The 127,738-nt window shown below is 41.9% G+C and overlaps 2 protein-coding genes across 4 annotated transcripts; one reads left to right on the forward strand and one right to left on the reverse strand.

The window, feature by feature from the left end:
• Window positions 1–10,629: 10,629 nt before the first annotated feature.
• On the forward strand, window positions 10,630–32,495 carry LOC100554603 (meprin A subunit alpha). The gene is made up of 9 exons (XM_062957102.1): window positions 10,630–10,858; window positions 13,132–13,307; window positions 14,493–14,714; window positions 14,949–15,095; window positions 18,339–18,554; window positions 19,098–19,571; window positions 21,264–21,437; window positions 24,964–25,156; window positions 29,022–32,495. The coding sequence occupies exons 1-8, from the start codon at window positions 10,728–10,730 to the stop codon at window positions 25,116–25,118; spliced, it is 1,695 nt and encodes a 564-aa protein (XP_062813172.1). The 5' UTR covers window positions 10,630–10,727; the 3' UTR covers window positions 25,119–25,156; window positions 29,022–32,495.
• Window positions 32,496–34,101: 1,606 nt separating this feature from the next.
• adgrf5 (adhesion G protein-coupled receptor F5) lies at window positions 34,102–113,035 on the reverse strand. Of its 3 annotated transcripts, XM_062957123.1 has the most exons (22): window positions 112,440–113,035; window positions 98,667–98,750; window positions 92,914–93,040; window positions 82,228–82,288; window positions 79,387–79,557; window positions 76,897–77,079; window positions 75,395–75,513; window positions 70,574–70,632; window positions 69,014–69,150; window positions 66,987–67,196; window positions 65,128–65,343; window positions 63,491–63,655; window positions 62,023–62,244; window positions 61,178–61,396; window positions 60,511–60,672; window positions 58,105–58,307; window positions 55,941–56,120; window positions 42,765–44,138; window positions 39,679–39,720; window positions 39,523–39,582; window positions 38,398–38,482; window positions 34,102–36,295 (listed from the first exon to the last, which is right to left on the reverse strand). In XM_062957123.1, the coding sequence occupies exons 3-22, from the start codon at window positions 93,013–93,015 to the stop codon at window positions 36,216–36,218; spliced, it is 4,050 nt and encodes a 1,349-aa protein (XP_062813193.1). In that variant the 5' UTR covers window positions 93,016–93,040; window positions 98,667–98,750; window positions 112,440–113,035; the 3' UTR covers window positions 34,102–36,215. The 3 variants fall into 3 exon arrangements, with proteins under 3 accessions (XP_062813193.1, XP_062813198.1, XP_062813184.1); XM_062957128.1 differs by lacking the exon at window positions 98,667–98,750; XM_062957114.1 differs by lacking the exon at window positions 112,440–113,035 and having other exon boundaries at window positions 98,667–98,869.
• Between the last annotated feature and the right edge of the window lie 14,703 nt (window positions 113,036–127,738).

A 127,738-nucleotide genomic window follows, 5' to 3' on the forward strand; every position in this document is an offset into this window, starting at 1 on the left:
GCCTAGATGTTTGATGTTTTACCATCCTTGTGAGAGGTTTCTCTCATGTCCCCACATGGGGAGCTGGAGCTGACAGAGGGAGCTCACCCGCTCTCCCTGGATTCGAACCACTGTTGATCAGTGCTGCTGGCGCAAGAGTTTAACCCACAGAAACATATTGAAATACTCTTCAATATACATTTAGGAATACATTTAGGATTTTAAAGCAGGGAAAACTAGCACAGTAGCAGGACTGTCATTGTCAGTAATGGTTCCTATTACACAAGATCATGCAAATCCCATTGCTATTCTGCCACCTACATGTGATGGTGTGCATTTTAATGGTGTGCATTTTTGGTCTTAATGTTAACACTAAAAAAAAACCCTGTTTTAATGTTGTAAAGTTTTAAAGTTTAACACTCTTGGACTATGAACGTAACAATAACATTCATTCATTCATTCAAGCTGTCCATCTATTGACAGGCTGAGGAGCTGAGAGAAAAAAAGCAGGAGTACAGCACAGTGGGAGTTTTGCTTCCCACCTGGAATTCTGGCTTTGTATTGTCAAGAGGCTGCAGTTGTGAAACTGCAATTATGCGGTGTCGCCTGTCATCATGATGTTAAGTCACCACTGTCCAGCGTCATGGGAATGCTGCGGGATAGCGGCTGCAATGCAGTGGTGTCCCTCTGTATTGTGTTTCATTTACTTAGAAGTGTAAATGTTACAGTCATGAAACAGTTTCACATTCACTTCTCTGGAATCATAAAACAGAATATGCCTTTCAGAACAGACACTTTTATTTTACATATAGATTTATAAATGGAGCCAGATATCTACAATGACCATGATAGTACCCCTCTGTGTATGTAATATGGGAAGTTGCAGGTGGAAGGGAGAGTTTTCAATGTTCCATTATTAACTGACATTGTACATTCTCTAACATCTTTTTAAAATTAAGTTTGGATCATACAAGTACAATATAACATATCCATATTTCCTCACAAGTATGTTAAGAAAACAACAAAGGTGATGTGTTTTATATAGAGAGACGTGTGTGCGTGTGTATGAAAAAAATTCACATATACTCACCCCTTCCAGTGTTGCCTATTGCTTACACCTTATTAATTCCATACTCCTACTTATATCTAGATCCATCACAGTCATGAAACCAAGACAGCCTTGGTTTCCTTAGTGGATGATCTATGCAGGTAACTGGACAGGTGGAGTGTGGTTGTGCTGGACGTCTCAGCGGCCTTCGATACCGTAGACCGGTGGTTTTCACCCTGGTGGTTTCCAGGTGTTTTGGCCTACAACTCCCAGAAATCCTAGCCAGTTTACCAGCTGTTAGGATTTCTGGCATTGAAGGCCAAACATCTGGGGACCCAGCTGTTCAGAACCACTGTCATAGACCGTGATAACCTTGTGGGTCGCCTCACAGGAATGGGACTATTATAGACTATTATAGATAAATGTGAGCAATCAGAAAGCAGGTTTTTCAGGGTTTGACAAGGACCCTGCAGTTCAATGAGCCGCAGTAAAACCTTGAAAGCAGTTTTTTAAACCTCCTGCCAGAGATTTCTTTTCTTGCTATTTTATATCTCTAAAACTAAAAAGGATCCCAATAGCATTATTCAGGAACACCATCTGCCTACATCACCAGTCTTCCATGTCAAAAGAACAGACTGCGATTTAATCTCAGAGACCTATAAATAAACAACCATTTCTCAAAATAGGCTAATTCTTAGTGTGGCTCTCTAGGTCAAGTGGTTAATATAGATACAGCTTCTTCATTTCATACCAATGGGAATCAGCATTCCTCACCCATTCTGCTCGACTGTACGCTTTTGAGCCCTGTATTTACTGTTTCTGCAGTCACGTCCATAATGGAAAACCTGGCTTTGAGTTCACATTTATGAGCTCAAACTTTGTTGAGAATCCAGTGGTTCTCAACCTGTGGGTCCCCAGGTGTTTTGGCCTACAACTCCCAGAAATCCCAGCCAGTTTACCAGCTGTCAAGATTTCTAGGAGTTGAAGGCCAAAACATCTGGGGACCCACAGGTTGAGAACCACTGGTTTAATCCCTTGAATGTAATCCCACCAATTTTGGATACAAGACAAGATCTGAATGAATTCTCATTTCTCCCCCCATTATTAAAAGAGGGGTGGGGCAAAAGACAAATGAAGTTTCAAAATAGATTGCCCATGTCACAGATTGCTCTGGGTGAAATGAGCTCTTCTAATTATTGGTGAAAGATATTTCCTTTAGAAATTGACATAAAATTAATGCTAACAACACCCACAGAGTAACTGAAAGTTGATTTTCAAAAATTTTGAAATCAAAATTAGAAGACACTCCAATAGGTAAAGGGCCTGTGGTGGCACAGTGGATGAAACCGCTGAGCTGTGGAACTTGCTTACCGAAAGGTTGGTGGTTCAGATCCGTGGAGTGGGGTAAGCTCCCATTGTTAGCCCTAGCTTATGTTAACCTAGTAGTTTGAAAACATGTAAATATGAGTAGGTACTGCTCCAGCTGGAAGGTAATGACGCCCCATGCAGTCATGCTGACCAGATGACCTAGGAGGTGTCTACAGACAACGCCGGCTCTTCCGCTTAGAAATGTAGATGAGCACCAACCCCCAGAGTCAGACAAGACTAGACCTAATGTCAAAGGGAAGCCTCTACCAAAAGGTAATGTTTATCTCTATTCTATCTGCCTCATCAGCACTAATAATGAATTGTACAGAGATAAATATTAATACATGTGGCATGTGGATGTAGCGCCTTCCATTCCAGTTAGAAATGCTTAGAAATAGCACTGCTTAGGAATCAGAAGTATTTACTTAATATTCAATTATTTGTCTATTTGGTTTGCTTTTATATTTGATGTCAAAATGGTACAGAGAAAAAACATTAACTTAGCTAAAGTAACGTAAAGTGAGAATATGTCTAGTTTCCTCATGTACTTTCTATGGTGCATCTAAACAATAGAATAAATGCAGTTTGACACCACTTTCATTGGCGGTGCTCAATGCTACAGAATCCTGAGAATTGTAGTTTGGTGAGGAACCAGCATTCTTTGGCAGAGAAGGCTAAAGACCTTGTAAAACTATATTGCCTAAGATTCCAAACCATTGAGCCATGGCAGTTAAAGTGGTGTCAAACTGCATTAATTTTATAGTGTAGATGTGCCCTGGGTGGTACTGCAGGGAAAAAAAAGGGGGGGGGGATAGCCACACCTTCTTTATTAGATGAACTGACATACCATGAGGTGGCAGTTGATTATTCTGAAAATATCCTAATACAGAAAAAATGAAATTACAAGTCTCACTGAGTGTTCCCAGAAGAAGTAGCTTGATGTAATAAGAGATTAAAAGATCTGTTTCTTCTTTCAGTCACTTCAACCATGGTTTCGACGAGTACAGCCTTGCAGTTCTTCAGCTCCACAATTCTTTTCTTACATTGCATCTCATTCTCAGTAAGTCTTACTTCACGGTTACATTATTTTATTTTTCTGTGGTTGTCAAACACACTGTGATCATATTTCCTCCATCTTCTTTTAGATCCAGCATTTACTACAGAACGATGGTAAGAATTTCTTCAAATGTCCTTAGATTGTAAATCTTTTATTTTCCATTTCTTTGGGGCTTGAAAAGAAAGTCAAAAGACTGAATATTATTCTTTACATTTATTAGATGCTGATGCTGGTGAACTAAGGCAAGATATCCCAGAAATAAATTCAGGTATGGTGTATTAAGTATAGGGCACTCTCCCACCCACCAGTAACACACCTTTTTGTTTTAAAATTGTTCTAAAGAAATTACAAGTCAATATGGTACTTTGTTTCTAGATAACATGCCTATACTTATCAATTCTAGAGCAGGGTGCACTTTTTAGATCTATATCATTTCACAACACAGTTTTTTTTCCGTGTCAGGAGCGACTTGTGAAACTATAAGTCACTTCTGGTGTGAGAAAATTGGCCGTCTGCAGGGATGTTGATCAGGGGGTGCCCGGATGTTTAACATTTTACCATCCTTATGGGAGGCTTCTCTCATGTCCCCACATGGGGAGCTGGAGCTGACCAATGGGAGCTCACTCACTCCCTCCAGATTCGAACTACCAATCTGACTGTTAGCAGTCCTGCTGGCACAAGGGTTTAACTCATTGCACCACCTCCCGCAACACAATAATTCAGTTTTACTAGTAAACCAGAAATTAAGCAAAGCTCTTACAAGTTTTATGGGCACATACACAAATTGTGATAAAACGTATGGGGCAGTACACATCTCACAATAAATTTTCATTTTATATATTTTAAAATATATGTTTATTTCACATAGAAACAGAGGTTTCATGTTACATTTATGTGACACACCTACATACTGCAACTGACACACCAACGTGTGACAGCACACAGTTTGGAAAGCTCTGTTCTAGAGCTCTATTGATAATTTTTTTTCTTAACATGTTAAACCTTTTTCAATTTTCAGTAGAATATTTGCTTCAATTCAAATTGCATTGCCTACAAGGCAGAGCCGGTCCAACAATGGGGTGAATTAAGCGGTCGCTTCGGGTGCAAAACATAGGGGGGGGGGCATTCGAGACTGCTTTTTCTGTTGATTTGTTGTAAAACATGATGTTTTGGTGCTTAATTTGTAAAATCTTAACGTAATTTGATGTTTAATAGGCTTTTCCTTAATCCCTCCTTATTATCCAACATTTTTGCTTATCCAACGCTTTTATTTTTCAGTGATTGGTTTGTGGGGGGGGGGCAAAATTCTGTTCGCCTACACTTGAAAAATACCTAGGGCTGGCTCTTCTAAACAGTTCGGATCCCTTCTATCTTCGTGACTGCAACCTCCCCCCCCCCCCACCGTGAACCAATGCGGGCTCTGAGATCTGCTGGGGAGGCCTTCACCTCGGTTCCACCACTGTTACAAGAACAGTTGGTGGGGATGAGGGAGAGGCCTTCTCGGTGGTGGCCCTCTGGTTTGGAACGCTCTCTGCAGGGAGATTAGGCAAGCTCCTACATTACCCCCCTTCCGTACAGACCTGAAGAATTGGCTGTTCAAACAAGCTTTTGAGAATGCCTAGTTCCTAGTTGATCTATGCAATTGTTATGCAGCCTTGCACTTCATTGCATGCCCTTGTCCCATGGTTACAGCTTTGCACTTGTCCCATTCCCTGTCCAATCGTTACAGCCTGGCCACGTTTACAGTAGCTTACCGCCATTGGTTGATGAGCACTGTTTTAATTGAGTTTTAAGTTGTTGTTTTAATATGCCTATATGTTTTATTCAAGTGTATTTTAAAATTGTGTTTTATTTTATGTTCTGTGTTGGCACTTTGTGCCGTGCGTAAGCTACCCAAGTCCCTTCAGGGAAGTGGTGGCAGGATACAAGAAGAAAATTGTTATTGTTGTTGCTGCTGTTGTTGTTGTTGTTCAGTTATTACATTTCTGAATAAAACAGAGGATCACATGCCTGCCATATGCCACCCAATATCATTTAGAACATTTGTGTCTTATTTCTACCCCGGCCATCCTACTATGTTCCTAATGCATGCCTGTGCTTTTTAACCCATACCCCAAGAATATATCTAAATGTGTTTGTATAAATGATTGCCACAACCCCCGTCCCCCCAAAAAACAAAAAGCACCACCACAAAAATGTAGGAAAATAATAATTGTGACACATGCTCTTGTATTTTACACACACACACACACACACACACACACACATGATTCTCAAAATGACTTCCATGTGGTGCAGCTGATGAGCTGGACCTTTGCTTGATGCAAAGAAACTACCAAGCAATTCTAATTTTTGATGAAGCACAGAACCAATGAATATGAGGAAGAATTATAAGATGACTCTGGAGAATGCTATCCTGACTTCCTTCTGTCCCATTGAATAGTTTGCCAAATAAGAGTCCAACAGAGTGCAATGAGAAGAACAATATTCGTTATATGTGGTGTTTTGTGGCTCACCATGTGATGGGTTGGGACAGCTCATGGTTATTATGAAGTCAGACATCTCTAATAGCAGTTGGAGTCATTCAGGAATAGAACTAGAACAATTTTACTGATCCATATTGAATCATATAATTCTAAGAGTTAGTACAAGGGCCGTCCAGTCCTACTCCCGCCAATCAAAGCACCCCTGACAGATGACCATCCAGACTCTGTTTAAAAGCCTCCAAGGAAGGAGCTTCCACCACACTCCGAGGCAGAGAGTTCCACTGCTAAACAGCTCTTACACTCAGGAGGTTCTTCCTAATGTTCAGGTGAGATCTCCTTTGCTGTAATTTGAATTCATTGCTCCGAGTCCTAGTCTCCAGGGCAGCAGCTCCCTCTTACTTATAACATCCTCTGAAATATTTAAACAGGTATAATGTCTCCTCTAAATTATATGGAACATAATTTTAGTGTTGCTTGAGACCTCTCTGTCTTTTGCACTATGACAGCTCTATGCCAGCAGGGAAGATGTTTTCATATTGCAAAGAGAGTGAGGATTCCCCTCTCATGCCAAGGCAAGCTCCTCTCGATCCTCTGAAAACTGTTCAGAGGTTGGAACACAGTTAATGAAGTTGGACATCGAAATAAAACTATTGTTTTGGTTGCAGGAGGAGCTGGAAGACACCAGACCCTAAGTCTAACGTTTAGGGTGGTGGCTGAGTAAATGACCTTGGAGGGCTGCCTCAGTTTTTGCACCCCTGACCTGGACTCAGAAGAGCGGACAACTGCTGAGAGGAAGTGAGCTAGAGACTTGGTTGGGGAGAGAGCTCATTTCAGAAGGTGTTGCAATCTAGCTGTACATCTATGTGATTTGCATGATAGAGGTCCAGGATTCGGGAATATTGGGATTAGGATGGCAGTTGCAAGAGGTGTTCAAAATCTTTAATGAATTTATGAATCTTCTTTCACATTCTTCCTTTCAGCTGCTGGACTCAGACTCTTCCAGGGGGATATTCTACTGCCCGTGAGTCTTCTTCAAGCCTCATATGTTGATATTCATTTCAGAAAAAAACAAATCCTGCTGTTTTCTAAAAAGGAAAGCTAATATGAATCCTTGATCATTTTCTACAGAAGAAGCGTAGTGCACTGAGAGATGAACATTACCGCTGGAAAATTCCCATTCCATTCATTCTGGCTGACAGCCTTGGTAAAGCAAGTTTTAAAATATTGTAATACTCTTTTGGTTAAAATCTGTTCTAATTGTGATTTGAGCCAATACAAAAACATGTGTGATGTAATATGACACTAGTTAAAGAGGTCATCCAGAGATCTGTTCTTATGACCATATCAAATGGGATACTTTCAGGTGGCATGCGCTGGTTCGCCTTTCCTTTTGCAACAGAGCCCGCTGGCTCCCATCCTACTATGTAGAGCTACTTCTAGTGGGACTCCGTTGCAAAAGGGAAGGTGAATTGGCATATGGCACCCATGGCAGTTGTTGGGGTAATCTCTGAGCGGTTAGACTCAATTTAACCCTCTGTGGGGAAGATTCCACCAAAAATGCAGCAGAGTAGCAAAAGTAAACTTTCAAAAACAGCAGATACTTACACGCGGTGAGCAAAGAGTAGCCTTTCAGCTTAGAATGGCAATCGATTGCAGAGGCTCAATAAAAGTTCAAAAAAGCATTTATTCAGATAAAAAGAATTCCATTATAGATAGAAAGATTTGGAGCTGTCTAGTCTACTCTAGACTAGTTTCTAAGGAAAAATAAGAAAGGAAAAATAACAAACATCTAAATAGTTACATCATGCCTGGAGGGACAGCAAGACACTGTTGTTAGTTTGAAGAACAAAGGGAGAAGACTGAACCAAAATGGTTCCAACCTCATGGTCCAGTTTATTGGGGCTATAAAAGACATTCTGACCAATGAGAAGTTAGTGTCCCTGAAGATTCACATTTCTACTAACTTCAAAGTAAGGGATGTGACGTAAACAGGATAGAGGGAAACACAGTAAGCCTATCTAGGCATGCTTTGAAACAGGGAAAGGATTCCCTCAATCTAATTCTATCATTTATCTGATTACATCTAGACGTGAGTAGTCCAGGGTGATTCCCAACAGCGGTAACACGGGGAGGCTTCCCCTGTTACATAGAGATAGATGGGGGGATGTCAGGCAGCAGATGCTTCCTCATGAGATGAGGTGGGGGGAAGGCAGGTGATGTGGGGTGTGGGGCGGTGGGTTCTCTATGCCCCTCATTGGGCACCTCCAGATTCACCACAATGTGTGAGGATTCTGTCAGTCAGTATGATGAGGTCCTCAGTTTCTCCTTTCTATTAGAGTTTAAAGTATTTGTCAGTGTGCTGAAGGAATCCCCGGAGGTCGTTGCAAAGGGATGAGCATGGGCAAACAAATGGAAACGTAACCCACCTGTACAGGAACAGAGAAGCATCCTGATTTAACACACAAATGAGATTGCACTTCTGAATCCACCTCCTTTAATACTTAATTAGTAGTGGTCTAATGAAAAGACAGCCCTTACATTAAATCTTAGGAATTTTAAAAAATTAAGTTTACTGGATGTAAAGATGGATTTGAATCGGGGTCAAATGGCTTCTGCAAGCTGCATGTTTTGAGACACAATCCTGTAAAATCATGATATGAGGGAATTACCTTCCAAAAGAGTTACAGAAGTTGACTCTAATACAGCCCCAAATTATAAAAGCTAAAATATAATTATTTTTGGACAATAACTATGGTAAAACACAAAATGTAAACCAAGGGTTGTTAATCTACTGCAGCTGCAGGCCATTTTTGTTATGGGCACAAGAGCAGCCTCTATTGCAGCATCCCATCAGTCAGCACAGTCATTATGACTCCAGTTTTCTCCTTACTGAACAACAGAGCTAGTCATGTCAGCACTTAACAGCACACCTGTATTTGCACCAGAAACTGTATAATAATAAATAATTTGATCTGTTAAGTGTTTTGCCTATAAATAACTTTGATGTAGTCATTTTTTTTAAAAAAATAAGGCTAGCAATTTGTTGATGTCACATGCAGGCTTTAGTCCAGTTTACAATGTGGTGTAGCAACCAAAAAAAGCCACAGCAATTATGAGGTGCATCAGTAGTGTATGGTGTCTAGGTTGAAGAAAGTAGTCATTAGTTACACTCAATTCTGCATTGGCCCAACATCACTTGGAATATTTTGTCTAGTTCTGGGCTCCATGATTTAAGAAGGACATTGACCAACTGGAATGTGTCCAAAGAAAACCCACCAAGAAGATCAAAGGTCTGGGAGCCAAGTCTTATGAGGAATGTCTTAGGGTGCTGGGTATGCTTAGTTTGGAGAAAAGTCTGAGAGGTCGCATAATAGCTATCTTTAAATAGCTGAATTTTTTTAAATGTAGACTCCGCACTTGTTTGTTAGGGGACAGGCACAGCCATGTAGAGGTCCTAGAACAGTGGTCCTCAGCCTGTGGGTCCCCAGATGTTTTGGCCTACAACTCCCAGAAATCCCATCCTGTTTACCAGATGTTCAGATTTCTGGGAGTTGAAGACCAAAATATCTGGGGACCCAGAGGTTGAGAACTACTGTCCTAGAGGTTGTCATTACTGTGTATTGTGGAGAAGTCATAGTTATTGTGTTTAATTTTGAATGTTGGAATGTGTATTTGTGTTTAGTTGGCACAGTAGCTGAAACAGAAGCCATCTTGTTTCAATCCACTGTAGTGCTGTTACCATGGAGACGAAGCTGGCTAGCTCATCAGAGGGAGAAGTGGACGGAGCCAAGAAAAGGAAAAAATGGGAGTTTTAAAAAAGAGAAGCCAGTGTGTGAAAGTGTGTGTGTGCGTGGCTAGAGGCTTTTCAGTCAAGAAGGGCTGAGGAGACAGGCCTGGCAAAGAATCTTTAGTCAAGGCAGACTAAAGGGAGCCTAGTCAAGATCTCTAGTTAAGAAAGACTAGTGATCAAGAATTTGATCGGTAGTAGATCAAATTAAAAGCTTTTATTGTAGTTGGGACGTTGTTCACTAAGGAGCTCAGCTGAGGTTAGAGTTGGCTACAATTTATATCATCAGTAGGACAGTGAGAATGGATTTACACCAGAGACTACTGTTGTGGAGGTTATAAGAGTTAATAAACCACTTGTTTATCTAAAGTTCCATAAGTAAATCAATCAACCTGCAACCATAAGCTTTGTATGAAATAAACTTGTTGTTCTTTGTTAACAACTGACTCATTTCATCTTATCTGCGTCAGTGGAGCCAAATTTCCTCAGTGATAATTCAAAAGCCTCACGTTGGTGGCAGATACCTTAATAAATCGCCTAATTGGGGAAGAGTAATAGTCACAGTTACCTCAGAAAGGGAATTACAATACAGAAATCCCTAACTACAGAGACAGAGGCTGGGATCTTGAAATAAAAATCACCCCCTGTAATCCTTTCCCTCATATAAAGGTGATATATTTTTAATCTAGATTAAAAGATTCAAAAATCCCCTCAGCAGTAGAAACAGCAATTACAATTGGCTTTAACACCATCATCATATTACAATTTGGTGGCAGCGGTGGGAAGAAAAGGATTCCTCCCTCAGGCATCACAACCATCATCGTCATTACAGTATCTACCTATAAGAACATACCTAGATGCTGTAAACTCACCCAGCCATAAATGGCCACTAATGAGAAAGGAGACAGGTGAATTCTCAGTGCAGACCGCAGTTGATGAAGCACAGTTCCAAAGATACAAAGTCTTGCTCAAGCTTGGTGGTAAAATGGCTTTTATAATTGTATGTTGTTTTTAGATCTAAACGCCAAAGGGGTGATTCTTAAAGCATTTGAAGGATTCCATTTAAGATCTTGTGTAAAATTCAAACCATATGCTGGAGAGAAATCATATATAAGATTTCTGAAGCTTAATGGGTAAGTAAACAAATTATGTTATGGAGGAAAAGACAGAAAAGCTGTGCAATGCCTTTTGAATGATAGTGCCTTGCTTAAAGCACTCACACAGGCTCATAAAATGTTAGGATCGCTGTACTCCATTTCTTCCCAGTCTAGACATAATCTTATGTTTTGGTTGACTGGTTACTTCACTGTTTAGGTGGCTCAAAGGGCAACTAACAAGCATAATTGCCTTTAAATAAAAACACAGTCTTGTAGTTAATGTAGTAGTAGTTTTACTCGGTACTGTTATGTGACTATATGGTCTTACAGCATGCAGCATATAATTCAGTTGTTGTTCTTGGTTTTGCTACAATTTGGATTAAATTTCAGTTCAGAGGATTGTTTTCCATTTTATCACAAATAAGCTACTCCTTTGCATAGAAAAAAAGTCTTTTAATGGAAAAAAAAACCAAGTTTGAACAAGGCTCGAACATACTTTTTTCCTGATAAAATACACAAGGATTCTCATAATTTTACCAAAAAGGAGAAAACTTGAGAAGTTCATCTTTGTATATAAGAATGAAGTAAACAAAGATTTTCATCTCTGGTTTCATGCTTACAAAATGAATAATCCTGTGGTAAATTGATGAATCCTATCTTCAGTAAAAATTTCAGTTCACTCTGCAATACTGTTCTATACAGCTATAAAACTACTAGGAGAAGTCATCAGATTATTTTGTATGAATTGCTGTCACTGTTGATAACATACATTTCGTTTCTCCTATTTTCTTTCTCATTGGAACCATATGACACTGTGACTCCTATATCTCACTTTTCAGTAACGCCCATCCATCATGAACTCCTTTCTCTTTTCATATTCATGACATAGGATCACACTCAGTTTTTCCTTTACGTTTACTGAAATTTGCTTTTTAAAAAGTCTAGAATGTGTGACTATGCTTAAATGGGAGCGATCATATTCTTTTAGAGCAGGCATGGCTCTTTCCTTAGACCCTCGTCTGCCTTGGCCTTTGTCTCAGCATGCAGACACTGCAACAAGAGTTGAGGGGCCATGTAGTGGGTGGAAAGGGTGCCACATGGCTGAAAGCCCCACCAGAAGAAGACAAGGCAGCCCAGGGAGGAGTGGGAGGAGCCTGACCAGCAGCCCATCCACCGCCATTCTCAATCTCCATCACAGCAACAGGTGTCCGATCAAGGAGGGCCAAGGCAGAGACACGTGGTTGCTGAAAGCTCTCCTTGTCCTCTCAGCCTGGGGACATGGCAGGCCACTGCATCGCCAGGCTGAGAGGAGGGACGGGGCACAGACATGCGACTGCCAGGGCTCTCCTGAGAGTCGTGGACAGCCACATGTGAACTCCCTCCCCCCGTGTGCCAACCACCTATGCCTTTCATCCGTGTCAACTGCCCCCCGGCATCACCCCTGAACCAACCTCCCCGCCTCCTATCCCCTGCACCAACTGCCCTTGGCCACCTCCCGCCCCTCCCTCCCAGTCCTGCCCAACCCATCTACTCATCCCCACCCCGCAATGCAGCCCCCCACTACAAACAGTTTTCCCATGCCTGTTTTAGAATTTCTGCTGTATCACAAACTCTAGAAGAACATGATCGCTCCCATTTAAGGAACTTGTCACTTCTACTTCATCAATCAGGTCATCACTGTTGCTTTAGGATCAGATCTAAAATAACTGGTCCTCTTCTTGCCTCTTCCACCTTCTGGACCATTAAATTGTTTGCAAAGCAAGTGAGGACTTTGTTGGACCTGATATTCTTGGCAGAGTTTATCATCCAACAAATATCAGGATAGTTAAAATCTCCCATTACTACTGCACCATTTCTTTCTCAATGTATGATCACCTGTTCTAGAAAGACATCATCCAGGACCTCAGTCTGTCTTGGAGGTCTGTAGTAGACCCCACAATGATGTTCCTGTTGTTTCTTTCCCCTCTAAGCCTTAAAGCCAATATTTTGCAATCATGGTTCTTAATATTATTTTTGTAACCATGTTTACTTGTTTGAATTGACTAATTTAAATAATTGTAGGTGTTTTTTATTATAAGCTTGTATGAGTTTTAAATTATATAATTTTTTCACAGTTCTGTATGTTTTCTTACCTTCAAGAATCCCATCCAGTTTACCAGCTGTTAGGATATCTGGGAGTTGAAGGCTAACACATCTGGAGAACCACAGGTTGAGAACCACTGAGTCAAACCATTCCTACAGTACAGAGCAGTAAATTTGCAGTGCATTACTATATATCAAGTATTATTAACTTTATTTATGTTTTTCAGTTGCTGGTCTACAATTGGAGATACAAAAGCTGGCCAAAACCTTTCTATTGGTGCAGGATGTGATCACAAAGCTATTGTAATACATGAAATCCTACATGCTCTAGGATTTCTCCATGAACAAACAAGGACCGACCGTGATGATTACGTCAAAATATGGTGGAATCATGTGCTTCCAAGTCAGTTTTAGTCCAATAGCATATTTCTCTGGTTGACTTTGCTGACATCAAAGGGAAAAAACTGCACTTTGAAAACAGACATATGAATGTTTTCTTTTGGGGGATATATAGTTCCCTGTTTATAACACAGAGGTAATACCATATCCGCGTTCCCTAGGCTCAGGCAGCCTGTATACATGGGATGGCAATTCCATGTCATTCCCACCACCATGTCATAGCTGTCCCCAGCTGTAATACATCACTTGCTTTGTTCTCATGCTTTGACTATCATGAGTGTGGAGAGATGTAGGGGTAAGGGGATAGAAAAGGGCTTCCTCCAACTCTCTTAGCAGGCACTGCTCTGGATGATGTCAGAGCATAAAGGAGCGAATAGGTGGTGTGCCATGGCTGGGGACAGCTGTGATATGGGAGGTGGAGGCTGCCCAGTGGTGCCAAACCATGTTCAGCACAGCTTGGCAGTAGGGACTCCCTCCTGCCTCCAAGGCAGCTGAGGGAGTGTCTGTAAAGATGCCATGCAGGCTCGATCCAGAGTCCAGATCAGTTGTCAGTGTAGAAGGGCCCTGAGACAGTTCATTCTACAGTCAAACAACTAATACAGTGAGGTTCTTTAGGTGACATCTGAACATTAGCAATTTAAATCAGTTTATCCTTCTTGGTTTCTGAAGCAGCAAAGAATAAGCTTGTTTCATGTTCTATACGGTCTCACTTTGGATATTTAAAGATGCCTGATATTGTCTCCCAATCTTTTCTTCTCTAAGCTAAACATATTCATCTCTTTAAGCAGTTCCTCTTGAGGTGTGGTCTTCACACCTTTGAGCACATTCCAGCTTGCTAACATTCTTGAACTGTGGTTGATGAAAACTGGACACAGAAGTCTGGGTGAGGGCTGAGCGAAGCAGAATAGCTGTGCAAAGTAGATCCTACAATAGGATTATTTGCTCATAGCTTGTGGTATCTTTTAAATTTTTATCTCCATAGCATAGTTGTTTGTATAGAAGAACAATTTTTTCCAGATCAGAACTTCTATGAAATCATCTTATGAATCAAAGTTTGCCTTAGAAATGGTCATGATGTTCATTAAATGTTAGCACCTGTCTGCAATCAATTTGTGCTGTAAGAGAGAACTGGAATCCCTTTTCAACCAAGTCTAAGAAGTAGCTATATATTTCTTCTATCATCTTGCAGATCAAGCACACAACTTTAATAAGTATGGAAGAAACTATCTCACTGATTTGAATACTACCTATGATTATGAGTCCATCATGCACTATGGCCCATCTTCATTTACCAAAAATTCAAGTTTAGCAACAATTACTACCAATATACCTGAATTTAATGGCATTATTGGACAACGGTTGGATTTCAGTACTTCTGATATTGAAAGACTCAATCGCATGTACAACTGCAGTAAGTTGATATTTAACTTGAAAACGCAGAACAATATTAATCAATCATTCACTTTTGTACCGATTGGGTGAAATGTGTAATTCACATAGAAGTCCTTCTGAGAAACATATGTCTTAATAAACATGCAAGAGTTGCATTATCTACTGCATGTTGTACTGAAAAAAGATGGGAAAGATATCTCAACTGAATATGCTAACATTCATTTTATATTCTATACTCCCACCTTGTACCTAGCTAGATCTCTCACACTTTTGGACCAATGTGATTTTGAGTCAGCTGATCTGTGTGGTCTGGTGCAAGAACCAAGAGATGATGCTGTCTGGCTTCATAAGAAAAATGAGCCAATGGAACAAAACCACACTCAAAGACAAGAGTGCAAAGGTATACAAAACACACATACTTACCCCAGTTCCCAAGATATTTACTTCTTTTGTGCCTGATAAACAGATCCTAGGTTGCATCTATATAAGTAAGAGGAGATTTGATTTGAATGCCCTGGCTGTGGGTGACTAGGCCGCAGCATGGTTCCCAGGCCCTGGAACAGATTGAACTAAGCTTCATATGAATACTGTTTGTCATGAACACCTTTTGAACCTTAAAATGTTTTTTTAATCTGTTTTCAATGAGGCAGAGTCCATCGGGCACTTTCAGAGAAAGAAGTAGACACACAGACCCCAGTACAGGTTTTATAATAGCTATTATTGATCTCAGAAACAAAAAGGGGAAGCATCTCATATATTCTAACATTCACTCATAATCCATTCATTCTATCATCCATACCCTTATTTTTTCAGATGATCAGATTTCTTGGGAGGAGGTGGCGGGTATTCAGAATGCTGCATTCCTGGAGGTCTGGCACACTTTTCTGAAAGAAAAGGATCTCTTTATATAGAACTTTTTCTGTTGTTGTTCTCTTGATTGTTCTGACAATTTGATATTCAGCTAAGTCTTGCTGAATCTCCATCATTTCTGGAACAGATGACGTTTTTCTTCTTTAACGTAAGATGCCATTGTTTCTGACTTCCTTAACTTAAAGAGTCATCGTCTCTGACCATGTAAACATGTGTTGTTTACATCAAATGTTCTCAAGTCAGTCATGACAGATCAGCAGTTTTCTCCATCAGCACTTTTCATGCTGCAATTAATCCAATCTTCACGGCCTTTGTTTCTACATCATGGCATTGGTGTTCATTTTGGGATGGTATCTTCAGTCTTGCCAGATCTTAATAGGCCCTTAGCCAGACCCCAATCATACAATTTCATTCAATCCACTTATCACAGGTTCCCTATTGCCATTCACTTAGAGCAGTGGTTCTCAAGCTGTGGGCTGCAGCCCAGCAGTGGGCCGCAAGAACTAAAATCTGGTCCGCAAACCTCCTTCTTCTTTATTTATTTTATGTTATTTTATTAATTGTATATCTGTTCCTTTCCACAGAGCTGACCATTGCATTGGATATACCATATCAGTTCTAGAATATTAAATATGGTTTTCTGTGGGCCAGCAGATGGCAATTACTAGGTGGCCTATATTCTATATCAGAAACTAGAGCTGATGTGATCTGTCCAATGCAATTTTCTGAATCAGCACCCCAAATAACCAAACCAAATCTAAAGTTGACCAAAAACTGATTTGTAACCCTTTTGGTACTAATGTTGGAGAGTGGTCCCTGGTCAAAGTCAGCCCTGGTCAAGTGGGCCCTGGTCAAAAAAAAAAAAAAGGTTGGGAACCACTTAGAGTCTGCACCATCATATCAAGAGCTTGGGGTGTCCTGATATGAAATCTACAGGAATCAAAAGAAGTAATGGCTTCCATTTCCATTAAACACACCCATTTCGCTGGTAATTAAATAAAAGTAAAAATATTTATTACTCATACTGGAAAGGGAAGTAACTGGTCCAAGAAAATCCCATTAGAAAAAGTGTCAGAAAAGGAAAGGTGGGAGGGACGAAGGGGGAAAGGATGTATGACAACCATAGACATCAATATAATTATTTTCTCAAAAGGAAAGTTAAACAAGTGTTATACCTGCAGTAGTTTTCAGAAGTCTATGAAATTAACTAGTTCGTTACATTTTTGCTGATAGTTGCCCATAATCCTGTTTCATCTTCTGCCTCCACTCGCCTTACAGCTTCTCCTTTAGTAGCATATCTCTGCTCTCATGGAAGTCAGAGATTGTAGGAATATCTGTCCACTGATTCTGAGGCCTTCCTTTTAAAATGTCTCACTGCAACAGGATATCCCCTACCTCATCAAATGGTGAATTGCCAATGTTAAAACAGAACTAAATAGATACATGAATAGGGCAATTTCATTTTCAAATGTCTTGCAAACTTGCCAGACTCTGTCTATGTCACTGGGCAAGTCTGCAAAAGGCTTTCCAGGAGTTTCATGGAGATAATGACTTGTTACATTTAATAGCATGTTGATGAAGTGCCATGGTTGTCATTGAAGCTTTAGACACCTAAGCCTTGATATAGACAATGTAACCCCCCCCCCCCAAACAATCATCCTTGAGTCCTTAGCACCATTTTGAGATCACGTGATCCACCTGTGTATAGAGACCAATGGCCAACCAGAGTAAAGTTCTCCAGAACAGTTCTCCAAGTACCAAACATGAGATACAAACACTGACAAGTGGAACTTAGTCAGGCATCCAAATATCTCCTTTTTACCTCCTGCTAAATATATGTAAATATATGTAAGAGGGCAGCTTAGCATGCCCCCTTCCCTTCCAGTCCCTTCATTCCCATTTTTGTGGTATCAGACAGACCAACTCTGTTGTTTTCAGAGAATTCTTATTGCTGAAGAAAGATAAACTTGGTCCGTGAACTTTATAACAGGGGGCAAAGTCACATGCTAGACAGCACAAAAATGAGTAGACAGTGAGCCTTGTAGGTAGATAGCATGGTTCTTATCATCTACTGGGAAATACGAGTTGTTAGTCATAAACATGTTCATCATATATTAACTTTGCCTTATATCTTTTTGGTTGGGAAAATATTGTCTCAGCAAATCAAGGTGCAATATAAATCATTATAAAATCTTCACAGTCTTCAACTGCAGTTGCATACTAGTTCCTGAGAATGGTTTGTGGTGCAGCTTTTATCATACCAGCACTCTGTCCACTGTGGTAACAGATGACTCACTGGTACCTCAAGTGACACAGTGCTGTCCTCCTAACCAGCCATCCAGTTCTGCCGGCCCGTTTATGTTGGATAAGTGAGACTCTACTGTGTGTGTGTGTGTGTGTGTGTGTGTGTGTGTGTGTATCTTACTGCAGAAAATTCACTGTAGAGAGAAAATCGGAACCTTCTAATTGCTAGACTGAAGGGAACTTTATCTGTAAAAGTATGGAATCTGATCCAGAATCCTGGGAGTTATGGTTTAACAATTATCTGGAGACTGGTATTTTAGAAGCCTTCATCAAGCTATAACTCTTTCCCTGGGTTTATTTAGAATGGTAATGTAGCCGGTTTTGGTCCAGAGAGTAGCAGATTTTGGAGGTAATATTGTATTGAAATTTGCAGCTCTTTGAAGAAAAAAATTGACAGTGAGGTCCAAGAGACTAAGTACAAAGAATATTGACAGTCTTGTTTCTGTAGCATCTAGCTTCTTCTCCACAGATGCTGGTCATTTCATGTACTTTAATACCAGTTGTGGTAAGCAAGGAGATACGGCAGTCTTAGAATCACGGATTTTGCATCCGACGAGGAATTATCATTGCCTACAGTTCTTCTTCAAAATGACAGGAAGCCCCCAGGACAGGCTTGCTGTCTGGATTAAAAAAGATGATGGCACTGGAAAAATTCGCAGGCTGATTAAAGTTCGAACTTTTCAAGGTAAATTTGAAAAAATTTAAAAGATTTTAGATCATTTAGATCAAGTGAATCACATGTGTGATTTGTTTGCAAAACACATAAACTCACAATGGTTTTGATGGGCACCTATTATTGTAGGGCTGCTTCATATGTTATTTTCTTCCAATAAAACAAACTCCTGTTCGCCAAACAAGGAAAGGATGTTTTTGTTTTTGTTTTTTAAAAAAGGTTCCTCTAGTCCCTTGATAACTTTGGTTACCCTCTTCTGCATTTATTCCAGAAGTGGTTTCACCAAGGTTTTTAAAATTGGGGTGTGCATTCAATTCAATGGTACATTAGATTTAAGTAAATATGGTATTTGAAGGCTGGTTTTAAAAGTGGGTAACAGCCCCCAAATTTGATAAGGTTAGTTTCACACATTACATTTTAGGGCCTGGTGAACCTTTTAAACTTTGACATACTAAAAAGCATTGGAAACTGTCGATTGAGGTTGCTTACACTAAGAAGAATTGTAGATATGCTGACAACTTTCCTAAGTTATAATGCTTATATCTTCTTCCATAGGAGACAATGACCATAACTGGAAAATTGCCCATGTGAATTTCAGGTGTCAAAAAAAATTCAGATTTCTCTTTTATGGGCTAAAAGGCAATCCAGATGACTCAAACGGAGGAATTTTTATCGATGATCTGACCCTGAGTGAAGCTCAATGCCCCAGAGCTGTGTGGCTTATTCGTGGCTTCTCCCGCCTTCTTACAACAGCCTCTTCGGACCTCTCCATAACTAGTCCCCGGTTCTATAGCCAAGAAGGTTATGGTTTTGGCATAACCGTGGCTCCCAGAGGGTCAAGAGATTCTGCCTTTGCTAATTACACACGCATTTCTTTTCACTTGGTCAGTGGCGAAAATGATGGTATTCTTGAGTGGCCAGCTTTGCACAGGCAGGTTACCATCACAGTGCTTGACCAAAATCCCAATGCCAAGAAAAGGATGTCCGCAGAAAGGAGCTTCACAACAGATACAACACAGGTCTTCCCAGGTATGTAGCAGTCCCGGGACAGGAATGATTAGGGAGGTAAGAGAGTAGAGCTTGCTCTGTGCTCCAAAGCAGCTCCAAAGCAGAGTGTTACAGAAGTCTACCTTCACAGTCTTGTTAGATAGCTAAATCCTCATTTCCCAAATTGGTATTAAAGATTCTCCAGAATCTTTGTTGCAGGATTTGCAAGAGAACCTCTTTGGCCATGTTGGACCTGCGATTAAGAAGCTTATGTTAGGGCTCTTTCCAATGTAGTACGATTGATTTTTATCCTTCAGAAGTTTAGGTCCATCTGATGAATATAGAGGGTGTATGCCATGATTTGTTGGGCCATAGATGACCTTTGTGGCATCATAGACATCTTCAAGGTTTTGCATTTCTTGAACCTTTTTTGTCCACCAGATGTTCTTGAGTTCTCTGGTCCTTCTTTGGACCTCAGCTTTTACACTGGTATATATCTTTTTCTTAGCAGTACAGTTGGTGTCTCCCTGCCATATTTGGTAGGCTTTACTTTTCTTGTCGATTAACTGTTTCTTGTCGTTATCATTTTCATCAAACCAGTCTTGTTGTTTCTTAGTTTGGTACCAATGGATTCTTCACAGGCTGTGATGATAGAAGTCTTCAGTTTATTCCAATGTTCCTCAACATTTTTAGGACGTTCTGTGGACAGATGATCCTTGCGTGTTGCTCTTGAAGGGCTTGCTTAGAGGGCTCTTGAAGGGCTTGGGTGTTCATTTTAAACCTTATCTTTCTTTCTTGGAGTCTGCATTTGAGGGAGATCTTAACGGCTTGAATTAACCTGTGGACTGTCCAGAAGTCATCAGCACTTGTCATGGCTCTTGTGAGGAGCACATTGCTTTGACTAGGGATGCTTCCATGATGTCTTAAGCTTTTTTCTGGTAGAAAAGTGTGTTTGTGATGACAAGGTTGTGTTCCACACATTTGGTGAGAAGTAGGATGCCATTCAGGTTGCTGTTTCCAGCCCCATCTTTTCCTGTGGTCCCTGGCCATAGGTTGAAGTCTCGTCCAACTGTTGCATTAAAATCCTCCAAAAGGATGACTTTGTCCTCCTTAGGTATCTTCTATAGGATTGTGTCCAGCTGACAATTTTAAAAATTCCTTGATGTCTCCATCAGTATCTGGTGTTAGTGCATAGGCACTTACGATAGTTACCTGCTGGTTTTTGATAAGATTAATTTGGAGGAATGAGAGTCGTTTGTTAATGCCGATGGGTGCTTCAGTCAGATGCTTCACCAGGTTGTTTCTGAAAGCAAAGCCAACTCCACTCTTGTTCAGGCAGTCCGTTCCAGAAGAAGGTGTAGTCTCCTTTTTTTCCTTCAGCTGTCCCTCTCTTGCTCTCCGGGTCTCTTGAAGCACTGCTTTATCAATTTTAATGCATCTGAACTCCGTTGCAATAATAGCAGTCCTGTGTTTTAGGTATTTGGCCAAAGCAGGCCAGTTTCTTATGGCTGGCCCCATTCTTCTATAATTAGGGTGGCTTGGAACCAAGCTTGGAACCGGCTGGTCTATCACATATAGGGAACCTGAAAGGGTCTTTGGACTAACTCTGGAGGCCCAGGTCTCCCCTCCTCACCATCAGATTATGCAATAGTGATGTAAATAAAATCATGACCAGTTTTAATCCAATTGTGGGCATCTAGCTGACACAATTACATGTTTCTGATCATTTTGCAGACAAAAACAATTCTTCCAGATGGGGGAAACCCTCCCTTCTTGGTAAGTTTGACACTTCATGCAACTGCAGCCGGAATGGAGGCTGGGGATGGAGTAAATTTATCTCACATGCACTGCTAAGGAGAAAGAATTTCCTGAAAAATGGTGATCTTATTATCTTTGCGGAGTTTGAAGGTATGCAAATATCTTTTTAAAATGGACTGGATTATTTTTCAAACTATTTGCTTCATCTCTCCGAAATATGCAAAAATCTGCCAGAAAGTAACTGCACCTCCCCCATTGTTGCTTAGCCAGAAGGATGGGTCTGTACCAGAGAGTTACTCAAACGGCTCTGGTCCAACTTACCTCTCAGAATGTATCTCCCTCTATGGGCTGTCCCGCAGATTAAGATCTTCGAGTGAGGCTCTGCTCTTGGTCCCACCGCTGTCACAGGTGCGGTTGGTGGGGACGAGAGACAGGGCTTTTTTGGTGGTGACGTCGCGGTTGTGGAAGTCCTTGCCAAGGGAGATTAGGGAAGCCCCCTCACTCATGTCCTTTAAGAAGCAGCTGAAGACCTGGATGTGGGACCAAGCTTTTGGCCCATCCTAGGATGTGAGGTGATATGACCTGATGGATTCTATGGATTAATATGAAGTTGAACAAGGACTGGCTCTGACTTTGGCTCAATTTTACTGCCCTTGTTGTAATGGTCACAGGGTTTTTATTGTTTAAATTTGATTTGGATACCGGTTTTTAATTGTGTTTCATGTTTGATTTGACTACATTTGTATCATATGTGGCATCTAATTCTGCCATTGTGTAAGACCGCTCTGGGTCCCCCCCTGGAGGAGAAGAGAGGTATATAAAATAAATAAATAAAATAAATAATACTGTGCAGCTGGCAAGAATGTGGAGCTGGAAAAGGAAGAGAGGAAGTAATCTGGGATGGAGTTTAGTGATCCATCGGGGTACTTTCAGGATCTTGGCTGTTCATTCTCTCTTTTTGTTATGTACATGTGTATGTATGTATGATGTGTCTGCACGGAGGGAATCATAAAGGCATTTCAGAATTTCCTCGTTTTTAATGCAGCTTTTCAAAAATATCATTATCTTAAGCCACATTGATCAGCATATTGTTAGTGTTCATTTCATTTCTTCCAGCCTACCTAAGGTTATGATAACGTGACAAAATTACATGTTCTAAATCATTTTGCAGAAAAAACACAATTTTTCCAGATGGGGAAAGCCCTCTCTTCTTGGCAAATTTGATACTTCATGCAACTGCAGTTGGAGTAGACGTTGGGGATGAAATAAATTTATCTCACATACACAACTAAGGAGACAGAATTACTTAAAAAATGATGATCATGGTTAAGGTTATATACATAGCAAAAGGAAGCACAAGGAAATTGTAGGGTTACTGTGGGTAGGTGATGGCAAAATGCTAACAGGCAACAGAGAAAAAGCAGAAATTCTCAACAGCTTCCCCCCCTCCCCAGTCTTCTCCCAAAAGGATAATAATGCTCAACTTTTGGATAATGAAGTAGATGATGCAGAAGGAGAAATACAGCACAAAATAGGTAAAGAGGCAGCACAGTAAGATTTGACTAATCTAAATGAATTCAGATTTATACAGCCAGACAAAGAGTGTTAAAAGAACTGGCAGAAATCATTTCAGAACCCCTGGCAATTCCTAGAGAACAGGAGGATTTCCTGCAGAGTAGAGGAGGGCAAATGTTTCCACAGTTACCATCTTGTCAGCCTGACATCAATACCAGGAAAGATTCTACAACTGGTCAAGAGGCAATATGTAAGCACTTAGAATGAGTTCATGCTCACAAAAAGTCAACATGGGTTTCTCAAAAACAAGTCACGCCAGACAAACCTTATATCCTTTTTTGATGATGCTACAAGATTGGCAGATGAAGGGAATACTGTGGATGGAACATCTCTTGATTTCAGTAAGACCTTTGTCAAGATGATCCACCATGATATTTCCACAAAGAAGCTAATAAAATGTGGTCTAGACAGTGCTACTCACAGGTGGATTGGGAATTGGTTGACTGGCAAAACCCAAAGGGTGCTTCCCACTGGCTCCTCTTCATCCTGGGGAGAAGTGATCAGTGGGGTGCCACAGAGTTCTGTCCTGGGCTCAGTGCTATTCAACATCTATATCAATAACTTGGACAATGGAATGGAAAGAATGCTTATGAAATTTGCACCACAATTTAAGAAGGATATTCACATGCAGAAACATGTCCAGAGAAGGGTGACCAAAATCATCAAAGTTTGGAAAGATGTTACATTGAAGAAGGGGCAAGCTTGTCTTCTGCTACTCTGCCACCTCATCACTCTGGGCATTTTGGGGTCTTTGTTCCTCTTCACGAACAGGACTTGCCAAGTGCCATCACATTACCCTGCCCCATTGATTTGCTGAAGTGGTGAGGAAGCATTGCAAGACACTTCCTCACCAACAAAGGGGGGTAAGGCATCTTTTATGTTGCTCCAAAGGGACTACCCACATCTGATGGTGGAAAGGGCAATGCGGCAACAAATATTGCCAACCTTTCCCCCATCTGATAGGGGCAGGTGCAGGGCACTAAGGCACCTTGTCCCTATGCCCCCATGTGATGGGGTGCTATGTGCGCCTTCCGTTTCATCAGCGATTGCTGGCGAAACTGAACTAAATAGGAGGGGGGGGGGATCTGTCAGATGGGGTCTCTGGAGACTAGGATACAGAGCAAAGGATTTAAATTGCAAGAAAAGGAATTCCATCTAAATCTCAGGAAGATCTTCCTGACCATATTCAGCAGTGGAGTACATGCAATATACTGCTTCAGATTGTGGTGGAGTCTCCTCTCTAGAGGTTTCTGAACAGCAGCTGGGTGGCCATCTTTTGGAAGTGCTTTGATTGTGTTTTCCTGTATGGGAAGGGGCTAGACTGAATGGTCCTTGTGGTCTCTTTCAACTCTGTGATTCTGTGATCATCATCAACCCACCTTCTGCATAAGAACTGAGGATAGTTAATACACTACTTTAAAACACAAACCAGAAAGTCATGGGAGGCAAAATGGAAAGACTTCATTTACAGAATAAAGGGGAAAGATAAATATAAGGAATTAAACAAGATTATCCTCATGATCGAACAATTGTAAAAAATACAGTAAAATTTGTAAACCTTTCCTGGGGAGGGGAGGGGAGGGGAGGGGAGGGAGGGAGGGAGAAAGAGGGGGAACAATGTAAATATGTGTTACCAATGGAAAATGTTCTGAATGTTGGTATAATTTTATGTAGCACTATTTACAATAATTCTGAAAATAATAATAATAAAAACATTTTAAAACTTTAAAACACAATTTTTTAAAAACACACATTGCAAAGACATTAGATTTACAAATATCTGATCAAATGGAATAGGAAATAATAAAGATAAACAAAACCAGACAGATATAAAATTACAACTATAAAATAAAATGCTTGTTTTGCAAAACAGATACTTACATATATGCTTTTAACTGTCACCTTAAATGCAAAAGCATGGGGAAACCTAACTTTTCAGATAAACCATATTGATTTCTAAGCATTACTGTTTTTATAGTAGCTCTTTGTTAATGCATTCAATAAAATTAAAATGTGAAGTGCAAGCTTTCAGTTAATTTTTTAAATTGAAAATGTTTGTCCCACTTGTTTGGATGATTCCCCTTCTTTCTTTCTGAATAAGATTTAACACATCTCAGGAAGACTGAACATTTTTCTCCCCAAACTTGGCCCATCGGTGAAAACCCTCCTTTGGGAAGGAAGAAGAGGTCAGCCCACCTGAAGGCCTCGCAGATCCACCCAAGAGAACACTGTGATCCAAACCCATGTCAGAATTGAGGCATCTGTTTAAACAACCAAGGAGATGTGAGCTGCAGGTATCCAGCATAGTTTTTGCTTGCCATTCCCTACTCTCATTTGTATGTGATTATAGTGCAATCAACTCACATGCCTATACATTGAGGAATTACTGCAACTACTACTACTAGTAGTAGTATGGCAGTTCCTACCATCTTTGTGTAATAAATATAACTAACGATGATGATGATACAACGGTAATAAGAGCATCATTATTCAGGTAATCCCTTCTCCTTAGTTGTACAGGAGAGGCAAGTAATGACTTGTTGCTGTTGTTGTTGTTGTTTTGGGCATGACACATGCAGAAGATTTTTCAGCAACGTTTAATTATTTCTGTAGGGTCCCCAACATGAACATGGCACTGTGACTGAGGCTCTGCCTTATGTAAAAAAAAAACCTGGAAAATGTTTTGATGGGAATATAGGGAATAATTCTGCTCTTTCCCCTCTTTTGATTTAACATAGACTTTGCTGGTTGACTGAGTGGCTTGGTGGTCTGGCTCCAGTATGGTGCAGCAACATACTTAAGCAGGCCACGGGAACACCGTCAGTCACGTCCATGTATTCCTAGCTCTCACATGAGTAATGCATAGGCTAGTCCTAGCAATCTCAGCAGTCTTTGATGTCTCTATAGTATTGTACTGTATTGTATTATTTTACTAGAAGAGCTATTCTTACAACTGTTGTGCAATAGATGGTTCACCAAGACAGTGGTACATCTTGGTTGAATGAGAGCTTAAGATAGAGTCTCTCTCCAATGCACTCTACATGGGGCTACCTTTGAAGACGGCCTGGAAACTGCAACTAGTGCAAAGGTCGGCAGCCAGGCTTCTAACTGGAGCTAATTATAGGAAGCGGATGATGCCCCTAATAAAGCAGCTCCACTGACTGCCAATAAGTTTTGGGTCCCAATTTAAACTGCAGGTTATCACCTACAAAGCCCTAAACGGTTCCAGTCCTGCCTATCTTCGCAACCGCATCTTCCCCTATGAACTGGTGCGGGCTCTAAGATCTGCCGGGGAGGCCCTCCTCTCGCTCCTTCCATCATCACAGGCATGGTTGGTGGGGACGAGAGAGAGGACCTTCTCGGTGGTGGCCCCCAACTCTGAACCCTCTCCCCAGGGAGATTAGGCTAGCGCCCACTTTGTCTGCCTTCCGCAGGAATCTGAAAACTTGGATGTTCCAGTGTGCATTTGATGATGGTTAGTCCCTGCTTATGAGTGCCCACCCCTATTTACTGATAAGGTTGTGCTCAGCACTTCACCCCTGGCCCTGGCCCTATAGTCTGCTTTTTGCACAAATCCATGCCCAGCCTCTCTAGTCTGATCATGCTCTTGTCCTGGTTACTGGTTGTTGAGTTTGTTATACTTTTAATGATGTTTTTATACCCTGCTATGTTTTTTAAAATTGTTTTAATTTGATTGTTATATGCTATTATGTTTTTAACTGTATTTTTGTTGTCTGTTCTGGGCTTGGTTCTTCTTGTAAGCGTCCCCAAGTACCTTCGGGGAGATGGTGGTAGGATATAAAAATAAAGTAGTAGTAGTAGTAGTAGTAGTAGTTATTGTTATTATTATTACTAGTTGTGCCCGGCCACGCTTTGCTGTGGCTTAATCTATTGGCTGTGTTGATTAGCATGTAATGTGGCCTTGTAGTCTAAAAGTCTGGCCAATTCCTCCCTGGTGCATAGTAGAAAGGGTTGGCTGGATGGTCGTTAGGGACCTTGCCAGATTCTATGATTGTATGTTGATGATGATGATTATGTTGAGAGTTGCTGGACATCTCGCTAGACTGTTTGGACTGTGTCTTGTATGGTAGAAGGGTTTGACTGGTTGGCGCTTTGGGGTGTTTCTAAAGTCATGGATTCTATGGTTCTATATTATTATTATTATTATTATTATTATTATTATTATTATTATTATTATTATTATCACCACCATCATTATCATTATTATGGAGAGGGTGGATGGGCATCTGTCAGGAGTGTATGGATTGTGTTCTCCTGTTTGGTAGAAGGAAGTTGAAGTGGATGTTTCTGAGAGGTCTGTCAAAATGTTAGGATTTTATGATGTTATATTATGAGTGTTATTATTATTTAGAGGGTGGATGTGCTTTGGTTTGGAGTGGTTGGATTGTGTCCTCCATGGCAGAAAGGGGTTGGACTAGATGGTCTTTAGGGGTTTGTGATTCTTTGTTGTGATTGTTATTATTATTATGGTGGAGATGTTGGATGGCCATCTGTGAGGAGTGGTTCGATTCATACGGGCAGGTTTTGGGAGGGCATCCCCTTCTCGGCCCCGCCACATACTTTCCTTCCCTTGGTTAGTGTGGTGAGGTGTGCTTTGTGTCCTGTATTTCAGGGGGAAAGGCAGTGGGCGGCAGTTATGGTGGTGGCGGCGCGACGGTTTTAAAATTCCCTCATGGCGGCCCCGCCCGTTCCCCCTTGCGCGGGAGCTCCATCGCCGCTGTTTCGCACCCTAAGCTGTTTCCTTGGTTGTTACGGGCCCAGCCAGCGACTTTCCTCCCGTTTGTGCGATCTGCCATTTGTGCGATCTGCCGTTTGTGCGATCTGAAAGCTGAAAAGGTAGTGCGCGGTCTCCTCCAGAGTAAGCCTAGAAAAAACCGCCACTTTTGCCATCCTCCTTCCCTCCCGTTGGCACTTGGTGAGGTTCACACGCTTGCAAGGGTGGGCGCTGGTGAGTGGTCCACGCAAGCTCAATTTTTTTTGTGTTTGTGGGGTTGTGTAGGCCATGGTTGTGTATCCAAATGTTGGTTTAGTCATTTAAACCCAGCCACAAGGGCATTGTGTTGTGTTGTTAATTTTCATGGTTCTGGGTGTTATAGTTTCTTTGTTTACTTTAAGGTAAAAATGGTCAAAACCTTTTTATATATATAGATTATTATTATTATTATTATTATTATTATTATTATTATTATTATTATTATTATTATTATTATTATTATGCTTAAAGAGTTCTTGGCAGGGTTGTTGTGTCTTTTCTGGGCTGTATGGCCATGTTCCAGAAGCATTATCTCCTGACATTTCACCTACATCTATGGTAGGCATCCTCAGAGGTTGTGAGTTCTTGGCAGGTTTGTTGAAAAAGTGCAGAGCTGCCAAGGGACTCTCTGGAAAGAAGGAACATGCTAGGGACAGATTTTGATTGATTAAAATTAACCTATTTTTAAAACAAATTATACATATTTAGGGATTGATCTTGAACATAAGCTATATGTGCCTTCAGAAGCATAATCACAACTTATCTACTCCCACGGAATGTTTCCTACTATTCAACTGATTAATGGCAACCCAACATTGAAGCTCTGTTCCTGGGATCTTTTAAAAAAATACTTTTATTAGAATTATATAAAAGTATATAATTCTAATAAAATTATATACTTTTCATTAGAAAAATAATTAAAAGTATAATCATCCTCAGACCTCAAGTGAAAAAAGAAAGCTCTTTTAACGTGAGAATCATTTAAATCAATTTTCATTTACGTTTTCTCAATCTTAATGTTCCCCCCCCCCTCCACTTAATATTGACAGAATGTAGGTGGAAGTTTAGTGCGGGGAGGTATTTTTCATTGTTTTCTTTTTGTACAGTGGCAGATGCATAGATGGTACTATGAATAAATAAAAAATTATAATATCACAAGGAGTTATTGCTGCTGCTGTTGTTGTTGTCACTATTTAAGACCAATCGTGATTAAAAATTGCCCTACCTGCCCTTGAGGAGCAGCAGTAGTTCCAAACTGGCTGGTGGTCCTGTGCTCACTTTTTAATGTTATCTTCAGAAAAGCCTCTTTCGGAGTTATTTTCCATTGCAGATGTAAATTTTCAAAGTTATGGGCGACGCCGCTGACTTTCCTGTTTTCCTTGCAGGTGTGCTACAACCAAAATCTTCCTTTACACAGGGGCGAGATGCCAGGTCACCCTTATAAACTGGAACATCCTTGGCTTGTTGCTTGGTGCAACTGCTGGAACCCTTGTACTCGCTATAATATCCGTCACCATCATCACTACGAGATGAAGACCTTTTCGGAGTGTGGCTTCAGGGTGATTTCAGAAATGTTGTCATTTTTCTTTCATAAGTTGATGCCTCACCTCTTGCTTCCAAGCTGGCTTTATATATATATATATATATAGACTGTACCTAGAATGGGAACAGAGATTGTTGATTTGCATCACTTTGCCATTGACTCTGCTGGCTAGGACTGATGGAAAGTGCAGCCTAGCAATATTTGGAGGACTGTATTATTTCTACTCCTGCTCTATTCACATATCTGGGAAGAGGTTACACTTAAGGCAGTGGGACTTACTTCAAAGGAGACCTCTCTGAAGGCCAGTGTATTTATAGCGTGCAGCTCTTTCCCATGAGGAGGGGTGTTCAGCCAGCCCCTTTTGTACCCTCCTTTCTCCTAGATTCTTTGGCATCTGTTCTTTACAGGTGTTGTCCTTGCAAAGAAATTTAACAGGAAAAAGAAATAACTGATGAGAATGCCTCCCAGCTTGCTGTATAAATTACAGGGTGAGTTGTGTAACTCTGCCTTCAGGATGGGAAAGCACCTGAAATGCTACCCTGCAGCTTCCTCCTGCCCAGCAGCCAGGTGCAAATATGTATTAAATTTGCAACACAATATGCGGTGTTCTGTTTAAAAGTAACTGAGGAATCAGGGAGAAAGAACATTTGCAAGAAGATTGGATTCCTTTCTTAATGGCTTTCTGGTCTTTTAGATATCATCTAAATCAGTGGTTCCCAACCTATGGTCCATGGATCATCAGTGGTCCCCAAGAACTAAAATATGGTCCTCGTCCTCACCGTTACTATACCGTTGCAACAGGAGCGACTCGTCTTGCAAAACCCTCTTATAGTGCTGAGGCATTAGGGACATTGGGAGGGGAGAAGCTGACTACCCACGAAAGGCGCAACAAGCCTCCTGACTTCTGCTTCTCCTCCTCCCCCCCCCCCGCCCCCAAGCGGAGTCATTCCATGTGGCACCTGGAAGCAGGGTGCCTTGGTGTCATTTTTAGGCCTGTTCCTGGGGTTATAAGGCGTGCTGTTTCAGAAAATTGCATTGAATAGACCACATCAGCTCTAGAATATTAAATATGGTGTTCTGTGGGTGAGCAGGTGGCGACTAATGAATGACATATGTTCTTTATCAGAAACTAGAGCGGATGTGGTCTATCTAATGCAATTTTCTGAATCAGCACCCCAAATAACCAAACCGAATCTAAAGTTGACCAAAAACTGATTTGCAACCCTTTTGGCATTAAAGTTGGAGAGTAGTCCCCAGTCAGTGGGGTCCCTGGTCAAAAAAAGGTTGGGAACCACTGATCTAAATAGATTCTCATTTTTGTAAATATAGTCCATCTGCACCTATGCTTCTTCTTGTACACTGCTGGATGTGGTTACTGATGGACATTGCAATGTGGGTAGGCCCTGCAAGACCTTTCAGGCCACTTAGAGATAAGAACTTTGAACTCACCACGCAGGCAGCCCAGTGGGCGCTCTCTAGTGTCCCATCTGAAGCCGTACCTCATGTTCCAGGTACACCTTCAGCCTGGAACAGGATTAAAGGCTCCTGAGCAGTGAGTGAACACCTACTCTTTCCCATTGCCAATTACAGTAACATCTGGGTCTCTTCAGTTTGCTGGTTCTCGCTTGAGGAATAGAACTAGATAAAGCAGCCTTTTTATTACTTTTCTTCCCTTTTCTATCGTTTTGATGGAATCTACAGAGTTCGCTTTACTGACTTCATACTTTCGTCCATTTTTAAGAATTTTTAAGAGCTTTGCTCTTGTTACCATGGAAGAAGGGCTCCATACAATTAATCTATATATAATAGTGGACCTCCTCACCCTGGCAGTTCAATGATTTTTATCATCTTGCATGGTGGCAGTGCAGAAATGTGGAACAATGTGTGATAATAAAATAACCAAGTTCTAAGAATGAAAGAAGGAATGGTCTCCCTCAGTTTTCTGGCTAAAAAGTGCTCTTGTTACTCTATTTACTCATTGATTATAAATAACTATTCTACCACTTCTACTTTTGTAATCTGTTAAATTCAAAAACTGATTAACAGCTTAATGGAGCAAGAAGATGGCTCTATTATCTACTGTCAAAAGGAGTTTCAAGAGTAGTGATTAAATTATTGGATATGATGGTTGAATGTCCACAGGTAAATTTCTATATCTTCCAGCATGACGTCATACACTTGTTCATCTGGAGGGCCTTAAGCATTATTTCCTATCTTAAACCCATTCAAGACTTCAGATTCCAAAATAAATTTCTTCTGGGGAAGGGATTAGCATTCATTTTCAATTGAGGCTACTGAAATCACCTTAGTTTGCAGACCCCTGGATTTGACAAAAACAAGTCTATCTAACACTAAAACCTCTCAGCCACACAAATTTATGTCAGTATTCCCTATACTAAATCAATTGTGTGCTATTAGCTACTTGGGTATTGCCAAATATGACATGCTACCATAATACTGGATTACCCAACAAATTTTTTGTATATACAGTAGAGTCTCACTTATCCAAGCCTCGCTTATCCAAGCCTCTGGATAATCCAAGCCATTTTTGTAGTCAATGTTTTCAATATATCGTGATATTTTCTGCCCCAGGTTTCTAACTGGGGCAGATTACAGGACGCGCTCAACGCCGCTGTTTAAAGAGCTCCACTGGCTGCCATTTATTTTCCGAGCCCAATTCAAGGTGCAGGTTATCACCTACAAAGCCCTTAACGGTTTGGGACCCACCTACCTTCGAGACCGCATTTCCCCCTATGAACCCGCACGACCTCTTCGCTCGTCGGGGGAGGCCCTCCTCTCGCTTCCACCAACTTCGCAGTTGCGGTTGGTGGGGACGAGGGAGAGGGCCTTCTCCGCCGTGGCCCCCCGGCTGTGGAACTCGCTCCCCAGGGAGATTAGGCAGGCCCCTACCCTACTCTCATTCAGGAAGAGCCTGAAAACTTGGCTATTCCAGAAGGCCTTCGTTGACTGATCCTTGTGGGATCATGTTATTTACCTATTAAGCAGTAGACCCTCTGGATTGTTTTTAGGATTCATTCAGCACTTTAAGTATTACACCTGCTGCATAATTATCCCTCCCTGATAACTTGATATTACTTTGCACCTTGGCCTGGATCTTTTGACCCAAATCGGGATCTTAATATTATTGTGTATATTGACTTTTATGACTGTTTTTAATCATGTTGAAGTTTTACTGCTCGGTTTAATGTTTTATCTGATTTGTGCTGTCGTGTCTGGGCATGGCCCCATGTAAGCCGCCCCGAGTCCCTCCGGGGAGATGGGGCGGGATATAAGAATAAAATTATTATTATTATTATTATTATTTTGGTGCTAAATTTGTAAATACAGAAATTACAACATAACATTACTGTGTATTGAACTACCTTTTCTGTCAAATTTGTTGTATAACATGATGTTTTGGTGCTTAATTTGTAAAATCATAACCTAATTTGATGTTTAATAGGCTTTTCCTTAATCTCTCCTTATTATCCAAGATATTCGCTTATCCAAGCTTCTGCCGGCCCGTTTAGCTTGGATAAGTGAGACTCTACTGTATATATTTTAATTTTTACATGTTCAATAGAATATTCTCCTTCAGATAATTCTGTATGGGTGTGTGTTACGGACATCAATATGACTTAGACATACTACTGCCAGGGCCACAAGATCTCTTGTGTGTTTTCAGGACATGTATGAATTTGTGCATGTGCTTTGAGGGCCATACCTGGTGACACCATATCCTACCACATTTATAGAAATCTTTGGTATAAAACAGTGGCACCCAACCTGAAGTCCGTAGACCACCAGCGGACCCCTAGAACAAAATAAGGTCCATGGTCTCACCGTTACTACACTGTTGCAACGAGAGTAACTGGTCTTGCGAAACTGTCTTATAGTGCCGAGGCAACTGGGATGTCAGGAGGGGAGAGGCTAACTACCCATGAAAGGCACAATAAAGAGCCTCCGGACTGCTGATTCTCCTCCTCCTCCCTCCCCCTGAGTGGAGCCTTGGTGTCTTTGTTGCATTGGCCATTGCATTGGATAGACCACATCAGCTCTAGATTATTAAATATGGTTATCTGTGGGCGAGCAGATCGCAACTACTGAATGGCATATGTTCTGTATCAGAAACTAGAGCTCATGTGGTCTATCCAATGCAATTTTCTGAATCAGCACCTCAAATAACCAAATTGTATCTAAAGTTGACCAAAAACTGATTCGTAACCCTTTTAGTACTAATGTTGGAGAGTTGTTCCTGATCAAAGTGGTCCCTAGTCAAAAAAGGTTGGAAACCACTGGTATAAAAACATTTGAAATCCTTTCTACAGTTTTGGTCACCAAACCCGGGAAAAAAATCATATTTCATTGAACCAAAGATGCAAATTTCCCTGTTTAATGGGCTTCATAATCACGGTGTGTCTTAGATTCAATTGTACCCCCCCCCCCCCAAAAAAAAACAACAACACTATTTTGCCTTCAAGAGATGAGGAAGGTCCCGAATCCCAAACCATGCTGCCAAGCCCCCACCATTCTGTCCTCAGCCAGATGGCTGTCTACTGCCTGGCTGAGCTAAGCACTGCTTCCTGGTTCCACTGCCTCCCCAACAAGCTCATAGCATTAAATAAGATAGACTCATGTAGAGAAGACGATTTCCAGGTTTCTTCACAATCCCTCCTCACCTTACAGGAAAGAGTGCACTAAAAAGCCACATTGAAACAAAAAAGTATTATGTATGCAGAGGAAATCCTTAAAACTATTTTACAGAAATGGTTCCCCCCCCCCCCCTAAAATTGAAGGTTCAAAAACGGGGGTGCTCCTTACATTTGATGGCATCATAGATTTGGGGATTTATTTATTGTGTCAGAAGCAAATTGAGACTACAGTTATCATGTATTAAAAAACCCAGAAACAAAGTTTAAAACTTGCATTATACTAGATTTTATTTGACCAGAAGCTGGCCACTGAGTGCCTCTGGTGTTGCTGTGAGAAGGTCCTCCAATGTGCATGTGGCAGGGCTCAGGCTGCATTGTAGTAAGTGGCCTGTGGTTTTCTCTTCTTCACACTTGCATGTTGTGGACTCCACTTTGTAGCCCCATTTCTTAAGTTTGGCTGTGCATCTCATGGTACCAGAGCACAGTCTGTTCAGCGCCTTCCCAGTTGTCCAGTCTTCTGTGTGCCCAGGAGGGAGTCTCTCATCCAGAATCAGCCACTGATTGAGGCTCTGGGTTTTAGCCTGCCACTATTGGACTTGCACTTGCTGAGGTGTTCCTGCAGGTATCTCTGTAGATCTTAGGAACCTGTGTCTTGATTTAAGACATTGGCATGCTGCCTGATATCTGAACAGAGGATGGGCCAGAGATGTCAATACCTTGGTCCTTCATTACTGGCTGCTACTTTCCAATGGATATCAGGTTGTGCAATAACAACTAAACAGTATAATCTCTCCGGTGGTGTAGGACGTAGGCATCCAGTGATAATGTGACATGTCTCATTAGGAGCCACATCCATGATAGATTTTGGGAAATATGATAGCATAGAGCTAGAAATGTATAGAAAATGGCAATAAAAAATAACCAGGAAACTGGAAAAAAATACTTTGTGAGGAGCTATTATGAAGTGAACTCAGACAAAAGGTACAGTAGAGTCTCACTTATCCAACACTCGCTTATCCAACGTTCTGGATTATCCAACGCATTTTTGCAGTCAATGTTTTCAATATATCATGATATTTTGGTGCGAAATTGGTAAATACAGTAATTGCTACATAGCATTACTGCGTATTGAACTACTTTTTCTGCCAGATTTGTTGTATAACATGATGTTTTGGTGCTTAATTTGTAAAATCATAACCTAATTTGATGTTTAATAGGCTTCTCCTTAATCTCTCCTTATTATCCAACATATTCGCTTATCCAACGTTCTGCTGGCCCGTTTATGTTGGATAAGTGAGACTCTACTGTATATAGAACACTATCTGATGAAGAAGGGCATGGAGATTTCCCCCACTTTTCTTAGTAATAATACTAGAACCTAGTGACCAGTCAATGGAGATAAATGAAGAAAGATTCAGTGAAACAGTGGGACTTGCTTCCAAGAAATGTAGTTGTGATTGCCAATTTTGACAACTTGAAAGAAGGATTTAAAAACTGTATAAGGCTATCAATGAGTAGTCTATCAGTTAAGATAACAAGTGTGAACTGTAAATAGTTACAAAAATTCATATTTCTTTTAAACAAAAAAATGTTGAAATGACTGGAGGGCATTGCTTAGGGCAGAGCACTTTGCAAGCATCTTTTATTAAAGATCATTATAAATATATCTTTATATTAAATAACATTAATTTTAGTAAAAGAAGTGTAACTGGAAAAAATCTGATAGTACAAAAATAAAGTGCTTTTGATTGTATAGTAGACCATTCACATGATTGACACAGATCTTTCACATACTGACATATTGCTCAATATCACAAAGAAATTTCACTATTTTCCAGTATGCTTAGGACCACATCCTGAAATAAGGATCATGATGTGGACTGCAGTCTCATATCCTGCCATGGGAATAATTCCCATGAAACAGAGGCTTACCTCTGAACTGACATACACAGGATTCAATGGAGGTGTCTTAACCATTAGAAAAACTAATATGCAAATGCCTCAGCCAACCATGAAAATAATAGTTATAGAAATCCTTATGTCTGTCTGGGCACATATTTTGATATAAGTGAAGTAGATATCCCTCATTTATGAATCCTAAGTTAGGATCACCAGATGTAATGCACAACTATCAAGTCAACCATTTTCTCTATGTGGAATGAATGGTTACCAACACCTTGGCGCACAGAGAACATCCAACGTCTTGAAGCACTACAGTTCTAACATGAAAATGGTACTGAAAGGAGTCGTCCGTGCATCATTAGCAATGAAATAATATATTCAGTTAACAAATCATAGTTCTATGGAAAGTCGAATGTATCATTCTCAACTTCTTGTTTGTTGCTTGATCTGCATTCTGAATCTTTGAACCCTTATGCATGTGTTCATGTCAACAAAGAATATGCCTTTGAAGTATTTTCAGAAGATGAAGATGTTGATTCTGTAGAAGAAACTTGATATTTTCCTGCAGAACAAAATAATATGGTTGTGCTCAGTTATTGTAAATATAGTAATTCCATACTTCATATAGAACAACTGTGCCTTTCTTCTTTTGGCTATTCTAATACCTGCATATTAAAATGCCATAACTAGAGCAAATCAAATTGCAAAAAAAATGCTATACTGAATAATATGCTTTTAAAATCTTACCATATATCAATTATTTTTTCACAAATGTGTTAGCCTGAATTGCTCAAGACTGTCCATAGTTAAACAGGCATTTCAGTTTTCGTATCTTGGTTCAAGTTGTAATCCCACCTTTCTGCCCAGGACCCAGGTGGCTTCTGTAATGAGGATCTTCCCCAATTATATATTAATTATATATTAGGGGAATGGTGCCTTGGAAGCACCCCTAAATAATGAAACAGTTCAGATGATATATTTGCCACAATCAAACTATGCTAGCATCCTTTTAAACAAATAAACCACTGCACCTTCAATGCCAATTTTAATTTGTTATCAGATGTCCTGCACCCACCAGTATTTTTGCAAAGGTTATACTTGAAAGTTCTAGTGCCTGCCCAAGACAGTTAGATCAGGAGTACTATGATGACGACGACGACTACTACTACTACTACTACTATTACTACTTATTTATTTATTTATTTATTTATTTTATGACACAGCAAACAAGATAGAAAGACGCTGGCAGAAACCAGTGCAGGTGGTCCCGGTGGTGATGGGCACACTGGGTCCCTTGCCAAAAGATCTCAGCCGGCATTTGGAAACAATAGACATTGACAAAATTACGATCTGCCAACTGCAAAAGGCCACCCTACTGGGATCTGCACGCATCATCCGAAAATACATCACACAGTCCTAGACACTTGGGAAGTGTTCGACTTGTGATTTTGTGATACGAAATCAATAATAATAATAATAATAATAATAAGTGGCTAACTGTACAGATATCATATGACTATGAAGCAAAGTTTGACCAAATATTATCAATAAGACTTAAGGGGAAACACATCAATACTATTGCTTAATGGGGCTGGATCCTTAGGTAGGAGTGACTATGTTCTCCTGGAGTTTGTTAAGCAGCAAGCACAGTAAGACATGCAATTTAGGACCCCTCCAGATGGGCTGCAGGATCATGGCAATTCTGACGGTAAACGTCCAGCGTGTGGGAACCTGTTGGCCCAAGCCCCACACGGTCCTGGTTTCCCCCCTACCTTATCACATGGGGGGAAGCTTCCGCCAGCCAGCTTGTCCTGTGGAGGGCAATGCAACCACAGGAAGCTTCCCGTGTTGCCACCACCACTTTTTCGGCAGTGGCTCCACTTCCACAGCAGTTTTGCCACAGAAGTACTTCTCTGGTGTGTGATGGGAGCTGGCAAGCTCAGTGGCAAACCTGCTACAGAACCAGAGTAACTGCCAAAATTTGCCCCATGTCAAAAGGTCCCTAGACTTTCAGAAAGCTAATTTCAATAAATTTGAGAAAATGCTATGTATGATCATGTGTTCAGGCATACTAAAACAAAGTTCATGATAGATGAGAGTTTCTTTTAAAAATGAGATATTGAAGGCACTATTTCAAATAGTTCCAACGAGGAGGTTGCCTGAAGAAACAAGGATGGGTGTTTAAAGAACTTTCAGAGGAGCTAATATTTAAAAGAGACAAGAAATGGGAAAAGGATAATTTCATGAAAGAGGAATTCAAAGGGAAACAGTCAGAAAAGCGTAACCAGCGCATGCTTGTTAGAGAGGATAAAACAATAAAAATGACTTTTTATGTCCATAACATAATGGACAAAAGACTATAATTCTTGGCAAGGCAGAATGCAGTGGGAAAAGGGGATGGCTGCATTCCAGGTGAATAGACTTAATCAAGGAAGCCACCGCAGCCCCCACTTTGCAAGATCTGAGCAGAGCTGTTGATAACAGGGTGACTTGGAGGTCTCTCATTCCTAGGGTCCCCATGAGTCAAAGCTGACTTGCTCAAAGTCAGTGACAAGAACAGTAATGTTCCTATGCTCTGTGCATTTGAAAATCCAGTTAATGAGAGAATCTAAAAATTACACAAGGATATTGCATGTAAGTCACTAAAGGCTTCTTGTCACTTACCTGCTTTACCAAACAAGTTGTTTAAAGTTTTTGAAAAGGGAGAACTGATGGAAAGCATAGGTGCTGACATGCCCTGGGATGTTGACTGCAAGATGAAAATACACATCAACAAAAAGTTAGCATTTTCAACAAAACTTGCGTTTTGTTATTTTTACTTATAATACTACACTTTGTTTATATTCCGCTTTATCTCCCCGCAGGGATTCAGAGCGGATTACAGAATATAAATAGAAATCAAGCATTCAATGTCTTTTACACAGTGAACAACAACACACAATAGACAGACAAAGCACAATAGACAGAAAGGTAAAGGCCTTCCCCTTTTCATCTCCGGCATCTGGAGGTGATGCTCAACTCCGGCCATGGGGAGATGATCATGTTCCATTTTTCCATGCCAAGGAGCCTGTTAGGTGTAGACATCTCCAATCGCGTTACTGGCATGTCTGCATATCTGCATGGGGCACCCTTTTACCTTCCTGCCAAGGCGGTACCTATTGATCTACTCGCATTATATGCTTTCGAACTGCTAGGTTGGCAGAAATTAGGGCTGATAGTTGGGAGCTCACACCAACTCACGGCTTCGAACTGCCAACTCTCCGGTTGGCAGATTTCCTGGAGCTAGTGGTTTAACCCGCTGCGCTATTTCATATTTTTGAAATTTTAAACAAACATGGCCTAACTGGAAGTAAGCCACACCCAGACCAATGAGACTTACTTTTAAATATATATCAACAATAACATGATAATTACAGAAAGCAAAACAGAAACTTTTCTCATGTTTTTTATTTGCAAAATATACTGTGAAATGCTGTCAAATAAAAGAAAGGGGAAATCTAGAGGAAGAGTTTCATTTCACACATTGATGAAGTGTGTACAGCGATGGGAATCACATGGCCCTCCAGACAGTAGGCCACCTCAATTCCCAGAATTCCACACTATGGTCTATAATGGATAAGCTACTGGGACTTGAAGTCCAACAACACCTGGAGGGCTACATGTTTTCCTTCTCTGCTCATGAAAGGTAGCCTTTGCGTGAGTAGTTGACATTTTCTGCAACCAAAATGTAACATTTGGACCCAACTCCTCCTTCATCTCTATACAATTTTCATCTCTATAGAATTTTACCTTTGTTTGCTGTGAGCTCCATCTGGAAAGAGAAGCTTTATTCAGCAGAACTTCTCGTACCTACATGATGGAAACAAGAAGAATTAAAACCATTATCTAGTCATATTTACAACTTAATTTAATCAAATAAAAATTAAGAATTAATTATCTTCCTACCTTTCTATCCCAGAGAGTTCCACAGAGGAAAATGAATAATCCCTGAAAAATACTTGCAGGTTAGAATTGCATACAATATTCTAGACACTCATGTACAAATGCACCCAAAAGGCTTTCTAGTATCATTCTAGACAAATGAAGAACAGCATTTATTAACTCTGACATACACAAAAGAAATAAAAAATTATATCTAGAGAGAAAAATTAACAAAATCTGAATTACCTTGCATACCAATACATCAGCAGAACTAGTCTCAAGAACATGAGCAAAGGACACAAACTTATTGAAATAAAAAGTCATTCACATACACAAAGCTGTTCTTCAGGTCAAATGAGAGGAGCCCTTGGTGGTGCAATGGGTTAAACCCTTGTGCCAGCAGGACTGCTGGCCAATAGGTTGGTGGTTCAAATCCGGGAAGATCAGGTGAGCTCCCCATGCAGGGATATGAGAGAAGTCTCCCACATCAAACATCTGGGCGTCCCCTGGGTAATGTCCTTGCAGACAGCCAATTCTCTCACACTAGAAGCGACTTGTAGTTTGCTGGTGCTGCAAATGGGATTACAATCTTATTGCCTGTCTTTTACTATCTTTTGTTCCCACAGGGCTAGGAAGGGGATTGGTGTGTGCATACATTGAGATTTCTTTGGGCCACCTGAACTAGCAATAGAAGAAACACCAGAGAAAAACTAGGCTGAGAAAAATCAATGTCACTTTTTCATCTGTTTTCTGACATTTTTTGCCTGATGAAGCAGCCAGTGAAAACTTCCAGGAGTATGTCAGATTGTTGGTTGGTCCCTGTGACTGCCCCGTTGCAGGAAAGTGACACCAGAATCTGGGCAAATTGTTTTCAAGATACAGGAGGTTTGAGGGTTAATGCACTGTAGTTCTCGGATCCTCTCTGAACAAGCATGTTGCCATGCTTTTGGCAGAGCTCCCAGGAGGAGGGGAGAGGGTACAATGGGGAACAATGGCATAAAACCATTGCACCCCATTGCGAGAGAACCTTGCACTTAAAATTAAATGCAATGAGACTCTTCACGCAGCCTCTTTCTCTAACAAACGGAAGCTTTAGCTTGATTTTATAAAAACATTCAGTATGATGATGAGACCTACACTTCTAACAACATATTTTTTGGCATGTTGTAGCTGAACTATTTTGCAACAGCCAGTCATTGGCAACTGGGAATGCCACTGGGTAGAAATGTGTCTGGCCTGGTGACATGCCTCTCTGTGGGGAGGGGACAGGGCTTTCTTCTCTAATCTTTTGTGCCCCATCTAAAACCACCCCGCTAGTATCAAGCTCACTCTCAAAAAAGAAAAAAGAGCAAGTGGGCAAATGGGTTTTGGGCGATGCCTTTCACACTAGCTCCATCCTGGTTTTACTCATCACACTTTCGTCAACACAGGTGCAGGCGAAATCTAAACCTACACTTGTTCATGTCTCTGTTTTGGCTCATGTGGGAAGAGACAAAGGAGGACAAATTTCACTCTGTATGGAGACCTTGAGACCACCCACACTGTGGAATTAATACAGTTTGACATCACTTTAACTGTCATAGCTCCATCCTATGGAATCCTGGAATTTGTACTTTGTTGTGGCGCCAGAGCTCTCTGACAGAGAAGTGTAAATACCATATGTACTTTCATCTAATGCTCACCTTTTGGGGATTTACAGTGATACTTGGTTTAAGAGTTTGATTCGTTCCATGATCGAGCTCTTAACTTTAAACACTCTTATCTCAAAGTGCATTTTCCCATTGAAATGCTATTAATCCATTATGGCCCACTGAAACACCCCTTCCCCTTTTTGGTTACATACAGTAGAGTCTCACTTATCCAACACTCGCTTATCCAACGTTCTGGATTATCCAACACATTTTTGTAGTCAATGTTTTCAATATATCGTGATATTCTGGTGCTAAATTCATAAATACAATAATTACTACATAGCATTACTGCGTATTGAACTACTTTTTCTGCCAAATTTGTTGTCTAACATGATGTTTTGGTGCTTCATTTGTAAAATCATAACCTAATTTGATGTTTAATAGGCTTTTCCTTAATGCCTCCTTATTATCCAACATACTCGCTTATCCAACATTCTGCCAGCCCGTTTATGTTGGATAAGTGAGACTCTACTGTACTTTTAAATAAGAAAATGTACTTTATAAATAACAAGATATACATGCACATTCACATTGAACAATAAAAAAGGAAGATCAACTTTAAAATGGTAGAAGCACAAAGTTGTGGCAAAGAAGCACAAAGTACAAAGTGAAGAGGCAGAAGCATCGTTTCCTTCATACTGTACTCATTCCAGCTCCCCCCCCCCTCTCTTCATGAAGCCAAACAGATCAGGAATAAAAACCACACACAATCAACTAACCCAAAGTTTCTCACAGCGGACAAGAGCAAAGCGGACAGCAATCTCCCAAAGCGGACCAGAGCATGAGGCATGGAGGCTGCTCTCTTGAAGCCCTTAAGCCCTGTATTCCCACGCTAGCACTCCCTCTCGCAGTAACTCTTAACTCAAAATGCTGTTTGTATGTCAAAGTGAAACCCAGGCCGAGCACCAGCTCTGAACTCAAAATGCTCTTCAGTTGGGATGCTCTTAAGTCAGAGTTCCACTGTATTATGCCAAAATCGAGGTGTGCATTAGACTGGAAGGCGCCTTAGAATTGCTTATATCAGATTAGTTTAGAAAGATAGTTCCAGAATTTTGAGGGTAGGATAACAATTCCAGGACTCTAATGGTACATCTATACTGTAGAATTAATGCAGTTTGACATCACTTTAACTGCTATGGCTCAATGCTGTGGAATCCATGGGAATAGTAGTTTAACCAATGATGGCACATTACCAAACTACAACTCACTGGATTTCAAAGCAGTGAGCCATAAGAGACAAAAGCAGTGTCAAACTGCTTTAATTTTACAGCTTCATTGAATGTCATCGTATCAAAAAGAAACCCTGTGCAAATTATTTTTCACACCCCCAATAAAGCAATGGCATGTGCATTCTGATAGAGCTCAAGAAAACTGTGACATTTTATCTGCTACATATAAAAATAGCTGGTATCTACTTACCTGAAAAGCATTGAAAATGGTAAATAATATGTGGAATATGCATGGGCTTCCTGGTACGACTGTGGCAAGACCAAATCCCCACGTAAGGCCTAACAGAGGTGTTAGAACACCAATACTCTTGGCGATACGATACAAAGATTTCTTTTCTTCACTTATTGATTTTTCCCCAATGGAACGTCTTGGTATTTTTGCTATAACCACGATAGTAACTATAGCATTAATAGCAACAATGACCATAGCCGGAATGACTAAGGCCAAAAGAGCTTTGCTTTCTTCCCAGTTGAGCAAGCAGATATCTTTCTTTGTGTAAGTCTCAGATGAAATAGTACTGGCTATTGTAATGACTGATATAGCCAGAGGGCAAAGGTATCCCAAGCAGAAACCTACAGTTTTCATGAGAGTCTTGCTTGCATTATGTAAAATAAAGACCAGGTGGTAGAAGAGCATAAGGCCCAACGTGAGCATCCAGAAGAAGACACAGAGGTAGAAATAGTGAGTGAAGAATGTTGCTGCTATGCAGATTGGCCGCCCTAATTTTTCATTTCTACTATCCATTATTGCAACCACCAGGAACCAGATATCTGCAATTAGGAGAGAAATGGCAATGTTCAGAATGCAAACATGGCGCATGTAAGATATTCTTGTTTTGGTCACTGATTTCCAGACAACAAGTTCAATTCCAATGCAGGCCATCAGGCTTAGTATTGAAATACCCAAGCCAATGTATGTCAAGTAAGTCAGTGCGTCGCTGCATGGGTCCTCATGGCTAGGAGACATCAACACAGAGAATGACGTCAGATGGTTACAAGTGCAAATTATATTGTCCCCATCCTCTCTGCTTTCACAGCCTGTGCTATCCCAGCCGCCTCCATCTGCTGTGAAATTAAAATTCCAAAAGACACACTGTGGATTTCTTAGGGTTTTTTCACGTTTTGTAAATACCATATCGATCTGGAAATCTTCCTTCAATTTGTTGTTGTCACTCACTACAGTTGAGAGAACCAGACCATTGACTACTGGTCCGTCTGTCTTATTGGACTGGGCAATAATATGGTCCAAAGTTGAGTAAGCCACGCTGATGATGGTGAAAGCTGATGTCTCGTTTTTAAGTTTTGTTTCATTGATTAGCACACCACCACTAAGCCTTGAGGGTTCTGAAAATGTAAAACTCTTGTTATATTCTTCTCCTGGATCAACAACTGCTCCTTCAAGCTGAATGTTGCCATATCTGACTGGAGGAATTGTGTTATTGACAGGTTGGAGGGACCTGGAAAATTGCTCCACTGAATCTAGTAGTTGAGAGCTTCCATTCTTAAAATCATTCCACGTTCCTGTTGGAGCACTCATAATGGTATCTACCGTAGACAAAAAATTCTGTAATAGTGAGAAAACAAACAATCATTATACAAGATAAATAACAGAAATGGGATTGTACATAAAGCAATGGTTCCGTCTCAATTTACCCTAATCCACCAAATCCTTACATTTCAAATGGATTATTAAGTACAGATATGAGTTTTAAAGGCCATTTTAGTGTTTTAATTGTATTTTAATTCTGTTTTTACCACACTGTTACTATTTAATTGTTTTTAATTTTTGTATTGCACTTTTCAAATTTGTCTAGTGTGGATTGTTAGCTGCCATGAGTCCCCATGGGAAGAAAGGCAGGGTATAAATAAAGTTAATGATGATGATGATGATGATGATTATTATTATTATTATTTTAACTACATTTTGATACAGTTAAACTCAAAAAAGGATCAGTGTAGTGAATAACTACATTATTATCTAGGAAGGCACAGCAACCATCTGCACATCCCTAAAACTCAGGCCAGGAAACAGATTAGCCTGTGGCAACCAAATGATGCCACAGACTAATGCAGTTTTACCCAGATTATACCTGGAAATCCAGGTTGACTCCAGGCTAAAAAATACCTGAGAAGATGCGTACCTTCCAACCATCCCTTCTGTATGGGCTCCAGTAGCCCCGGGGAGCTCCCTGCCTCCTGTTTCAGCTTAAAATATATCTGTTAGGCCTCCAAACAGAGACATGAGGCTTATAAAGAGGTTTGTCGTGATAAATTAAAAAAAACCCCCACAGAATAGTATCAGAACCCTTTATGACCTCAGACGGAGGAAGAATCAGCAGCATGCTCCACTTCGCTGCCCTTTTAAGCACAGAGTCTGCCGGCTCCCATTACACGACACATAGATTCTTCCAGAGGGGCTCCATGCTTAAAAAGGCAGGGAAGTGGAGTATGCCACCGCTACATCAACACCCCCTGGGATGATCAGCTGGGTGAGTCGGGCGATGCAAGGTGTAGGGCAATGGGTTCCCTACATCCCCCAACGTGCCTTGCCAGAATCGCCACAACATGTGGCAATTCTAGCAGCCTTTATGATAAAGTTGTTAGTCTCTCAGTACCCTCTGCCATAGATCTCAAGGGAGCTGTTACGGAACAAATGAATTTCAAAGAAAGACTGGAAAGGGAAAGGTCTGAACTGGTCTACATTCACAATTTTTTGTGTCTGTTTGAATCATTTTTATTACATACTCAGTAAACAAATCTACAAATAAATACTCAATATATTATCAATATAAACACTTCAAACACTAAAACAATACAGTAGAGTCTCACTTATCCAACGTTCTGGATTATCCAACACATTTTTGTAGTCAATGTTTTCAATATAACATGATATTTTGGTGCTAGTTTTGTAAATACAGTAATTACAACATAACATTACTGCATATTGAACTACTTTTTCTGTCAAATTTGTTGTAGAATATGATGTTTTGGTGCTTAATTTGTAAAATCATAACCTATTTTGATGTTTAATAGGCTTTTTCTTAATCTCTCCTTATTATCCAACATATTCGCTTATCCAATGTTCTGCTGGCCCGTTTATGTTGGATAAGTGAGACTCTACTGTACTAATATTCTTCAAACGCCTTCAAGCTTAGTCTTCTCACTTCTCTTCATTTTCATTAAGAATACTCATAGTATTCTTAACCACAAATAAATAGATTGGTTTTGGCATAAATATAACCCACCCCCCAAAAAACATATATTCTACAGTATTGTTAACTTATATATGACAAAATTTATCTGACTGCTTCCAGGTTCTACACCAGCTCAACCAATAAAAAGATGTGGTACCATCAGAGTTGTTCAGAGGTTTCAAAAATCTTATTTCAAAGTTAACCTTAAGAAATGGGGCTACAAAGTGGAGTCCATGACATGCAAGTGTGGAGAAGAGTAGACCACAGACCACCTACTACAATGCAGCCTGAGCTCTGCCACATGCACAATGGCGGACCTTCTTACAGCAACACCAGAGGCACTCCAAGTGGCCAGCTTCTGGTCAAGGGACATTTAGTACAATACCAAGTTTTTAACGTTGTGTGTGGGTTTTTTTATACATCATAACTGTTTTCTCAATTAACTCCTGACACAATAACTAAATCTCAGAGCTTGGTTCCTAATTCTTATGATCTGGTGCTGATGTTATGTCTAATGTTCTCTCTCAAAGGGAGGATCAAATTAAAAATTGCTCAACCTCCCAGTTCAATATAAGTTCTGGTTTCTAAATGTCAACTTTCCAATTATGTAATCCAGTCAAGAAATACTGTAATTCAGAAATGTAGTTTATTATTCAGAAATGTAGTCCTATTTGCTAGTCCATTATCGTGTCAAATAGGAAATCTAGCAGCAATTTTTATCCAAAAGAGAAAGACTGAATTCAGGGCGGGCCCTAGGTAATATTCAAGTGTAAGCGAACAGAATCCCCCCCCCCCCCCACCACAACCAATCACTGAAAAATAAAAGCGTTGGATAAGCGAAAATGTTGGATAATAAGGAGGGATTAAGGAAAAGCCCATTAAACATTAAATTACATTATGATTTTACAAATTAAGCACCAAAACATCATGTTTTACAACAAATCAACAGAAAAAGCAGTTCAATACACAGTAACGTTATGAAGTAATTACTATATTTACGAATTTAGCACCAAACATTGAACAGGGATATAGGGCAGTGTGGACTCAGATAACCCAGTTCAAAGCAGATATTGTGGGTTATTCTACTTTGATATTCTGGGTTATACGACTGTGTGGAATAATACATTTTCTAAATTGTTGCTATTTTAATGCTTATGGTCTGCTTTGGAGCATTTTTAGAGAGGAAAAGGTGGCATACAGAATAAATAAATATAAGTAAAAGGTAAAGGTTTTCTCCTGATTTAAGTCTAGTTGTGTCCAACTCTGTGGGTTGGTGCTTATCTCCATTTCTAAGCTGAAGAGCCAGTGTTGTCCATAGAAACCTCCAAGGTCATGTGGCCGACATGATGCATGGATCACCATTACCTTCCTGCCAGAGCAGTACCTATTGATCTACTCACATTTGCATGTATTCGAACTGCTAGGAAACCCGAGAGGTTTCCTAAGGAGTCATAGGATCCTAGTATGGGAGAAAGCTCCACACGGTCAACAGGTGGCCATCCAGCTTTTGCTTTAAAGCAGGCATGGGCAAACTTGGGCCTTCCCTCTAGGTGTTTTGGACTTCAACTCCCACAATTCCTAACAGCCTACAGTACAGCATTTTAGTATTATATATTATTATATTGTACTAGACTATACTGCAATATTATTAGTAACGTTACATGTAATATATAATATACAGTAGAGTCTCACTTATCCAACGTTCTGGATTATCCAACGCATTTTTGTAGTCAATGTTTTCAAAACATTGTGCTATTTTGGTGCTAAATTCGTAAATACAGTATTTACTACATAGCATTACTGCGTATTGAACTACTTTTTCTGTCAAATTTGTTGTATAACATGATGTTTTGGTGCTTAATTTGTAAAATCATAACCTAATTTGATGTTTAATAGGCTTTTCCTTAATCCCTCCTTATTATCCAACATATTCACTTATCCAATGTTCTGCCGGCCAGTTTATGTTGGATAAGTGAGACTCTACTGTACCATTATAATAGTGTATTATTATTATATTGTATTATTATTATATTGTATTACATTATTATAATATTATTATCACTATTATATGCATATACAATATATTATTTTATCAGTATAGCATATTAGTATTATATATTATTACTAGCTGTGCCCGGCCATGCGTTGCTGTGGCGTTGTCTGGTGGTGTTGGTGAGAAATTTGAGTTAGTGGTGGTATTGAATGTCTGTTGTATGGTTGTCTTTATGTTTAGTATGTACAGTAGAGTCAGGCCTCTCTTAGTATACAGCCATCTTCTTTCTATGTGAAAAAGATAAGCAAACACTCTAAAGGTTCCAAACATAAAAAGAGATGTGACATGTAAAGGCCACAGAAATAGTCAGGCCTCTCTTAGTATACAGCCATCTTCTTTCTATGTGAAAAAGATAAGCAAACACTCTAAAGCAGGGGTCCCCAAACTAAGGCCCGGGGGCCGGGTGCGGCCCTCCAAGGTCATTTACCTGGCCCCCGCCCTCAGTTTTATAATATAATATTTTATATAATTTTAATAATATAATATATTGTATACATATAATATTGATAATAATACCATATAATAATATTAATTATATGTTATATATTACATATAATATTACAGTATAGTGGTATAGTTCAATATAGTAATATATAATGCTAATATTGTGCTATGCTAATAATATCATATATTGTATGTACATACAGCTGCTCTGAGTCCCCTTCAGGGTGAGAAGGGCGGGATATAAATGTAGTAAATGAAAAAATAAATAATTAGACTTAGGCTCGCCCAAAGTCTGAAATGACTCGAAGGCACACAACAACAACAACAATCCTAATTAACTTGACTATCTCATTGGCCAGAAGCAGGCCCACACTTCCCATTGAAATCCTGATAGGTTTATGCTGGTTACAATTGTTTTCATTTTTAAATATTGTATTGTTCTTTCATTGTTGTTGTTGTTGTTGTTTTGCACTACAAATAAGACATGTGCAGTGTGCATAGGAATTTGTTCGTTTTTTTTTCCAAATGATAATTCGGAAGGATTGTGGATCGGCCCTCTGCTTTAAAAGTTTGAGGACCCCTGCTGTAAAGGTTCCAAACATAAAAAGAGATGTGACATGTCAGGGCCACAGAAATAGTCAGGCCTCTCTGAGTATAGAGCTATCTTCTTTCTATGTGAAAAAGATAAGCAAACACTCTAAAGGTTCCAAACATAAAGAGAGATGGGACATGTCAGGGCCACAGAAATAGTCAGGCCTCTCTGAGTATAGAGCTATCTTCTTTCTATGTGAAAAAGATAAGCAAACACTCTAAAGGTTCCAAACATAAAAAGAGATGTGACATGTCAGGGCCACAGAAATAGTCAGGCCTCTCTGAGTATAGAGCTATCTTCTTTCTATGTGAAAAAGATAAGCAAAACACTCTAAAGGTTCCAAACATAAAGAGAGATGGGACATGTCAGGGCCACAGAAATAGTCAGGCCTTTCTGAGTATAGAGCTATCTTCCTTCTATGTGAAAAAGATAAGCAAACACTCTAAAGGTTCCAAACATAAAAAGAGATGTGACATGTCAGGGCCACAGAAATAGTCAGGCCTTTCTGAGTATAAAGCTATCTTCTTTCTATGTGAAAAAGATAAGCAAACACTCTAAAGGTTCCAAACGTAAAAAGAGATGGGACATGTAAGGGCCACAGAAATAGTCAGCCTCTGCAAACATTAGGATTGTATGATGTTGTTGTTATTATTATTGAGAGGCTGGGTGGCCATCTGTTGGGAGTGCTTGGATTGTGTCCTGCATGGCAGATCGTGGGAGGTGTTTGCTGGCCCTGATTGTTTAGTGTCTGGCATTCCCGTGTTTTAAGAGTGTTGTTTTTTATTTGGTGTTGTGATTTTAAGCTTGTTAAAATATTAGGAGTCAGATTGTGTTGATTGTCATGGTTCATAGCATATATTTAAAATATAGAATATTAAAATGGGTTGGATATTGTAGAAGGTTAGAGTGGAGATAAATGGTTTGGATGATGGGCGGGCGCTAGGACCCAGGGGACAGCTTTTTCCCATTGCCTGCCTTCCCTGTTGCCGGCGGCCATGAGGGCTTCTCTTTTCCCTCCCTGGCATGGCTCCCGATGGGGCGTTGTGGGTTCTCTCCATGTGGAGGTGCGTGAAGTGATTTTGTGTTGTTTCAACCTTAAGGCGTGGATGATGGGTTGTGTTGTCCAATGTCGAGGTTGGGGGGCCCGTAGTTTAGTTGCTTTGCTCGGTGCCGCGATTCCATCACTCTTTTATATATATAGATATTGTATTAAATAATAATAATAATAATAATAATAATAATAATACATCACAAATATCACAAAAATATTAGAAAATTGGGAGGGCCCAAGTTTGCCCATGCCTGCTTTAAAGCCTCCAGAGAAGGAGGCCCTACCGTCAAGTCGGCCCTATGTAGTTTGCCCCTTCTCTCCCTGGAGTCAGAAAGAAGTACCTTCACAGCCCCCAAGACTCGCCTTGAATGCTCGGCCTCCCTGTGGGCGAAGAACACGGAGCCTCAGAGGCGAAGGGCAGCCGGCCGCATGGTGAGGGCTGCGCAGGAGGCAAGAGGGAAGGGGCAGGGCGCAAAGGCAGCGCCAAAGAGGCCCGGAGGGAGAGAGTAAGAGAGAGAGGAGAGCTGGGAGCCTTGCAGAAGGGATTTCCGGCCCCTTTGCCCGCTTTCCTTTATGCATATTCCCTCTTGCCAAATATCCACTTAAAGGAGGTCTGTTGGAAACTAGGAAAGTGGGGTTTATATATCTGTGGAATGGTGTCCCGAGTGGGAGAAAGAACTCTTTTCTGCTTGAGGCAAGTGTGAGTGTTGCAATTGGCCAGCTTGATTAGCATTAAATAGTCTTGCAGCTTCAAGGCCTGGCTGCTTCCTGCCTGAGGGAATCCTTTGTTGAGAGGTGTTAGCTGTCCCTGACTGTTTCATGTCTGGAATTCCTCTGTTTTCTGAGTGTTGTTCTTTGTTTACTGTCCTGATTTTAGAGTTTTTGTAAACACTGGTTGCCAGATTTTGTTCATATTCATGGTTATTATTTCTACTAACTCCCACAATTCCTAATGTTGCAATTGGCCACCTTGATTAGCATTGAATAGCTTTGGAGAGGGCTCAACCGGGAAGGGAAGGGGGCGGAGCAGGATGCTCGGAGCAGGGAAAGTGGTGCCAAACTGCCTCGGATCCTGCATGTAGATGCCCCTGAGGAGCACCAGGCAGTGGGAGGGGGCCTGGATGGCGGGGGAAGGTGGGAAAGGGAGGCAGGAGCAGAGCAGGAGCCCGAGACGTCACTGTAGCCTGACGCTTTCAGTTTTCCTGGAGGCTCTGGCCCCAGGACACACTTTCCCACCGTCTTCCCCTCTGGCACCTGCAGGCAGAGGATTGCTTTATTTGCGAGCGACCCTAGGAGGAGGAGGCACGGGGAGTGTGCGCACGGGGGAGCGCCTCAACTGCGCCTCCTAGACGATGGTGCCACAGGCAACTATCTGATTGGCCTCGCAGTTGAACCGCCCCTGACTGAATTGTAATTCACAGCAAAGAAAAGGCAGTAAATTAAAGCTGTATTCCAACTGAGATATGTATCCAAAAGAGAATAGAAGTATAATCCACAGCAGAAGAGTTCATAGTTCAACAAAATGTCCTTTATATTACATCCAAGAGAAATTAATAATCTCAAATAGTCAGGCTGAAACAAACACCTCTTTACAAAGCTCACTTGTTTTCTCTTTGTACCAGCTGCCACCTCTGCTACTAGTGCCAAAATTAGCCTTATAAAGAAGAGTCTTTAGTTAATCTTGTCCATGTAATGACTCTAATAAGAGTCCTTACACTAATTCTTCTTTTATGTAAATTCTAAGCAGAGGGTTCTTACACAAAGAAAGTAGGGAAAAAGCAAATGAAGGTGATAAAATTCCTACGCACACATACAACTCCTTTCTTTGAAGCTAGACAATGCTCAAATGATCCCAATCTTGTTACCCCCCCCCCCCCCAGTATCTGAAGTAATCACAGTCTTTCAAAAGGAAATTTTAAATAATGCAAATATAGTAAAATTGTTATTTGTCTTTATAAGCTTAAGGTATCAGAAGAGGGCTCATAGAATCATAGAATCATAGAATAGTAGAGTTGGAAGAGACCACATGGGCCATCTAGTCCAACCCCCTGCTAAGAAGCAGGAAATCGCATTCAAAGCACCCCTGACAGATGGCCATCCAGCCTCTGCTTAAAAGCCTCCAAGGAAGGAGCCTCCACCACGGCCCCGGGGAGAGAGTTCCACTGTCGAACAGCTCTCACAGTGAGGAAGTTCTTCCTGATGTTCAGGTGGAATCTCCTTTCCTGTAGTTTGAAGCCATTGTTCCGTGTCCTAGTCTGCAGGGCAGCAGAAAACAAGCTTGCTCCCTCTTCCCTCTGACTTCCCTTCACATATTTGTACATGGCTATCATGTCTCCTCTCAGCCTTCTCTTCTGCAGGCTAAACATGCCCAGCTCTTTAAGCCGCTCCTCATAGGGCTTGTTCTCCAGACCCTTAATCATTTTAGTCGCCCTCCTCTGGACGCTTTCCAGCTTGTCAACATCTCCCTTCAACTGTGGTGCCCAGAATTGGACACAGTATTCCAGGTGTGGTCTGACCAAGGCAGAATAGAGGGGGAGCATAACTTCCCTGGATCTAGACGCTATTCCCCTATTGATGCAGGCCAGAATCCCATTGGCTTTTTTAGCAGCCGCATCACATTGTTGGCTCATGTTTAACTTGTTGTCCACGAGGACTCCAAGGTCTTTTTCGCACACACTGCTGTCAAGCCAGGCGTCCCCCATTCTGTATCTTTGATTTCCATTTTTTCTGCCGAAGTGAAGTATCCTGCATTTGTCCCTGTTGAACTTCATTTTGTTAGTTTTGGCCCATCTCTCTAGTCTGTCAAGATCATTTTGAATTCTGCTCCTGTCCTCTGGAGTGTTAGCGATCCCTCCCAGTTTTGTGTCGTCTGCAAACTTGATGATCGTGCCTTCTAACCCTTCGTCTAAGTCGTTAATAAAGATGTTGAACAGAACCGGGCTCAGGACGGAGCCCTGCGGCACTCCACTTGTCACTTCTTTCCATGATGAAGACGACGCATTGGTGAGCACCCTTTGGGTTTGTTCGCTTAGCCAATTACAGATCCACCTAACCGTAGTTTTGTCTAGCCCACATTTTACTAGTTTGTTTGCCAGAAGGTCGTGGGGGACTTTGTCGAAGGCCTTACTGAAATCCAGGTACGCTACATCCACAGCATTCCCTGTATCGACCCAACTCGTAACTCTATCGAAAAAAGAGATCAGATTAGTCTGGCATGACTTGTTTTTGGTAAATCCGTGTTGACTATTAGCAATGACCGCATTTGTTTCTAAGTGTTCGCAGACCACTTCCTTAATGATCTTTTCGAGAATTTTGCCTGGTATTGATGTGAGGCTGACCGGACGGTAATTGTTTGGGTCGTTCTTTTTTCCCTTCTTGAAGATAGGGACCACATTCGCCCTCCTCCAATCTGCTGGGACTTCTCCCGTTCTCCAAGAACTCTCGAAGATAATTGCCAGTGGTTCTGAAATAACTTCCGCTAGTTCCTTCAGTACTCTTGGGTGTAGCTGATCTGGCCCTGGGGACTTGAATTCGTTTAGAGAGGCCAAGTGTTCCTGGACAACTTGTTTCCCTATTTGGGGTTGGATTTCCCCCAATCCTTCGTCCATTCCGTGTTGCTGAGGTTGAAGATGGCTTTCTTTTTCTGAGAAGACCGAGGCAAAGAAGGCATTAAGTAGTTCTGCCTTTTCCCTGTCCCCTGTCGCCATCACCCCATCTTCTCCTTGCAATGGCCTTATCGCCTCCTTTTTCTTCCTTTTTCTACCAACGTAAGCAAAAAAGCCTTTTTTGTTGTTTTTTATGTCCCTGGCAAGCCTGAGCTCATTTTGCGCTTTAGCCTTGCGAACCTTTTCCCTACAGGTGTTGGCTATACGTTTGAATTCTTCTTTGGTGATTTCTCCCCTTTTCCACTTCTTGTGCATGTCACTTTTGAGCTTTAGCTCAGTTAGAAGTTCTTTGGACATCCATTCTGGCTTCTTTGCACTTGTCTTATTTTTCTTCTTTGTTGGCACTGTTTGCATTTGCGCCTTGAGTATTTCACTTTTGAAAAACTCCCATCCATCCTTAACTCCCTTGTTTTTTAATATCGGCGTCCATGGAATGCCGCTCAGTAATTCCTTCATTTTTTGGAAGTCAGCTCTCTTAAAGTCCAGAATGCGTGTTTGACTTGTCTTAGTTTCAGCATTCCTTTGTATTGCAAACTGCAGGAGCACATGGTCACTTGCCCCTAAGGATCCAACCACTTCAACTGTATTGAATGTCTTCCACATTTGTTAAGATTAGATCAAGAGTTGCTGATCCCCTTGTTGCCTCTTCTACCTTCTGGACCATAAAATTATCTGCAAGGCAAGTGAGGAATTTGTTGGACTTTGTACTCTTGGCTGAGTTTGTTTTCCAGCAGATATCGGGATAATTGAAATCGCCCATGACTACTATATCTCTTCTTTGTGCCTGTTTGGTCAGCTGTTGACAGAAGGCTTCATCAAGTCCTTCATCCTGACTCGGAGGTCTGTAGTAGACACCCACGACAAGATCTTTTTGAGTCCCGGTTCCCTTGATTCTTATCCAGATGCTTTCAAGCTGGTTTCCCGGATTACAGTCTTGCATTTCTTCTGCAACGTAACTGTTTTTGACATATAAAGCTACTCCCCCTCCTCTCCCCTTTGTTCTATTTCTGTGAAAGAGGTTATAGCCCTCAATGGTTAAATTCCAGTGATGGGAGTCATCCCACCAGGTTTCAGTGATGCCTATGACATCGTATGTGTGGTGCTGTGCTAGGAGTTGGAGTTCGTCTTGCTTATTTCCCATGCTCTGAGCATTAGTGTAAAGACATGTAAGCCCCTGTGACCTCCCCTCAAACTGTTTATTTGGGATTATTGTGCTCTCTGTACTTGGTCCTTGCTGTGTTTGTGCAGCCCTCCGTTTAGCCTTTCGGCGGTTCCCTGTGGTCGTGGGTAATATAGTGTTCGCCAGGCTGTTGTTCCCCTCCCCCAGTGGCTCCATATGATCATTTGCCTGATGCAGTTCCAAAAAATGATTATTGTGAAGGAGGGAGAATGGAGGTTTCAGCCAGCTGCCCTGGAGGTCTTGAGGTCTCTTTCTGAAGTCTCTTCTGATTCTTATGGCTTGTAAAGATTCCTCTCCCTTTACCAGGAGAACGTCTGGTAAAAGTTTAAAAACCTTTACTGCAAGGTGATCCAGCGTTTCCTAGAGGCCCAGCAGGAGCTCTAAGGACCTCATCACATTGATGAGGTCCCTTGGGGTGATTCACCAGCATTCCAGGTGCCCTGTGCCCCGCCTCACTAGCAGCAGTGTTTCCTTATCACAAGTGGAGAAGCGTTGCCGCACAGTTCTCCTCGTGCTGGCCCTGTGGTTCCTTATGGAACACAGAACGCTTCCCGTGTTTTGGGCCAAGCCTCCTAGGATGCTTGTGCCCCAGTTCATCTACAGAGCCCTGCCGCAAGTTAGCGTACATGATGGGCAGCATGGAGCTCCATCAATCAGCTGTGCTGCAAGCATGCTAGGACACATGCAGCCCATCAACAGTTTTGATCGTTTAAGAAAAGCATTGGATGTCTTTAATTGAATATAGCTTTCTATATCACTGAAAATAATTCTGCCAACCAGAATGAAGCATCCACAATGAGGAGCATATGCTGAACTGCTGGACATATTTGGCTTTTGGCTCCCACAGCACAAGTGGGCAGAGTGCAGCTTTCCAGGATGGATACAGCCTTCCTTTAATGTGCCTGCCAGACCTCCTCTAGTGCTGCTCTGAAACCCCCACCCCATAGTGCACATCCAGTCATTGGCAGGATTTGCCATTTAAACCCCAAGGCCAGTTTTAGACTGGCATTTCCTATGCCTCCTATAAATGGCCCAGGAGATTAAATTATTTTTAAATACATTATAATCATTTTCCCCCCAGTATGGGCCGTAAAAGTTGAAAACTTGTGTTCTACAGCATGCTAAGTTTCATTAAGTACAGGTGGGAAAAAAGAAAGGCTCTCAGACTATTTTTTTTTTTTACTCACCTTCATTGTTGTCTGCTCTGCATTTACAGGAATAGCTGAAACCAAGCTCAGGATTTCAACAACTGCTTTCAGATTTGTAACCGAAGTGTTTAGATTTTTCTGTTCCTTTTTTACAGTTGTATTCAGATGTGCAAGGTATGTGGGCAAATTCTTCACTGACTCAGGACTAGACACCAAAGACTAGAGTGAAAATTAAATGTATCAGAAACAGAACAAATTGCAGATAAAATTGATGGTCAGTTAAATATTTAAAACATTTAAAGGTTTTCCGATGAAAAGAAAACTTTATCTACACTGACCACTGACCACTTAAGTCAATGTGTGATTCATCTGTCCCAGGGTGGCTAAACACTATGCAGAACTAATCTGCGTTAACCCTGGGAAAAACCCAAATCCTGAATTCAAGTTGTTTCCTGAACTAGGAACAGTCAAGATGACTGGACCAGTTTCTAAGAACCTCATCACATGGATGAGGTTCAGTGTTGTGATTCGCCAGCCTCTGTGGTGAATCAGAGCAGCATGGAGGCAGCAGCAGAGCAATCTTGGTGTTGTGACCGCCAGCTGACGCTTCCCAAGATGTGGGAAAGTGCCGCCACATGGCTTGAATTTGCCGACGCCCTGTTGTTCCTCACGCAACACAGGGAGACTTTTATGTTGGCAATGGTAGCGTTTCACCACACTGCCACCCCAGTTCACACATGGAGCTCCACCAGAAGTCACCCTGCATCATCTGATGGATGACATGGGGTTCCATGGGTGTACTGGGGCAGGATGCTTTTTTTTTTGCCCCATGAGATAAGGCTGTATGTGTAACGGGCTGCAGCTATCTCAATAGTCATCCTTATTCTGGGAACACAGGATAGCTGTCCCCTTTCATCCACTTCCTCTGTGTTGCTGCTGGTTACAACAACAACACGGTCACCTACCATACTCTTGGGGGTGGAGCAACCTTTAGGCAGGGCCCATGAATCATGAAGACAGCTGGGAGGAAGAAGGAGGGAGATTTGAGTGCAACTGGGCAGTAGGGTCCCTTTCAGGCCCCCAAGCAGACTCAGTCCAGCACCTGGTATGACAGATCAAGCCTGCTTAAAGAATCATGTAGAAAGATTCCTTGAATGTGGTTTCTAGAAGTAGCTTCTAGAAGATAAAGATAAATGGTATAGTGGTATTGTTTTACTATAGTCATAGGAGCCCCCGGTGGAGTAGTGGGTTAAAGCCTTGTGACTTGAAGGTTGGGATGCTGACCTGAAGGCTGCCAGGTTCGAATCCCACCCAGGGGGAGCGCGGATGAGGTCCCTCTATCAGCTCCAGCTCCATGCGGGGACACGAGAGAAGCCTCCCGCAAGGATGGTAAAAAACATCCGGGCGTCCCCTGGGCAACGTCCTTGCAGACAGCCAATTCTCTCACTCCAGAAGCGACTTGCAGTTTCTCAAGTTGCTCCTGACACACACACACACACACACAACTATAGTCATTTCCTGGTCATGAAGGAAGCAATTACTTCTGGGAGGGCACTTTTACTGTCATGGTCCATGTACCTTTTGCAGCCATACAACAGAAAAATATTGAAATGGTGCATATTTCTTTTAATTGGCCATTTACAGTGAAGATCCTACTCCCTTGCTACAACAGCTTCACTGTCTATAGTCTATTTCCAGGCTCATCACAAAGTGCTCAGGTTCAAGCTATCTTCCCACATCAGCCTTTTAGTAGGTATGTAATATAAATAAAGTTGTTGTTGTTATCGATGATGATAGGCAGGAACAGTGGGGAGGAGACAAAATTGCCGGATCTTTGTCTCAACTTCAAACCATGGGACTGTAAAAGAAGTGCCAGACCAAATTGCTGGTGTACTATTAAGTTTTGAATCTATTTCTGGTTCAACAGTTAAAGCTCATAATTGGCACGTAGTTTTGTGCTAATGAATCTGACTCCCAAGTAATTGTAATTCATCTTCAGTAAGACAAGTCTGCATCCTATAAACAAATAAATCTAAAAAGCACAACTGGATCAAAAGGAATCAGAGTTCCTTAAATATTCATTTGCGTTGTTCCAGTGCATGCTCACTTCCAGGCCATGGATACAAGAGTGTTGCCAATACCACTGGAAAGCAAACAAGCAAGCAAACAAAAGCAGACATCCCAGACCAAGAGATATTCTTACCTCAGCACTAGTAAGAAGGTTGTTAAGTGGGACAGTTAGGCAGTCATTTCTAGCAACAATCCATTTTGTATGGCTACACCTATAGGTAATGTGTCCTCTGACAAGATTGCTCTCCTCTCCCTGTGACTGCAAGCATGGCTTTGTAACCAGAGCATCACTCTCTCCAGTACCAATGTCTGAAGAATTGCATGCCACCTTCTTTGCTGTGGAAACAAAGAAGAAGAGAAGATAGGTCTCGCCTCCTGACAAATCCCATAACCTGCTGTGTGTTATAAGCAACAAGCACACAGAAATGCCCCTAGCTCTCCAATTTCCATTTCCTTCTTACCCTGTTTCCCCAAAAATGAGACATACCCATAAAATAAGCCGTAGCAGGATTTCTAAGCACATGTGCAATATAAGCCATACCCAGAAAATAAGACATAGTGATAGGCATGGCTATGCAGCATACTGCCACGGAGTGGAAAAGAAGATGGGCAGCCCTTCTCCTCTGCCCCATCATGACACCTGCTATCTCGGAGGTGACCGGAGAGATGCGGGCAGCCCCATCAACAAGGGAAAAAATCACTGACAGTGTTGTTGCCAATGCAGTCCAAGCAGGTTACATGGATAAGAGCGGCTCATTTAATGGGAGCTCTATTGCTTGACATGAAAGATTGGGGCCAATGGTTCTAAAGGTTCACAAGAAATTCAAGGAGGAATTCCGAGTTTGGACAGTTATGACGATGTTCCAGAAGAAGACGACTTAACTATATTTGAATAAAAGTAGATTGTTGTACCATACTTAATAAAAATAAGACAATCCCTGAAAATAAGCCATAGTGTGTCTTCTTGAGGAAAAATAAATATAAGATAGTGTCTTATTTTCAGGAAAACACAGTATACACATTACCTGGAGAAGAGAAAGGTTTCAGTGTAGGGGTAGGCGTTTTTTTGCCCTTGAAAACCACATGCTACAAGATGCAAGGGAAGACAGACATAGAGCCCCAATCAAGAATAGAGATTTTCTTCCTGAATGCTATGATAAAGTGCTAACATATATTTTAGAAAAATTATTGGCTATGGTGACAAGCCCTCCACAAGGAATCCCCTGGTTGCCTTCATCTCAAAATTTCAAACTGCATTATATAGCAGTATAGATGTGCCTCAGTCAATGCTAAAGCTATACAAATCTGCAATTGATGCAACTTCCAATGATGAGACCAATCTGTTAGCATATCAATTACTATACGATTCTTAGACAAGTCCATAGTGCAATCACACCTGGAACACATTTATTCTGAGCTTTGGACCTAAAACGGCATCAGAGATGGCAAAGCAAAATAAAATACATTTTTTGTGCAAATTTTCACTGTTTCCATCTGAAAATTGACTTTAAAAAATTCAGAGTGACTTACTATCATGAGAACATAAATCAGAATGCAGTCTCAAGTTTGCTTTTACAAATTGAGTCCATTCTGTATCCTCTAAAGAGGGTGAAGTTGCTAAAGTTACAGAAGGGTGTTTCTCTTTCACAGTATAACTTCTAAATAATTTAATGGTTCCAAAATTTCCGGAAAGCAAGAAGGAATTTTTCTTTTGATAGGTATTTTTCCATTATCCAGCCAGAGGCCACTAGGGGGCATTAGAGAGAGAAAGATAGTCCATTTTGTAGGGGTGGAAGGTGGGTTGAAGGAGGAAAACCATTTCCCCCTGTTTTCCTGTTATTCCCCCCAGCCATGTCCCCATCATGGAAACAATCCTTGTTTATGATATAGGAATGGGAGAGGGGGAATAACCAGCAAAAATGGGGTAAATGGTTTTCCTCCTTCAACTTCCCCTTCTCCATAAAATAGACTATCCTCTCTCTAGCACACCCTGGTGGCCTTTACCTGGATAATGGAACAGTAACTTTTCATATTATGGGGGGGGGCATGTATTTCTGGGGCAGTAGAAGTCTAGTGTTTGGTGCAACAGATTCATCTCCCTCTGCTGGTGTCTCCCATGCTGCCAGTAGCGTGATGAATCTCCTCTGGGGCTTGGTCTGTTCATTATAGAAGTTAGCCAAGGCATTAAACCCATTTGAGTGACTGATTTCAGCATGTTAGTTGGTCTTTTAAAGTCTGATCTAAAATCAAGAGCAAACACAACTGTCCCACTAATATGGAAGCCACCAGCCAGCACTGCAGCCTGCATTACAAATTAGGAAGAGCCAGGACACAATCGTTTTCCATTGCTCTTTTCCATATCATTGTGGTATGTGCCAGTCACAGATGCAAAGCAAAAGTAACAAATTCCATGATTTCCTCCGACTTGCATAATAAGCCAATAATTTCAATAATAAGCACATTTGATTATTGAGAGCTGGAAATCTGGGATATGACAATAAAATCATATATAATGACTTACCCCTGTTCTTTTTCTTACCTGGGACAAGTTTAAGGGTAATTGGTGAACTCTTAACACTGCCACCAATTTGGTTAGTGAACTCACAAAACAGCTCAAAAGCTCGTCCGAGGGCTCTACAGGAAACATTTGTGGCCACTAGTTTGGCATAGTAGCAGTAGAGGCTGCCTTCTTTTCTAACTTCTGTAGGGGAAAAATAGATTTAGAATGTGTTTATGTTTCAACAGTAATAGGGACACATTATCCATCCAGACATCAAGAAGCATTAGTGGGGGAGATGTAAATCTCAAGACACTCATGCAACCTGTGTGTCGCCATTCTGATGGGCCAACTTATTGCTTTACCATTTGTTTTACTTTATCATTTATTTAACTCTTCTGTATATTTGATTCAATGGGAATTTATTTTGCCATTTTTTCCAGCATTCTAATGTTGAAGATAGCGGGCTTCCTTTTATTTTCTTTACCTCTTGATTGCTCATCCCTTCCTTTAGACACAAACAGTGTTCCCATTCCCACCCATTTATTGATTTCTCAATTCTTACCCATCCTTTTGCATCATCGAAATCTAATTCTAGTAGTTTTACTAGATAGCATGTCTCAAAATGACAAATAAAATAAAACAAAAAACCCCAATGTTTATATCTTCACACACCTACTTTTCTCTCACTTACCCAGAGGCTGCTTACCTGCTGAAAAGACTGGTGACCCTTTTTGACCAGAGAATGTTACAGTATAGTTTTCCTGCTTGCTGATGCAGCATTTCAGGACTTGGTTCACTGGACAGGACACAAATGTTTCTATAGGATCTCTGGTGATCTCTTGTTTCAGGGGCAAAGGAAAAACTTTAATTTTCATATGTGCAGAGCTGTTCAAAAAACTTTGGTAAAAGGTGCAGATATAGGTTCCTAAAAACAATGAAAGCATAACATGTATGTATTAGCAAACACCACTGAAATAGTAAATTTAAATAAATGAAGTGCTTCTAAATTCCATTCACTGAAATTCAGTAAGTGAGTGTACCCTGTAGCTATCAATTCAAAATCAATTGTGAAGGTTTTAACTGCTGAGTGATTTTTGCTAGTAGAACAGTCTCGCTCATCCAACCTTTGCTCAGCCAACGTTCTGTATTATGCAACGTAGTCTGCCTCCCGACCGGATCCACATCTATTTCTCTAGGCAGCAATTCTATCTTTATTTGTAGTCAATGTTTTAGTAATCAATGTTTTTATTGTCAATGTTTTCAATGCACTGAGATGTTTTGGCGCTAAATTCGTAAATACAGTAATTACTACATAATATTACCATGTATTGAACTGCTTTTTCTATTGATTTGTTGTAAAACATGATGTTTTGGTGCTTAATTTGTAGAATCATAACATTATTTGACGTTTAATAAGTTTTTCTTTAATCTCTCCTTATTATCCAGCATTTTCTCTTATCCAACATTCTGCCGGCCCGTTTATGTTGGATAAGTGAGATTCTACTATACATATCTTTCTGTTGTTGTGCTGTTATTCTGACCTTTACTTACCTGCCCAATCCTCATTAGCACTGACTATATTCAGCACAGATTCAGCACCTCTTGGAGTCTTTTTGGTAGTAAACCACACACTGTCTACTTCCTTAAGAGAGCTTCCAGTTTGGATTTGCCAGGTGACTTGGTCATAATTGCTCACATCACTGAGACACGTCACTGAAACAGGGTGTCCCTTAGACACCTTACCAATTGGGTTGGAAGACATAATTACATTTGCTAGGGAAACAAAAATAAAAAGGTTATATTTAGGATGTGTTTGCACAGTATTACATGTACAGCATAGAAAGGAGCAGCATTGTGTTTATTTTGGAAATATAGATTGGTACAGAGATGATGTAGCCTTGCACATTCCAAGTCTTGGTTTTTTAATCTCGTATAGCACATAAAAACATATAAATCGACCATTATCAGTCTGGAAAGAAGTATTGCCAACTCTTGCTATCCCAGCCATTGCTCTGCTCTTGAGAGATTTGCTTGAAGACACTTATTCACATACAAGTAATATTAATATTTCAGAAATGAGATCAGTGTCAGCTCAAGGCAAGAGATTTGGGATGAGTCAGTTGGGTCAAAGACACTGTTGGAAAATAACATTTACTGGTGATTAATGGTTTCTAAACTAAACTGAACACTGTCTATATTTAAACAATGCATATAGTACACACACTTATGTACACTTCTGGGGATGGAAGCTAAACTTCCTGGCAGTTGGTGATAGGGCAACAACAACAACAACAACAACAATATTTATTTGTATCCCATCCCATCTCCCCGAGGGGACTCAGAGTGGCTCTTATATTCACACACAAAAGTGGGTGGTCCATGTCCTCTTATTTATTGAAATGACACATTGTGGCAACTTATTTATGCTAAGCAACATATGAACTCTTTACTACATTCTTGATAAAGTTGTATCTTCTGTATACTATACAAATGGAAGTGTTCACTATGCAGGTATCCAATGACATCTTCCAAGTAACAAGAATCACAATTTTTGCACAGATGGTAAGATTTTTCATGTGGATAGCTCTGGGTATTCCACAAGCCTATCTCACAATTTCCCACATTTTTGCAAAGGCATGCTACAGCGTATGTGTAAAGGTGAAAATCTTATGCAACAGCCCCAACTTTGTTTCATCCTGGATCCATTACTACTCCAGTCCTTAGTAAAAAAATAAAAGGAAAGAAGTCTCCATGAGTTTTCTTAAGAGTAAAGTTTTGACCATTGTGTAGAATATGGAGCCTTGTCTCCTTTTATTTTTTCAGTGTGATTACGTGCTTTTCAATTCTTGGTTTGGGTTGCTGTGAGTTTTCTGGGCTGTAGAGATGTTCAATGTGTTGTTCAGTTCTTGGTTTTGTTCCCACTCCAGTCTTCAGTACAGCTAAAGAATACATTTTATTTCATTTCATTTATAAATCACCAGCACTTTAAATTTGGAATGATTCCCAAAGAAGTACTTACCCGCTCGAAAATAAGTCACGCTGATTACTCTACTATTTCGGGCACCATATGTAGTGTTCAGCTCACACGTATAATCTGTTTTGGACCCAGACTTGTCTGCTGGGCACTGAGACTCATTTGCCTGCAGCACATACGTTGTACAGTTATGAGTGGAAGTGGCACTACCTGCAATAAGAAAAGATGGTTTCAATACATTAAAGAATGGCAGTGAAATTTTAAGTGCTCCTAAATCTTGATTCCCTACATGCCTTCTACATCTCTACTGCCTATCAAGATGCATAATCTGTGAAGATCAGTAGTAGAGCACAAGTTTTGGTCATGTAACCTAATGGGATTTATTTCTGAGCACATTATGTGCATGAGCTTCAGTACCCAGCAGTGCCCAGGTCAGGTATTCTGTAACACTATTTATTAGAAATAGTCTTTATTAGGTTTTGGATTTCATGGGTGGTCCCATTTGAAAATGCATAAGGATGTGGGTAGACGACAACTCCTCTTATCATCTGTCATTGCTCCCAAACTAAATCAGTAGTGGCCATGATAGATATGTGTGTCAAGTTTGGTTCAGAATCATCATTGGTGGGTTCACAGTGCTCTGTGGAGGTGTGTGAAGTCTGGATGTGGGTGAACTACAACTCCCATAATCTAGCGTTAATTCTCCCCCCTCCAAACCCACCAGTATGTAAAGCTGGTCATGGTGGGTATGTGCACCAAGGTTGGCTGAGACCAGGCATGTAGTCGGGGGGTGGGGGGCTTCAGGGGCTTCAGCCCCCCCCCCCCGAAATTGTCAGGGTGGTCTGCAAGAAGGCCTTACATTTATTATTTAAACTGTTATGTTTATTCATATAATGATCTGATCACCATGCTCAATATATCCCATATGCATGGGGGTATTGGGATAACAATACAAAAGGTTTGCTAAGGTAGATCCTCCCCCACCCAGACTCAGCCCCCCCCCCCCCAAACCAAAATCCCAGCCCCTCCCAAATCAAAATCCTGGCTACGGGCCTGGCTGAGACCTATCATTGGTGGGGTTCACAGTGCTCTCTGGAGGTAGGTGAACTCCAACTCCCATCAATCAAGGTCAATCCCTCCTCAAACTCATGATGATCATAATGGGTATATGTGCCAAGTTTGATCCAGATCCATCATTGGTGGAGTTAACAATGCTCGTTGCATGTAGATATATAATACTAATACTACTACTACTACTACTACTACTAATAATAATAATAATAATAATAATAATATTCTAACCACAAACCTCTCATATATCACTGATGTCACACTCCTACTGTTTCTCTCTGAATGGGGAGGCAATTCAGATTATGATTGTGTAGCAGACTGATGGTGCTAAATTCATCCTTTCTGTGCTCACCCAATCCTATATTACTATTTATTTGTAGATAGTAACTGGCTGAGCATGTAAGAAATCCTGTCATTTGCCAGAGTGCACTTTGGGTGACATACTTCATAACTTCAAAGCACAGGTGAAACTCCTATCTAGCTTCCTTGGTATTCCTTGATATTAGATATATTTTGGATCAGTCCTACCAACTAGAGTACTAGTTGACATATGCAAAGTGATAGAAAAAAAGAAGCATTTTATTTTCAGCTAACAACCAATAGAAATTTACCTGAAATATTTATTGATCCATTTGGTTTCCAATAAAAGTAGAATTCTTGGATATCTCGATCAGTGCAGCAGCTCAGTTCTCGCTTCTCGCCATTGCATACAATTGAAATATTATCTGATTGTGCAATTTTGATTGATGAGACAATTATATTCTCTACAGCTTTGTATATTAATGACAAATTCTTGTTCCATTCCATAAAAGAGCAACTATAATTACCTGCCAAAAGACCACAACATAATTAAATATTTTTCATATTTCTCTAAAACAGTATTCCCAAATCAAATACAAAGTAGCTCTATGTGCTAATATAGACTTGTCTTGAAAACAGAAAGCTGATGTTAAAACCATCATACTAGCTCCACGGCCCAGTTCAGATCTATAGCATCTCTCCATGGGATGCAGATTTTAACTAACAGGATTTTCCCTTACAGAATAGATCTTTTGTCTAACACAGTGGTTCTCAACCTGGGGTCCCCAGATGTTTTTGGCCTACAAGTCCCAGAAATCCCAGCCAGTTTACTAGCTGTTAATATTTCTGGGAGTTGAAGACCAAAAACATCTGGGGACTCCACGTTGAGAACAACTGGACAGATTTTCAGCTCATTAAAGAATCATTAGCAATTACTAATAGGTAATGCTGTAACAAGATCCACCAGTTATCCACATGATAGTGAGACCTATTAAATACCGGGTAAAAATTCCTAAAATAAAGAGTAGTCAAGAAAGCTTAAAGGCTTTTTAAAAAGGGGGACTTACTTGCTAAGGGACTTGCCATATTTTTCGATGGTAAGGCCCTTCAACACTGCCATATAAAATCCAAATTATCTGCTTTGAACTAGATTATATGACAGTGTAGACTCATATAATCCAGTTCAAAGAAGATAATGTGGATTATCTGCTTTTGATAATCTGGATTATATGACAGTGTAGAAGAGTCATAAAATGCATTTTCCCCATATAAGCATCTCTGAAAATGGGGTGTACCTTAGAAAGACAGGCGCTATATGTGTGTGTGTATCTATCTATCTATCTATCTATCTATCTATCTATCTATCTATCTACCTATCTATCTATCTATCTACACCCACTTTGTTATTAGTGTGCATCTTATAATCGATGGTGTCTTAGAATTGAAAAATGTGAACTTCAAACTGGATTATATGGTCAATGGAGATGTGCCCAAGGACATCAACTTCAAACTTTGGTGGCTACAAACTGCGTTGGCTACAAAAGGAATGCTGCCAAAGTGCATTGCAATGTGAATTAAGACCTTTAAATTGTATCAAGTAATTTAATACAACTTAGAGAAAATCTAAGTTAAAGCCCTTAATGTGCTGCAGTGTGCACTAAATCTAAATCACATCACACAGCAAAATTAACTCAGCAGAACGGAAAGCACTTTAAAGACACACTCACGTGTTGGAACGTATTTTAAAATAAGAGGATAATAGTTTTTTAGAAAACACCCCAAAAACCTAACAGAGCAGCAGGGAACTAATTGACCTCAATGGAGGAGTAAGCAATTAATTCCACGCCTGTCATTTTCCACCCCCCCCCCCCCCCCACTTGTTATGTCTCTGGAGTGCTGGTGTGTATTGCAGATTACGGAAGCGGTTTGAGACCACCTTCTGTGATTAATATAATCACCATCCAAGCCTCAGACCTGTTCCAGACATGTCAATATAATAATCTGCACTACAAAACTGGTCTCACCCTTACCTACCTAAGTGGTCAAGGTAGATATGCCCCTTGTGAAACCTATGACCATGATTCCCTGCAGACATACCTCTAGACATATTTAATGTGATTATACTTAAAACTTAAAATCCCTGTATTTGTCTATTTAGATTTAGAATTACCAGATTCATTCAGCTTAATGCTTGTGATGGTCAGTGTTGATGTTGACTTTCCACCTTTAAATTCATTCAGAACAGAGTGCCGGCTGCTGGAGAGCAAACGCCCCGAAAGAGACCATGTCACGTTGCTTGACACTGTGCTTGACTCACAGATAATTCGTACTGTATCCCCCTCAAAAATGTCCTCAGGGGAAACAGAGAAGTTTACATTGCCTGAAAAAGAAGTACAAAGCATTGTTTAAAAAATGGATGAATTCCCTGTTCAATTTTAGAATTATTTAGTTTAAGAATTGTACAGGCATTCATCTACCTTAATTATTAAGCACTTCACAATGTCCCTTTATGCCGTTATGAACGTAATCAGAATAACGTTTGAAAACCGAGCACCATCTGAGCACACTGGAACAGAGCAAAATGGAACTACAAATCTTCCAACAGTATAGACCATGGTATCCTCCTGGGCTGCCTCACTGAGATGGGTCTTGGAGGCACTGTTTTACAACCTCATCATACAGGCTGGTTTGCCCGTCATACACTGTTTCCCCATCCCTTTCGCCATGGAGCCCATAAACCAGGGAGCCCCAAACATTTTAAACAGGGGGCCAGTTTACAGTCCCTCAGGCCGTTGGAGGGCCAGACTAAAAAACTATGAACAAATTCCTATGCACACTGCACATAACTTATTTTGAAGTTAAAAATAAGCACGGGAACAAACACAGCCTCAATGTTAATAATAATCACCATCATCATTATCATAATAAAAATTAAATAAATAAACAATAAAAATAGTAAAGAGGGTTGGAATAGACCTCTTGGGCCATTTAGTCCAACCACCTTCTGCCTTTGTGCACCAAAAGCACAAGCAAAGCACCCTGACAGATGGCCACTCAGCCTCAATGTTTTTTTAAGTATAATTTTTATTCAAACGAAGAGGGTTTTCTTCACAAAAAAAGTAGAACATTTTGCATATAGGAAAGTAGGAAAAAGAAAGAAGAAAAAAGAAGAAAGAAGGGGAAAAAAGGCTACTCCTGGACTTAAGTTTGAACCTGGAGGCCCAGATTACTGTAGTGGCCAGGTGCACCAGCTGTGCCCATTCCTTGTAACTTTGGATCTGGCCGATGTGTGATGTCTCATGGGCCATGTAGTCCCGTTCCTAGTACTATTGTGGCAGACGAAGAGGAAAACTTGGGTTTCCCACCGATTCAGCCAGAATCGGAGGCCCTGCACCTGCAGGATGTTTGCCCTCCAGAAGTCAGCCAAACAAGCCTTGGGCAGAATTCTCCCCCGTTCTCTCGTAAGGATAATTATAATAGAGATAGAGGCGCTAGGGAGCCGAAGCGCCGAAGCGCCAGAATCGCTGCCAGACAATTAGCTGATTAAGCCTGTTTCCCTTGGGAAATCCTAAGGAGTCATGCATCTGGACACAGTTTGGGTTTCACTTCTTGTTCCCCAGGGAAAGTGCTCCTTGGCGGGAAAGCAAGATCCTATATAGGTGTTTTACCGCAAGGAGATCCTTGCGGAGTCAATTCGTCAGCTTCAGGAGTGAGATCGTGTGTGGACTACGCTACTCCAGTTCCTTGTTTCCAGGACCAAGTTCCAAGCCTGCCTTGTTCCCCGGACCTCGCCACGGACCTTGTTCTTGCTTCTTGCTTCTTGTTGCCTCGTATCAAGTCTTGTTTGCCAAGAATCTAGTTTGTTTTCCAGCCTTGTTGTCAAGCTCCATTGGACTAAAGGACCTTGTCATTTCCCCACACTTGCTTGGCAAGTGTGTGTTCGGTTATTGGATTATACTTTGGACTCTAATATCACATATTGGACGTTGTTTTCCTGGACTATATTTGACCTTTCCTGAAAGGTCTACTTCTGAACTATATTCTTCACTTGTTTTTATTGACTTTATATATTCCTTTAATAAAGATATTAGATAGATTCTGGTCTCTGCGCATGGTTATTGGTGCTCTGCAGCCTGGGTCCTGACACGATGGAACATAGCTTAGTTACATGATAGCATGGAGAATTGTAAACATTACCGAGGATTTCTTTTGCAAATGAGTTACTTTTCAATTTGTAGGAATTGCCTATGGCTTCAGCTACTTTTGCATTTGCCCTTTCAGCAAGCATGTCTCCAGTAGATGTTATTTCATATTCAACCACAATGCTTCCAGGCCTATAGAAATAGAATATCATTTAAAAAAATTATTTCAGATATTTTATATACAGTAGAGTCCCGGTTAATCGAGTTCTGGTTAATCGAGAGTCGTATTATCTGAGGCGCCGCTGGGGGTGCCCCTCCCTCTCCCTCTCCTTCTCTCAAGCGAAGGGAGCTTGAGAAGAGAGGAAGGGGAGGAAGAAGCGCCCTGGAAGCGTCCTGCGATCAGCGAGGGCTCAGCCCAGAGAAGCACGCCACGATCGCTGCAGCAGCGTTTGTGGGGGGCTTCCCTGGGCCGAGCCCTCGCCCCTTGGGAAGCACCCCACGAGCATTGCTAGGCAGCAGCGCTCATGGTGTGCTTCCCAAGGGGCGAGGGCTCGCCGAGGGACGTCTCCCCGGATCTCCCTCAGCCAGGCCCATGCTGGAGGAAACTTTTTCCTCCAGCAAGGGCCTGGCTGAGGCAGATCCGGGGCACGCTCCACGTTTCTCGGGAGGGACAGGCCCTTGCTCCAGCAAGGGCCTGTCCCTCCGAGAAACGAGGAGTGTGCCGTGGGTTTTCCTCAGCCAGGCCATTGCTGGAGGAAACTTTTTCTTCCAGAAAGAGCCTGGCTGAGGGAGATCCAGGGAGATGTCTCTCGGTGAGACCGCGCCCCTTGGGAGGCATCCGTGAGTGTTGCTAGGCAGCAGCACTCACGGGCGCTTCCCTAAACCGGATTGCCAGGAGGGATAATAGGGCCTCCCGGCAATCCGAGCAGTTCCGGTTATCCGAGATTGGGCCCACCCCTTTATCTCGGATAACCAGGACTCTACTGTAGTTATACTGTTTTTAGTCCTAGAGAAAATAACAACCACAAGACACCAGTTCCATTTTTGGCTGTTTCTACCATTCCTTCCCTCATAACGAAGAATGACTAACAATGTAAAGGTCTACATTCATCATTATGCAAATGTACTCCAGCTCATACCATTAGGTTTTCTCTCCCATTCCTCCTCTCACAGCTCTAAATTTCTTCTCCAAAGAGACCCATAATAATCCCATTAACTGCTGGTATATGTCCTAGCACTCCCATCAGTAAGCACTCTCATCCTGCTTAGTCAGGACAAGCAATAGGGAAAAGGTAGGTGCCTTATCATGGCTGGAGACTGCTACAACATGGGGATGGGGTCAGGATATTGCCATCTTATATCCCCAGGCCACCAGGAAATGTGGTCACAGTCAGAAGAGTTGTTGCCAGTTCCAGTTGGGAGTTGGCCCACCAGTCCACACTGTTTGTAAGTTGGGGAAAACCCCTGTATTACCATAGATATGCCACATGCAGTCTGATCAATTTCTACACCAACCTAAATGGTCAGTGTAAACATTCCCCAAGATGAAAACAATATTCATTTTCATTACATAATCCTCTTAAGTCTAATAAGAGAAGGTAAATGTTTTCAGTACCTGAATCCTGTAACTGTTACAGTTATGAAGCCTCGTAAAGATCTATAAGCTGTAGTAAGCTGAAAAAGAAGAATATATATTACAAAACTTGTTGCTGTACATTAACACAGCATAAAATGTTTATGTCATTTGGTAGGTTATGGATCAGCAATGAGCAACTGCTAAAGGTTGGAAGGCTGCATTTACGTCTCTGGGACCTCAGTAAGCTATACCTCCATTGTGTGTTTTGTTTTTGGCCCTCAGATGCCCCAAAATCTATCCTAGGCATTGTTGTAAACATTTTCACCACACTTTTATACTCTCTTTGGTTCATATTTTGCCTAAATGCCTTTAATAAAATCACCCTGGATCTTCTTTAATTCAGACAAGACAGGGTTTAATCAAAACAAGTCAAAAATTATTTTTTAAAATAGATTTTTATTAAAGGTTTACAAAAGATAGGTAAAAATAAAATAGGTAAAGTTTGCAGGGAAGAAAGGATGAGGGGTTAGGTAGGGAAGGGGTGTGGACATAGAAGGGAAAATGGATAGTATAGGGATGTGGGAAGGGGAATTGTACTTCCATTCTTCTTCTTTGCAGTGTAATAAAGTTCATTATTTTCTTTCTATAATTTTTCCTTGTTTACAATTCACCCCAATTCTTCAATTTAAATATGGTCACTTTCCTTCTAGCATGTTTATTTTTCTTAACAATAGAGTTTTTCTCAACTGTTATATAGGATGTTTGAAAAAGCCTGCATAAATAGGGTTATAGCATCTAGATCCAGGAAAGTCATGCTACTCCTCTATTCTGCCTTGGTTAGGCCACACCTGGAATACTGTGTCCAATTTTGGGCACCGCAGTTGAAGGGAGATATTGACAAGCTGGAAAGCGTTCAGAGGAGAGCAACTAAAATGATCAAGGGTCTGGAGAACAAACCCTATGAGGAGCGGCTTAGAGAGCTGGGTATGTTTAGCCTGCAGAAGAGAAGGCTGAGAGGAGACATGATAGCCATGTACAAATATGTGAGGGGAAGTCATAGGGAGGAAGGAGCAAGCTTGTTTTCTGCTGCCCTGCAGACTAGGACGCAGAACCATGGCTTCAAACTATAGGAAAGGAGATTCCACCTGAACATCAGGAAGAACTTCCTCACTGTGAGGGCTGTTCGGCAGTGGAACTCTCTCCCCCAGACTGTGGTGGAGGCTCCTTCTTTGGAGGCTTTTAAGCAGAGGATGGATGGCCATCTATCAGGGGTGCTTTGAATGAGATTTTCCTGCTTCTTGCAGGGGGTTGGACTGGATGGCCCGTGAGGCTCTTCCAACTCTACAATTCTATGATCCTATGAACTCCCTAGTTTTATACTTTTATACTTAAAAGTAAGGAGTTCTTTTTCATATACCCTGTATTTTCAAATATTCTTTAACGGGTTGCCAATCCGTAGGTCTTATAAGGACTCCAGAGTTATTTTTCAGGAAAAATGTTAATCCATCCATGTCCATAATATTCATTATTTTCCCTAGCCATTCATCTTTGGTTGGGACTTCTTCTTGTTTCCATAATTTTGCGTAGACCATCCTTGCTGCTGTAGATAGGTAAATGAGCAAAATATCCTTATTTCTCTCAAAGTCCATTTCCTCATCCGACATACTTAGTAAAAAATATTCTGGTTTCAGTTGTAATTTAATTTTTAAAATCTTTTAACAAGTTTCATGCACCATTTTCCAATAACTGACAGCTTTTTTACAAGTCCACCACATGTGGTAGAACGTTCCCTCTTGCTCACCACACTTTCAACATTTGTTGTGTGAGTTCTTGAACATAATTCCTAGTTTTTGTGGTGTCATGTACCAATGGTATATCATTTTGTACCAATTTTCTTTTAGGTCTGTACTTTTGTATTCCACTTGTGTTCTCAAACATTTAATTTGATTGGCTTCCCAATATTGGCTGCCCACTTTGTCATACAATTTTAACCAGTTCTGTTTCTGTGGACCATTCCTATAATTTATTATATATTCTTGTTATGGTCCTCTTTTCCATAATCATCACTTTATCCCAAAAGGACTCTTTATCGTTAAAACCAATTTTCTTATCTATATTGAATTGTTCTTTTAATTGGAGATAATGGAACCAGGAAAAGTTATTTCGTCCTGTGTTTTGAGCTGGGAAATGTTATTCTTTTTTTATCAGCATCTCTTTATATGTTGGCCACTGTGTCCACCTCAGTAGCCTTCTTTGTTTCGCCTCAAGTGGATAGGAGTGTTTTCATATAGAAATTCACTTTGTATCTTTCCCAAATTTTCAAGAGTGCGGATCTGATAAAATGATTGCCAAAGTTTTTTTCAATTTTCTTTCTTTCATACACAGATAGGAATGCCAACTGACTCTTAAGTCATACCCTTCTACTGTTAAAAGTCTTTCTTTCTTTCTTTAATGTTGTCCGTTCCTTAATCCATGCTAATCCACATGCTTCGTAGTATAACTTTAAGTTCGGAGGGCCGAAGCCTCCTCTCTCTTTCGCATCTGTCATGTTTACAAATTTTATTCTGGGCTTTTTACCTTTCCATACGAATTTCAATATATCCTTATTCCACTCTTCGAAAATTTTAAAGTTCCTGATTATGGGGAGATTTTGAAACAAACATAACATTTTTGGTAATAAATTCATTTTTATCACCGCTATTCTTCCCATTAGAGATAGTTTCAGCCATTTCCAGTTTTCTAAATCTTTTCTTATTTCTTTCCACTTCAACTCTTAATTGTTTTTCAAAAACATTATTGTCAGTGTAATGATCTGTCTGAAAACCCAGAATAAGATCAGTTTCCAATTGGAGCCATTCTCTTTCCTAACCCAAAAATAGCAATTTCCCTTTCTTAAAAAAAATGAGAACAATCAAACAAACTGAACCTCAGACTGGATTGAAACTACCATATAATGCAGTTTGAACAGCATTATGTGGTAGGCTGAATCTACACTGTGCTATATCCTAGGATCTAATACCAAATTATCAGTTTTTCCCAGGTTATCTGGAAGTATAGACTCATATAATTCAGTTTAAAGTAAATAACCTGGGATCCAGCCTATGTCTCACAAATCTGATTTGAATTGGAAGCTCAGATACCTTGACTTAAGAGTTTAATTCATTTCGTGACTGAGCTCTTAAGTCAAAGTGCTCTTATCTCAAAGCAATTTCCCCATTGAAATGCTATTGATCCATTTCACCACCCTGAAACCCCCCATTTTTAGTTACATGGTTTTAAATAAGAAAATGTACTTTATAAATAAAAAGTATAAATGCACATTCACATGAAACAATAAAAAGAAAGATCAACTTTAAAATGGTAGAAGCACAAAGTTGTGGCAAGGAAGCACAAAACACAAAGTGAAGAGGCAGAAGCATCATTTTCTTTATACTGTACTCATTCCAGCTTCCCTCCCTCTCTTGCTTTCTCTCTCTCTTCATGACGCCAAATATACTAGGAATAAAAACCAAATCAATTAACCCAAAATTCCTCAAAGCAGACAAGAGCAAAGCAGACAACAATCTCCCACAGTGGACAAGAGCATGAGGCACGGAGGCTGCTCTCTTGAAGCCCTAAAGCCCTGTACTCTAGTGCTAGCGCTCCCTCTGGAACTAGCTCTTAATTTAAAACCCAGCAAAGCAAAACTTGGACCGAGCAATGGCTCTTAACTCAAAATGTTCTTAAGTTGAGACACTCTTAAGTAGAGGTTCCACTGTATTCATATTCATTGCATAGGGGAACCTCTCATTCCAAACTCTAGTTAATATCTTTGTTGTTTTGATTAAGGAGATGACCGATTTCCGAATTCCTAATTAAAGTATCAGAAAAAAATATAAGTTCACAGCAGTGTTATAATCACCAAGATTTAGAGTTCTTCTATTTTTGGTTTCTTCTCTTTCAGTTAATGAAGCCGTAAATAGGAACTCTCCACCTCCAAATGTATGTTATTATTTTCATACTCCTGTATTGTAAAATATACCAGGAAGTCATTTTATTTATATAATTCATTGATACTAGTCGCACCCGCATAATAGTCACACGCCTCCTTTTGGGAAGACAAAAATCTTTCCCAGCATAATAGTCGCCACCTTAATTCACTCACCCAAGTGAGGGAATTAAGCGTATGACTGCTCTTTTGAACTATGGGGCTTGACTCAGCTGGAAACTAAGTATATCTTCGAAGCGACCAAGGAAAGGGGCAAGAAATGAGTTTTCCCATCCTGCCCCCACCCCCACCTCCCCCCTCTGCAACTACATAGCCTTGCCTCACTTTGGCAAGGCAAGCCTTTGTAGCTCAAAGGGGTTAGGCAGGTGAATGGGTGGGTTCACCTGCCCGCCTGCTTGTCCTCTCCAAACTAAAGAGGAGCATTTGTTGGTCAGAAGGGAGAGGGTAGAAAGCAGGTAAACTCACTTGCCCGCCAGCTAGAAAGGAAGGACACCCACTCGCTAGTCTCTCCTTTTCGAGTTACAGAGGCTCCATAACACGGAGGGGAGAGGTGGGTGAGCAGATGAACTCGTCCACCCACCTATCTCTCCCTTTCACAACTATGCTTTGAGGGGTTCCTCAAAGGGACTATTGTGTGGTGTATTTCACCACATAATAGTCACCACTACATAACAGCTGTACTCCTCCCCCCCCCCACACACAAAGGGTTGTGTGTGTGACTATTATGCGGTGAAATACTATAGTTGGAACATGCTAAATTTCTGAGGTTAGGGCTTTCCCCAGATGCCTTTAATCCTGGATATCAGTTCTAAGTAGAAATACAAAACACAGTTCCCACACAAAAATTATTTTAAAAACCAACTCATACATACCGCAGTCTCCAGATCATATTTGTATCGTTTAAACAAAACGGAAGATGAATCCCACAGGTCATTATGAAAGGGTTCGTCAAGCTGGAGAGACATTTTTGTTATGAGTATGGAAGGATCATCTAGGGCAGAAAAGAACAGGCAAAATAGTTCCAGTAGTAGTAGAAAACAATGCTGAAAAGCAATAACAATGTCAAATTATATTAATATTTCATAATCTTTTTATTTCTATGCTCACGTCTAAACATTATATTTGCTGTTGATCCTTTTCAAGGTAGGGGGTAGTTTGGGGATTGATGGCTGTAAATCTATATAAATGTAATAGTAAAAATGGAGAGAAACAATATGGATCAAGCCTGTTTCATGAAATGCTATTGCCCCAAGCTCTTTGGAAGCAGGTCAGCAAATCTGGCTGCAAATCAGATGTTAAAACTGACTTCATAATTCGACATTCAAATCGCATGCATGTGTTACCTGCATATCTACAGACAGGCGGGTCATTTCGGTGGCACCTCTCAATTTCTGATTTAGTAGTTTTCAAAGAGGAAAGAGTATAGGGCAGGGCTCACTACATGACTTATGCTATATAGAAGACAGGACAAGACCCACATTTACCATAATTTGTGTGGAATAATTGTTTTGTTTCGATTGACAAACTAACTTTTAACATTTGCATGATATACTCTGTATAATAAAATTACTTAGTATATTACCTTTTTATTTATTTAGTACTTTTTCATGTCAGGAGCGACTTGATAAACTGCAAGTCGCTTCTGGTGTGAGAGAATTGGCTGTCTGCAAGGATATTGCCCAGAGGATGCCCAGATGTTTTGATGTTTTTACCATCCTCATGGGAGGGTTTTCTCATGTCCCCGTATGGGGAGCTGGAGCTGATAGAGAGAGCTCATCTGTGCTCTCCCAGGGTTGGATTTGAACCAGCAACCTTCAGGTCAACAACCCATCCTTCAAGTCAATAGTCCTGCTGGCACACGGGTTTAACCCACTGTACCATAGGTATTCAAGGTGGGGTGTCCAGGTAGAAAAGGGAGGTTTGCTCTAGTTTCTGAATGTTTACACCTGAGTCCAAGAAAGAAAACTTTCTGTACCGTCTTCCTCCTACTAACCTACCATTTTATTTCAAACTTATGCATAAAAAACAAACCATGCTCTGTGTCAAAAGATTTAGTACTGACTACATGCATCATGATTTTCAAAGAATCAGAGGGACAAAAGCAACAAGAGAAAGACAACACATAAAAGAGAGTGAAACAGATACATACTAAATGGAGACAAATATGTGGTTGCTCCAGTTATGCATATCCCTCATAAGCTATTAGTTGTTTTCTGTGCTCACCACCACATACATAAATATTGTCAGAGAGAAAAAAGAAGTGATAGGTGCCGTGCAGCATAAAATTACAAATGGATTAGCCTCCAACAATTGTTGCTTAGAAATGGTAGCTACAGAAAAGGCAGCCACGCTGTCAGTTTCCACAGGCTCTTACTTGCAGACTGAGGCTGGCAGTAGCCCCCCTGTGAAGGCAGCAATGCCAGGCACTTGCAGCTCTTATTTCCTGCAGCTTTTGCAGTTTCAGGACAGGAAGGATATGCTTTGCATGTGTTGGAAGGCCATCCATAACCATGTTCACAGTAGCAAAGAGAAGTATCAGTGACAGTCGAGTTACACACTAATGTAAAAAACAAAGAAACACACTGAAGATGAAGCATTATAATTTGCTGAACATTGCTCATTTAATTTATTAAATTCATATTACATCAACAATTCTTTGTTTGAATGTTAGCCAGCACAATGGAGGTTGGATCTACACTGCCATATAATGAAAGTTAAGGACTGTTCAGACAGCTGGGCTGGTTCCTAAGCAGAGCTGGACGAAGCTGTCCTAACAGTCATCCCATGCTCCCACGACTAGGTCAGCCTGGGGATGTGGGATGGCTGGCCCCTCTGGCCCCCTTCCCTAGTGTTGTGTAAGAGGTCTGGCAGCCTCATCTCTCCCGCTCCCAGCTTTCTTAGCAAGGCCCGAGACCTGGCAGAAAGCTGCCAGATCCCTGGCTGTAACGTATGTGTTTGTCCTGCGGCTGTCACCAGCTGTGACACAGGAGAGAGGTGTCCCTTTGGGCACTTGCCCTGCAGCACCAAAACCATCTTCAGTACAGCTGACTAATTGGGATGATGGGACCCTGGATAGCGGGGGAATTCACCAGGCAGCGTAGGGACCCGTAGCCCTGTGCTCCACATTACCCGCATTGCACACTTACCCATCCCATGGCTACTCAACCCGCTCTTTCCTATGAATGCTGCCAGGATGCTTGAAGGACAGAGCCCCACCAGAAGTAGCTGTGCATCATCTGATAGTATCCAGCAGGTTCCTTCCTCCCAGCTTCCTCCAAGCATCCTAGAATGCTAAACATGTCTAATGTGATGAGGTCCTTAGTGTAGAGCTGTCCATTGACGGCCCTTCCACACAGCTATATAACCCAGAATAATGAGGCAGATAATCCACAATATTTGCTTTGAACTGGATTATCTGAGTCCACACTGCCATATAATCCAGTTCAATGTGGGTTTTAAACAGCTGTGTGGAAGGGACCTGATGTAGCAAAGTAGAACCAACATCTTCTGATTTATCCAATTAGGGGAGAAATAAAATGTCTTCTGCAGAGATAAACTGGATTCACTGGGGCCAAGAAATATCAACAAGGCAAAGTTCCCTTCTACATTTCTTCAACTGTATCTTCGGCACTTTTTTATTCCTGTTAAATTTGTTCAGATGGATTTGGAACCTTTTGGAAACAAGCTTCACAATTGTATTACTGGGCCCTTCCCTCCCTCCCCAAAACTGGTCACACAACTGCAAATTTCATTCTGAAAAATAAAAACAAGCTACAGTATAATCAGGATTTCCAAGGAACTTATATTTTATAGCAGAGGGAAAAAAAATCCTCAAACAACCATAACAGTATTTTGGAAAATTAGGTGAATAAATGTGTAAACACACTCAGTTGCTTCTGGAAGCAGACACTTCCTCCCACAGGATAAATCTCCTGCCGAACTGCCGTAGAAATACCTTAGGCTAGTGCTTATTTCCTGCCCAGAATTAACTCTCCCAAACACGAAACTAACCCTTTGTAATATCCAGGAAAAATTCTGGCCCCCTGCCCCAAAGTCAGATCATACAGGACACTTAAGAGGAAAGGAAATATGCTGAAAGATAGGGCTGTGACTTCCTGAAATATTAAAAGCAAACCAAATTGTTGCCAGGTCAAATTACAACAAACCATCATGGTTGGCTTTTTGTTGTTGTTGTCAACAGTCTTTCCTTTCTCAGGGTAAGAAAAGCATTAGGACCCAGCAAATATTGATAAATGACAATGTTCTGAAGAATACAAACATTTTCTGATTCATAGAGGAAAGAGCAAGGGCTTCTTTTGATGTATTGCTTCTCCATATAGAGGCATTCTCTCTGTATATTGTAAACTGTAGCCCAAAAGTGGTTTATCTGTGATTTGCTAGCTAGCTGTTGGATCAATTAGATTTTGGCCCCTTCTCCACTGCCATATAATCCAGATTATCTGCTTTGAACTGGATTATATGAGTCCACTCTGTCATATAATCCAGTTCAAAGCAGATAATCTGGATTTTATATGGCGGTGTAGGACTGGATTTACACTGCCCTACATCCCAGGATCTGATCCCAGGCAATGTAGATTCATATAATCCAGTTCAAAGCAGATAATCTGGGATGATATCCTGGGATATAGGGCAGTGTAGATGGGGCCTCTGTGTCCAGGCCATAGAAAGTAAAAGCCCTGTCTCCCAGCTGCATACACATGAAGGATGCCTGCAGGGAAATACAATTAAAAGAGTGTCCTATATCATCTTGGTGGACTCCTTTGCTTGATATGGGAATTTCTGTTTTCATAAAAAAATGAAAACCAAATTGAGCAAATAAAGCTTGTAGTAGTAGATGACCCACCTGTGGTAACGTTAATACTTGTAATCTTCAGGGCTGAATCAGACAAGTTTACCAAAAGTGGAAAGTTAAGGTTGTTTAAATAACTCCGGAGAGTCTCCTGAAGTGAGGAATCTGCAAAGTTTATCTCAATCACAAAAGTTTGTTCTTCAGTTGAACTATCCAAAGCAACAGCTGAAAAACAGTGGCATGTTACGATATATTACAATTAACCAAAGACTTCCAGTTTCTTTCGCACTTGCCATTTCTGTGTGTACATATAAGGCAGCCCTAGAATCAGGAATTAGGAAACTTCGTGTGATAATGCATTTTAGGTCAGCCCCACTGCCTTTTTGTAGAAGGAGTAAACGAATATTCCCCAGATTAAAAACTGGAAAGGGCTCCTGTGGCCCTTTCTACACTGTTATATAATCCAGATTATTAAAGAAGATAATCCACATTATCTGCTTTGAACTGGATTATATGAGTCGACACTATTAAATAATCCAATTCAAAGCTGATAATCTGGATTTGACATGGCAGTGTAGATAGGGTCTGTATCTTGAATAGTTGTGTAGAAGAGAGAATTTCAGCAGGAGCTTCTTGCTATCTGGTTGTGTGATAAGCAACTCCTGCTGAAATTCCCTCTTTTACACAACCCTTCAAGGTACAGGAGCCTTCTTCAGTTTTCACTCTAGCAATCCTAAATACATTTTTGCTGGCCTCCGATCTTTGGCTCTCAGGACATCTATTTCAATTTTCACTCTATCTCACAGAGAATGAAAATCAAAGGCCTTGGCCTGAATTATGGGGGAATGAGGAAGATGTTAGATCTCATTTCAACATGAAATCCTAAGGGATGATGCTAAAGAGCGAATCAAACCTGTCTTTTTGCTTTCTTCAGTTGCGTTGTCCTCCCCCCCCCCCCCCAAAATACAGATGTTTACTGTATTTGCAGACATCTGAGGACCTCTGGTGGGCAGAAGCCAATGAGCCACAACAGGCTGGAACTTGTGTGTCGTCCTGCCAGCTTCCTCTCTACCTGAACTGCATTATACATAGTGCATGTGGCAGGGCTCAGGTTGCATTGTAGTAAGTGGTCTGTGGTTTGCTCTTTCCCATACTCACATGTTGTGGACTCCACTTTGTAGCCCCATTTCCTAAGATTGGCTCTGCACTTCATGGTGCCAGAGCGCAGTCTGTTCAGCACCTTTCAAGTGGCCCAGTCTTATGTGTAACCAGGGGGCAGTTTCTCATCTGGTATCAGGCATGGATTGAGGTTCCGGTTTTAAGCCTGCCACTTTTGGACTCTCGCTTGCTGAGGTGTTCCTGTGAGTATCTGTGGATCTTAGGAAGCAGTTTCTAGATTTAAAGTGTTGGCATGCTGGCTGATATTCAAACAGAAGATGGGCCAGAGATGTCAATGCCTTGGTCCTTTCATTACAGATTGCTACTTTCTGACCAATGTTAGGTGGTGCAATATTGGCTAAGCAGTATAATTTCTCCAGTGGTGTAGGGCGTAGCCATCCTGTGATAATGCAGCATGTCTCTTTAAGGGTTGCATCCACTGTTTTAATGTGGTGAGATATGCCATACTGGATATGCGTATTCAGCAGCAAAGCACAAGGGCAGATGTCTCCACTGTGTTTCGTTGTGATCCCCAGGTTGTGCCAGTCAGCTTTCGTATATTATTTCTAGCACCCACTTCTCGCTTGATATTCAAGCAGTGCTTCTTATAAGTTAGAGCACGGTCCAGAGAAACCCAGGTATTTTGCTGTGCTGCAATGCCCCAGTGGGATTCCTTCCCAGGTAATCCTCAGAGCTCGAGATGCTTGTTTGTATTAAAGATGAAAAGCACACGTCTGCATTTAGATGGATTAGGAATCAGCTGATTTTGCCTGTAATAGGCAGTAAGAGCACCTAAAGTTTCAGGGAGCTTCTGTTCAACCATTTCAAAGCTCCCTGCTTGAGCGGTGATGGTACGATCATCAGCATAGATAGAACCCTTCTGGCAGTGGCTGGTCATTTGTGTAAATGCTGTGTAAATGCACATACGTACATAATAAGGTACCTTGGAGAGGGGACCCAAGTCTAAACGCAAATTTAATTAGTATTTCATACATACCTTGGGTACATAACCTGGAGGCAATAGTAAATAAAATATTTTAAATAATGGTGTGCATGAAACAAAGTCTGCCTGCACAAATGCACCAGAAAACAAAGGTATCACTCTCTCAGCCACCCTTGAGGAAGATTTTGGAATATTTGGGATTTCAGAATTACAGTTGTTTTTTTCATGTCAGGAGCGACTTGAGCAACTGCAAGTTACTTCTGGTGTGAGAGAATTGGCCGTCTGCAAGGACATTGTCCGGATATTTTACCATCCTGTGGGAGGCTTTTCTCATGTCCTCACATGGGAAGCTGGAGCTGACAGACAGGAGCTCACCATTCTCCCCGGATTCAAACCGCCAACCTTTCAGTCAGCAGTCCTGCCAGCACAAAGGCTTAACCCATTACACCACCAGGGGCCCCATAGAATTCCAGATAAGGGATGCTCAACCTGTTCTCATTATCAACCCTCGGATAAAGAATGCAGTGTCTTCTGCTCATGCCCATGATTCAAACCAACCATTTGCTATTAGAAATCAAATGGCTATGCAACTCAGGTCCCATCTAGACTGCCATATAAAATCCAAACTGTTTACTTTGAACTGGATTATATGGCAGCGTAAACACTTATAATCCAGTTCAAAGCAGATAATGTGGATTATCTGCTTTGACAATCTGAATTATATGCCAGTGTAGAAGGGGTTTAAGAATAGCTTCTACTTGCAAAAAATATAACGTTAGGAGCTTCCAACATACCTTGTCTTTTCTGCTTGTAGAACTCTTCTCTGTTCTGTTCTCTGCTAACTTTACTGTGAATCTGAAAGAAATATGTTTCTCTGAAATTTTTTAAGATGAAGGGTGACAATTTCCACCTTAAATTACACAGTGGAGACATCTGCCCTTGAGCTCTGCAGCCTCCCTCCCACACTCCACGCCGGTGAGTTGATAAGAACGGAGGGGAACTTCGCAAACTCCAGAAACAACTTGGAGGAAAAGGGCAGTGGAGCTTACTTTAAGGGACCATCCTGCCTTTGGCTACAGCTCTGCAGCCTCACTCCCTCCCTCACTTCACTTGGAATGAATAAGAACAGAGGGGGAAGAACTTTGTATAGCTTCTGTCCTATTGAGCTGCTGCCTGCTGAGCACTTTAAAAACCAGAAGTTTGTCAAACACTTTGGGGGGACAGTGTTGTCGTCATTAAAGCACTTTTAAGTGTAGAAGGGACACCAATAAGCACTTTCCAGTAGAAGTGAACTGCTGCACTGCACTTTATGAACTAAACCGCTTACCACCTATATTACATCAAATATTTATTATGATAACATCAAATACCTATTGCTGGACCCTCCTTTGGACTTGAATTAAGCACTATAGCACTTTGGCACTGTGGTCGTTATAACCACAGTCAACATCTGTAGTGATCAAGGTGTGTTATAGGAGGGTGGGAAGGAGGGCAGTGGTTAGAGGTTATTGGGCCAGTGCAATTACCATCCACAGATAATACAAACAACACTGAAGCACTGGAGCACTTTTATAGGGGTTGGGGTAAAGAAATTAACATCCTATCTCCTTACGCTTAGTATACTACTGCTTCCAATCAGAACCTCAATATAACCCTCAAGGAGGTAGGAGTAGGAAGCAGCGGTAATATGATCCTCGGATGTGAAAGTGAGTCTACCACTATGGTAGACCATGTAGGGAGAGGGTGTGCATTTAGCAGCTGGGGGGCCCCCATCGAAGTTATCCAGGGGAGGGGGAGATACGGGAAAGGGAGGCATAACTTAATTCGGCCTAGGGTGAGAAATAGAGTGATTGTAGATCTAAAACGACCTCCTGACATAGTAAAGTTGGGTGCCCAGGTTGGCGGACCCTCCGATCTGAAGGTGGTGCTGCTGAACGCCAGGTCTGTCAACGGTAAAGCTGCAATCATCCAGGATCTCTGTGATGACTCATGGGCCATGTAGTCCCGTTCCTAGTGCTGTTGTGACGGATGAAGAGGAAAACTTGGGTTTTCCACCATTTCAGCCAGAAAGGGAACTTTCCCAGCCAGAATTGGAGCCCTTGCACCTGCAGGAGGTTTGTCCTCCAGAAATCTGCCAAACAAGCCCTGAGTCAAAATCTCCCCCATTTTCTCGCCGTAATTATTATCAGCAACAAAAAGGAGTTCAGCAGGCTAATCGCAGAAGCCTGAGAATCGCAGCAAAGCATTCAGATGATTAAGCCTGCTTCCATGAGAAATTTTAGGGAGTCATACATCTGGGCACAGAGATTGACTTTCGTTTCTGATTCCCCAGAGAAGTGTTCTTTGGTGGGAAAACGAGAACCTATTTAGGTTCCTTGCCCTTTAGGAATCTTGCGGAGTCAATTCGTCAGCTACTGGAGTAGTGTGTGTGGACAGCGCTACTCCCGCTTCCAAGCCTCGTTCCTGTTTCCAAGCCTCGTTCCTGTTTCCAAGCCTCCGCTCCCAGCCTTGTTTACTCCCCGGATCTTGCCTTGCTTCCCGGACCTTGCCAAGTAATTACCACGGATCTTGTTCTTGCTCCTCGTTTCTTGTTGCCTTGTTTCAAGCCTTGTGTTCCAAGAATCAAGTTACTTCCTAGCCTTGCTCAAGTTTCATGGACTAAAGGACCTTGTCATCTCCCCTCACTTTGCTTGGCAAAGTGAGTGTTTCGGTTATTGGATTACAACTTTGGACCTTAATATTTCATACTGGACATTGTTACTTTGGACTAATTTTGACCTTCCCTGAAAGGTCTACTTCTGAACTATTTCCTACACTTGCTTTTATTAACTTTATATATTCCCTTAATAAAGATATTAGATAGATTCTGGCCTCTGTGTATGGTTATTGGTGCTCTGCAGCCTGGGTCATGACAGTTTGACTCCGCCACCCTAAGCACCAATTAACCTAGGCCAGAATGTCTACCGGAGCCGGACCGGGGGCCCAGCCACTCAGCTACACCATCGACAAGGACGAAGTGGACCGTATCCGTGATAAGCTCAACGCGCAGGATGGTGAAATAAGGGGTTTGAAGGAGCGCGGAATCCGTCTCCCGGCCATGGCGTTGCCAACCAAGTTTTCTGGAGAAGCTTCTAAGGTTCATGTTTTCCGTCGCCAATGCCAGGCTTATCTAGAGGCCCGTGCTGCCGAGTTTCCCCAAGAAGACATCAAGGTGGCGTGGATTTACAGTCTCCTAGACGGGCCAGCGGCCAACTGGGCGACGGCACTGTTCGACCAAGTTTCCCCACATCTAAGATCAGCGCAACACTTCTTGGACCACCTTAAGGCGACCTGGGGGATCGAGGACAATTTGGAGGCAGCCGGCCACAAACTCCGGCGCCTCTCCCAAGGGGACAGACCCTTGTCCCAGTACATAGCCGAGTTCCGAGTGCTGGCCCATAACACCGGATGGAACGATGTAGCCCTTAGAGGACAATTTCGGGAGGGTCTCAACATCGAGATGCTGGAGGAAATCTCCAAGGTGGATCCTCCACACTCTCTTGAAGCACTCATTGATCAATGTTTACGAGCTGAAGTCATGCTTGCCAACAGAAGGCAATGGACCCGAGGCCAGAGCGGTAGGACCGGAGCGAAACCTCCCGCTCCCACCGGCGTCCAGCCGCGTCCAGTGTGGAGACCCCCGCCACCAGTCCCATACCCCAGAGGAAGCGAGGAGGTGCCGATGCAGTTGGGCAATGTGCGTCCCAGATTAGATGCCGCCGAGAAGGCCCCCCGCCAACGCCTAAACCTCTGTTGGTACTGCGGAAACGGGGGCCACTTTGCCAGAGAGTGTCCAGCCAAAGGGAAGCCCGCCGCTTGTCTGGCGGCGGCGTCCTCCACGGAGACGAAGACGTCTGAGGCGGCTGGCGCACAGCCGGCGGGGGAAGCCAGCGACCGGGCGTAGAGAGGCTCGCCAACCCGGTCAAAAACCCCACTCAAGAGCCGCCAACCGGGGTCCTATTTCTCCTAGTGGTCACCTTGTGGTCAGTGAAAAAAGGACCCGTCATGGTCCATGCCATGATAGACTCAGGAGCCACAAACAATTTCATTGATAGAGAGTATGCCGACTCTCTGGGATTACAATATCATGACTTCAAGAACGCCCGTGTGGTGCAAGCCATCGATGGCCGCCCCCTCAAGACAGGTCCAGTAAGCCAGTGGTCGGAACCCACCAGAATGTGGATAAGGGAACACATGGAAGAGATTTCCTTCTTTGTTACCGAGGTTCCCCACTTCCCTGTGATTTTGGGTATTCCATGGCTGACACTCCACGACCCAAGCATCTCCTGGTCCAACAGAGAACTGCAGTTTGCTTCAAAATATTGCCAAAACCATTGCCTTGTAGCCAAGGTCTGTCATGCCACAGACGCTGAACCCATCATCACCTTGCCCAAGAAGTACTCGGAATATTGGGATGTATTCAATGAAAAGGAAGCCGAGAGACTACCCCCACATAGACCTTATGACTGTGCCATTGACTTGGTGGAGGGGGCCCCGATCCCGCGAGGACACCTCTACTCCCTGACTGAACCAGAGCAAGAAGCTCTCAGGGAGTTCTTAGAGACAAACCTCCGCAAGGGGTTTATCAGACCCTCTCAATCCCCAGCCGCTTCCCCAGTGATGTTTGTAAAAAAGAAGTCAGGGGACCTACGCTTGGTGGTGGACTATAGAGCATTGAACAATATCACTAAGCGAAACCGGTATCCCCTGCCTTTGATCTCGGACCTCTTAGACCGGCTTCGAGGGGCTAAGGTTTACACCAAACTGGATCTTCGAGGAGCTTATAATCTAGTTCGCATCAGGGAAGGGGACGAGTGGAAGACTGCCTTCCAGACTAAATTCGGTTTATTCGAAACCCTGGTCATGAATTTCGGTTTATGTGGAGCTCCCGCAACGTTTCAACATTTTGTCAACGATATCTTTCAGGATTATCTAGACCGGTTCTTGATTATCTACCTGGACGATTTTTTGGTGTTTTCTAGATCACAATCAGAACATGAGAACCACGTTAGAATGGTGTTACAACGATTGCAGGATCATGGACTTTATGCCAAGCTGGAAAAATGCGCTTTTGATCTACAAGAGGTAGATTTCCTGGGATATCGTGTCTCGCCACTAGGGCTCACCATGGACCCGGCAAAGGTTGCAGCAGTATTGGAATGGCGGGCGCCAACCAACAAGAAAGAGGTGCAACGCTTCTTGGGGTTCGCGAACTACTACCGCAAGTTCATTCCAGACTTTGCCCGCTGGTCTGATCCAATCACCAGCTGCATCCGAGGGAAACAGCCTTTCCGCTGGACAGAGCAAGCAGAGAAAGGATTCCAACAACTAAAAAAATTATTCACGTCACAGCCAATCCTTCAGCACCCAGATCCTGAAACCCCTTTTGTCGTACAGGCAGACGCCTCCGATGTGGCAATTGGAGCGGTACTCTTGCAACCAGTGGGAGAACATCTTCACCCTTGTGCCTTTTACTCTCGCAAACTGACCGCCCCAGAGAGAAACTACACGATTTGGGAAAAGGAACTTTTGGCCATAAAGGCAGCCTTTGAAACTTGGAGACATTGGTTAGAAGGGGCCAAATTTCCCATTGAGGTCCACACTGATCATCGGAATCTAGAACATCTAAGAACTGCCCGCAAGCTAAATCAGAGACAACAACGCTGGGCTTTATTCTTTGAGCGTTTTGACTTCCAAATTCATTATGTAACCCCAGCCCAGACCAAGCAGGCAGATGCTCTGTCACGAAAACCAGAATATGCTGCAGGACGCAAAGAGACCTTTGAGTCCCAATTGCTGCAGCCCGAGAACTTTGCCACGCTCACAGTGGGAAACACCAAATCCACTCCAATTGAATCTACTCCCTCTACTCCAGGGCCCCTTTGTGCTCAGGAAATCAGGGCCAGTCAACAAGCAGATGCCTGGGCTCAGGACCAACTTCGCCAAGGACTACATTTTCCCTTCTCGCTTAAGGATGGTTTACTTTGCTATAGAAATCATGTCTACATCCCCCCGGGGCCGGGCAGGGAAAAGGCACTTCGTCTGTGTCACGACTGCAAGCCAGCAGGGCATTTCGGACTATTTAAAACCATGCATTTGATCCTAAGAGATTTCTGGTGGCCCAAGATCCGCAAGGATGTGGAAAAATATGTCAATTCCTGCCCAGTATGCCAGCGCTCTAAGACAAGACGGGAGAAGCCCTCAGGGCTTCTGCATCCCCTTCCTACTCCATCTCGCCCATGGGAAATAATCTCGGCGGATTTTATCACTGACCTACCACCTTCCTGTGGATTCACCACGATCCTAGTGGTGGTGGACCTTTTTACCAAGTTCGCCCATTTCATTCCCTGCGATGGCCTTCCCACGGCCAAAGAGACTGCAGATTTATTCCTTCAGCATGTTTTCAGATTGCATGGTTTGCCCAAAAGTTTGGTCACAGACCGTGGGTCTCAATTCACCTCTCGTTTCTGGAAAGCACTACAAAAACTATTGGGCATAAACTCTCGTTTATCTTCGGCTCACCATCCCCAAACGGATGGGCAAACTGAGCGCACCAATGCCACTCTGGAACAATACCTTCGCTGTTATGTAAACTACCAGCAGGACAATTGGGCTTCCCTATTACCGCTGTCGGAGTTTGCCTATAACAATGGTGTCCAGGCTTCAACTAAAGAAACCCCGTTCTTTGCAAACTACGGCTTCCATCCACGTTTCTTTCCTTCTATTGTTGAAACCTCAGAAGTTCCCGCAGCAGAAGACTGGCTGCAGGAACTCACAGCGGTGCAACAACTTTTGCTCCAGCAACTAGACCAAGCCAAGGAGGACTATAAACGCCACGCTGACAAACATCGCCAGCCGGGCCCCGAAATCAAGGTAGGAGACCGGGTTCTTCTGTCCACTCGCTTTTTGCCCTCCCATCGCCCTTGCCGGAAGTTAGATGCCCGCTTCATTGGTCCCTATCCGGTGGTGGCACAACTTAACCCCGTGACTTTCAAACTCCAACTCCCGCGCTCTATGCGCATTCATCCAGTGTTCCATCGCTCCCTGCTCCTTCCGGCGGATGGTGTGCGCCCTGATGCAGACCGGCCGGCCCCCCCTCCTGTTTTGGTGGATGGGGAGGAGGAGTTCGAGGTTCAGGACATTTTGGATTCTCGCTTTCACCGCCGCCGCCTGCAATATCTCATTGACTGGGTGGGTTTTGGCCCCGAGGAACGCTCATGGGAAGACGCTTCCACAGTCCATGCCCCCGATTTAACCCGCCGCTTCCATCAGACCTACCCCACCAAGCCGCGGCCTCGCGCCTCGGGGAGAGAGCCCTATTTTGAGAGGGGGCTTGAGGAGGGGGATAGTGTGATGACTCATGGGCCATGTAGTCCCGTTCCTAGTGCTGTTGTGACGGATGAAGAGGAAAACTTGGGTTTTACACCATTTCAGCCAGAAAGGGAACTTTCCCAGCCAGAATTGGAGCCCTTGCACCTGCAGGAGGTTTGTCCTCCAGAAATCTGCCAAACAAGCCCTGAGTCAAAATCTCCCCCATTTTCTCGCCGTAATTATTATCAGCAACAAAAAGGAGTTCAGCAGGCTAATCGCAGAAGCCTGAGAATCGCAGCAAAGCATTCAGATGATTAAGCCTGCTTCCATGAGAAATTTTAGGGAGTCATACATCTGGGCACAGAGATTGACTTTCGTTTCTGATTCCCCAGAGAAGTGTTCTTTGGTGGGAAAACGAGAACCTATTTAGGTTCCTTGCCCTTTAGGAATCTTGCGGAGTCAATTCGTCAGCTACTGGAGTAGTGTGTGTGGACAGCGCTACTCCCGCTTCCAAGCCTCGTTCCTGTTTCCAAGCCTCATTCCTGTTTCCAAGCCTCCGCTCCCAGCCTTGTTTACTCCCCGGATCTTGCCTTGCTTCCCGGACCTTGCCAAGTAATTACCACGGATCTTGTTCTTGCTCCTCGTTTCTTGTTGCCTTGTTTCAAGCCTTGTGTTCCAAGAATCAAGTTACTTCCTAGCCTTGCTCAAGTTTCATGGACTAAAGGACCTTGTCATCTCCCCTCACTTTGCTTGGCAAAGTGAGTGTTTCGGTTATTGGATTACAACTTTGGACCTTAATATTTCATACTGGACATTGTTACTTTGGACTAATTTTGACCTTCCCTGAAAGGTCTACTTCTGAACTATTTCCTACACTTGCTTTTATTAACTTTATATATTCCCTTAATAAAGATATTAGATAGATTCTGGCCTCTGTGTATGGTTATTGGTGCTCTGCAGCCTGGGTCGTGACAATCTCATTCTGGATGAGCGGGCAGACCTGGCATGCATAACTGAGACCTGGTTGGACGAGGCTGGGGGAGTTAACCTTACCCAGCTTTGTCCACCAGGATATACCGTGCAGCACCAACCAAGATCTGGAGGGAGGGGAGGAGGGGTTGCAGTGGTCTATAAGGAGTCCATCCCCCTGACCAGGTGCCCCATCCCTCAGTCTACCTTGTTTGAGTGTGCTCATCTGAGGGTAGGGAGCCGGGACAGTTTAGGGATTCTGCTAGTGTACCGACCACCCCGCTGCACTACAGTCTCCCTGCCTGAGTTAGCTGGGGTGGTCTCAGGCCTGGCTTTGGAGTCCCAACGGCTCATTGTGCTGGGGGACTTCAATATCCATGCCGAGGCCACTCCCTCCGGTGCAGCTCAGGACTTCATGGCCACCATGGCAACCATGGGGCTGTCCCAATTAGTATCTGGCCCTACCCACAGAGCGGGGCACACACTTGACTTGGTTTTCTGCCAGGGATGGGAGGAAGGTGGCGGTGTGGAGGAGCTCACCATCGCTCCGTTGCCATGGACCAACCATCACCTGATCAGGTTTAGACTCACTGCACCCCCCAACCTCCGCAGGGGTGGAGGACCTAAAATGGTCCGCCCCAGGAGGCTTATGGATCCGGATGGATTCCTGACGGCTCTTGGGGAATTCCCCGCCACCTCGGCTGGTGATTCTGTCGATGCTCTGGTCACCCTCTGGAACAAGGAGGCGGCTAGGGCAATAGACACGATCGCTCCAGAACGTCCCCTCTCGAGTACCCGAGCTAAACCATCTCCTTGGTTTACTGAGGAGTTGGCAGCGATGAAGCGAAAGAAGAGGGAGCTAGAGGGCGTGTGGCGTTCGGAGCCAAGCGGGCCAAACCGAACACGGCTGTGTTCCTATCTTAGGGCATATGCCGCGGCAATAGATGCTGCAAAGAACATTTTCTTTGCAGCTAATACTGCGTCGGCAAAGAACCGTCCGGCGGAGCTGTTCCGAGTTGTCAGAGGTTTGTTATATCCCGTCCCTCAAGACGGGATCCCTGACAACTCGGCAGCCCGCTGTGAAGCATTTGCTCGGTTCTTTGCGGACAAAGTCGCTTTGATCCGTTCTGGCTTTGACACCATATTAACGGCAGTCTCCGAGGATGTAACACGAGCACCTGCTTGTCCTATTTTGATGGATTCATTTCAATTGGTTCAGCCTGAGGACGTGGACAAGGTGCTTGGAGAGGTGAGGGCTACCACATGCATCCTAGACCCCTGCCCATCCTGGCTGGTGAGAGAAGCCAGAGGGGGATTGGCCGAGTGGGTGAAGGTGGTGGTGAATGCCTCCCTTCAGGAAGGCATATTTCCAGCGAGCCTGAAATTGGCTGTGATCAAACCGCTGTTGAAGAAGCCATCACTGGACCCCACTCAATTGGAGAACTTTCGGCCTATTTCCAATCTCCCCTTTTTGGGCAAGGTCATGGAATGTGTGGTGGCCGCACAACTCCAGGCATTCTTGGTAGACACCGATTTTCTGGATCCGGCACAGTTTGGCTTCAGGCCGGGGCATGGTACTGAGACAGCCTTGGTCGCCTTAGTCGATGATCTACGCCGGGAACTGGACAGGGGGAGTGTGTCCCTGCTGGTTCTGCTGGACCTCTCAGCGGCCTTCGATACCGTCGATCACGGTATCCTTCTGGGACGCCTCGCTGGGATGGGTCTCGGAGGTACTGTTCTGCAGTGGCTCCGGTCCTTCCTGGAGGGTCGGTCCCAGATGGTGTCATTGGGGGACACCTGCTCGGCCCCACAACCATTGACTTGTGGGGTCCCGCAGGGTTCAGTACTGTCCCCCATGTTGTTCAACATCTACATGAAGCCACTGGGAGAGATCATCCGGAGTTTCGGGGTCCGGTGTCATCTGTACGCAGATGTGTCCACTCCTTCCCACCTGTCACTAAGGAGGCTGTCCAGGTCCTGAACCGGTGTCTGGCTGCTGTGTCGGACTGGATGAGGGTGAACAAATTGAAACTGAATCCAGACAAGACAGAGGTCCTCCTGGTCAGTCGTAGGGCCGAACAGGGAATAGGGTTACAGCCTGTGCTGGACGGGGTCGCACTCCCCCTGAAGACACAGGTTCGCAGTCTGGGGGTCCTCCTGGACTCATCGCTGAGCCTGGAGCCCCAGGTCTCGGCGGTGGCCAGGGGAGCCTTCGCACAACTAAGACTTGTGCGTCAGCTGCGCCCGTTCCTTGGGAGGTCTGACTTGGCCACGGTGGTCCACGCTCTGGTTACAGCTCGTTTGGACTACTGCAACGCTCTCTACGTGGGGTTGCCTTTGAAGACGGCCCGGAAGCTCCAACTAGTACAACGGGCGGCAGCCAAATTAATAACTGGGGCAGCTTACAGGGAGCATACCACCCCCTTGTTAAGCCAGCTCCACTGGCTGCCGATATGCTACCGAGCCCAATTCAAAGTGCTGGTCTTGACCTATAAAGCCCTAAACGGTTCTGGCCCAATCTACTTGTCCGAACGTATCTCCTCCTATGAGCCAGGAAGATCTCTAAGGTCATCTGGAGAGGCCCTGCTCTCGGTCCCGCCTGCCTCACAGGCACGGCTGGTGGGGACGAGGGACAGGGCCTTCTCGGTGGTGGCTCCCCGGCTGTGGAACACCCTCCCCAGAGAAATACGGCACGCCCCAACCCTTCTGAGTTTTAGAAAAGCCCTGAAAACATGGCTATGTGCCCAGGCTTTCAAAGATTAAATGATAAAAGACGACCCTGGACTGATTTACGGCTACAGCACGAGGATTTTGGAGGAATGGATTTTAATCATATGTTTTATATTTTTCTATTGTTTAATTGTTTTATTGGATTTTCATTGCTGTTTTAATTATGTGCAGGCATTGAATTGTTGCCAATTTGTACGCCGCCCTGCGTCCCTTCGGGTGAGAACGGCGGGATATAAATGTTGTAAATAAATAAATAAATAAATAAATAAATTATAGCTTTGTGCCGGGTGCTGCAAAGCAATAGACTGCTGCTAGTGATTTCACTTCACTTTGCTATTATTGAAATCATAGAAAATAACTTCTAGAATTATAAGTAGTTAAAGTTATATACACTTTTAAGACACCCTGTATATATAATCAAAGTTACTCACAGATGAATGAGAGAGTGAGCCAAAACGGAAGTCCAGGGAACTCTGCAAAGACTTTCTGGCCATTGTGAGGCTCCAAAATATTGTTATCTGCCAGAATAACATTTTTGGTGTTTTGTTGCTACCAAATCTACACAAAAACAAACAATGACATTGTATTTATTTTAAAAGAAATAAACATTTTGTTTCTTCTGTAAAGTAGGTCATAGCAAAAGTAAACAAACTTAGGATTCCTCCTTCTGGGTCCCCCTTCCCAATGCGGGCTACTGGAAAGGTTTGGATTCATTGCTCCATTGTTTCCCAAGCTTCATCTATGCTGTCGAATTAATGCAGCTTGATGCCACTTTAATTGCCATGGTTCTATGCTAGGGAATCCTGGGAACTAGAATTGGATGAAGCCCCAATACTCTTTGGCAGAGAAAGCGGAAGACCTTGTGAAACAACAGCTCCCATGATTACACAGCACTGAGCCTGTCTACATACTTTGTGTAGCTTTCACTTAACTCACCTCTTCCTTGTAGTCTCTTGGTCATCTTGGTCAACCTTTCCTGCATCTTTCCCAGCTTTAGAATATACTTTTTAAGGTTAATGCATACCGAGGTGGAGAAAGAATGGCCTCCTGTGCTCCAAAATGTTTTGTTATTTACTGACTCCAAATGTATCGTAGAGAGTTTAAGGGGTAATTCCTACATAGCTCAGATTTTGGAGAGGCTCTTTTCCACAAAGAAGTGACCCTAAAGTCAACTACGGCTGGATTTACACTGCCATATATTCCAATTTCTGAATCCAGATTATCTGATTTGAACTGGATTATATGAGTCTACACTGCCATATAGTCCAGTTCAAAGCAGATAGTTTGGATTTTACATGGCAGTGTAGATGGGCCTCGATTATATGACAGTGTATATGGGGCCTATGGGTCACTTCCTGTTAGTTAAACAAGTTCCTCTGAGCCTAAAATGACACAGTGGGGATGTAAATATGGTGAAACTGCCCTTTCTTGGTATTGTCCTGTTATGATAGATTTTTTTAAAAGTGAGAGCTTTTGGGGCACTGAATTACAGCTCTGGAGGCAATGGATGACCTTGGGTAGGTCACACTCTCTCAACCTCAGAGGAAGGCAAAGATAAATCCTCATACATAAATCCTGCCAAGAAAACCCCATGGTAGGTTCACTTTTGGGTTGCTGTAAGTCAGTAATGACTTTAAGGCACATGAAAATGATAAACATGTGAGCAAAAGTAATCTGGTAGACATTTATTTATTTATTTATTTACAGCATTTATATTCCGCCCTTCTCACCCCGAAGGGGACTCAGGGCGGATCACATTACACATATAGGCAAACATTCAATGCCTTTTTAACATAGGACAAAGACAAACAACATAGCTCCGAGCAGGCCTCGAACTCATGACCTCCTGGTCAGAGTGATTGATTGCAGTTAATTGCAGTTGGTTTGCTGGTTTGCTCTCCCATCTGCGCCACAGCCCCGGGCCTTAACTATCATACTCAGATTTCTGGATGATATACCCCATACAAGAAAATTTAGCAAATAAGAAGTAAAGTCCTCTTACGGACTGAAAACTGGTTAAATATAAGGAAGAGGGAGCATTAATGTATGGACGGTGCTCACCCTGGAGTACTGTTTCTGTTGCATTGTGGACTGAGCTGGCATGACTCCATCACTGCCCTTCGGTGTTTTATTCCACCACCTCCCCCATGGTGCTTATCTCCATTGGCATAGTTTGAAAGGGAATTACACTTCACATTACACTGAGGCTGGGTCTATTTATTTATTTGCTCCATTTGTACCCCGCCTTTCTCCACTCCGAAGGGGACTCAAGGCGACTTACACAGGCACTGGTTTGTTCTGTGTGCCTTCAGAACACAGAACACATATCAGACATACGTTTAAAATATTAACAAATTAAAATTCATACAATAACATTAAAAACCTGACAATCAATTACAACTATGCAATAAATCCAGATTATCTGCTTTGAACTGGATTATATGGGAGTGTAGGCTCATATAATCCAGTTCAAAGATGCTAATGTGGATTGTATGCTTTGATAACTGGATTATATGACAGTGCACATCCAGTCTGAGATGTAGACTGGGAAGCAGAGGTCCCCCTGTTTTGAATCCAGTGCAGCTTTGGGAAAGGGATGCTGGAAGCTGCAGGGAGTGACTTCTGTTATTCAAGCCTGGCTGCCTCCCAGATGAAAGGCTCTCCGCCAATGTTTCCCAAGAGGAAACAGGTATTTTCCTGATAAGCCACAGTTCCTGTGGCTTGACCTGGCCGCCTTCCTGTGCTCCCGGAATGTTAACTATGCAAACCAAGTACAAGCAGATCCCATGTTACAAACATCTAAATTCACATACAACTCATAGTTAAGAATGGGGGTGAGACAACAAGAATTCCCCTTGGAAGGGAAATTTACTCCCGAAAGAGTTATCATACGGAAAAGATGATCTATCCACTTTTTTTTTGTTTGTTTGTGGCAGGAGCGACTTGAGAAACTTCAAGTCGCTTCTGGTGTGAGAGAGTAGGCCATTTGCAACGACGTTGCCCAGGGGACACCCGGATGTTTTGATGTTTTCCCATCCTTGTGGGAGGCTTCTCTCATGTTCCCGCATGGGGAGCTGGAGCTAACAGAGGGAGCTCATCCATGCTCTCCCCAGGTTGGATTCAAACTGGCAACCTTCAGGTCAGCAACCCAACCTTCAAACCAGAAGTCCGGCCGGCACAAGGGTTTAACCCCTTGCGCCACCAGGAGTTCCACTGAAGCTATCCACTGAAACTTTATCACCAATTCTTGTTTCCACAACAAGACAAATTCTTCTAAATCAAATTGTCCCAGGGCTAGAAAGTGAGGTGAAATTGTCTAAACAGGGGTAGAAACAGCAAAACAAACACCACATGGGTGTTAACCCTTCCCTCTGCTATCCAAGATAAGTATATGTATATATTTGGCTGGAGTTACACTTTTTAACATACCTATTCCGACTCACATACAAATTCAACTCAAGAACAAACCTACTGAACCTATCTATATAGTACTTCTACCCCAGTAGGTAAAGGTAAAGGTTTTTCCCTGACGTTAAGTCCAGTCATGTCTGACTCTGGGGGTTGGTGCTCATCTCCATTTCTAAGCCGAAGAGCCAGCGTTGTCCGTAGACACCTCCAAGATCATGTGGCCGGCATGACTGCATTGAGCGCCGTTACCTTCCCGCCGGAGCGGTACCTATTGATCTACTCACATTTGCATGTTTTCGAACTGCTAGGTTGGCAGGAGCTGGGGCTAACAGCGGGCGCTCATTCCGCTCCCGGGATTTGAACCTGGGACCTTTTGGTCCGCAAGTTTAGCAGCTCAGCGCTTTAACACACTGTGCCACCTGGGGCCTCCTTAACTGCACTTAAATTAGTCTGTCTGCTGAAAGAGTTTTCAAGATGCTTAGAATAAAGGAACTTAAGTCACACATAGAGTGAAACCATTGAAATCAGGTAGATTAAATTACCCATTATTGCTCTGACAAATAAATAACTGATATTTCTGATGACTAGGAAACATTACATTGCTGTCCCCCCAAGTTTTTTATGATATATTAAAAAACATCAACATTTTACAAATGTTCTAGACCATGTCATTTTTTAAAGCACTGAATTACAATGTTAGAGACAAGAGTTCAGATGCCGACTCGGTCATGGCAACCCTTTGGGCAAGTCACAATCTCTCAGCCTCAGAGGAAAGCAAAAGCAAATCCCCTCTGCATAATTCTTGCCAAGAAAACCCCATGATCAGTTCACCAAAGGGTTGCTATAAGTCAGAATTGACTTCAAGGCACATGACAACAACAAAAGTAAACAAAAGTAATCTGGTAGGCATTCACTATGGTACTGTTCCATGATCCGAGCAGAGGCCACTAAAGGGCGCTAGAGATAGAAGGATAGTTCATTTAATGGGGTTGGAGTATAGATTGACGGAGTAAAACAATTTCCCCCTGTTTTCCTGTTATTCCCCCACCCATGTCCCTGTTGTGGAAACAATCCTCATTTATAATATGGGAAATGGGGAGGGGGAATAACCAGCAAAAATGGGGGAAATAGTTTTCCTCCTTCAATTCCCCACAAAATGGACTGTCCTTCTCTCTAATGCCCCCTAATGGCCTCTGCCCAAATAATGGAACAGTACCATAACTACTTAGATTTGTAGAGGGCTTTTCATAAAGCCAAAACCCATGATTGAGACTTAAATTACCCACAATTACTGGGCTGCTGTGAGTTTTCCGGGATGTATGGCCATGTTCCTGAAGCATTCTCTCCTGACATTTTGCCCACATCAATGGGTTTATATATCTGTGGAAGGTCCAGGGTGGGAGAAGGAACTCTTGTCTGTTTGAGGCAAGTGTGAATGTTGCAATTGGCTAGTTTGATTAACATTGAAAAGCCTTGCAGCTTCAAAGCCTGGCTGCTTCCTGCCTGGGGGAATCCTTTGTTGGAAGGTGTTAGTTGGCCCTGATTGTTTCATGTCTGGAATTCCCCTTTTGTAGTGTTATTCTTTATTTACTGTCCTGATTTTAGAGGTTTTTAATACTGGTAACCAGATTTTGTTCATTTTCATGGTTTCCTCCTTTCTGTTGAAATTGTCCACATGCTTGTGGATTTCGGTGGCTTTTCTGTGTGGTCTGAAAGGCACTGCAAACTAAGTCAACCAGAGAAGTCAGCCATAGCCGAGCACTTGATGAACCAACCTGGACACAGCGTATTATTTGAAAACACAAAAATGTGGGACCTCTCTAACAACCACCATGTCAGACTATACAGAGAAGACATGAAACAATCAGCGCCAACTAGCACCTCCCAACAAAGGGTTCCCTCAGGCAGGAAGCAGCCAGGCTTTGAAGCTGCAATGCCATTCAATGTTAATCAGGCTGTCCAATTGCACTATTCCTACCTGCCTCAAACAGACAAGAGTTCTTTCTCCCACCCTGGACATTCTACAGATATATAAACCCCACTTCCCTAGTTTCCAACAGACCTCACAACCTCTAAGGATGCCTGCCATAGATGTAGGCAAAACTTCAGGAGATAATGCTTCTGGAACATGGCCATGCAGCCCAGGAAACTCACAGAAACCCAATGATTCCGGCCATGAAAGCCTTCAACAACATACTAACCACAATTACTTCGACAATCTTTAAGAATGAATAAATATTACCTTTGATGATATAAAGTCTGAAGGTATGTTAAAACATTTCATTTGTGTGTTTTTTCCATTTAAAAAATATGTGTATTAAAGAGCACTCAAAATCTACAAATAACAAATATCCTGGACCATGTTATATATATATTTTAAAAAAACACTTAGAAGCTAATTTTTTTTAGAAAAGTCAAATAAGTCCTACTCTTACATAGCACCATCAAAGTCAATTTTGCTCAGTGAGGAAAAGACACAAAACTACTGTGCTGCTTTTGCAATCCAGCTCCTCTTCTTAGGCATAGCATTAATGATATCAAATTACTGTGGGTGAACGCACTCCATGAAAAGTGTTTATAAAACTGCAGTCTCAATGGTATGTAGCAAAACCCCTGTAAGAAGAATGTGCTCATGCCGTGTTCATCTTTAAAAATACAACACTCAAGTACTCCCCTGATTGTTTGCAATTCCCCAAATATCAATCCTAACAAAATTACTTTAGACATTTATAATGTCCTTCCACACCTGCAAATGTGTGTTCCCGTGCTTCCTTACCTGATCAGTTTCCCCTGAGTGTAGCTTTCCCAGTAGGCTTGGGCATCACTTCTCTTGTGTGCTGCAACACTGCCTGTTTTGTGGCTGAATGAGAGGAAGTTGCACCAAATGAAACTGTAGTGGGGCGTTTCTGCTGAGACTAAATCAAAGGCTTGACTTCTAATTCATGAAACATGATGAGCTTCATTATCCAGATAAAGCACAGCGTGATTTTTAAAACAGAGTTATTTCCTGATACCATTTATACCAAATACCATCTTCCCGGCAATCTACCCAACATTTTCAATTCTTTTTCAATTGAATAGTCACAGAGTAGACTAACAAGTTCCACAGGCATTCGTGATGGAATAAGTATGTGTAATGTTTATTTCTCGCCACTTTAATAAGAAAATATTGAAATTGGGGAAACATTTAAGTACATGTTTTCTTTGTATCTTGTTTATTATTATACATAGAGTTTCTACCTGATTTTACTTCAGACAATCGAGCTATAGGAGCCCCTAGTGGTGCAGTGAGTTAAACCACTGAGCTGCAGAACTTGCTGACCGAAAGGTCAGCAGTTTGAATCCGGGAAACTGGGTGAGCTCCCACTGTTCGTCCCAGCTTCTGCTAACCTAGCAGTTTGAAAGTATAGGAGGGTACTCTGGCAGGAAGGTAACGGCGCTCCATGCAGTCATGCCAACTACATGAACTAGGAGAAGTCTACGGACAACACCGGCTTACAAATGGAGTTGAGCACCAACCCCCAGAGTTGGACACAACTAGACAATGTCAGGGGAAAACCTTTACCTTTTTTATCAAGCTATATGTTACATTTTTACTTGAAAAAAAATGTAATGTTCCATTATCCGGGTTGAGGTCAAAAGGGGCTGCTAGACAGGGAAGGATAGTCCTTCTCTTTTATGGGGGGGATTAAAGGATTAAACCATTTCACCCTGTTTTCCTGATATTCCCCCTACCCATGTCACCATCATGGAAACAACCCTCGTTTATGAAATAGAAAATGGGGAGGGGGAATAACCAACGAAAAAGAGCAAAATGGTTTTCCTCCTTCAACTCCGCCCCCCCCTCCCCATAAAATGGACTATCCTTCTCTCTCTACCGTCTCCTAGTGGCCTCCACACAGATAATGGAACAGTACCAAAACAATTAATATTTTTGTGACATTGATTATTAATTGTCTAAAACATTATAGAAACATTTGTTTACAACATTACTTTGAAAAATGCTATAAAGTACTGCTATTTGGAACGTGGAAGATAGAAAGGCGGGAAGCTTCAAAGAACCATCTTGGCCCCATCTACCCTGCCATATAATGCAATTTCAGAATGCAGATTAACTGCATTGAACTGGATTGTATGGAAAGTGTAAATTAATATAATCCAGTTCAATCTGCATTATAAGAAGCTACACTGACCATAGAATGCAGTTCAAACTGCATTAGATGGCAATGTAGATGGAGCCATTGTTACCCTTTCCTAAATTCATATAGCAGGATCATTATTTTATTCAACTTCTCATTTATTGGGAGGTTAGATTCAGATATACTATTAGGGATAATTCACAGCTAACTGAAGGGTGAGGTGGGGAGGGATACGTGAAGATGCCATATATGAAGGAATAAAAATGTGATCAAGATGCACAAACATGCTACTACTTCTAACTAGCATGAATGGTAAGAGTACCGCTTTTGAAATACAATCTGAGCAGTTATAGATGAAGCCCAGATTGAATAATCACTTATTATTATTATTATTATTATTATTATTATTATTATTATTATTATTAACGTTGAGGCTGGGTGGCCATCTGTCGGGGTGCTTTGCTTGTACTTTTGGTGCACAAAAGCAGAAGGGAGTTGGACTAAATAGCCCAAGGGGTCTCTTCCAACTCTCTTTATTATTTTTATTATGATTATTATTATTTGTTACCGTTTTATTTTTTTTCTTCAAAATAAGATGTGTGCAGTGTGCATAGGAATTTGTTCATAGTTTTAAAAAAACTATAGTCCAGTCCTTTACAGTCTGAGGGACAGTGAACTGTCCCCTTATTTTAAAAGTTTGGGGGCCCTGGTCTTTTTTTGGTACTGTTTCATTATCCGGGCAGAGGACACAAAGGGGGCACTAAAGAGAGAAGGATATTCCATTTTATAGGGGAGTGGAGTTGAAGGAAGAAAACAATCTCCCCCATTTTTGATGGTTATTCCTCCTCCCCACTTCCCATTTCACAAACGAGAGTTGTTTCCACGACGGGACATGGGTGCAGGAATAACGAAAATGGGAAAAAAATGGGTTTACTACTTCAACCCACCCTCCACCCCATAATATGGACTATCCTTCTCTCTCTAGCCCCCCCCCCCCCTAGTGGCCTCCACCCAGATAATGGAACAGTACTGTCTTTTTAAACTGGTTATCACTCTCTATGAGACATTTCTTCAAAGACAATTTGTTTTCTTTTATTAGAAAATGTGTGTTTTAAATTGGTTTAAATGCTTTTAATTATTCATTTTAAATAGTATTAGGCTCAATTCTATTTTAATGTTCACATTCCTTAGGTTTTATTGTATATTGTACTGTTTTTACCACTGTTCACCACTTTGAGTCCCTTTAGAGTGACCGTGGTTCACCCAAAGCTGCTACATATAGTCCATGACTTGTGATAAGAACCCAGCTTCCTTAAATCCAGTCTTGCAATTATAATTATTTCACTAAATAGTTCCAAATGCTATGGTCCACTATTACATTACTGGCATACTTTCTTTCCACTTCTCATATCTCAACAGGCAGCAAACTCTTCCACTTCTGATATATTATAAGGGAAATTTCAACACAGCAAAATTGAATGATGACACATCTAGTCTGCAATCCATGTATTATTGTCCACATTTATTATATGGTATTGGGCAGGAAAAATAAATTGTTGAACTTCTGCTACCTGATCAGACTGGCTTCTCATTTGCAATGAAATACCACCATGAAAATTTAAGAAATGCTTCCAGTGCATTTGATGGTTTTTCTGCAAGTGCAATCTTTTCCCATTTTCTACACCCCAGGTCAAACTCTTTCATCAGTGTGTCAGTATCTTGAAGGCATTCATTGTAAAGTTCAAGTTGGATTTGAAATGGCCACAATTGATTGGGGGGGGGGGGGGGGAGACTTGCAGTTCCTAAACTACTTCCCTGTGCCTTGTAAACGTTTCTTGACGCTGACTGCAGAAAAAGTCCAGAAATGGGATGTACACATTTAGCGTATAATATTCCATTGGTGTTGGTGAGGTAGCCTGAATGTTAATTTTACAAGTTTGCCTTGAACAGATGTGAGGAATCCTAACTTCACAATTGATCTTGCTCTGTCAAAGATTTCCTGAAATTATTCCATAGATTCTGTACGCATCTCCCTGACCTTTTCTAAGAGACTGTCGACAAGTTGCAGACTACAGAAAATGTCCATATCTACTTTTGTAATGTTTTGCTAAGCTGAAAGGTTGATGACAGAAGCTTTCTTAGGATGTGTATGGTTACTACAAATTCAGCATTTAGAACAGCTAAAAGAAGGTGTCCAGCTTGGGAAGAAGTCTCACTGTTGTATAAAGGACACTCTTTTAGTTCTTCAAGTGTTCTCACCACCACACTGTACAATTCAATAAAATGTAAAACTGCATCATATTGCTCAACCCAACAGATTTCACAAAGCAGCAACAGGTTGTTTCTTCTTGATTCAGGGAAACAGTCAGTCTTATGTATTTTTCTTCAACAGTTCCAGTCCAATGGATGATTCTCTGAAGAAATTGCACACATATGATATTGTTCCTTGGCAGTTTTTGACAGATGGAATGCTGCAAGTCTTTGCTAAGCACTGCAGTGGATGTAGAAAAGCCTGCCTGTCTTAGGTGAACTAGTGATAAATACCTCAGTTTCCAGTTTCCTCAGTTACTCTTTCCTTTCCAGCCAATCTTCCCCAAATACATGTAAAAGGGGCCTGATCAGTTCTTATGGCAGATTTTTTTAATAGTTCCCATCTTTGTTTCTCAAATTTTGAAACAGGTCCATGGGATGAAAAGCGTTGGGGACTCCTCTGTGATACTGTTTTTATTGTGCTATTATTTATTGCTCTAGAAAATGACCAACACAAAAAGGCTATCGAGTAGACAGCATGTCAGACTTAATGTTTACAATAACCTTTAAGAAACAAAAGCTTTTCCAAAGTAATCAGTAATGGGAGAGTTTGTGAAATATAGAGAATACAGCAACTTAATAAAAATAGCAACAGCAAGCAGTAAAGAGCCAGCTTTGTACTGATAAGGATTTGGCAGTTTAAAGAGGTCACACTATTGAAGTAATTACAAATGAAAACAAGTGCATAATGTTTACAATCAAAATATGCAAAAATGCAAAAAAACCTAGATAAAATAAATTTCTCTTGACCCAAAATTAACTGTACATTGATATGTTGAAACATCAAAATACCTGAAGTTAACATCTAGTTTAAATCACATCCTTTAATAAATCAAGCCTCAAACTAAAATTCAAATTCTTTCGTAAAACCAGATGAGTCCAAATTAAAATTTCAGTTTCAATGAAACATTAAATTCAAGTTCAAAGTCTGATCCAAATTATCATTCAGATGCCTTTTTGGGAAGAGTTTCCTCAGTTTTTTTCCTTTCACCATTTTTTTTCTTTTCTGCACCAATATTAACTAGTGTTTTCACATTACTTAAATTCTCATCTTCGAAATTCAAAGCTTACCCTACAATAAGATCAATTATTTCAATCATAGTCTGTGGAACCTTCTAAAAAGGGTTGCCATCTACATCTTGAGGTTCCTTTCATATGTTATAGAAACATAGAACACGGTATGTACCCTTTGGGTCATTCCTGTATAGTGGAGATGCCATATTTATTTCAACTGTATTCATACAAATAGACTATATAGATCTCTGTAGTATGTTGTGTTGTTGTATGCCTTCAAGACATTTTCAGCTTATAGTGACTAACAAGAACCTATCATGGGATTTTCCTCACAAAATTTGTTCAGAGGGGACTTGCCCTTGCCTGACTTAGAGGCTGAGAGAGTGTGACTTACCTAAGGTCACACTGTGGGTTTCCATGCTGAATAGGGATTAGAATCCTTGCCTCCTGAGTTATAGTGCAACACTCAAACCACTGCATCCTGCAGGAATATGTATGCTAAGGACCTCATCAGACAAGTGTAGGGCTCTGTTCCCATATACTGCAGAGACAGGGCCACATGGGAGTCCCACGGAAGCCATCACATGACATAAGGGTACTTATGGTGGGATTCCATTTGGCTTTGTTTCCACAGCAAATGGAAGCTGAGTCTTACACCCATCTTCAAGAGTATTATCTGACTCCAAACAGCCTTAAGATGGTAGAAAGTGGGGGAAAGACGGGTAAGGATGTGGGATGGCTGGCTATCCCTAAAGATGGGAGGGAATTGATTAAAGCAACAGTAATAAATAACACTGCTTCAGACATGGTTTTGGAGGAATGCTAGGCTTCCCTTAGGTCTGCAAGTATCAGGAGAAGCAGTATCAGGAGAAGTGACTTGTTGGTTTCACTGTGTGACTTTAAACCCCAGGTTTTCATCTCCCTACTCCCAACACCAGAGCTCAGCATGAAGTTCCTTGTCCTTATCCAGCAGGCAGGAATTAGGAGGAATAATGCATGTGAGCCCATTGTGTCGTTTGGAGCAAGGTAGCAAGCAGAGCACCAGCATCCAATTAATCAGTTCTCTTGTTATCAAAGTAGCCATAGATTATCTTTCTTTTTTTCTTTTTTTTAATGAATTATTGAATCTAGCAGTGACCAAAAGAGAATCTGAGGGCTCAGGTTGATTGGACATTAGATGAAATTATGTTGGATGGAAATGATGACAAATACATAGTTAGCTACCAGGTCTGCTTCACAAAGATTGCAGTTTTCCAGAACAGTGAATGTAAGTCAGCCAACATCTGCCCCCCCCCCCCCCACTTTTATTCTGAGGGGTAAATGAGGAACGAATGCTTAAACACAGCAACATTTGGCCTCCCAAAGACTTTGGAGGGCAGAAAAAACAACCACAAATTTAAAATTGTTTTGCCCTCAGAATCCTTCTAGGGGGCATGAGGCACTTTGCCAATTTTGTGGCCTCTTCTAGACTGTTTTGGGACCACCAAAGTTTTGTTTACAATACAAAGACCCCAAAATCACCTCAACTTCAGAATTAGAAAAACCACCAGACTGGTCTCTTTGACTTTACAAGAGCCCATTAATGGGTTTAGGTTTGAGTCTTCAAATTTTATGCATGAGAAGCTGATGATTTGGCCACCCTAGGTGGTTGGCATCTGCACGTAACCACCGGTAAGTAACTGGACGTTCACTAAGACTCTCTTGTCCTCACACTTAGGAAAGCAGCTCCCTACACTGAAATTATTGGAATTATTGGAGAACAATTTGGAACCATCAGATGAACGTCTTGAGGCAGGAACGTCTTGAGGCAGAGATGGCTGGATGCTTGGCTAAAAATTTCAGTCCTAGAAAGTTTAATGGCAGGATGCTTCTTGCTCATTTCAGCTTGTTAACCTTTTAAAAGGCCCTTTCCTGGTATTGTCAGAAATGTTGCTGAAAAGACATCAAGGCAGCCAGGCTTGGCAAGCACTGCAGGAAGTTGCCACAGAGGTCATGCAGGTGTAGGCAGCTTGCCATTTACATAACAGCAGCCCAGGTCAGTCGTTTCCCGGCAAAATATTAATGCTGCTACACCCAGCAACCATGTTTCCAGAGGACAAAATAGCGTGCAATGTCTGACACGTAAAATAGAAACAAAAACACAGAGAGCTTATGTCTTCAGTTGGGAAACAGTTTCACTTGTTAGACCATCTTTTTTGATGGATGAAGAAAGAAAAAAATGTCAACAACAAACCCCTGACATAAGGTGTTTACTTTTTACAAGTATGGTAGTCCAGTATATGTTGTTGCCATGGAGGGCAGAAGAAAAGAAAAGGGGGAAAGACAGTACTTTTTGCCAAAGACAGTGGACTGGAGCACAGTTGTCACAAATAGGGGCACCTGAGAAAATCCCAGACAGTTTGCCAGCTGTTAAGATTTCTGGGAGTTGAAGGCCAAAACATCTGAGGACCCACAGGTTGAGAATCACTGTTCTAAAGCCAAGCTATATAGAGCTCTGTAAGTTGTGACTAGTACTTTAAGTTGTGCCCAGAAATGAACTGGTAGTCAGTGAAGCTATTTCAGCAAAGGAGGTATACCTTATAACTAGCCCCAGTCAGTAGCCTTGCAACATCAGTTTGGATCCAAGCAGTGTTCATAGGCAGCCTCGGGTACAGTGTGTTACAGTAGTCCAAATAGGATATAATCAATTACCACAGCAAATTTGACATCTCTAAAAATGGCTAGAACTGGCATAGGAATTAGAACTGTATAAATGTGCTCTAAAAACTGCTGAAATCTGGGCATCAAGGTTAAATCCAAGATCTGACATTTAGCTCATTAGGAACATCTGTGTTTTGTCAGAATTGAGCTTCAGGTTGTTCATTCTCATTCAATTACTGAGAGCAGAGACAGACGCAGGGCAAAAATCCGTACAAAAGCGTGTTTAAATAACCTGCTTCTGTGCCTGTTTCTGTCCCCACTCCCACCCATCCCCCAAAAAAACCCCGGGCTTTCTTGGGGAGTGGCTACATGCCATCTCAATTAATATCGGGATGGCATGAAGCCACCCCAAAGCCCCCCAATTTTCTCCTAAAAGTTAAAGTAAAGGTACTTGTCCACCATAACTTTCCTCCTCACAGCCTCCTGGTACAAGGAAATTATGCCTGAGGAGATGCGAGGAGGAAAATTCCTCCTTGTCCCTCCCTTCTCGTGTCATTTCCTTGCACCAGAAGGAAGCAAGGAGGAAAATAATGGCGGACAGGTACTTTTTCTCTAACTTCTAAGGACTAAATTGGGGGTTTGGGTGGAGGGGGCGGATGTCATCCCACTCCTTTAAGCTTCAGGAGCCCAAAAGGTTTGGGATGGCAATGGAAACTCACCCCGGGTAGTCTCAGGACTACCCAGAAGTAAGTCTCTACAGACCCAATACCTAAATAGATCTGACTTTTTCAGGAAGGCCTAGATCTAATGGGTAGCAAATTAATTCAGAAAAAAACTAAGGAAACCTTGGTTTGTTCTGAATTAATGCGTTTTTACCAGAGGCGTCATTTGGACACCTCTAGTAAAAACTGAGACAGGTCCTGGTTTTTGGGTCTGCCTGGATGGGCCCTGATTTAGCACTGAACCAGAAAAAAGGAGAGAGAATTGGAAGTCATCAGCATACTGCTAATTCTGAAATGTTAAACTCGGAATAACTTTTCTCAATGGTTTTATATAGATGTTAAATAGCATGAGGGACACAACACAGTCAGGGGACCAAACGAAATTCAGCAACAACACTTTCTGAGTTTGCCCCTCCAAAAAGAACTGAATCCACTGTAGAATAATGTCCTTATGTTGCATTCCAAAGAGGCAATCCATTAGGGCATCATTGTTGATTCATACCAAAAGCCACCAAGACATCCTATACTTTACATTCACTAAAGTGACCATAACTGTCTGTCTCCCATAACCACATACAAAGTCAAAATAAAAAAGAAAGCCAGAGTGTTAGTGAGACTAGTATTGTTTACAACAGGTTTAGCTATTATTGTACACATAATAAAAATAACAACATGCAAACTACATGGAGTATACGTAATGTTACAATTTATTAAAAACATTCAATTATTGAAAAAATATGGAACCTTATATATCTTAATGTCATAATCTTAAGCATGTATACTCAGAGGTCAGTTCCATTAACCAAGGATAATTCCTAGAAACATGGGAGACATCTACACTGGCCACTTAGGTCAATTTGGAACCAGTTGAAGAAGAACTGGCTTTGCTGTATGGGTGATTGGATTGACAAGTTATTGGTAGTACATCTATTCCACAAGCAGACTGGGCGGGTGGGACTGTCTTTTAGTTTAGAGGAATGGGTTAAAGAAAAAGAAACTTAAGTACAGTTTCAGCCAAATTCTTTTGTGTTCTAACAATCAGAGGAAGCTCTGCCTTGTTCAAGCAATTTCCCACGCCCCTAACACAGACAGCTCTGTTAAACTCATATGAGATATGTTTACCAAAAAACTAAACAACTAACATTCCTGTGGACATTATCTAGGTATAATAGAGAGATTTGAAACGGGTTTGTTTCATTTTATTATTTCATAATGAAAAGAAGCTAAGGTAGAACTTCCTTGAAACAGTCTCTTGGTGGTGGTAGGGAATATAATCTTAATAATAACAGCTGCATTATTTAGAATATAAAAGAAAATGCCACACACCACAATCTACATAAAAACACATAAACACAATACAATAAAAAGAAAAACACCAGCATCAGCTTCTAATTACCCACTACAAACTAACCAACAAGCCCTACCAAATAATCTAAAAACTAACGTCCTACCTTCCAAGTCAATTTTTTTTTGTGTAGGAGCAACTTGAGAAACTGCAAGTTGCTTCTGGTGTGAGAAAATTGGCCAACTGCAAGGACGTTGCCCAGGGGACGCTCAGATGTTTGATGTTTACCATCCTTGTGGGAGGCCTTTCTCATATCCCTGCATGGGGAGCTGGAACTGACAGAGGGAGCTCATCTTCCCCAGATTCGAACCTGCAACGTTCAGGTCAGCAACCCAACCTTGAAGTCAGCAGTCCTGTTGGCACAAGGGTTTAACCCAATGTGCCATCGGGGGCTCCAGTTCAAGTCAATGTCATAAACGCAATAATATCACTCACTTCCTCTATTACGTCTAATAAAGTTGCCTCTTTTTAACACAAAAATTCATATTCAAAACCCACAATTTTTGAAAATGGTCAAGAGTTCTAAATACAATAGATAACTTGTTCAATTCTGCCATTCTTAAAACCTTTAATATTTAATTATTGGTATAGCCACATTTTCCCATTTCTGGGCATAAAAGGTAAAGGTTTCCTTTTGACATTAAGTCTAGTCGATTCCGACTCTGGGAGGTCGGTGCTCATCTCCATTTCTAAGCCAAAGAGCTGGTGTTGTCCGTAGACGCCTCCAAGGTCATGTGGTCGACATGACTGCATGGAGAGCCATTACCTTCTCGCCGAAACAGTATCTATTGATCTTCTCACATTTACATGTTTTCAAACTGCTAGGTTGGCAGAAGCTGGGGCTAACAACAGGAGCTCACACTTCTTGATTCAAACCTTTAGTATGTTCATCTATCAACCCCAATAATAATTCTAGCTTCAACTTAATCTTGATCTTAAAGATTTCTTGAATCAGTAAATATATCTGCTATCAGTATTTCTTTGTTTTTTTACATGTTCATGCCTCTAACACAGACATGTACCTTCTTTGAGATTCACATTTCTAGCAAATATTCTTAGTCCCTTTATACATCTTAAATACATTGATACGTCAATTTTTAAAATATTTAAGATAATATAAAATCCTTTCAATCCATTTGACCACATTTTCTCATTGCTCCCATTCAAAACGGTATCAACATTTCTTCATCTCAAAAATATGTCATACATTCTATTATTTCAAATGTTCATTCTCAGAACAGAACTTAATATCCAGTGCGAAGGCACACTGAGGGAAAAGGCAACTATATGTCTGGCTACTCAGCGACGATCGGTTTACCCTATGATGTACTTTAAACCTTTTAAAGTAAACATTCTTGAAACTAGATAAAGATAACCAAGAACAAAGGCAGTGTTAACTTTAGTCAGGATTCTTGAATAATGAATCAAAATAACATATAACAGAATCAAAGCTTGTAGACTCAACTTAATCACGCTGAAAATAAACTCTTTGCAGTACAGTAGAGTCTCACTTATCCAACACTCGCTTATCCAACATTCTGGATTATCCAACACATTTTTGTAGTCAATGTTTTCAATACATCGTGATATTTTGGTGCTAAATTCGTAAATACAGTAATTACTATGTAGCATTCCTGCATATTGAACTACTTTTTCTGTCAAATTTGTTGTATAACATGATGTTTTGGTGCTTAATTTGTAAAATCATAACCTAATTTGATGTTTAATAGGCTTCTCCTTAATCTCTCATTATCCAACATATTCGCTTATCCAACATTCTGCTGGCCCATTTATGTTGGATAAGTGAGACTCTACTGTATTTGAAATAATATGAGGTAAAATATAAACTAATGATGATGAAATACAGAACCGATAATAGTAAAATGCTATAGGCTTTGTGGTATGTACTCTGAACTAAATTGGCTGTGACATCTTTAAGGCTATAAGGATTTTGAGGTAAGGTATATACTCAACTAAAATGGCTGTAAGGTTGGTGCACAAGGCTATAAATTAAAATACTTTTGGCTATGAGGTAAGTATAAATTATAATAACTATGAGGCATGTACTTTGAATTACAATAGCTATAAGGTAAGTACCTAAGGCTATAATATCTATGTGGTAAATACAATAAGCTATGATATGCTCTATCTATGCTCTGAGGTAAATACTTTTCTTTGGGCTATCTTGGTAAATACAGAACTAAAGGCTATAGTAACTATATGGTAACCTCTAGCTATGCTGATGGTAAATACTTAAGGCTATAAGGTAAATACAGAAATAAAGGCTATAAAGACTATGAGGTAAGTACTTTCTTTAGGCTTTAATATCTATATGGCAAATACTTTCTATGATGGTAAATACTCAACGAAACTATGAGGTAAATACGTGATATAGATTGGCTGTTTTGGGTTGCCAAGTGAAAAAGAACCCAGACAGTTCTCTGACCTAACACTAAGAAGCTCTGATATGGAACGAAAATGGAGGGGGAAAAGCCTCTGAGATGAGCTCTCAGACAGCAGGGCTGAACCAACTCACCCAAGCCTACAGGGGAGTTTTAAACTCCACGCCTAAATAAGAGCAAATGGAACAGTCCACTCAAGAGAAGCCAAACCAGGAAAAAAGCAGAGGAGAAAAGCTAATTAACACATCACATCCAGTTCTTTTTCTGTTGGAGGCCAGTGTGAATGTTGTACACAGTATATTATTTGAGAACACAGAAATGTTCAACCACAACTATTGTGTCAGACTACACGGAGGAGCCATTGAAATCCACAAGCATGTGGACAACTTCAACAGAAAGGAGGAAACCATGAAAATGAACAAAATCTGGCTACCAGTATTTTTAAAAAACCCTCCAAAATCAGAACAGTAAATAAGGAGCAACACTCTGAAAACAGAAGAATTCCAGACAGGAATCAATCAGGGGCAGCTAACGACTCTCAACCCCAGGCCAGGAGGTGAAGCTGGGAAGGCCATTTAAGGCTAACAAAGGTGATTAATTACAACATTCACACTGGCCTCCAACAGAACTAGAGTTCTTCCCCCACCCAGAACTTCCACAGATATATAAACCTTTCTTGCTTAGTTTCTCCATACCTCACAACCTCTGAGGATGCCTGCCATAGATGTGGGCGAAACATCAGGAGAAAATACTTCTGGAACATGGCCATACGGCCCAGAAAACATAGAACAACCCCACTTTAAGAAGACTCCTTTAAATGCCTTGGAAAGAGCGTACGGCGTGATGCAGGCTGGGGAGAGAAAGTGTGCCTGCCTGCCTGCAGCACCTTTCCTCTAGAGTAGAAACAGCTTTAGAAAGCCTCCTTAAAGAGAGCACGCCTGCCTGCAGCACCTCTCTAGAGTAGAAATAGGTAAGAAGCATCCTTAAAGTGTGTGTGCATGCCTGCAGTGCCTCTCCTCTAGAGTAGAAAAAAGCTTAAATGCTTAAAATAATGGGAAGGGGAGCCTGGGACGCCCCCCCCCCCCCAATAATGGGCCGGATGGAAAACAAATCTTCTATCACTCTAGAATGATCACAGATATCGGCCCTTTCAAATTCAGGAGGCTCTCAAAAAACTGATAGTGGGCCCCATTGAAATCCGAGACACCGTAACGGATTGAGGTTTACCCAGAATGCACAAGCCTACTCCTAAACACCATTTACTTGTAAGACATAGGTAAAAATGGTTTCCCCCTGACATTGAGTCTAGTCGTGTCTGACTGGGGGTTGGTGCTCATCTCCATTTCTAAGCCAAAGAGCCGGTGTTGTCCATAGACACCTCCAAGGTCATGTGGCCGGCATAACTCATGGAGCACCATTACCTTCCCAGAGAAGCAGGATCTATTGATCTACTCACATTTGTATGTTTTCGAATTGCTAGGTTGGCAGAAACTGGGGCTTATAGTGGGAGCCCTGCTATAATCCCCTTCCCGGATTCAAACCGCCAACCTTTCGTTCAGCAAACTCAGCAGCTCAGCGGTATAACCTGCTGCACAGGTAGGCCTAAGAGGCTTTTCCATAGAAATTAATCTAAAAAAGGCTCTGCGAGTCAAAAAGTCTGGTCTAGAATGTCTATACTCTTTAAGTCCAGTTTCTTCTCCTGCAGAATCCTGGAGTTTGCAGTCTTGGGAGGGGCCTTTAAACTTCTCAACCAGAGTGGTCCTGGGCCTCACTAAACTATAAACTCCAGAATTCTGCAGGAATCAGCCACAAGATTTAAAGTCTAGTTTAAATCTTATAGATATACACTCCATAGGCACTCTAGTTAAACAAATATGTCCAAAGAAAATAAAAGATACTGGAGTTTGAAAACAAATTAGGAAGATTAAGCATAGTTTGGTATTGTTTGGCCCACGGGAGCTAATTTGAGTAACTTACTTTTCTGTAAAAACATACTGTTCTGTTATGTGCGAGATACACAGCAATCAGTTGGCAGCCATCTCTACAACTAGAAACAACCCCACCCATCAATAATAACAGCTGAACCAGAAAATGCCTATCCTCCAGATATGTTGCATGCCTACCACCTACTGGCTGAAGCTGTTGATTACTTGTAGCAAATCATTATTTTGCAAGGTTTGTAGAGATTTGTTATGATCAAGACCAAGCTAAACTCCACAGGTATAGCTCAAACATGTTATCCTTCAACTGCCAACATACATGAATAGGTGGCATTACGTGTTTATGGCAGGTACAGGCCAAGTATGAACCTCCAGAGGCTTTTGGACTATAGTTCTTGTTAGTCCTAGCCAACAAAGGCAATGATGGAGATTGCAATTCAAGAACATCTATTTGGCTGAACTTTAGCATCACAGGAATAGTATCCTCAGTTATAGTTAGTGGTGGCTTCACCTGTATGGCTCTTAAAGACAAAAGTCCCTAAGTCCCTGTTTTACCTGGGCACTGGAGGAGGAGACCCTGGCATATGAGCAAATTAAACTACTTTCCACATAGCAATCAAAACTATCCCCTTTTTCAATTTGTTTTAATCATATTGTCCATCTTCGGGGGGGTTTTTTGGTCTATCCTGCCCCCTCCCCCTCCCCATTTTTCCCTCCCCGGCCCCTTTCACACACACACACACACACGCTCTTCTTCCCTCCCTACCCTGAAAATCTCTCAATATTTTTTTTTAAAAAAAACTATCCCCACAGAGTTTGATGGATCCTTGTAGGGTTTTTTTTCATGTCAGGAGTGACTTGAGAAACTGCAAGTCCTTCTGGTGTGAGAGAATTGGCCATCTGCCAGGACGTTGCCAAGGTGATGCCCAGATGTTTGATGTTTTACCATCCTTGTGGGAAGCTTCTCTCATGTCCCCGCATGGGGAGCTGGAGCTGACAAAGGAAGCTCACTTGCTCTCCCCAGATTTGAACTGCTGACCTGTTGGTCAGCAGTCCTGCCAGCACAAGTGTTTAACCCGTTGCGTCACCTGGGGCTCCCACCTTGTAGGTGATCTAGTTCAAACCTCTGCTACAGGTAAAGTTATTGAATCATCTTTCCTTTCAACTAATCATACCTACCTAATGGGTAGGTAGAGAGATCCCCAGAGAGAGCAACTCATCTGCCTATTGACCTCACTAGGACAAGCTGCAGCAGCTAGGAGAGGATGTAGCAGCAATCTAGCAACCCTAAAAGAACTGACCAGGGCAGGGAGGTGAGGAAACAATGATCCATGGCTTTACATGTAACCTGGCCAGCAGAGCCGTCCCTAGGTAATTTTTGGGAGTAGGCGACCAGAAATTTGCCCCCCCCCCCCGAATTTTTACACCCCCCACCCACCAAACAAATTGCTTAAAAAAATGTATTTATTTACAGTATTTATATTCCGCCCTTCTCACCCCAAAGGGGACTCAGGGTGGATCACATTGCACATATAAGGCAAACATTCAATGCCATAACATAGAACAGAGACAGACGCAGGCATGGGCTGACCTTTTGGTCAGAGTGATTTGTTGCAGCTGGCTTCTAACCAGCCTGTGCCACCCATCGGTGCGGTCAGTTGGAAGGCCTGCGCATGCACACAGGCCCATCACCCAAAATGGTCGATGAGCCTGTGCGCGTGTGTAGGCCTTCCAATTGACCGCGCGGATGGGTGGTGCTCTCCAGGGGGCTGCCACCACCGCAGGGGTGCCTCAACGGCGCCCCCGGGGCAATGCACCACAGGCGACCACCTAATGTGCCTCACCGGTGGACCGCCTCTGCTGGCCAGGTACAGCAAGCACCTGTCCAACAAGTGTTCCTGTGATGGCTGTGCCAGGAGCTCCTGCAGGCAGCCAGACAAATGTCGAGGCAAACCAAGCAGCACCAGAAGCTTTCTGTGTACTGAGCAAGAGTCTAGGTCACTGAGTTTTCTTCATTCCCTGCTCCTGGCTGCGCTCCGTGGGACTTTTCCTGGCACACTGTGGAGACCAGCGGGAGTTTCCAGCCTGTTTGCTCAGAGATTCCTCTTTGCCTGGGCAAAGAGGAAGTGGCCTGAGGCTAATTGTATGGAAAGTGGGTGTAATTGTGCAGGGAGGACTGAGGGTCATTGCCATGAGTCTGGCAAAGATTCAAATTCACTAAGGCTTTTGGAGAGCCAGTGGGGCTGCCTTCCACATACTTATCAGTATTTGGTGCAAAACTCTTTTTTAAAAAAAAGTAGATTTAAGTACAGGCACACGTTTTATTGGGTTATCATCAAATGACCCATTAAAATTTCCGTTTTCTTCTAATACTGGGTTACTCATTCTAAAATATCACCCTGCTGAGCTGCTGGAATGAGTCACAGAGTTACATGCCACACACATGAGAGAGTGTATCCATCCCACTGTACAGGCCAGTTTGCCCGTTGTACACTGCTTCCCTTTTCAGCATGGAGCTCTTCCCACGATGCACACCAACTTCCATCTGTGCCAAAAAAGAGGAAGTGGCACAGGCAACACATAAAATTTCCCATGTTGCCTTGCCAGAAATGGAGGTAGCCAAGCAGCAACGCTCCCCCCCCCCCCCCCCAATGGGATGAGCGGCAAGGTAAGACGGGCAATGCGGGCCATGGAGCAATGGGTTCTCTACACCCCGCACGGAGAGCCCATGGATTCGCCACAATGTGGGGAGAATCCATAGGCCTTTATGACGAGGTCATAGGACCGTTTTTTTAGCAAGTTGGGGAGAAAATGGATGATGAGAACATGAATGAAAACACACAGAAGGTACCTCACAACCTCTGAGGATGCCTGCCATAGGTGTGGGCAAAACGTCAGGAGAGAATGCTTCTGAAACATGGCCATACAGCCCGGAAAACTCAAAACAACCCAGTGATTCCGGCCATGAAAGGCTTCGACAACACACAGAAAGTAGCCAAAACAAACCCCCAAAGATGTTAGGACAAGGGCCCTTCCTTTTATTTTTGGATATTTATCTAGAGTAGTTGAAGAATGGAGTTCTTGGATAAGGCATTTTGAATATGCTCCCCAGGTGGACAGCTGATTTTAATAGGAAAGAGTGAATTCCCTGCTGTTGTAAGAGTGAAAGCAATGAAGTGTTCATTTCTCTGCCTCCAAAATCCAAGGAAATTTGAACTCTGATAACTGCCTTTAAAAGCTCAATAGCATGAGGACTGGTCCAAGGCAGCATTTGCAGACAGGAAATGGCTATCAAGGACACTCACATACTGAAAATCTGCTCAGGAAATTGGTGGTAATGGGAACATGAAAAGGACAAGGCAATTCAGCACACATTTTTCTTTGCTACTGCAGGCCAGCAGGAGGCCTGGATTCAACCTAGAAGTGCAAAAGTTTAGTCACTTGATGAAGCCATGTTATTTGGTTAGTGAGTCAGATATTTGAGCTAGAAAAGCAGGATGGAAATACAAGCGTTTCCAGACAGCATCAAAATGAGAGTTTAAAAGTGTGGCAAAAAATCCTGGTCCACACACAGATTTGTCAGTTCCAGGAAATGGTCCCCGCCATCCTCACACCTTCCTTTGAAGCGGATCAAGGGCAGACGGGGAACATCCGGCAGAATGTTGGGTTTTTTTTGGTTTTTTTTAAAATCTCTCCAAGATGCGCTGGACCTCATATGTGCACATCCCAATATACAAACACGCAGATTTCTTATATCTCTCTTCAGTTAATTCAAGCTCTGTTTAATATTATAAGAAAGGAAGGAATAGTTGCAGAAAGTTCTAATTGCTTTCCAATTGTGCTTCCCTTTAGCCACCTGTGTGTCTGTGGCTTCATCGACAGCTCTATCAGTTGTTTGGGGTTTTTTAAACATATGCACTGGAGCTGTCCATTCAGGAGGATGGGAAGGAAGCCACATGTTTTGCATGACTTTGAGGATATACAGTCATGCGAAGGTGTGCATCTTGTGGGACAGAATTGGGTTTTAAGTGCACCTTTTAAACACGTGTTTTTCAGCTGTTAACCCGATCCGCCTGCGCTTTCCCCAAATGTGGTTTTAGCCACGTCTGGGTTTTCCTGCATTTGTAGAAGGGTCCTATATCTTCAGTGACACAGATGCAGGGACTGACAAAACTATTTTTGTTGTGTGACTTCAAGTTGCTTCCAATTTACAATAATCCAGGGTTTTCTTGACAAGATCTGTTCAGAGATTTGTCTTTGACTTCTTCTGTGGCCAAAATAGTTTGACCTGGTGGGTTTATTATTTATGTATTTATTTACTACATTTTTAATCTGCCTTTCTCAACCATGAAAGGGACTCTGTGGCCGAGCATGGATTCAGGCCCACTCACCTGCCTCCATAGTCCGCCTCTCCCTCCTGAGCTCAGATGGCGGTGGCTACTTCACCAGCTGAAATCAACACCGAAAACAGCAGTGGTGATGAAGGAAACTTAAAGAGGCAATACCCCTCTAACAGCATTACAGGCAAGGAGGAGGATTCACCTTATACAAATCTGACATTCTAATGCACCACTGAATATAATGTGCAACCTAATTTTGGAGACATAATTTAACCAAAAAGGTGCACATTATACTTGAGTAAATATGGTTAAAAAAAAAAAGATTCTTTAGTGCCCTGGACCTTCTTTCTTTCTGGTTATCTGTCCTACCCCAACTGTGAGTGATGTAGTCTGATATTCCTAGGCATACTCCCAACTCTTCTCAAGTTTCCAGCCCATCCCTGGAACTTTCCGCTCCCTCTTGTTCCTTAAGAGAATGTATTTAGGCTAGCTAGGATTAGCAATTCCTTTTCTCTATTAGTCATGCAGTTCTCTTAGTAAAGATTACTTTTAACTTTAGCTGGTGTACTTTGCTTCTTGAGTGGCATTTCACACTTATTCAGCTGTAAATTGTTAACAGTATTAACATATATAGTGTGCCACAAAGCCATTGTGGGAAGACAGTATGGCTGCTTGGAATCTCCATGCCACTCTGTACTGGCCTGGGAAAGAATGCCTACACTGCTGCACTATAACAGTTTAGGTAAGCATGTTTACATTGTCTCTGCAAGTCTTTACTTACAAGGCCTGCAGAGTAACTGCAAATGTATTCACTTAAAAATGGCTTAGGGCCACAGGCGCTGGAACACTACGCCATTTTTAAGTGACCATTTGCAGTCTCTGAGGACACTAAGAGTTCAGTGTTTATGGTATTTCCCGTTTCAAGTTGCTTAAGATCCCCTTTCTATCATGACAGCCCACCATACTGTTCACTTTAACCATCAGCATTCAGGACCTAATTGGGGCCCTTTGCATTTTACCTCTCTGCTCCATGTCATAAAATATGTGCTAATTTTCACAATGTTTAAACTGGTTCAGTAAAAGTCAAATTTCTGATCAACAGACCTCACATCTGTCCAATAACCGACAGATACTATGTCAACAAAGACACTAGATGCCCATATTCCAAACCCCAATCACTGTGTCAACATGCACTCATTTATTTTTGATATTTTGGTTAGGTCCAACAGGAGCAAACAAACTGCTTTTTCTAGGGCAACAGCAATGGAAAAATCTTGCTGTCGGGTGAAAGAAAACTGTATTTCTTGGCACCTGTGGGCCCCTGCAAACAAGAATTTTCACTTTCCAGGCATTGCCTTGTTTATTATGAATCGAGCATTCACTTCCTCAATGAGGCAGTCATGTTTTCCCCCTCAAGGCAACGTTTTACTACCAGTCTCCCAGTTATTATAAAGCTCCACATGTTTAGTGGAAAGACTTCAGTTGCCCTAACAAATATTAGCATTACTGGCAGACTCCAAAATTAGACTCAAACTGAATGGTCTAGGATTGAGAAGTCCAGCTTCCTTCTTAGGGCCCTTCTGCACTGCCATATAATCCAGATTATCAAAACAGATAACCCACATTGTTTACTTTGAACTGGATTATATGAGTCTACACTGCCATATAATCCAGTTCAAAGCAGATAATCTGGATTTTATGTGGCAGCCTTGGAGGCAGAATTCTTGGACCCAAGGGGGACACTTGTAATGAAGACATGTGGAGAATTAGAGCCATTAGTGTTCAGTCGCTGCCCTTCAGCTGATAGGGCCATGTAGTAACTAGACAATCTTAATAAACTACTAGGATCTCCTATGATAGGAACTAGTCAACGAGGCCATTCAATACAAGTCTGCATGAAAAGATATGGGTTCATTAGCCAATATCAATACACCTGGCTGGATGAGCATTGGTGAGCCAGGATTACTTTGGCTGCCATGATGTGATCAGGATGCTGTGTGCACCCTAATCTTTAACAGTCGACAAGAAGGGTGGGAACACAAGCAACTTTATAGAAAGGCATCTACACAGGGGGGGCTGTCTTTCAAAACAACTCACATAGAATATTGAACTTTTAAGTAAAGATATCCTGGGAAAGGAACCCCGGTGGCAAAGTGTGTTAAAGCACTGAGCTACTGAACTTGCAGACCGAAAGGTCGCAGGTTCAAATCTCGGGAGTGGAGTGAGCACCCGCTGTTAGCTCCAGCGTCTGCCAACCTAGCAGTTCAAAAACATGCCAATGTGAGTAGATCAATAGGCACCGCTCCGGCGGGAAGGTAACGACGCTCCATGCAGTCATGCCGGCCACATGACCTTGGAGGTGTCTACGGACAACGCCGGCTCTTCGGCTTAGAAATGGAGATGAGTACCAACCCCCAGAGTCAGGCATGACTGGACTTAACGTCAGGGGAAACCTTTACCTATCCTGGGAAGACCTCAGCTGAGAAAATTAACGTATGTTGAGGATACTTTAGTTGTGCATTCCTGCATGACACGGGGTTGAACTATACCAGTCATACTACTCTGGCACTCTATTTTTAGTATTCATTTTTGTTATTTCAGTATTTTGTAATACTTCCCGATTATCCAGCTGGTGAACCTTAGACATTTTTCTGTATTTTTCCTGCTCATAGGCAAAATGCGTTATGTTTAACAATTGTATGAGAGATTAAAATCCAGTGCAAGATTAACTGTCAAGAGAGAAGGTAAGACTAACCCTCACCACCACCGCCGTGCAAATAAAAGTTCTGAGATTACAAAGTTCCTACGTAGTTCTTATGTGTTGGTCTGTCTCTTGTTTCCAGTTGTGCTTTGGGAGACAGTGATCAGGCACTTGGACAGCATTGCCAGTATAGTGAAGTTGGTTGGCAGAGAATCATTCTTCAATGCTGGTCAGGTCTTTGCTTCTTCAGAATGCTGACATTTGTCCGCCTGTCTTCCCAAGAGATTTACAGAATTTTTCGGAGGCAACGCTGATGGAATCCTTTCGGAAGTTGAAAGTGAAGTTTGTAGACACAATTGCCCTTCTACACAGCCATATAACCCAGAATATCAAGACAGAATATCCCACAATATCTGCTTTGAGCTGGGTTATCTGGGTTCACACTGCCATATATCCCAGTTCAAAGCAGAAAATGTGGGATCTTATTCAGCTGTGTGGAAGGTGCCAAAATCAAACAAAAGCCTTACTTATCTGAAATCGGAAATCACTCCGAGAAAGTAGAACCTGGGATTCTGACAAAGAATGCCATTAGCTTGAAGTATTGGCCTCAGTTCCAAAAAAATCCCTGTTGTGTCTTCTGAGGCCCCTTCCACACAGCTGAATAAAATCCCACATTATCTGCTTTGAACTGGGATATGTGGCAGTGTGGACTCAGATAACCCAGTTCAAAGCAGATATTGTGGGATTTTCTGCCTTGATATTCTGAGTTATAGGGCTGTGTGGAAGGGCCCTGAGATCTTTACCAAAGAAATTCCTTCCTTTACACTTTTTCAACTAGAATTAATGTTTTCCAGCTTTTCTTCCAAAAGGTTCCAGTGGAACACAGGAAGAGTTATTGCTAGCCTAAATCTATTTTTGGAGAGTACTTTCTCTGTGTGTTGGGAACTCTCCCATCTACAGTAGAGTCTCATTTATCCAACACTCGCTTATCCAATGTTCTGGATTATCCAACACATTTTTGTAGTCAATGTTTTCAATAAATCGTGGTATTTTGGTGCTTAGCATTATTTCATTTTGAACTATTTTTTTCTGTCAAATTTGTTGTATAACATGATTTTTTGGTGCTTAATTTGTAAAATCATAACCTAATTTGTAAAATCAAAACCTAATAGGCTTTTCCTTAATCCCTCCTTATTATCCAACATAGTTGCTTATCTAACGTTCTGCCGGCCCGTTTATGTTGGATAAGTGAAACTCTACTGTATCTGCTTTTCTTTACAGTGTGTGCAAGAGGGAAAGATTTTTTTCCCACCTCTCCCCTTTTTTCTTTATTTCGCTCTCTCTCTCTCTTAATTGCTGAGCTACAGCTCCTGCCACCTCCAATAATCTGAATTAAGTTCTCTACAACATATTCATCAACAGCCTGTCTTGGAACCGCCTTGTTTGGTACTGTTCCATTATCTGGGCGGAGGCCACAAGGGGGAGCTAGAGAGAGAAGACCAGTCCATTTTCTGGGGGTGGAGGGTGGGCTGAAGGAGGAAAACCATTTCCCCTGTTTTCCTGTTTTCCCCTCCACCCACATCCCATTTATGACATGGGAAAGGGAGGGGGGAATAACCAGCAAAAACTGTGGAAATGGTTTTCTTCCTTCAACTCCCCCTCCCCAATAAAGTGGACTATCCTTCTCTGTCTAGTGCCCCCTTCTGGCCTCTGCCCAGATAATGAACAGTACCCCTTGTTCTTTGAGAGTTTAGTTCGTTGAGTTACTACTTTCACATTCTAAAACAAATGTATTATAACTGTGTGTGTGTGGGGGGGGTGATATTGTTTGTACTGAACTTCCATTAACAACACTACTTTAGAATGCTACCGATCACAATTGCCTATTAAAATGGGGATGCTGATGAAATATTTCAACTGATGCATGTCTAGCTGCAAGCAAATGATTCTCCACAAAATTATAGGGCACACTGTAATAGGCAAGTTTGCCTTTGATATATTTTTGGCAGAGTTTAGCATGATGCCCCTGAGAACACCCTGACCTGCCAAGTACTCCCAGAAAAGCAAGTGTATGACATGACAGAAGTAGGGCAGTGATATACAAATATGTCTTTTGAACAGCTGCTGCTGGTGCTGGTTTCTCTTAGTACATATATGCAACAGGTGCCCTTGGGGAAGGGATAGTAAAACTTCAAATGTAACGATTAAGGGCCCTTCCACACAGCCATATAATCCAGAATATCAAGACAGATAATCCACAATATGTGCCTTGAACTGGGTTATCTGAGTCCACACTGCCATATGATCTAGTTCAATGTGGATTTTATACAGCTGTGTGGAACTGGCCTTAGGCTTACCCTCTATGGGGAATGGGTACAGAGTTGCTAGAGAAACATGATAAACCTCAAGAAACAAAAGTTTATTACCATTTGAAGGAGATGGTTTCAAATTTGGGACACATGCTTGTATTTGATATGGCAATAGCCAATTCAAACTAACGGCCACTTCATACGGATTTTGCGGGTGTGGAATAAATATAAGAACAGATTTTATTCAAAGATGTCACTATGGAGCTGTTCTGAGTGGTCAGGGGACTCCTTCAGCCTGATTCTTGGGCAGGGACCCCTGGCCATTTGGTGGCCCACTGTGAGGAATTTGCAAGGATCTTTGCAGTTAAAGCTGCTCAGATCCGTTCCGACCTAGACACCTCTATTGATACAATCTCTGTGGATGTATCCCAGGCACCTGCTTGTCAAGTTTTAATGGATTCATTTAAATTGGTGCAGTCTGATGACATGGGCAGGATCCTTGGAGAAGTGAGACCCACCACATGTATCCTGGATCCTTGCCCCTCCTTGTTAATCAAACAAGCCAGAGGAGAATTGGTTGACTGGGTGGTAAGGGTAGCTAATGCCTCCTTCAGCCAAGGCAAATTTCCAACTAGCCTAAAAACTTAAGACTGCTGCTAAAAAAACATCATTACCAAGATAACTACTGGCCAGTCTCCAAGCTCCCCTTTTTGGGAAAGGTCCTAGAGCATGTGGTGGCCTCGCCACTCCAGAGATTCCTGGAGGAAACAGATTATCTAGATCCATTTCAGTCTGGTTTTAGGCCCGGCAATGGAACTGAGACGGCTTTGGTCGCCTTGGTTGATGATCTATGCAGAGAACGAGACAGGGGGAAATTATTAAGGATCAAATATTTTTATCAGATGGAGTATTACAGTCAGCCCTCCGTATCTACAGATTCTGTTTCCATGCATTCAACCATTCATACATTGAAATTTCCCAAAGCGAACCATGGTAGATAGTATGGCTGAACCATCTATACTTTTTTTGTTTGCACTTATTTTAATGGTCATGAAAAGAGCGGCTCACAGATTCATGTACCATTGCTCCAAGGGCTCTACCAGTTCTCTTGTTTAGCTGCCAGTCTCGTTTCTCTTTTCAGCAAAGGTAAGTAGGCAGGGAGATCCAAGGATTGTTACTCTTGCCGATTACAAAGATGTTGGACAGTTCAGTGGTAAAGCTGTTACTGTTTGCATACAACTGAAATTAGCACCATCAGTCACCAAGCATAAATTGCCTACGTTGAAATGGATAAAATCTGGAATCATGGCTTCAGTTTTCAAAGCAACGGAGCAACCAAAAATCAGTGCAATTGCTGTGCAGAGTAAAAGTCAGTTTTCTGAATGTTTTATTAGTGAAGGAATTAAGCACGTGAAACTGTCTGCTTCTGTGACTATAAGGGAAGTTACTAATTCTCTTCATGAACAGCATTCATATAACTTCAACTGGTGTAAAAGTCAGGAAATGCTTGTGTATATATGCCTTCCAGTTATTTGTCAATATATGGTAACTCCATAAATTTCATAGGGTTTTTAAGGCAAAAAATACTCGAGAGGTAGTTTTGCCACTGCCTTCTTGTAAAATATAGCCCACAGCACCTGCTATTTGTTGGCAGTATCCCATCCAAATATTAAATGGGACTGAACTGCTTAGCTTCCAAGATCAGATGGGATCTGGTGCCTTTCGGGTATAGGCTTGATTTTAAAATGCAAGCAGTACAAGCATGTGTCAGTTTCTAAACTATCCATACAGAAACACACCTAACACTGTTGACTTCCACTCCTGAGTATAGTAGTCAAAAGTCATTCAGGTTTCTTTCTGTTGGAGCAAAGAATTAACTTCCTTGCAATACTTATGTATACTTCTGAGATTTCCACAGCCCTGAGTGCCAAGTCAAGCCTAATGTATGCCTGCTTTTCTCTATCTTCTCATTTTCCCCAAACAGCTTCTTCAAAACAAATAAATAAACAAAAAAACGTTGGTGTCTAATGACTGATCCTTTGCTGTGAATGGCTAAGGAATTGCAGGCACAGTCTACATCACTGTGGGAAAGTCAAGAAGAGTTGATGGTATGTCTTTCATTGAGACATTGCGGGACCAAGGGGTGATATTATTTAGGGTTTAGGTTTTATTAGGGTTACCATGACCTCTTCTGAAATGGGTAGTCACCAGTTTTTATCCCCTTTTACCTGAAGAACATCTTACTTCTGTGAATATTACATATATAAAAATTTTGTTGCTGCTGTGTGCCTTCAATCAATTTCCAACTTATGGCAACCGTTAGGTTGGAGTTTTCGTGGCAAGATTTGTTCAGAGACAGGGTGGCCTTCACTTTCCTCGGAGGCTGAATGTACATGCACCATATAATCAAATACTTAAAAATTACATTCATTTACATGTTAATAAAATGAATGTAAATAAGTAAAACTCATTCTAAATGAAATTAAATACATTTTGTTTCTAATTTAGTGCCAGCCAAGGAACAGGAACAGCAAGGCTGAATAATTTTCCATTGCCTTTCTTTCATAAAATAAGTATCCACAAGGGCAAAATTGGACAGTAGGATGTGCTAAATTCCTTAAAGGAACTTTCCTTTAGCTCCTGGTTTCCTTAAGAGTCACATCCATTACAATGCCTTTGCCTCCCCCATTCAAACATTTGATGAGGTGGCCTTTTCCTGTTCCTCCCACAGAGTTGCCTGCTACATCTTGTGAAGATCGGTGACCCCCCCGCATCCCTTTCCCTCTCTCTTTGCTGAAATGCTTGCAGATAACCCTGCTGCTGTTGAATGCTGCAGGCTTCACCTCAGCAGTAACAAGTAGAGAAGAGAAAGGAAACTGGTGCAGGGGGAGGGGGGCAGGCAGGCAGGAGGGAGACACAGCGAATTGGAGGGTGTATCTTGTCCCCAATGGGTTTCAGTCAATATATAAAAGCTATAGTGCAGTGGTTCTCAACCTGGGGTCACTACATGTTTTTGACCTACAACTCCCAGAAATCCCAGCCAGTTTATCAGCTGTTACTATTTCTAGGAGTTGAAGGCCAAAAACATCTGGGGAGGCCCAGGTTGAGAACCACTGCTATTGAGGACCCCCCCCCCCCGCCTTTGTGGGATTCTCACTTTATTATGGTAAGATGGCTTCTGCGTTTCAGTGAACTTACAAGCGAAGCTTTCGGGAATCATGTAATCCCAAAGAGGTCTCCCATGGCAGCCTAATCATAGTACAGGAACCAGACCAAAAACCCCCAAAAAACAAACAACCTGAAGACCTCAACAGCAGAGCAGGAATATACGTTCCAACAGCTGTGAAGGTGGAGGAAGGCTGCAACTGATTAGACACCACCAGTTTTATGTTAACCATACTACTGAGTCAAAACTCTGTGAAGACTGTGTGTTGATCACTGTGCACAGATCTAAACACATAAAACAAATTCACACACAGGCGTCTTCCAAGAAAAAGAAAACCAATAAAAGCCCCATGGCAATCCGTGAGTGGTGACAGGGGCAGGAATGTGAAATCTGGAAGCCCCTAGCCACAGACCATCACATGGGCGGTGGATATGGATTCAGTTGTGCTAACTCATGGTCTGAAGAGGTTGAGCAGTTTGGCAGCACTATTCACATCTGAGCAGGCCTATTTAGGATCCACTCTGTTCACCCCATATGGACTAGAAAAGGTGCTCTAAACATAGTCTGCCTCTCTTACTTATCCCTGACTGGACAGCCACATCCATAGGGGTCACCATCTTGTGGTAAAAAAAAGACAAATGAACTTTGGAACGTGGAACATACAGACACTGTTGGATAATACAGGCAACGAATGCCCTGAACATAGGACTGCTATTACTGCAAGGAACTTGAGGCATTTTAACATTGATATAGCAGCGCTCAAAGAGAACCGAAGAGCAAGAGAGGGGTAACTGAAGAAAAAGGAGGCTATACCTTATTCTGGACTGCCTGAACAAGAACAACAAATACATGAAGTCGGTTTTGTTATCAAAAACAACCTGGTGAAGCATCTGTCAGAAGCACCCATCAACATTAATGAACAGCTTTCATTGCTCCGGATCTTGTAAAAAAACTAGCAGACAAATATCATAAGTGCTTATGCACCTGCACTAGATGCTGGCGAAGATAAGGAAAATTTCTACTATCAGCTGGATACCATCGTATCTGACACACCCAAGGAAGACAAAATCACCCTCCCTGGTAATTTTAATCAAGGGTAGGGTGAGACTTCGGTCAAATATAGGGAAAGATGGGGTTGGAAACAGCAAACTGAATGGCATCCCACTTCTCACCAAATGTGGAGCACAATCTTGTCATCACCAACTCACAGAAAAATAAGTTTAAGACATCATGGAAGAATCCCTGATCAAAGCATTGGCAGCTGTAAGACTACAAAATTATTCATGCCAGAGACTGCCACAATGTGCTTCTCACAAGAGCCATGACAAGCGTTAATGACTGCTGGACAGACTACTGATTAATTTGATCCACAATGGCCATCAAAATCATTCCCAAAAGTAGACTTCAAGGAAGAAAGATAAGTCATAAAATGAACACCTAAGCCCGTACATTTCTCCATTAAAATTCATTTTTCCACTTATTGTTAATGTCAATTTGGATTCTGAACCTGTCTTTGGGTTTTCCGCTATCCCTCCTAATCTGCAAATCTGATAAGCATACCTTTCTATTCTATCATCCAAGTCATTGATAATGATGTTGCACAGCACTGAGCCCAGGGCAGAACTCTCTCCAAGATGAATAGAAGCCACTGCTAAGCACTGTTTGGGTTCAGCGAGTTAATCAATTCCCAATCCACCTAACAATAGCATTGTCTAGCCCACAGTTTACTAGCTTCTTTACGAGAATATCATGAGGGGCCTTGTCAAAGGCCGTAATGAAATCAAGATATGCTACATTCACAGGATCCCCTTAACCTACCAAGCTTACAACTTTTTTTAAAAAAGAGATAAAATTAGTCTGGAATGACTTTTTTTTTGAGAAACCCATAATGGCTTTGAGAGATCACAGCATTCCTTTCAAGTGCCTATAGTCCTGTCTAATAAGATGTTTTAGAATTTATCTATTTATTTGAAATTGTCAGGTTCACTGGCTGCTAATTATTTGGATTTCCCCCCTTTTTTGAAAATAGGGACATTTGCCCTCCTTCAGTCTGATGGGGATTCTTCTATTCTCCATTAATTCTCAAAGATTATTGGCAGTTTATTCTGAAGTTACTTTGGTCAGTTATTTTAATACCCTTGGAATGTATTTCATCTAGCTCTGGGGACATGAATTCATTTAAAGTTGCCAGGTATTGCAGTTACAGTATATCTCTTTACCTATTCTGTGCTGCATTTCTACTACTGCACCATCTGCTCCATTTCCCCCAGGTTGAACATTGTTTCCCTTTTGGGAGAAGACCAAAGGCAAAGAAGGTGTTGAGCACGTCTGCCTTTCCTCTGTCTCCTGTTAGCATTTCACAGTTTTCTAGAATGGTCCTACTATTTCTTTGTTCTTTTTTTTTAATGGACATACAAAAAATGTCCCCATTGTTTTTGGCCTCTCTAGGAAGCATGAGTTCATTTTGCACTGTCGATTTTCTGACATTCTCCCTACATGTGCTGGCTATTCGTCTGAATTCCTCCTGCTTTCGTGTTTGGTCTGTTTCTCTGAATTCTCTCAAGAAGCCAACATGATAACTAGACACTTTGTACATATCATGAGAAGACACAGCTCACTAGAAAAGGCAAACAGTAGGAAAAGAGGAGCACCTTGTTACAGATGGATAGACTCAATCAAAGAAGCAGCCAATAGTGCCACGTTACAGAAGTATTCTCTCCTGACATTTCGCTCACATATATGGCAGGCATCCTCAGATGTGTTGAGGTATATGGAGGAACTAAGCAAGGAAGCTTTATGCATCTGTGGAAGATCCCGGGT

The sequence above is a fragment of the Anolis carolinensis genome, chromosome 1 (assembly GCF_035594765.1).
Source record: "Anolis carolinensis isolate JA03-04 chromosome 1, rAnoCar3.1.pri, whole genome shotgun sequence".
In the NCBI taxonomy this organism is placed as follows: domain Eukaryota; kingdom Metazoa; phylum Chordata; class Lepidosauria; order Squamata; family Dactyloidae; genus Anolis; species Anolis carolinensis.

What these genes read in the sequence shown, in the direction of transcription:
- LOC100554603 (XM_062957102.1), top strand. Translation starts at nt 10,728, where the DNA reads ATGTTGTTTTTAGATCTAAACGCCAAAGGGGTGATTCTTAAAGCATTT. An exon ending in TAAAGTTCGAACTTTTCAAG is followed by an intron (nt 18,555 to 19,097) that starts GTAAATTTGAAA and finishes CTTCTTCCATAG; the next exon opens with GAGACAATGACCATAACTGG. An exon ending in TACAACACAGGTCTTCCCAG is followed by an intron (nt 19,572 to 21,263) that starts GTATGTAGCAGT and finishes ATCATTTTGCAG; the next exon opens with ACAAAAACAATTCTTCCAGA.
- adgrf5 (XM_062957128.1), bottom strand. Translation starts at nt 93,015, where the DNA reads ATGTTATTCTGGCAGATAACAATATTTTGGAGCCTCACAATGGCCAGA. An exon ending in GCTCACTCTCTCATTCATCT is followed by an intron (nt 82,289 to 92,913) that starts GTGAGTAACTTT and finishes TATTTCTTTCAG; the next exon opens with ATTCACAGTAAAGTTAGCAG. An exon ending in CCATTTTCAATGCTTTTCAG is followed by an intron (nt 39,721 to 42,764) that starts GTAAGTAGATAC and finishes AGTATTTTTCAG; the next exon opens with GGATTATTCATTTTCCTCTG.